Source organism: Dipodomys spectabilis, unplaced genomic scaffold (assembly GCF_019054845.1).
Source record: "Dipodomys spectabilis isolate Male_0828 unplaced genomic scaffold, ASM1905484v1 ptg000147l, whole genome shotgun sequence".
Lineage (NCBI taxonomy): Eukaryota > Metazoa > Chordata > Mammalia > Rodentia > Heteromyidae > Dipodomys > Dipodomys spectabilis.
Genome location: NW_024870824.1, coordinates 14,913,906 through 15,043,427, shown reverse-complemented (window position 1 = coordinate 15,043,427; position 129,522 = coordinate 14,913,906). Strand labels below are relative to the sequence as shown.

At 37.7% G+C, this 129,522-nt stretch overlaps 1 protein-coding gene across 1 annotated transcript; it reads right to left on the bottom strand.

Annotated features, from left to right (window-relative positions):
- Window positions 1-27,074: 27,074 nt before the first annotated feature.
- Spink5 (serine peptidase inhibitor Kazal type 5) lies at window positions 27,075-112,431 on the bottom strand. Its single transcript, XM_042692127.1, has 34 exons — window positions 112,377-112,431; window positions 111,218-111,243; window positions 106,030-106,157; window positions 101,944-102,016; window positions 87,680-87,807; window positions 85,181-85,244; window positions 84,090-84,217; window positions 81,356-81,422; window positions 77,937-78,064; window positions 76,824-76,911; window positions 74,221-74,348; window positions 72,147-72,228; window positions 71,353-71,480; window positions 70,537-70,618; window positions 70,093-70,220; window positions 67,071-67,119; window positions 65,475-65,602; window positions 63,302-63,389; window positions 60,229-60,356; window positions 59,272-59,326; window positions 56,647-56,774; window positions 54,903-54,990; window positions 53,038-53,165; window positions 51,385-51,451; window positions 41,994-42,121; window positions 41,760-41,838; window positions 39,288-39,415; window positions 38,454-38,526; window positions 37,701-37,790; window positions 37,472-37,599; window positions 36,262-36,358; window positions 33,261-33,391; window positions 31,036-31,123; window positions 27,075-27,382 (listed from the first exon to the last, which is right to left on the bottom strand). The coding sequence occupies exons 1-34, from the start codon at window positions 112,429-112,431 to the stop codon at window positions 27,374-27,376; spliced, it is 3,243 nt and encodes a 1,080-aa protein (XP_042548061.1). The 3' UTR covers window positions 27,075-27,373.
- Between the last annotated feature and the right edge of the window lie 17,091 nt (window positions 112,432-129,522).

Below are 129,522 nucleotides of genomic sequence, written 5' to 3'. Positions count from 1 at the left end.
GTCCCCATGGTCCACGCTGGAGATCCCGGCCTCTTCTTCCTACCCAACCTGAGCTTTGAGTGTGTTTGCATTCCTACATGTACCTCTAAAGAACTGAGACTCCCCAGGACTCCACCTGTTCCCCCTTTAGCTCTTCTATTTTTAAAATTATTATTATTATTATTTAATAGTAGTAGTAGTATTTGTGTTGGTCCTGGGGCTTGAACTCATGGCCTGAATACTGTCCCTGAGCTTCTTTTGCTAATGCTCTACCACATGAGCCACAACTCCACTTCCACTGAGTAGTTTATTGGAGATACGAGTCTCTCTTGTTCATTGACAGATGTGAGAGCCGAGGGCCCTGTTCGGATGGAAGGCCAAGCATCCATCACGCCAGGAAGCGGCGGGAAAAGGCCATTGTAAGTGATAGGCCCAGCCCGGAGTGCATGGGGTGAGCTGGAGGGCAGGGGGTGTCTGCCTGGGGACGCGCTGTGTTTTTCTCCTTAGAAAACCCCAAGATCCACCCGCAGCCCTCCAGGGCGAGGCCATGCGAAACCCAGCCAGTAGAATGGCCGTGAAGTTAGGGCTCGGCTCAGGTGCCTTTAGAAGGCAGAGAGGCAGATGGTGATAGCGGAGGGAAATAGACACAGGCCGAGTCGGCCACAAGCCAGTCCCGCCGCCCCTTTCAGGGAGACTTCGGTGGGCCTTCGCTTCCTTGGGCCCAGTGTCCTCATGGGTAGCTGACACAGTTGGGGGTGTGTGTGCTTCCTAAGGACCTTCCCAAGTTGGTCAGGGTTCAAAGACCACGGGAGCCCCTTCTATCTTCCCGGACCCCCTCCCTGCTCCCCTCCCAGAGTCCATCCGCAGCTCCAGGCCTTGCGGGGCTGCTCACACCGCTGAGCACGGAGCGGCGGCCAGGACCTGTGGCCGAGGCCGGGCGGCAGCTCCAGCTCCGTCCAGCCTCCAGGGAGGGAGGCAGGAACAATGGACAGAGAGCAATCGGATGATGTGCAACCATTGGATGTGGTGCTTTGAGGGACAGGGGACTCGTGAGGGATGTGAACCCCAGAATTACACCCAGGCCGAGCACAGAGCAGCTTCTTGGATCCCGGGGTGGCCAGTCATTTGTCAGTTGGTTGACGGGGTGACGGACGAGATGGATGAGGCTCCAGTCCCACCACTGAGGCAGAAGAGAGAAAGACACGTGACTCCCACACAAAGACACGGTGGCAGTGAGGCCTGCACCAAGCAGGGTGACACGAATGATGCCCGGGCTGAAATATCTGAGCAGGTGGCTGGGACTGTCAGGAGGAGCAGGAGGTCCTTAGGGGGTGGGGAAGAGGCGCCCCCCAATTCCTGGGCCCAACGGGAGGAGAAGGACTCCCAGCGTCCGGGGCATTGCAGCCTGCCCAGGAAAGGGCCGGCGAGACGTGGACGCTGAGAGGAGATGGTGACGTGGGATGCAGAGCCCTGTGACCGATGCTGTGGCCCCGCGTGGAGCCTGGGCCTGGGTTTCCTCCTGTCCCCTGTGATGCGGGGCTGGGCCGGCCCGGGAGATGCTGTCTGAACCACACGGGCTCCACTGCACTGCCAGGCTGCCTGGGCACCGCCAGGCTGCCGGGCACCGCCAGGCTGCCTGGGCACCGCGCGCAGCACGGAGCGCTCCTGCAGGCGGCTTCCTGGTCAGTGCGTGTGATACGGTTTTGCTTCATTGTCTTGGCACGCCCAAAGATCCCCTTCCATACACTCCCACCCGTGAGCTGCCCAGCCCTGTGTGTGCAACTCAGAAGCTCGCAGGCTCACTGGAAATCCAAGTGCAGGAGCGCTGGGCCAGGCCTAAGACCTGGTTATAGGAGGGAGGAAACTGAGACTCGATTCAGAGTCTGGGGAGTCGGGGAGCAGCCAGCCTTGGCAACCATCTCCTCGTAGCGCTGTCCTGGCTGTCCTAGCGTTGGCTCTCCATGCTGTGGGCCCCATCCAGCTTCCTGTAGACCGAGTGATTGCCGCCAGGCAGAGCGGGCTCGCCGCTGTTTCTGCGCCATGTTGGCGTTTGCCAGAAATGTCCGGTCCATCCACTAAGTGGCATTCTTCCACCTCTTTCCTCAGTCGGTACAAGGCTGAGTCAGACTCCCCGCTGTTGGGGACTCTGGCTACTGAAGGAAAATGCATCAAAGAGGTAAAGAAATATGAGTGGATGGACTGCAGCGAGAACCCCAAGCCCGACCCCACCCTGGTGTCCCCAACCAGAGAAGTGCTTTGAGCCAGGAAGCACCCCTTGCTGTCTGCGTCTGCCCGACCATCTTGAAGCATGCCAGAACAGGCGCCAGGGCTCCGGGTACAGGTGGAGGAAGAGAGGAACGCTCCCAGCCACAGAGCCATTGCCCAATCCTGACGCGAAAGAGATGCAGTAAGGTGCATTTGATGACACCAGGCACTGGTGGCTCATGCCTGTAATCCTAGCTACTCAGGAGGCTGAGATGTGAAGATCATGAGTTTAAGCCAGCCGGGCAGAAAAGTCTGTGAGATTCTTTTTTTTCTAGTCGTGGGGCTTGAACTCTGGGCCTGGGCGCTGTCCCTCAGCTCTTCAGCTCAAGGCTAGTGCTCTACTACTTGAGCCAAAGCACCACTTCTGGTTTTCTGGTGATTTATTAGATATAAGTCTCACGGACTTTTCTGCCTGGCTTGGCTTTCAACCATGATCCTCAGATCTCAGCCTCCTGAGTAGCTTGGATTACAGGCATGAGCTACCAGTGCCCGGTGGCCGGCCGTGAGATTCTTATTTCTAATTAACCAACAAAAACCAGATGTGAATGTATGGCTCAAGTGACAGAGTACTAGCTTTGAGCAAAGAAAAGCTAAGAGACAGCACACTGCACACCCAGCATCTCTTTCCCCAAATGGTTTAACTCCGGCACTTTCACACATTTCTTTAAGCGACTGTAAAGCATATGGGACAGCAGGAGGCACGGATCACGCTGCATATGTTTTGGGCGGCTTTTGGCTTCTTGTTTCTTTAGTGGTAGAGCAGTGGTGGTGGGGCCTTCGTGTTTTGTGGGACAGATTTTCAGAATTTCTTCAGAATGCCTGGCATGTCCAGAAGGAATACAAAAAGACACCACCTGCCCAGATGCTGGGCCTGGAAAATATAGTTTTGTAGGCGGGTAATTCCTGTGCTGTGTGGCAGCGCCTCCAAGAGGTGTTCATGTGACTTGAGCCTCTCCATCCTGTACTTTAGTCAAAGGAGTCTCCAAGGAAGCCTTAACAAGCCTCCTTTTCTGCTTTGCAGGCCTTGTGTTGTGTCCTTGTGAGGGGATTGGTCAGTGTCCACCTCTGCACACTTTGCCTTATCTGTATGTGGTCGCCATCTAGTGGCCAAAGGCTGCATCCACCAGCCACGGGGACGGTGGACCAATCCAGCCATTTGGCCTGCCACCTTGCCACCTGCACTAATCTGTGAATGACATGCACTGCCATGAACGAACTGTGGGTGTGCTCAGAGCTCACTCTAACACCAAAGGGTTAGAAGATTCTAGAAGCAGTCACTAGACTCAGGCATTCTAAGAAATGCACTAGCTATCCTGTGGGAAGAGCAGATGGGAGTGGCCCCTGTGTACAGGAGAGGTCTCCTGTAGTTACGGTCAGCGCTGGCAGCGGGCCTCCCTCAGTGACCCTCTGCTAGCTGGCTCCCGTTCTACCGCTGCGGAACAGAGAGGTTGTGTGTGTGGATGGGGGATGGGGAAGGGAGGGCTCTCTCATGACCTTTGACACGGTCTCCCAAATAGCCAATGGATCTTTCTGAGCTTTTGTTTTGTTTTTGGTTTTTTTTTTTTTTGTACTTTTAAAAATCTTGTCCAATGTTTTTGTGTTAGGAATAAAAAGTTATAAACGATTCCCAACTTTGTTTCCTGGGGCACATTCTGATTCCAATTGAAACAGGTTGGCAGTCTCACATGGAGTGTGATCGCGGGTGTGTGGAACAGGGCAGTGGACCATGTGGACTTCCAGGTGGTTTCTGGGACGGATGACCATGCAGAAGTCCGGCTCAGGGCAAGCTCTTCCAGAATTCACACTCACACCCCTCACCTCCAGTGCCATGTGGTAAGCTTTGGCTGGGGCAGCTGCCAGTGTGGAAATCAATACGAGATCCTGCTCCCAGTGCTGGTTTTCCAGAGATGGTGTCTGTAGTTAGCCTTACTTGACTGGGCAAGGTGATCCCTGCCAGCATTTCCAAATCTTGGACTGAAAATCCTCTTCTCTTGATGTGACTATCCAGCCTAGAGAATTCTGAGCAATAGGGAGTCAGGGCTTTCTCTGGCTCTGCGACAGGGTCAAACGAGGGAATGGCTACACTTGAGAAGCGTGGCCATCCCTGGGGTTACTGCTGTAGGGGCATTATTTATTAGGAAGTTCAACAAGGTAACTACAGCCTGGGGTGAGTGGGTGAAAGGCCGTGTGTGTGTGTGTGTGTGTGTGTGTGTGTGTGTGTGTGTAATTACATTGATGCATTTCTTGAGAAAGGTGCAAGAATTTCACCTACACAGAGGGACACATCTGCTTTGTTATTTATAATAGAACGCTAAATTTTAATTTTTTAAAGGACACTGCTAATGATTGAGAATAAAGTTTTTAGTTTTGCTATTTTTTAATTGGTAGAGGGTTTTATATATTTTTTCCATTTTGTTGGGTTGTGTCCTTATTTATAGGAATAATTTATCTGTAAGAGGCAAGGAAGAAAACTTCTTTGCTTTTAATTACAGTGGTTGTCATCATCTCTATTTTATTTCTGATGTGATTTGTCTGTCTTACCTTCTAAATGAGAAAATGTTTTCCTGTATTTGTACATTGTCAGATTCTATAGTTTCATAGATGATTTAACCAAATTGCTCTATGTCTTATTATTCTGTGAGTATAAAGTTCTATTTTAACGTCTGTAAATACTTCAGAACTGGCTTCTCTTCTCAAGCTCCCACTGTGGGGTCATTGTTTACATCACAAAACCTGTAGAATCTCTATGCTCATGTACTGTAAATAGTGAAGTGATCTGCTTATAAATAAACCTAACAAATACACTATGGAGATTAAAGAGAAAATGCCACCCCAGCCCTGCCCAGATGTGTCTTTCTTTATTGGTTCTGTGAAGTCATCAAGGGGTGTTATACATTTTTCTAATTTGAGGAGGGGAAGGGAAATAACAAAATGGTGAATCAAGGATACAGGTTGACCCATTGTAACAATGAAATGTGCAAGATAATTATGTTGAAACTGAACTTTACAACTTGGAGGGAGGAGTTATGGAGGTGGGGAGGGAAGTAGTGGGGGAAACACAAAGGAGGAGGTAACAATGCTCAATAGGAAATGTACTCATTACCTTACTCATGTAACTGTAACCCCTCTATACACTATTTTTATAATAAAAAACATAAAAAAAGAAAAAAAGAAAATCCTCATCTGCCTTATTTAAATACAAACTGGAATATTAAAAAAAATGAAGAAGAGACTCCAGCCCTAGTGTTGCTTTGTTAGAGCAGACCCCAGCCAAGGGTGTGTGTGTGTGTGTGTGTGTGTATGTGTGTGTGAGTGTGTGTGTGTGTGCTTGAACTCAGGGCCATATACTTTGACTTAGTTTTTCCTGTCCAACACTGGTGCTCTACCACTTGAGCCATACCTCTGCTTTCAGTTTTTTGCTAGTCTCTCAGATTTGTTTGCCTGGAATGTCTTCAACTGGGATCCTCAGATTGCAGCTGCCTGAGTAGCTAGGATTATAAGCATGAATTGCCACACTGATGCCAGGTTTGTTGTTTGTTTTTAAAACAATATTTCACTGCTTAATCCAGTCTGATCCGAACTCAAGATCCTTCTGCCTCCACCTCTCAAGTCCTGAGTGTACAAGTGTGCACAACCACACCCAGACTCACTCAGAGTTCGCCCTGACCTCACCAAAACTCTTGGTTGGCTCTTCTTTCTTCCTTCACACTTTTCAGAGTTCATAGTAACTCTTCAGGCTTGCCTTGCATAGCAGCTCTTCCACTAAAATTCCTTTTTATTTGATTGGTACTGGATTTGAACTCGGCCTTGCTCTTGCTTAGCCTTGCTTAGCCTGGTGCGAAGGTCATCCATTCATGCCTTCTGACCAAGACTCTTTAGAAAATTTTCCCACTTCCTGAACAAAGACTTTCTTGTTTGATGAACCAGCTATTTCACACAGGCTCACTAAATGTGCTCTAAGGTATATTTACACAAAAGTTTCAGTTCACAGAGACACAACTATTTCTATTCAAAGGTTCATGGACAGCAAATCTGATGTGTATGCCAGATTGGCCATAGTGCTGGTAGTTGGGACAAGCAAACTGCTATACACCAATTCTTTAACCTTATCTTCAAGTGCAGTCTGTGCTCAAGAAACCCATGATTCCCCAGAAGATAAAAGCATCAGGGAGAGAATGACATGCAAGCAAGAACCCATTCTACCCTCTTGTTACAGGCAGACTCTTTTCAAGTTATCATGACGTATATAAAAGTTCTCGCCATTTAGGTGTTATATTTTGGAAGGAAATAGATTATTTTTCCCATAAAAATGAATAAGGAAGCCAGACTCCAGTGGATCACTCCTGTAATCTTAGCTACCCAGGAGGCTAAGATCTGAGGGTTGAGGTTCAAAGCCAGCCTGGGCAGGAAAGTCGGTGAGACTCTTATCGCCATTAAACAACTCAGAAAAAGCCAGAAGTAGTACTGTAGTTCAAATGATAGAATGCTAGCCTTGAGCACAAAGAGGCTCAGAGAGAGAGAGCCTAGTCCCTGAGTTAAAGTCCTAGCACCAGAAAAAAGAAAAGAAAAAGGTGTTTGAATTTCAGGACAGAACTCCCTGGCAAGAATGTTACTCCTTACTGTATTAACTGGTAAAACAGTGCCAGAAGATCGGACCCTCTGTTCATTGGCCCCATTGGCCAGGAATTCCCAACTGCAAGGACTGGAATGGCAGCTTTGGAGCCCTGCCCTGTATTTGAAACCTCGAGCCCATCACATTTGTGTCTTGTGATCTTGGACAAACCACCTCTTTAGCTTCTGGCCATATTATGTTTCTCAACTTTAAATCATTCTGCCTTTAGCTCATAGGTTATGAATCCCCATTGCCTCAAAAATATTTCCCAAAATACTATCATGAGTCCACATTCTCCCAAAACCCCAAATGATTTGTAAAAAAGTATTTATATAAAAACTTAACTGAGTCAATATTCCAAAAGTCTATAAATCTACAAGGTAAAGTTTGTTCCTGATCATCTTGTGAGTGCTCAGCATAGAGACATTTAGGGTTGAATAAATATTCGCTAAATGAATAAATGAGACATGAGTGAATATGGTTATCAAAGATAATATTAATGTTTATAACTGTCCTCTCTCTCCCTCTCTCTCCCTTCCTCTCTCTCTCTCCCTTCCTCTCTCTCTCTCTCTCTCTGTATCTCTCTCTCTGTCTCTCTGGAATAAGACAAATCCTGCTCTTCAACCAGTGGCTCAAGGGGGCCTCTACCTGCTGCCTGTTTTTGTTTTTTTTTTTTCTAATTTTATTTTATTTTATTTGAGAACATACTGTACAGAGGGGTTACAATTACATGGACAGGATAATGCATACATTTCTTACCAAGCATTGCAGCCTCCTCCTTTGTTTACCCTTCACCTCCCTTCCCAGCCTCCCCCCTCACCCCCCACCCAATCCTTCCCCCCCTCCCCCCCAAACCGACATTGTAAAGCTCATTTTTGACATGACATTTTGTACTTCTCATTGTTGCAACAGGTCCACCTGAATCCTTAAACGGCTTGTTTGTCCCCATCTCCTCCACAAGTTATACTGACATCAACTATAGTGAAAGCGGGGGTTACACTGTGGGGGAGGGACATACAAAGTAACAAAGAAATAATCTTATAAATGCATTAGAAACACATGCATGAAAGAAAAAAAAACATTAAAATACATATTTAAGGGTTCGTTTTCCTAACATCACATTATCTAACCTTTTCCGCTTGACTCATACATATACTAGATATTGCAAATAAGGGAAACCATGGGACCTATGTTTCTTTGGGCCTGGCTTACTTCACTTAATATAATTTTTTCCAAGCCTTTCCATTTCCTAACAAATGGGGAAATGTCATTCTTTCTGATGGAGGCATAGAATTCCATTGTGTATATATACCACATTTTCTTGATCCATTCATCTACTGAGGGGCATCTGGGTTGATTCCATATCTTAGCTATGGTAAATAATACTGCAATAAACATAGTTGTGCTGGTAGCTTTAGTGTGGTCTTGTTTGTAAACATTTGGGTAAATGCCCAACAGTGGGATTGCTGGGTCATAAGGGAGTTCTATGTGAAGTCTTTTGAGGAACCTCCATACTGCTTTCCAAAGTGGTTGAACAAGTTTACATTCCCACCAACATTGAAGTAAGGTTCCTTTCTGTCCACATCCCCTCCAGCATCTGTTGTTGTTAGAGTTCTTGATTTTTGCCGTTCTAACTGGAGTGAGGTGATACCTCAATGTTGTTTTGATTTGCATTTCTTTTATGGCTAGGGATGGTGAACATTTCTTCATGTGTCTATTGGCCATCCTTCTTTCTTCTTCAGAGAAGTTTCTCTTTAAGTCTTTCCTGCTGCCTGTTTTTATACTAAAGGTTTCAGGTTAATTGTTCCCTGACAGAGAACCTTTAACAATTGATTACATTGTGTGCGTAGCATCTCTGCCTCCAATTATTGTTCGCTATTTACCAATCTACTTTAATTTATAACATTTGCTACCAATGTTTCCTTTTATATTACGTCCATGTGTGAGCTTCATGAGAGGAAGAAATGTAACTCTTTTCCTCAGAATTCACATCTCAGGTAATCAACAAATAATTTCTAAAAGGGAGATTGAAGCGAGATATTATTATTTATGGATGATTGTGCAAGGGGACATATTTTTCCTGTAGGAATCCCTCTTAAGAGGTCATTCTAGAACTGAATCCCATGAGAGCAGATTATAGACATGGGCAAGTTTCTAGGCATTCTTGGCTGGATCGGCAGCTTTGGAGATGTTCCTCACTCTGTTGCTAACGGTAAAGTCCAATTTGTCTTCCAAGTATTTTCCTCATGGTCCAACTCATGATCAACTTCTTTTTTTTTTTTTTTTTTTTTTTGTATTTTTTTTTTTTTATTGTAAAGCTACTATACAGAGGGTTACAGTTACATGAGTGAGGTTATGAGTACACTTCCTCTTGAACATTGTTACCCCCTCCATTGTTTTCTCCCTACCATCCCCTCCCTCCCTCCCTTCCCCGAGGTTCTTTTTTTTTTTTTGATTGTGATTAAATGATTACATAATTTCAAAGTCACAAGTTCATTCTAACTTCCCTGGAGCAAATTGTCTACCACAGTCTGTAATATATAACAGTGTTCACATGTTATATACCATATTTGTGATCAGCAGCATGGGGATATTTAGTAGTGGTTCAACCAGATGAGCGGGAGTTCTTTGTTTCTTAAGTCCTGTTAGTTTTATCGTATCACCTAACTTTTTGGATTTAGCATCCACTTATCAGGGAGACCATGTACCGTTTGTCTCTTCGTTCTTGGCTTACCTCGCTCAACATGATTCCTTCTAGCTCCATCCATTTCCCTGCAAATGCCATTATTTTGTCATTTCTAATGGCTGCATAATATTCCATTGTGTATAGATACCACAATTTTTGGATCCATTCATCTGTGGTGGGGCATCTAGGTTGTTTCCATATCCTGGCTATTGCGAACAGTGCTGCAATAAACATGGAGGTGCACGTGTCCTTGTATATTGGTTCCTGTTGTTCAGGGTAGATGCCTAGAAGTGGTATGACTGGGTCGTAAGGGAGGTCAATCTTTAGCTTTCTAAGGACCCTCCAGACTGCTTTCCAAAGTGGTTGTATAAGTGTACATTCCCACCAGCAGTGTAACAGGGTTCCTCTTTCTCCACATCCCCTCCAGCATTTGTCGTTGGCTGATTTGTGGATGTGGGACATTCTGACTGGGGTAAGGTGGTATCTCAGGGTTGTCTTTATTTGCATTTCCTTCACCACCAGGGATGATGAACATTTCCTCATGTGTTTCTTTGCCATTTTTATTTCTTCATTTGAGAAGTCCCTCTTTAGTTCCCTTGCCCATTTAGTAATTGGTTTGTTAGGTTTGGGAGGGATTAGTTTCTTGAGTTCCCTGTATATACAGGATGTTAACCCCTTGTCTGATATATTGCTGGTAAATATTTTTTCCCAATTAGTTGGTTGTCTTTGTAGCTTAGTTGCGATAGATTTAGCTGTGCAGAAGCTTTTTATTTTAAGGTAGTCCCATTTGTCGAGTCTCTCTCCAACTTGTTGTGACCCTGGGACTCTGTTCAGGAAGTTCCTTCCTGTGCCTATTAGTTCAAGTGTCTCTCCTACTCTGTCCTGTAGTAGTTTCAGAGATTCAGGTTTAATGTTAAGGTCTTTAATCCATTTTGAGTTGATGTTGGTGCATGGTGATAGGCTGGGGTCCACTTTTAGTTTTCTGCATGTGGCTGCCCAGTTTTCCCAGCACCAGCGGTTGAAGAGGCTGTGTTTCTTCCATTGTATGTCTTTGGCTCCTTTGTCGAATATCAGCTGGCTGTAGGCCTGTGGATTTATATCTGGATCTTCTATTCTGTTCCATTGGTCTTCGGGTCTGTTTTTGTGCCAGTACCATGCTGTCTTTGTGATTATAGCTCTGTAGTAGAGTTTGAAGTTCGGCATGGATAGCCCTCCCATATTGTCTTTATCCCCTAGAATTGTTTTGGCTATTCTAGGTCTTTTGTTGTTCCATATAAATTTTTGGACTGTTTTCTGTATTTCAGTGATGTACGTCATTGGGATTTTAATAGGAATTGCATTGAATTTGTATATTAGTTTTGGAAGTATCACCATCTTTACTATATTAAGTGGGCCTATCCAGGAGCATGGGAGGTCTTTCCATTTCCTAGTGTCTTCTGCAATTTCTTTCTTTAACTTTTTATAGTTCTCATTAAATAGTTCTTTTACATCTTTGGTTAGGTTAATTCCTAAATATTTTATTTTTTGGGAGGTTATTGTGAATGGGGTTGCTCCCTTTATTTCCCTCTCTTCCTGTGCGTTATCAGTGTATAGGAAGGCAACTGATTTTTGTGAGTTTATTTTGTATCCTGCTATTTTGCCGAAGTGACTTATGATTTCTAAAAGTTTGGGGATGGAGTTTTTGGGATCGTGGAGGTATAGTATCATGTCGTCTGCAAAAAGGGATAGTTTCACTTCTTCTTTCCCTATGCGGATCCCTTTAATGTCTTTTTCTTGCCTTATTGCCCTGGCTAAGGGTTCTAGGACTATGTTGAAGAGGAGTGGAGACAGTGGACATCCTTGCCTTGTTCCTGTTTTTAGGAGGATTGGTTGTAGCTTTTCCCCATTAAGTATAATATTGGCTATTGGTCTGTCATAAATGGCTTTTATTGTTTTTAGAAATGTTCCTTCTATTCCTATTTTCTCCAGAGCTTTTAGCATGAATGAATGTTGAATTTTATCAAAGGCCTTTTCTGCATCTGTGGCGATAATCATGTGATTCTTGACCTTGGCTCTGTTGATATGCTGGATTACATTTATTGACTTACGTATGTTAAACCATCCCTGTGTCTCTGGGATGAAGCCTACCTGATCATAGTGTATTATTTTTTTAATGTGTTTCTGGATTCTGTTAGCTAGAATCTTGTTAAGGATCTTTGCATCTGTGTTCATCAAGGAGATTGGCCTGTAATTCTCCTTTTTGGTTGGGTCTTTGCCTGGTTTGGGGATGAGTGTGATATTGGCTTCGTAGAATGAGTTTGGGATAGCTCCCTCCTTCTCTGTTTCTCTGAAGAGCTTGAGGAGTATGGGTATTAGTTCTTCTTTAAAGGTCTTATAGAATTCTGCTGTGAATCCATCTGGTCCTGGGCTTTTTTTTGTTGGAAGACTTTTGATAGCTTCCTGTATCTCATTATAGGATATTGGCTTATTTAATTGGTTAACTTCTTCTTTGCTCAGTTTGGGTAACTTGTATTTCTCTAAAAATGCATCCATTTCCGCCAGATTTTCTTCCTTTAGAGAGTATAGCTTTTGAAAGTAGTCTGTTAGAATTGTTTGGATATCTTGGGTACGTGTTGTGATGTTTCCCGTGGCATCCCTAATCCTATTAATATGGGTTTCCTCTCTTCTTTTTTTAATTAATCTTGCCAACGGGCCATCAATTTTGTTTATTTTTTCAAAGAAACAGCTTTTTGTTTGGTTTATTTTGGTTATGGTTTTCTGATTTTCTAATTGGTTAATCTCTGCTCTCAATTTGGTTATCTGGCTTAGTCTAGTAGCTTTAGGTCCCATTTTTTCTTGTTTTTCTAGCTGTTTTAGTTGCAACATGAGATTATTTACTTGGTCTGTCTCCATTCTCTTGATGTGGGCACTGAGGGCAATAAATTTGCCCCTCAGGACTGCTTTTGCTGTGTCCCACAAGTTTCTTTGTGAGGTGTTTTCATTTTCATTGAGTTGTAGGAAATGCTTTATTTCTTCTCTGATCTCTTCTGTTACCCAGGCCTTGTTAAGGAGTGTGCTGTTCAATTTCCATGTATTAGAGAAATTTCTGCGGTATGCTTTGTTATTGAGAGCTAGCTTGATTCCACTGTGGTCAGATAGGATACAGGGGATTATGTCGATCCCTTTGTATTTGCTTAAGTTCCTTGCATGAACTATGATATGGTCTATTTTGGAGAAAGTTCCATGAGCTGCTGAGAAGAATGTGTACTGTGTTGTTTTAGGGTGAAATACTCGGTAGTTGTCAGTTAATTCCGCTTCAAGTATGGCCTCACTTAATTCGGTAGCTTCTTTGCCAATCCTCTGGTTGGTAGACCTGTCCTTTGGTGAGAGTGGCGTGTTAAAGTCTCCTAGTATTATCGTATTGGGATCTATTTTATTCTGTAAGTTTGAGAGCATTTGTTTAACATATCTGGGTGCACCGATATTTGGGGCATATAAGTTGATGATGGTTATATCCTCCTCTTGGATTGTTCCCTTTATTAATATGTAGTGTCCGTCCTTGTCTTTCTGTACTGATTTTAATGAAAAGTTTATTTTGTCAGATATCAGGATAGTTACACCTGCTTTCTTATTGGGGGAATTTGATTGGTAGATCCTTTTCTACCCCTTCACTCTGAGTTTGTTTGTATGTTTGGCTGAGAGGTGGGTCTCCTGAAGGCAACAAATGGATGGGTCTTGTTTTCTGATCCAGTCCTCAGTTCGTTTTCTTTTAATTGGCGAATTCAGCCCATTTATATTAAGAGAAAGTATAGAGAGATGCATTGTTGTCCCTGCCATTCCGTTTTCCTAAGTTTTTCTTTTTTCCTTTCCTCCTGGGCTTGCTCAGTTAGACTTTGAGTAATGCCTGTTTGGGGCAAGTCCCAGTTACTGGTTGCTTTCTTCAGGTTGTGTCCCCCCTCTTAGAATTCTTTGTAATGCTGGCTTAATGTTTATGTATTCATTTAGTTTTTCTTTGCTATTAAAAGTTTTCAGTTCTCCATCGAATGTGAATGCTAGCTTTGCCGGGTATATCAGTCTGGGTTGGCAGTTATTGGCTCTCAGGGCTCGTATGGTGCTTTCCCAGGCTTTTCTTGCATTCATTGTTTGTGTGGAGAGATCTGCAGTGATTCTAATTTTTTTCCCGTTGTAGTATAGCTCCTTCTTCATTTTTGCTGCATGCAGGATTGTTTCCTTATTATTCAGATCCATCATTGTTACTATAATGTGCCTAGAAGTGTTTCTCCTGGGATCTTGCTTGTTGGGTGTTCGATAAGCTTTTGTGATGTAGTTAAGATGGTCGTTTTTGAGGTGGGGAAAATTTTCATTGACTATCTTGTTAAATAGGTATTGCATTCCCTTGCTCTGGAATTCCTCACCTTCGTCCACTCCGATTATGCGAAGGTTAAATTTTTTAGCATTATCTGCTTGCTCTTGAATTTCCCTTTGGTTTAATTTGAGTGATTTTTCCATATCTGTCACTTTTTGGTCCAGTTGGTGTATTCTGTCTTCTGTATCTGACACTCTACCTTCCATTTCATTCACTCTGTTGACCGTGGCTTCTATTGTGGTTTGCATGGTGGAAATGGATCCCTTTATGGATTCAATGTTGGTTCTCAGAGTACTGATCTCACCTCTCAATGAGGTGAGATCAGTATGCATTACCTCTAATTTGGCGTTTATCTCACTTCTTACTGAGGTTTGTGCAGCTTCTATTTTTGCATCCAACTTTTGTTTGATGTCCTGTATATCTTTTGATAGTTCATCCTTGTGCTCTTTCAATTTCTGATCCATTTCTCGCTTTATTTCTTGAGTCATTGCCTCCAGCAACCCTTGGATGTAGTTTTTGTCTTCCATTCCTGCTTTGCTCCCACTGGGGCTCTCCCCTGCGTGGCTGCTGGCTTTTGAGGTGAGCTTGCTGTCCTGGGTAGTGGTAAACCTTGTGATTTTTCTCTGTGATTTTCGCATGGGGGTTCAGGAGACTGCTCTTCAATCTTGTTTTGGTGTGTCTGTCTTTGCTTGGTTGCTGATTCTGTATTGGTAGAGAGAGTCTGTGCCTGATCTGGATTCTGTTGGGAGCCTATTTCCAGCTGCTATTCTGACTTACTTAGGATTCTCAGCTCTCTGCTGTAGCAATTCCTGCCTTTGGAAGGGTTGAGCAGCCTAGACTGCTTGTGTTTGCTCCTGCGGGTGCTCTTGGGAAGATCAGATGCTCTGGATGCACTCTCCCAAATACTGGAGTCTGCTATGGGCTCCTGATGTGTTTTTGTTTGTTTGTTTTGGGCTGGTTGTGGGCTTGAACTCTAGGTTTGGGTGCTGTCCCTCAGCTCTTCAGCTCAAGGCTGGCACCCTACCATTTGAGTCACAGCCCCACTTCTGACCCTTTTTGCTTTATTCAGGTGCCGGTCCCCAGGCCTGGTTCCGGCCCCAGCCTGGAGCGCGCTCGTTAGGCCTGTGCTAATGTGTATACCACCTAGGTTATGCAGCCTGGAGGACACAGTTCAAATTTCTTCTACTGTTGGTAGTCTTGACCCAGGGGCGCTGTTCCTGGCTTGAGCATTTAAGCTCCCTTCCAGGGGCGCTCTTGCTCTGGCCTGGCCAGCAGAGTGTGCTCCACCGGCTGGTGGAGCTCTCGAACAGTTCCCAGTTTTAGTGGGTCCTGTGGTCCGGGTGTTGGGGTAGGGAGTCTAGGTCAGGGTCTGGGGATTCCCTCCAGCTCTGGTCTCCCTTGAGGGATTCACTGTCCCCTGTTGGGTACTCACCCTGTAGGTCTTCAGTTGTTGTTGCAATCCGAGTTCAGTTGGGGTGGTTGCGGGCTGGGTTGGGCGGCCCCCCGCCGGGTAGTTGCGATTGCGATTGGGTGGGTGTTCTGCCGACAGGTCCCTTTGTTGCGCTGCTGGTGCCGGGCGGCTTTGGCGGGATGGAGCCTCTCCGCTCCGGTGGAGAGTGAGGGGTGGGGGTGGGATCCTCGTGGAGACTCCCGGCTGTTAGGTTTCTCTGTTCCTGGCGATCAGCTGTTCTGCAATCCGGTACCTGGTGATCTGCAAGCAGCCCCCTGTGTCTCTGGGCTCCGGCAGCCCCCGCCGGGCCGGCTGGCCGGCGGCTTGGCGCACTGCCGCGCGGCCAGTGAAGGTTGGGGGAGGGGTCTTCGCTCTTCTCTGTTCTGAAATTCTTCTTTTCCTCTCTTTCTTTTTTTGTTATTTTCCACCTCTGGTTTTTCTCTGAGTGTTCGTCTTTTTGTTGTTGTCGGTCTCTTGGGGAGATTAAACGTTGGAACTCGAACTCTCTTTTTGGTTGGAGAGAGCTGTGGCATTTCCCTACTGCCCCGTCGCCATCTTGGTCCCCCCTCCATGATCAACTTCTTAAAGGAAAAAAAAATTAAATTCACTAATGAGATAAAACTTACACTGTAAGTACTTCCAGAGTGAAGGAATGCGACAACACAAATTTAACATAAAAATAATAATCTCTCACTTGTTCTTTATGTTCGTTATCATGCGTCTACTGGCCTCATAGTACATGCTGTGCTCAGAGGAATGGCCCAAAATGAAAACAGTATCTTCATTTCACCTTCATAAAAGCTTCAAACACAATTTAAATTTGTGTCCAGAGAGTCCCTATTCTCTTACACTTTACAGAAAGCATGTGTTGAGACATTGCAGTGTACCCCATTCCTCAGGTTGAATGAAAATTTTTGGTTCACTGTCCAGGCTGCTCAATCTGCCTTCTCTGCCACAATCTGAGAGATACTCAATTCTCATCACTCTCCTGTGGATTTCTGGTTGAATAGAGCTGCTAAGGCAGAAGCTCAGGAAAAGTGCCCTGAACATTTTCTTCCAGTCTCATGCCATGGTTGACTCATCTTAGAAATAGAAGAACTAGAGAAGTGTAATGTGCTCTTGTTTGGTTTGGTATGCATGATTTAATCTGCATGTTTTAGGACCTCCTGGGAGGCCAGAGTCTGTATAGGGGAGAGAAGGCATTGGGGCATTGTGTTCTGGGCTAAGCAGGCCCTGGGAGGCCTGTTTTTCTGGCTGAATGGAAGCTAAACCTCAGCAGGGGATGTTGTAGAAGACTTGAGGCTGGAGTGGGTAAGAAAGAAATGGATAGGTATCCAAGAAGGGCATAACAGTGATGATTCATGCTACAGTTGGAAAGAAACCCCAGAGAACAACCGTGCATGCTTCACAGCCATCGCTAGTAATTTTAAGCCAGAATGAAAAATTGTGGGAACAGCTAAGGCAGAGAAGCTGGTCTAGAAATCTGCACGATACAAATGAAGTCTATGGATGCCGCTGGCATTGGCTTTAGCCTTGTTCCAGTGGCAATCCAGAGCCATTCCCATGTTATCAAGGAAGAGCTGTTACCATAGATAACAGAGGAGTGGGTTCTGGTGCTTGCATTTCCTGCCTCTACCTTCTTTTCTGTAATGATTCTTTTAAAAAATAAAAGTACTATATGCTTGCTTAGAAAATTTGAAAAATAGAAATATAACCATGTCTCAAAAATTCATAAATCAGACATGTGGTAAGCATATATTAAACCATATTTTTCAATTTTTATAAAATACGTATGATATACATTATAAAATATTTGTATAGGGGCTGGGAAGGTAGCTCAGTGGTAGAGAGCTTGCCTTGCATGCATAAGGCCCTGGGTCGATTCCTCACCACCACATAAACAAAAAGAAAAAAGCCAGAAGTGGCGCTGTGGCTCAAGTGGTAGAGCTCTAGCCTTGAGCTGAAGAGCTGAGGGACAGCGCCCAGGCCCAGAGTTCAAGCCCCATGACCGGACCCCCCCCCCAAAAAAAAATTTGTATATGTGCACATTATAAAATACACGTATATGTATAGATTATAAAATACATGTATTTTGTGCCTATGATTGCTATATAGGTGTGCATGTGTATGTATGTATGTATGCACACACACACACATATATAGGCACAGATGTACATGCATGTATGCACATATATACATATAAACAAGCACACATTATATATAATTTTATATATTATATATACGTATAGAATAGGCAGACATATATTTGTGTATATAATATGTATATACACACATGTATACAGTACATATAACACATAGGCATATCTATACATATATTTTATTCTACTATTCAAATTTTTGTAGTATACATACTTTTTCTTGTTTATAAATTCACTATGTCTCAACTACACTCCTATAAAACATGCATTTAGATCATGTTCTTGACTCATATTCTATCACATTTATGAATTATATTAACTTTCTTCAATAGTAGTTTACTAGAGTAATTCAGAAATTTCATTATAATAATGATGCTGAAATAGCAGGTTTTTATTAAACTCAGATAATTTGCCCATTTCATTTTAATAATGGCCTTTAAGTAAACTTACTGGAGACTTCCAGGAAGAAGGGCTTGTAGCTTGTGAGGCCTTTAGCTCTAATCTACTGTGAAGAATACCCTACCATATTCCTGAGTGAAAAACTGTGCAGAAAGGCAGAGATACTCTACTATTTAGAAGGAGTCAGGGTCCAGAGAAAGAAGATCTGATTATAATGTTTTGTGAACTTAGAAAGAAATTTATTCTCTCTGTACCACAGACTTTCCTAATTTTCTCTTTCTATAGAGAAACTGCCTGACCTAGATTAGCTACTATAAATGCTATTTATTTGGCTGTTACCTAAACATTTCTCTGGTGTAGGAAAAAAACATAAAATTACTTCCCATCTGACATCAAGTGATTGTTTTTTTTTCTCTTTTTTCTATTTAGTTTTGTTGTGGATTTCATTAGCAGCACATCCTTAGTCAGGTGAGTTCCATATATATGCTGGGATCCTGAATGTCAGAAAGGGTGAGGAGAATTGAAGATACCACTGTGAAAACAACTGGCCCTAATGAGCTTACACCCAGTAGTGGAGAGCTAGTGAGCAAATCACAAGTGCTGAAAGACAACTCAAGGAAGGAACTTCCAGTATTTGAGTATTGTAAAAGTAATGTACAGAGGGGTTACAGTTACATAAGTCAGGTAATGAGTACATTACTTTCTGAACAGTTTCACCTCTTTCCTCATTTTCTTCCTATTTTTTTCTCCTGAACCTCATTACCCCCCAAGTTGTATAGTTCATTTTTCAACATAGTGTCTAGCCTTATGCGCTTTAATTGTAAAGTAATCAATGTCTCAATGCTTCACAATATTACCATGGAGGATAACTGAACAGTTGCTAGGTAACCACTTATCCAAGAAGAGCTTAAACCCAGCTTAGATTAGATATATAAATATTCATTAAACAGGGTCTTCCTAGTGAGGCCTGGGCATGTTAGATAGAGGATGTTTCCTTTCACCCATTCTGCCTCTCTCTGACTTACTCTGCTTTTCCTAATAAATCTTTTCTGGCCCCTCACCTTGTGAGTATTTGTTGTGAATTGTCTTTAAATTCCTTTTGTCATTGCATGAAAGACACTAGGATCTAGTTGGGGAATTAATCAAGTCGAAGATGCCCATCTCTTATTGGAAAACTCCTCTAACACTCTCTTGGTGATACCTCAGTATGCAGTAGAACCTATTTTTATAACCTTTTTATACTTAATTGTCAGTTCATTCACTTCTCTTTGTCATTCTGAAATTGTCTCTGGGAAGAATCTAGTGCCAGCTGGAGAAAAGTCTCTGATCCCAGCCACTACCTCAGGCACCTGTTCTGCCAATCAGCATAAAGGAAGACATGTTATACTTACCCTGTGGTCCTAATCCTTCATTCTCCCCACAGCCCTCAGCCCTGACTGCATGGATGCTCATCTATTCTCTATTTTAAAATGCACAATAGAAATTTGTTCACCCGTCAGGAACAATGGCATTTTATTCTTCAAGAAAATGGATGGACCTAAAAAAAATTATGTTAAGTGGATTAACTCAGAGACACAAAGGGCACATATTTTATCTCATATGTAGAAGTTAAACTTAAATTTTAAGCAATAAGAAAACATACAAGGCCATATGCATAGGCATGTGAATAAATTGACTATAGTAGTGTATACAGGGGATTATGTCAATGGTGTGACTTCCTTTAACAACTAAATTACAGTTTAACAAAACTAATACCAGGAGGTTGGTGAATGTAGCCCTAATAGTCAAGATACATCTCTCTCTCAATATATATAGATAGTTAGAGATAGATATATCTTGATTTCATATATATATATACATAGATATGTATATCTATGTATATATATTCATATATATGTATACATACATATATATTTGTGTATATATATATATATATATATAGAGAGAGAGAGAGAGAGAGAGAGAGAGAGAGAGAGAGAGAACCAAGTAAATTGAGGCCGTGAGAGGGATTGGGTGAACTGGGAGAGATGGGGGAGAAGGTTGGAAGGAGTGACTGGTCAAGATGCAATGTACTCATAAACTGATCTGTTGAATCAAAACCCCTTTGTACAACTACTTAAAGATAATTAAAAATGTAATTTTAAAAGGGGCAGAGATCTTGCATATGAGAGAACACATATGAGAGAAAATGTCCTGGCTAAAATGACACAATTGTAAAATGGGAGGGTAGTCAAAGGGACAGGCACGTAAGGAGAGGGCAAAGAGGAATGAACAGACTCCAAGTACTTCCATACACACGTATGGAAATAGTCTATGAAACCTATTAAAACCATTTTAAAAGGGAGGTGAGATAAGAAAGAATACTAGTGGGGGTAGAGAGTATAGTACATATGCACATGCATGAACTATCACAATAAAGACACTATGCAATTAATATGTGCAAGTAGAAAGGGCAGACATAGAGATGTTTATGTATATGAATTTATATACATGCAAATATACTAGAAAATAAATAATCTATAAAAATAACTAACAAAAATATCTAAAAATATCTAAAAAACACTTATCATAAAGAAAGAATGTTAAAAAGGTGGAACACAGAGATGTGTCCTCAGAGATGTGATGGAAATCACTAAGAAGCTCTTAACAGGAGGCCCTGATACTTAACTCACTGAGGTCCGACCTAATGCTTTTTCTCTCCTGTTTGTGGTTCCTTTCAAAGACTTATTGCTTCTTTCCATTTCATCAGGACAATTCTATCCTACTTACTTTACTGGAGAAAGAGCTTTAGCTGTGTAACTTGTGGTGAGAGTCCCCAGCTAACTCTGGGTTTGATCTTTGCCCCGACCTGATAAGTGTGAGTGGAGGGGTTCAGGGCCTCTTTCAGTGCTGTATCTGATGCACAGAAATAAGCACAGGTATAAGCCCCATAATCCTACTTGCCAAAATAGAGCATTGATTTGTCAAAGTACAGTGGAAAAAGTTGGCTTTCAACCTGCAATTTTTAACCCTTTCATAGGCTGTAACATTTTATTATGTATTTCTACTATCTTAAAACACAAAACATAAAGCAAACTAAGCTGGAAAAAGAATAGGATAAAAGTTAAAATACAACTTGATCCTGTATACATGTGATCATTTGTTTTCCGAGGTGTTGAGGTAAAATATATTTTTAATTATGTATTATGCTCAAGAAAGTCTACGGACACCTGGATTAAGCTTGTAAATAAAGGAACAAAGAATTGCTATTATCGAGTTTTCAGTGGCTCATAGTTATAATCATAGCTGCTCAAGAAGCTAAAATCTGGAGGATTAAGATTTTAGGTGCATTCAAGTAGAAAAGTCTACAAGATTCCATCTCCAAAATGATCAGCAAAAAGCAAGGTTGGAGGTGTGGCTCAAATGGTAGACAGCCAGCAGAGCAAGCAAGCCAGCAAGAGTGGGAGGCCCCTAAAAACTGCTGTTTTATGTGCAAGCAAATACCTCTTCCAAGGAGACAGTTTGTTTTCATTCTTAGACTAACCCCTCAAATAGAAGACAAATTTATACTATATGAAATCAGTCCCAATGAAAGAAGAAAATCGGCTTATTTTCTTTCACTCTTTCAGAGAAGCACTTTTAGGCTTGTTAGAATAAATAAAACTAGACAAAAGTATCTTTAAATATAATATTCTATTTGTTTTATTTTTAATGACTTTAAGGGCATAATTCAGTGAGAATTTGCTTATATTCTTAGGCAAGAATTATTTTTCACAATCCAAATTAAAGAATGAAAAGAAATGTTCTACTGTTCCCTTACCATTGATTCCCTTTTGCTTTTGTTGACAGTAATGATACTTTAAATCTAGTTTTGGATTCCTTAGAGTATATAATAAACTTCTAGGTGGGCTGCATGTCTATTTGTTTTGATTTCTCTATGTTGTTTGCCCTCAAGAAAACAAATATCCGTGAAAGGATGATAAATGACTGCTGAAAACTGAGTTTCAACCTTTCTGTTGATTACTTTTGTTTGTGTCAGCCTCAGAACTCACTAATGCCAATCACTGGCCGAGATTCAGCCTCTGAAAAGTTCTAATTGATGCATATATATTTTCCAGAGCTGTATGAGACACTGAAGTTCAGGGAAGATTGTAGCACCCTGAGAGAATGTTTGGATAAATGCAGCCACACCGACCTCTCCACTCTTGATTATTTTATCCCATGCGGTCATATCATTCTTCCCAGGATATTCTTTCCATGCATATATTAAAGTCTTCTATTTTAGTTGATAATAGAGCCATTTTTTTCTATTAGGCAAAATGATATTTCCATAAAGGCTCACTTTCTCTAAGTTATAAATGGCTTATTTTTAGGTTAAACACTGTATTTCATCATTCTACATATTTCGGCCATGAGTTGTTAATTGTAGAAATTGGTTGATAGATAGATGAGCATTTATGACCATGTTTTCTCCTCTTTTACCTATTATCTTTACAATTTTTTATACCAAAACTTCTGTGTGTGTGTGTGTGTGTGTGTGTGTGTGTGTGTGTGTGTGTGTGTGTGTGCTGACAGCCAGTCCTGGGACTTGAACTCAGGGCCTGGGCACTATTCCTGAGCCTCTCTGTGCTCAAGGATTAGCACTCTACTACTTGAGCCACAGCACCAGCTTTTTCTGTGTATGTGGTACTGAGGAATTGAACCCAGGGTTTCATGCATGCTAGGAAAACACTCTACTACTAAGCCACATTCCTAGCCCCATGGACATATTTTTAAGGCTTCTGCCTCTTTTGGAGGTTGCCCAAACAGAAATTTTTATTTTTAAAATTGTTAAATTCTTAAATTGTTAATTTTTAAAATGCATCTGAGGTTTACCTTCATAGCAACTTTTAAGTGTATTGCTATGAAAAAGTAGGTTTTACAGAAAATTTTAAGATTGTTTTCCTCAAATGACTGAATTGCTTCACCCATTAAACAGAGATTTAATATTCCCCTCAATGTGACTCCTGATACTCACCATCCTATATCTTACTTTCATGAACTAGGTTGAGATTTTTCACAGGTATAGAATCAAGCAGTATTTTTCCACTTGTGTTCAGCTTATTTCATTTAATGTTTTCAAGGTGCATCTATGATGTCACATATGATATTTTTGTGATTGAGTGATACTGCATTATTTGTACATAACACATTTTCTTTATCCATCTGTTTGTGAATTATTTGGATTACTTTTAACATTTTGGCTTTTGAGACTAGAACAGTATGGTTATGTCTTTGAGATGCAGATCTCAATTCTTTTAAACATATATCTAAGTGTGGTACTACTGGATCACATGGTAGTTGTATTTTTAATTTTTTGAAGACTGTCCATTCTGTTTTCCACAGTGGTTATATCATCTTACAGACACCTATATTGTATACAAAGATTCCTATAGCAGTACTGTCTCCACTCAACATTTATTGTTTTGCAATAATAACCATCTCAACAAGGCTTCAAAGGACATTTTATTGCGATTTTGATTTCCATTTCCATGATGATTAGTGATAATGAGCACATTCTCACAGACATGGCTACAATTTGCTATGTCTCCTATGAAAAAAATTATTTATTCACATCATTAACCCATTATCACTCTTTGATTAAGTTATAGTAATCTTTTACATGTTGTAGTTAACTCTTTTATATATGAATTATATATTATATGGTTTGCATATATTTTATAAAGTAATTATACAAAATAATAGGTTTTGTTATGATATTTCTATGGATGCACATAAAGTACTTTGGTCATATTCATTCCCCTTGTTGCTCCTCTTTTTCTTTCCCTCTCCACATTATCAATCATCCATCCCACTTTTACATTTGTGTTCCATACCCCTCACCAGGTTCCATGCATGAGAGAAAACATGGGCTACTTGCTATTCTTTGTGAGAAGGCTGGCCTGCTACACTTAAGATGAGGATCTCCAGTTCTATCCAGAGTGAAGGAATGTCATAATTTCATTCTTTTTATGGCTGAATAAAACTCCCATCTGTAATATATATATATTTTACTCAGCCATATATATGTATATACATATATGTGTGTATATGGCTGAATAAAACTCCCATATATAATTATATATAATTTAATAAATAATATGCAATTATGCATTATGATATATATTATAATATGTATAATTGTATACATGATTATATATGTAATTTTATATATAATAAAATTTTATTATATATAAAATTACATATATAATTTTCTTCATCCATTTTGTATAGCCTCTAGGCTGTTGTGAAAGTAATTAAGCTCTTGTAAATTTGAGTAAGGAGGGTGTGTGGGGGAGGGGAGTGTTTGTGGGTGCCAGGGTGCAAACCCAGTGTTTTGTAAATGCTGGGCAAACTCTACCATTCAACTACATTCCTATCCCATTATGTACAGTGTCTTTCACCTTTTTTTTTTTTAATTGTGGAAATATGGCACAGAGGGGTTACAATTACATGAGCAAGGTAATGAGTACATTTCTTATCAAGCATTGTTGCCTCCTCCTTTGTTTCCTCTTCCCATCCCTTCCCATCCCCCCTCCATCCCTCCCCCCCTACTTCCCCCCACCCCTCAGCCCCCTGTCCCAAAGTTGTAAAGTTCGTTTTTCGACTTTGTTAAATTTTCAAATTTTGTTTCTCAGAAGCATTGAGTTTGATGTAGTCACTTGATTATATTGCTTTAGTTGCTTGTGCTTTTGATGACTCACCCCAAAATGTCAGTGCTACGGCCAGTGTTAGTAAGAATCTGCATGTGCTTTCTTTTTGCAGCTGTGTAGCTGTGGGTCTTCTGTCTAAATTTTAAATTCATCTTGTGATGCTTTTGTGTATGATGGGAATTCACTTTCATTCTTCTACATGTGGGTATCCAATGTTTCCAAAACCACTTGCTGAATCAATGTCAAGCAGGGCTCAGCCAGAGCTGAAACTCTGTGTCTCCTTTTAACTTTATTTGCATGACTTCATTTTTTTCTGTTCAACAATCCTATGTCTCTTAAAAACTTAATTCCTCAGCCTTGGGAAGGTGGCTCAGTGGTAGAGTGCTTGCCTTGCAAGCCTGAGGACCTGGGTTCGATTCCTCAGCACCACATAAGCAAAAAGAAAAAAGCCAGAAGTGGCACTGTGGCTCAAGTGGTAGAGCGCTAGCTTTGAGCTGAAGAGCTAAGGGACAGCGCCCAGGCCCAGAGTTCAGGCCCCACAACCAGCCCCCTCCCCCCCCCAAAAAAAAATTAATTCCTCAACTTCTGCTTACTTTCCCCAAAGTACTAATAATATTATTACTAATTATATTATACTAGTTATAAAACATACTTTAATGTTTTCTTGACCATTATTCATGTTTCTCTAAATTTAACTCAACCATACTCTAGTAATGATGCACATTTGGGTGTTTTTTTTGTTTATTTGTGTTTCTGATAGCTTTACAGTTGGAAGAAAAGAAAAATCCAACAAAAACTTGTCCATCGTTTTTAACCAGTAACTTTCATTGTTGATGGCTTGCTATTGACTTTAAACTCATAGAATTAAGATTCTATTTTTTTCTCTAGAAAGTCTTATCTTGTGCTTTTAGACAGGACATAATTTGAAGAGAACTATCTGCCTAAGTCCTTCCCTAAGCCTTATGTCAAGAATCAGTCCATCCTCCAAGACCTCTCCTTAGCATGGAGCAATGACTCCTGCATGGAGAATTGCCATGCATTTCCTGATTCTTTAGTGTCTTTCTAGGACCTAAGCACATGTCCTTTGTGAACACAACTTGTCAATAATTCACTTTCAAGACATTGGAGTCTAAAGTATTAGGTATAGAAAAATGAAGAAGTCTGTGCTAGTAGTCAAAGGAGGTAATAGAAAAAATTGCTTTTCTTAGTTTCATCTTGGGATCAGTTTTCATTTCCTGGTTTTGAATTTTAGGACCAGCTAGTGAAGTCTTGTTGTAATGGGTCTGCTCATTTGCTCCTACCCACTGGCACATGAAGTAACTCAGTATTGTTTACTTGTCATTTAAGATAGCTATCTTGTAATTTTAATACAGATGACATTTTATTTACAACGGCTATTTGTGTATCAAAAAAATCCACTGTTACAGTTTTAACATTTTTTACTTGTGTGTGTGCCAGTCTTGGGACTTGAACTCAGGGCTTGTGTACAATCTATCAGCTTTTTTGCTCATGGCAAGCACTCTGCCACTTGAGCCACTTATCTACTTCTGTTTTTTTTGGTTGTAAATTGGAGACGAAAGTCTTGTGGACTTTCCTGCTGGGCTGACTTTGAATCATGATTCTCAGATCCCTGCTTCCTAAGTAGCTAGGATTACAGGTGCAAGCCCCTGGCACCCACCACTTTTAACTTTTTAAATTACCAAATAACTTAGCACATTTTCACTCTCAGCTCCAATTCTTGAGTCTCATTCCATACATCTTATCTTTCTGTGTCCCCTCTGTACATCATTTCTGAAAACTATTCCTACCACACTCCTAACCTTCATCTATGAAATCCTTTGCTTCCTTCCCCAACCTCCTTGTGTTTATTCCTAGACTATCATTTTCTCCAGGCCAGTCTGTTCCTAAGTCATATTCTTTGACTGGTACTCAGGATAATTATCAAGAGTGGTTAAATGATAGGCTGTGGAAAATAAAATCTTTCATGTCTGTTGTATAATACTAAGAAGAATGAAAGAAATATGAAGTTTCCTTTCAACATCAATAAAATATTCAAAATGGCACCACAAACATTTATTTCCTATGAAACCTGATGTCATAGTCCTGAAAGAATTCCTAGATTTCCTAGATATGAACAGGAAGGAAAAGTACCATTCTTTCACCAAAGAAAACAGCTCCACCAACATTTTATCATTTTTTCCCCTGGAAATAACTCAATGTCTGCATGCTGAAAAAATGATTAATAGTCCTTTCTTTTCTTAATGAAACACATAAGAAATGGCAATTTTCACAGAAACTTTAGCTGTTGGCTGCCTAGAATCTCATATTGCTCCACCTCTCCTTTCCTTTACTACTTCTTTCCAACCATGAAAACAAACATCATGGAAAAAGTGACCATTCTCTGTCCACTAAAGGACTTAGCATGACAAAAGGATAGAGTCTTCTATATAAAAGGAGAAAAGAAGGTTCCTATTATTTAGGCAGTGATAAAGAAATCCCCAAAGGATAATCTGCTGAGTTTCTACTTTTATTAAACAGGCAGTTGGACAGACAACGTTGTCACCAGGAGATCTGCAAAGCACAGATATGCTGGAGATTACTCTGTACCCTCAGACCAAAGTCTAGGAGGAAAGAGATGGAAAAGACTGAAAATCAGCAGGTCCAATCCCAACAGCTCTGCATTGTTTTCTATAGTAAAAAGATAAGTTCTGAAGAATTCTTTATATATACAGATGGCAAAGGTAGGTGGTTCAGAATTGGGATATAGATTTTTTTTCCTTCCTGGCTTTTCACCAATCCTTGCATCCTCATTTGACCTGGAAGAGAAGAGGCGACAGGTTAAATGCTAGAATTCAGGCACACTGCACAGATGTGAGTTTATATTAATCAGGAAAGCCACAGATTCACATATTGTACTGAGAACTATCACTTTAAAATCACACCTCTATTTATTCAATGTGATTCTATGACTTTGAACATTTAACATGTACTGCCTATTGGGCAAACACAAAAGTGAACGTGTTTCACACTGATAATTACATGTAACCTTTAGGCAAATATAAAAAGTAAATATCACTAACACCATTTCACAGATGAGGAAACTGAGCTTTAGGTTTTAGTGTCTTACTAAGTTTACCAATTAGGTCATTGTGAATCTGACTCCTCGAACACTAATGCTTTATTATTATTATTATTAATCATCTTAGCTATTGGAATGTAATTAGCTGTTTTCTTTTCCTAGTTCACCAATGTTTTAGAGCGTTTTGATGTCAGTATTTAAAGCATTAAGTTAACACTTATAAAACATTTAAAAGGGGGAATTGGCTTCAGGAAATTTGTTCCAGATAGCTGTACATGGCTAGGTGGCACAAGAGCAACCCCAAACTCAAACATCAACATCTATTTCAATGCCCATTTGAACCCTACAAGCTTTACTTGGCTTTGAAAGGAGCAATGCATGGCCCTTTGAACCCTTCAAAATCTGTGTGATGAAGTTGAGAGCAGTCATTAATCTCACAAATTTACACTGGCATTTCTATTGAAATAGGAAATATTTGAGTAGGGCTGCTACTGACAGGTGATCATCTGATCTTACTCTATTTTGAATGTATACCCTGGAAATTGAAATCTACTTGTCTATGTAGGAAATACTTCAATTGTGCCTTATCTTTTCTAGGTTCGCAGAATCTTTTGGTGAGTCTGACTTATAGCAGTGTGTAAAGAATGAAATCATAGATTCCACATTGGACTCAAAATGTTGTACAAGTAACTTAGATAATGACAGGAGTCTCCCAGTCTAATTGTCTGTCAGACAAAGAAACTGATGACCCCTCCCTAATCAGATGAGTACTGTGAGGATACAGGGAGAATGTACCCTCAACTCTAAAGAGCTACATAAATCCTGATGATCTTTCTCTAATGATTTTAAGTCATGCCCCATCCATACCACCTGTAACCAAGATCACTAACCAAGATCAGGGGAAACTGAAATTTCATCCAGCTAGAATGTCTTTTTCTACAATGATTTGTTCTTAACACTAGGGAACATTCCTGTTGTTAATATTGTTTCCCATGCAAGGAGAGAGAAACCCCTAGAAATTAAAGGAAGGAATGCTCCTACAAAAGTGTACATGCTAGCTTGCAGCATGGTTATTCACTATTTTAGAAAATATTTATCAATATGACTTTAAGTCAAGTTTCTTGTGATTTTGTTTATGGCAAGTCTCCTATGTAGGACAAGAGATTCAGGACATAAGTATAGTGCTTTGAATTTGCACAAAGATTATTTTGACATTTTTGTTCTGAGCTACCTCATGCAACTAGATTTATTTGTGAGGAAGGAACAGAGGATATACTTTCAATAAAATAGGAAGCAAATCACATAGAATTTTACTAAATATGATAGTAAATGATATTGTGGCTAGAATATACATTTAAACTTTTTTAAAAAAAATAAATGTATACAGACTAGAATAGGTAAAGTTAACATAAGAAAGCTAGAATAGCTAAGTTAACATAAGAAAGAATGGGTTGTTTGAGTTCTTAGGAGCCTTCAATCCTACTCCTAAGGGTGAAACAAAAAATATCCTAGCTTATAATTTTTTTCTTTGTTCTGTTTTTCTGGTTCTAAGGCTTGTACTCAAGACCAGGGTACTCAAGACTAGTAGGATCAAGGCTTTACCATTTGAGACAGTATCGCTTCTAGCTTTTACTGAGTAGTTTACTGGAGATAAGGGTCTCAAGGACTTTCCTGCCCAGGCTGGCTTCAAACTGTGATTATCAGATCTCAGCCTCTTGAGAAGCTAGGATTACAAAGGTAAGCCACTTGCACCTGGCTCCTACCTTACAATTCTTGTGTTCTCAATTTCTCATATCAAAGCAATATGACTAATATAATTTTAATAAAATACTTATTCAATATACAAATTAAATAGCAAATGCAAGCTTATTAAAATATAATTCATTAACATATTTTATTAACATAATAATACACTTCTAAAACTATAATACTTCTCCCCCAAATGCTAGGTGCTAGTGGCTTACACCTGTAATCATGGCTACTTAGGAGACTGAGATCAGAGTTCATAGTGCAAAGCCTGTCTGGGCAGGAAAATCTGTGAGACTCTTATTGCCAAAAAAAACAGCAAGAAGCCAGAAGTAGAACTATGGCTCAAGTAGTAGAACACCAACTTTAAGTGAAAGAACAGTGCTAAATGACAGTGATCAGGCCATGGTTCTAGCCCTCGAACCAACAACAATAGTGATGATGACAGTAATAATAATAAGAAGAAATAAAATTAAGTAAGTACTGAGTCAGGGTTTACGTTTCTAAGATCATACTTTCAAGTCTTCCTTTAACTTCATACTTTGATCTTAGGCAAAGTAATAATAGTGACAACAATAATAAAAATTCAATTAATTTTTCTGACATAGTGCCAAATGCTATAAAGTCAGTGGTTCATAAAAGTATTTTTCAATAATTCATTGAAATCTTTGGGTTGAAACAGTTATGTTATCCACTAGAACTCTCAAAAATTGGAAATTGAACACAAATTCATCTTTTTTATTTTTGAACTCTGGGATTGGGTGCTGTCCCTGCACTCTTCAGCTCAAGGTGAGCACTCTACCACTTGAGCCACAGTGCCACTTCCGGTATTCTAGTGGTTTATTGGAGAGAAGAGTCTCACAGACTTTCCTGCTAGGGCTAGCTTTGAACCATGACCCTCAGATCTCAGCCTCCTGAGTAGCTAAGATTTCAGGTGTGAACCACCAGGGCCCAGCCCCAAATTCATCTTATAAGAGCTTATTTGTTTTTAAAGTAGTCTATCCTGTTGCCTGATGAAGAAACTCCTCAACAACATTCAGGAAGCGGGATTTCAAAGTCAGTAACTTGTGCTGAATTATACTATGGCTGTTAAATAAAATAATTTTCAGTGCTGGGAAAAGTTGAACATAGTGTGGACATTGTGGGATATGACATTTCATAAAAGTGGTTTCAGGAAGTGGCACTGTGACTCAAGTGGTAGAGCGCTAGCCTTGAGCTGAAGAGCTCAGAAACAGTGCCTAGGCCCAGAGTTCAGGCCCCACAACTGACAACAACAACAACAACAAAAAGTTGTTTCAGTCTTGTTTTGTTGCTATATGATCTCTCTTGCTCCCTGTCTCATCTTTGCATGGTAGATCACAGAGAATAAACCCTACCCTGCAGGACATCATAGGAGATTTAGTCATTGCTCATAAGCAATCTATTAATGGGGATAGAAATATATTTTAAAGATAAGCTGCTATATTATCCCCCTATGTTTCAGGAATTACTTAACCACTGTCACAGGAAAAATGTGGCCAGTTGTGAAGTCACTTGTCCTCATCTGACTTCTCTGGCCTGAGAAATTTCCAGCATTTACTACAAAAGAGCAAAAGCAGAATCAACTACTTCTAGCATCAAAAGCATGAAGGCCAGAGCACTCACAGATGAGGTGGCAGCAGGTGTTGGTTCTGGGCTGTTTGTCCACTCACACTTCCCTCTACTACGTATGTGAACATCAGTTTGACGTATCCTAAAATAAAACAGAAGTTTCAACAATGAGGAAATACACAGCTATAATGAGAAAAAAACATTAAGATCAATGTGAGTGATTTTGAACAACAAATCTGCCCTGAACCATTTTCCAGAAGGCATCTATTTGGGTTCAGTCTCTGTCTTTTACTCCTGATTCCTCCTCTAACTATGAACTTGTTGGATCACGTTTCACCCACTAAAACATTCATACAATTATTGGATATTGGAAGCTATCCATTTCAAAAGCCATTAATTTGTAGATGGGAAAATTAGGATCCCAGAGAGAAGTCTGACTACCAAGTATCCAAATAAGATTTGGAGAATAGAAAATATAACAAGACATAGTAATACAGTATGGGTTTAAAAATTTATTATGAGAACAAATATTGCCTTTTAATAAATATTATGAACCAAATATCCATTTGTTTGACTGCGGTAATAGAAGCTAGTCATCTCTTGAGATCTGCCTTTGGATGTTGCTCAAGCTGAAATTGCTTTCCTATACTCTCCCCTCACACTATACAAACCAATATTGGTCCCTTTTTCATAGGATAGCCTGAATCTTTTCTTCTCTCTCATATGAACTCCCAGATTTATAATCAAACAATCCATCCTGAAGAATAATTTGTAAATATTTTAAAATAGAAGTTCACTGATCCATACTTTATTTTCTCTTGAGTTGTTAAAATTATCATTAAGTAGTTGTACAAAGGAGCTTCTAACAAAGCAGTTTATGCATACAAAAATCTGTATCTATAACCCCATGTACAACATTTTTCTTTTATGTTATATCATTCACAGGAAAATTAATGTAAATTTAAGGATCTTTCCAAGATTAAAAGACAATGTATCAATGAACCCTGTTTTCATGTTCTGGGCCATGTTTTTTTTTTTTTTTGCCAGTCATGGGGCCTGAACTCTGGGCTTGGGAGCTGGCCCTCAGCCCTTCAGCTAGCCCTCTACACTTGAGCCATAGTATCACTTCTGCATTTTTCTGCTTATGTGGTGCTGAGGAATCGAACCCAGGGCCTCATGCATGCAAGGCAAGCACTCTACCACTGAGCCACCTTCCCAGTCCCTGTCCTGGGCCATGTATACAGCATTCTTCAAAAGATAAGTAGTATTCATACTGCAGTGTAAGTCTGGAAGATGGAAAACCAATGATTTGTCACCAGTGTCCTCACTGAAAACTGGTCACATGGAGGCTTAGAGAAGGTAAAGGATATATATTAAAGCAAGTAGAATCAGAATCAGAATCAGATAGCATATGAACAGAAAATCAACAAGAAAATTAATAATAAAGGAACTAGAGTGGGTCCTTTGTACTTAATCTAAAATAAAACTATTTTCTAGAAGTTCATTGTCAATAGTCTGTGAACTTAATGGCTCTATGAAAAACTGAGTCTGAGAAGGATGAGGTAATATACCCTTGATAACAGTTAGTAAGGAATTTAAAACAGACATCAATGTAGCATTAGGGGTTTTGCATGGCATAACCTCCTTCATGAGGAAGATTAACAGAAGTTAATGCTCTCTTGAAGCATACAACTTTTTAGATGTGATAGGAGGGATTAAATCCACGTGGCAGTTCTTCTCAGGTGATTTCCTTTGCTTCATGCTGGATGGATGATGCTCTTATAGAGATTCACTACAACCATTGTTAACACCACAGTTTCCTTTTTATCTTTGATTCAGTAAGCAGGACAACAGCGGATGTAAGCAACTTTTTAAAAGGAGTAGCACTAAATCCTTTCTATGTTATATATACATAAAAATTCATACAATATTTTAATTTTTGGTGTTCTAAGTACTTAAACTTGGGGCCTCTTGCTAACCAAGCAAGCTTTCCGGAGTTAAGCCATGCTTCCAGTGTTTTTTGCTTTAGTTTCTTTTCTAGAAAGGATCTCGCACTATCTGAAAATATGTAAGGACTGGGCCAGTCTTGGCTAGCCTTGGAATACAATCTCCCTACTGTATCTCTCTCCTGCAGATATTACATACAGAAACCACTGTACTTGGCTTAACAGACTTTGAGTTTTAACTGACATGATTAATAAGCATTTTGTAATACATACTAGACTGATACTCAGGCACTGCCATTTATGGAAGGTGTACAGTGTGCTTCGTGTACTCACAGGTTTTCATGACAAAGCATGCAGGGATTGGCATAGGTCTGGCCATCATCACCACAGACATAATTTATGTTCTTTGGGCACGCATAACCCATCCTGGGCCGTAATTTGTAGTCTTTGCACATGTCAGCATCCTGAATGAATAAAGCACAAAACAGATTTGGTTGTCAGCGTTCAAGGAAAAGCATAGGCTGGAAGAACCTCTTGGGTACTTGAATCCTATTTGAATGAATGATTAGAAACAGTGCTGTGACCTGGGTTATTCAAACTCATGTATTTATTTAACATATCATATTTGGTGTACTTAACCCCTTGTATTTGGATTCTATAAATTAGGTGAATAAACAAAGAAAGAAAAAAATGAAAACTGTAAGAAAGGAGAAATCTTACAAAATATGAGTCATGATAGGCTGGAGCATACCTAGGAAGAAAACTAGGGTGTGAATAATGCTAAAAATAGAATTCATTTTTTCCCCTTAAATCAAGAAACTGGCTACAAAGACAATTTAGGAAGAAAATATTCACAGGTAATTATCAACTTTTCTCATAGATTTAGTTATCAGTCTTATCAGAAAGTAGTGCATTTATTAATTTTATCATATGAATAATAATTGCTTTTGTATTACTGCTTTTAAGGATAAAATAAGATAGTGCATCCAAATGCATAATGAACACAGTGTCTGTCACATATTAACTGTTCTGTGAGAGTTTTTACTATGTTTCCTCAGTTAATTTAAAAGCAAAACCAAAAACCAATAGGTTACCTGCCTAGCAAGGGAAAAGCCCGGGGATCAGTCCTCTGGACCACAAAAATATATTTGTTTTTATAGCTTTGGGGGAATATAATTTAATAATACTCATAACAACTAAAATAATAATAACTTTCACCAGATTAATCAGAATAGAAGGTTAGGAGAAAAAGAAAAAATAGATCTGAAAACAAAAGACAGTGGAAACTTAACTCCCACACTATCAGACATTGTAGTAAATATTAGCAAATAAGTACTACAGATTAAAAACCAAATTTGTCAAGCTAAAAATAAAAAACAAGTGACACAATGATGTGGTTGGTTTTGTTGTGAGCTTTTTAAAACCAGAAATATACCTTAAATATAAGGAAAATGGGAGAATGAAAGTAAAAATTAAGTTTGGTATGATTCAAAGTAATAATAGGAAATTTAGAAAGTGGTTTAGAATGAACGATGATTCATACATACAACCATCTACCATACACCATCTATTATACCATACCACCATACAATAATTCATATATACTACCATCTACCATACAAATACTACCATACCATACTACCACGCAATGATTCATACATACTACTACCATCTACTATACAATATCTACCATACCATGCTACCACATAATGATTCATACATACTACCATCTCAATGAGCTATCAGATCAAGGCCAAAGAAAGCAGAAGAAAAGAGGAGAAAAGAGGCAAAATGGAGGACATACAAAACTATGAAGGACCAAAAGAATCAAAACAATAAACGAGTTTATTATCTGTTTTCAGAATTAACTAAGCAGATTATTCAACATGTACGACCATTAATAGAAATAAAATCACATCAGTGTATCACCTTTAGATAGTAAAAGGATAATGTGAGAATGTTATGAATAATTCTATACTAATAAATGCAACCATTTAGATAAAATTAGTAAGTTCCTTGTAGACTACATTTTTGTTTTGAATGAAACAAAAAAATTAACATTTTAACTGTATTATATATTATATATTTATTTTTTATATTTATTTATATATGATATATATAATATATGTAATTTAAATATATAAATATGTATTATATGCTTGATAAAAAATGTACTCATTATCTTGCCCATGTAATTGTAACCCCTCTGTACAATATTTTCACAATTTAAAAAAAAAGAAATGTACTCATTACCTTGTTCATGTAATTGTAACCCCTCTGTACAGTATTTTCACAATAAAAATAAATAAATAAAAATACATATTATATATAAATAAATATAAATACACAATATAACAAATATATGAATATGTATAATATATAAATATATATAAATGTATATAATTATTATATGTTAGTACTAATTTCAGAGATGTCAGTGTTTGCTTATTCCTTTGTTTTGATAAATAATTCAAACATCTAAATAGATTGCTTCAGAGTGTGGTGAGCTCCATGCCGATACAAATATTCAGAAAGAGTTTTGATATGTAATTTGTATGAATCAGGAATTTCTGTCACACTTTTCAGGTAATGGCTGTGGCAATATTCAGTAAGTACTAGGATAAATCACTGCAAAGATGAAGCAGATAGAGAAAAACAAGCAGTGTACTTCTCTTTTCCTTACATAGTACATTAACTCTGGTCAAACTCTCTTGGCTCCTCCAACGTGGATCTAGTATCCAACCACCTCTCAGCTTCCTCTGCTCCCACTGTGATAAAATCCAACTCTGTTTCTTCTGGATGACTGTACTCACTAATGAGCTGTGAGCTGCTACCTTTTAAAATCGTGCATTACTCAACTGCCATTCACTTTAGTTCGCATTTTAGGTTACTGAAAAGTGATTGGCATAAAGGAGGTAAGTGAGAGGAAACTGACAAGACTTTTGATCTACTGAAAATACACAACTGACTCCATCAATCCCATGTTTGACTGCGTATGTCATATATACATATTATGTCATATATATATTGACATACACAGTCAAACATATACACAGTCACTATGCACCCACTTCTTAAAATTTCAAGATGTATTCAATTGAATCAGGATTACTAATCCCAAAGAGCAGAATAAGGCTGAGGAATAACAGATGAGTAATCTCAGAGCTCTAGCCAAGCATGACAGCATTTGGCCTTTGGTCCTGCAGTCTCTTGGCTGCAGTCTCTTGGCCTGCACCCTTTCCGTCAGACAGAGATTAAGGAGGGCAAGGGAAATAACCTGACATATCAAAGGACTCCAATTGATGAGTAGCTTTTCAGGAATAGTTGCTCTTACCAGAAAAGCAATAGAGGCATCTGGGCTTTTTTCTTCAGAAGCTCTAATGTGGCGTGGCTTTTCTTTAAGTTTTACTCTTTCCAATGCTTCTTTCTGACTAGAGAAGGAAACACAAATGATTTAATAAAATAAGCCCTGAGAACATTCAATCAAAAAGTGACCCTGATAAGATGTTCAGAAAAGCACACATGTAGTCTTATTTCCCATCCACTTGGGAGGTATAGCTTGTGGAAGACCAGCTTGGACCTTGAACAAGACCTTACTTTTCTGAAAAAAGGAAAAGCTGGTGGTTTATGCCTGTGTTCCCAGCTACTCAGGAGGCTGAGATTTGGAGAATGAAGGCTCAAAGGCAGCAAGGGGAGATCGTTCTGTGAGATCGTAAATGTGTGATCTTAAACCTGTGCTCAAAGTCCTGAGTTTGAATTTCCTAGAAACAGGAACAGTACCCCATGAAAAGTTCTATCAATGTTACTTGTACCTTCATAGTACTTTTTCACAACTACTACCCACTATGATCACTATCATCATAATCAACATCACCATTATCATCACTATATGCTCTGCTCTTCTGCTCTTGTAATTTGGCTATACATTAGAACAATTCCTTAAAATTTCTCAGCAGCAACTTCTGAAAGACAAATCTTTGAGCCCTAGAAATATATTTTGGAGTAAATGTAAGCCAGATGCTGGTGGCTCATGCCTGTAACCCTAGCTCCTCAAGTGACTAATCTCTGAAGATCCAAGAATTTTAATCAGAAGAGACTGGGACACTCATTTCTAATTAATCAGCAAAAAGTCAGAAATAGGAGTATGGTTCACATGGTAGAGCACCAGCCTCGAGCAAAAACAAGCCAAGTGAGAGAGCTGAAGAGACTGAGTTTAAGTCTAAGTAGAGGCACAAAAAATCATCTATCTTCACAGAAATAAAAAGACTTCTTTATTGCATTTGCTGTTGTGGTAGAATAAAGATTGGTATTTCTTCTTTGATGTGGAAAGTTGATACAAAGTTCAGCTGAGAGCTAGTGAAAGTCCCAGGCAGAACCTGCATTCATATCCCTGACTGTGCTAGGTCAGAACACCCACTTAAAGTCCTTGACTACAAAGACTCGCTTTAAGGACTCGATGGATTTGTGAACACGCACATTTACTCCATCAGCACCTCTGAAAGTGCAGCTCCCCTGCAAGCCAAGCCAGAAGGCCTCTTACTCACAAGACAGCTCGGCACTTGTAGCATTTGTTTCTGTAGAACTTTCCATCTGCACCACGCACGGGGTCCATCTCCCGAGTGCAGGCCAGCTGGTTGTTCTTTACATACTTCCGGAAGTCTCGGCACTCATCCTAGAAAATGAGACAGGGAAGTGAAGGAGGCCTGTACTCTTCGTTGCTTGGCGTTTTATTTTATTTTATTTTTGGCAGACTTGGCTTAGGCTGGGACTCACTGCACTGATCCCGGCAACGGAGGCCAAGGAACTCCCAGACTGTCTAACAAGTGCATCCTCTGCTTCACTGGGAACCTCTCTGCACTGGTCCTGGAGTGTAGAGAAACATAAGACAACCCTTGGGTGACCCTCCTTATCCACCTCTCCATTCACTCGTCATTGCTTTTTCCCCTATTTTCCAGATGAGGTGTGCTCTTAACCCAAGGAGGATCTCAGGCGATCTAACTCTATAAATGTGACATCATTGTTAAAATAACTGCTGGAAGAGGTCTTCGTGGTGGTCTTGAAAAGCAAATAGAAAAGGCAGCATGACCCATGCAACACTATTGATTCACTGATTCTGAAAATCATCTGGAGAGAAAAGAAAAGAGACATCAAGGAGGAGAGCCAAACAGATGCTTGAGATTAGTTTATGTTACCTGGATGATTAGAATCAACATCAACAAGTTACCTAAAGCCTCATGCCACATTTAATGTGTCAGAAATGAGCATGCAGTTGAGATGGAAATGATTTGTACACTCTAGTTTCAATCCAAATCTGTCCCAAATCAGAAAGATTAAAGCAATTATTGACACACATTGTGGCAGAATTCTCTGTGATTTTTTTTTAAAGCATCAAGCCCCAAACCAGAAGAATAAAATAGTGGGCAAAATCAATTTTCTTTCAAGTAAATAATTACAATTTTTGTTATCTAAACACCAGAGAAGAAAGCCATGTTTGGGAAAGAGAACAATAAAAGGTTAAGCAATAACCTTTGCGTCATTTGAAGGTTTGGACCTTGACTTTTCTTCATCATTCTTTTTTCTTTCATTGGCTTCTCGCTGGCTGCAAAATACAAAGTTGCAGCATAATTTTTCTAGAACTTTCATTGAATTGCCTTTCAACCAAATAACTTTTTTCACATTTTAAGGGAGAACAAATCAAGTACTAGTTCACATGTCTAAAAAAAAATCTATTTGTTTTTGAGAAGCTAGTTACTTCTGATCATTGGAGTTTTCATTTGAGACCATGTTCTCAACTTTCACTGACTCATTTAATGGACTGTTATCCACAATCTTAGTGTTCTAAAAGGCTATTATTTTTGTTTGCCTTAATAGAATACACTTATTCTACTCACTATCTAGAGAATTATTTCATTTCTCTTTCTCTACTTTTCAAATTAAATTATAAGTACACACCTCATTTTGGTTATTCCCTATAGTTACTGTGTTCTAAAGCTTATTCATTCTTAAGAAGTATGATCACTTTGTAATTCTTTTATAGATCAGAGGAGCTAGACTGCACAAGGTGGAGGTTCTCAGGTCATTCTCTGAGAGCCTTTTCTTTTCTTAACAGTCAGTGATTCTATCATAAATGAAATATTGTCATTTTCCTAACTCAGGGGCACTGGTATGGCTCTCATGGCACAATAAATAAATAAATTAATAAATTAATTAATTAATTTTGGTCAAAGCACTTTGGAAACTAACTGCATAAAAGAGAATGATCTTTATGTGTGTACTCAAGTCTTAAGGTTTAACTGACAGGAGTTCTTTCCTGGCAAATAGGCATAACATATGAGACTAGAGACGAGCCTGTTCACGTACAAGACACTCTGGCACATGGCGCACTTGTTCACATGCATCTTTCCATATGGGCCTCGAACAGGATCATTTTCTCGGGTGCAGACCAGCTTTCCATCTCTCTGCTTGCTCCGGAATTCATGGCACACATCCTGCCAATAGAAGCAAAATCAGATTTTACCTTACTAGTCTAGTGTTCTCCACTGGAAAGCATGTTTTGTTTGATAGATAAGAACTCATCACACTTGAGAAAAAGGGATTTCACATTTTTTGTCTGACTTGGTGCTTTTTACCACTACCTAAGGCAGTCTTCTGCTTTAAAGACATTTTTTTTTATTCCAGTGTTGGAATTGAACCCTGGTCCTCAGCTCTGCTAGGCAAGCACTCAACTACTTCGTCCATGTTGTCAGTCCTTTTTATTTCTATTCTGGTTTTCAGACAGTCTAGTAAAGTTTGTCCAGGCTGGCCTCCAACTCATGATCCTCCTGCTTCTGCCTCCTGAGTAGCTGAGACTGCAGCTGTGTACAATCATGTTAGACTATATTTTTAACATTTTATACATTATTCTGTCAGGCTGAGGCTTAAATCTGTCTCCTCACGATTCATTACTGCACAATCAATAAGTCTAAGTTGAGTGAAAAAAGAAAGCAAAAAAACTAAAAACATTCCTATGGCTATACATACAAACAAAAGCCCAGAGCATCAATTTCTAAAAATGAAAGTGTTGCATGCATATTACATGCTAGGATCCAGGGGATCACCCCTGTAATCCTAATTATGTGGGAGGCTAAGATTGGGACAGTCAAGTTTTGAGGTGAGCCCTGAGACAAACACATTTATGAGATCCTTTCTCAATCAAGAACTAGGAATGGTGGTACATGCCTATTATCCTAGCAATGAAGAGAAGATCAACAGGCTGATTAAAGTCCAGTTGGTGCCAAGGAAGGAAGGAAGGAAGGAAGGAAGGAAGGAAGGAAGGAAGGAAGGAAGGAAGAAAAGAAGGAAGGAAGGAAAGAAGGAAAGAGGAAAATAGGAAGGAAGGAGAGAAGGAGAGAAGGAAGGAAGGAAGGAAGGAAGCAAGGAAAGAGGGAAGGTAGTAGAAATGAAGAGAAAGAAAAACAAAAACAAAAAGGAGAGAAAATGAACTAAAACAACAGACTTGCTCTTTTGTTCATGAAAAATAAGAAGTTGAAAAGAGAAGCCAGTGAAACTGAGTCCAGGATGTGTAGCTTCCATTGAAATCTTTCAGATTTATAGAAGTCTCTTCAATTTCGTTTAACCACGAAGTGACAGAGTAGTGATACGGAAATGCTCTCTTAAAAACTCTGTTACTGTCCTGAGTTGCAGTTATCCTTCTTTCATTAAATCATTCTATCTACAAACAATTCTAGGCCTGCTTTATCTGATACATTTTTAAGTCTCTGGAATTGAATTGTTTCACAGCTATCAGTTTCAAAAATAGCTAGAACTGTTTTCAATTCCAGGTACTCACAATTTTATGTGCATGTTAATAATGGTACAAGCTGGATGTTAGTGACTCATGCTTAATTATTTAGGAGGCTGAGATCTGAGAATTGTGGTTTAGAGCAAGCCGGGCAGACAAATCCTTGAGAATCTTATCTCCAATTAACCTGCAAAAAGCATAAGGTAGAGCCATGGCTCAAGTGGCAGACTGACAGATGTGACGAAAAGTCAAGTGAGAACACAAGGCCCTGAGTTCAAGACCTAGTACTGTCAAAATAACAGCAATAATAAAATAATAGTAATGGTACCTATCTGCAGTGCAAACCTTGTTTTCAAAAATTAGGTAACACGTTCTACTTATTTCTTATGTGTAGTTATAGTTCCTTGAATTTTTCTCAGTTGTAAAATTGAAACAGGCCATAAGATAGAGTTTTGAGAATGTTTAACTGTGATAAGATGTAAAGCTTGTTTTCCTTTGCGTGTATAGGTAAAATCACGACTTTTTTTTTTTACATATACCCAAAATACCAATATTTCCATCTATTTATAAATATAGCTACAGTTTTACTTTTCTAGCTGGAGTCTATGGTGCTATGTAATATTCTGTTATTTTATTAAGTACTACTGATAAAGCCCCAAACTGAACACTAGAGGGTAGTAAAATGCCAGGGCTAAAATATTTGTCATTTGCTTCCTTTTGTGTACTTTTGGTATTTACTTATTGATGTGTTTTTAAAACCTCAGGAATTCAATTATTCACTGAACAAAGAGTCAAAATAACTCGACACTTATCAATGGTGCTATAAGTTAGAGTTGCTCTGAAGTCATTGAATGGTGTATTTTTAGTTTGTAAGAGATAGCCATGTTTGTTTTCTCTTTTCCTTTTCATTTCATTTTTTTAAACCATTATATCCTCATCAATTAGGAGAGAGCAAGTATTCCAAAAAACAAAACAAAAAAGCAAAAAAAAAAACTGCTAAATGAATTCCCTGCACAATATAGCAGCCAGGTTTAGTCACTAATATCTTTGACCTCCTTGTCCTTGCTCCTTTCTCCTGTTGTCCTTTTGGCTTCATCCTCTTTCTTTTTCTTCTCAGCTGCTTCTCGTTCCCTAAAGGAAAGGAAGCAAGAAAAAAATTCAACTAAAGTGAATTAATATCTCTTCTATCCCAAGATCTACTTCTAGAACACCTTCCTTTCACTCAAACTGTTAAGAATGGCTACTACACACTGAAGAATTTCCATTTTGGGGGGGCGAATACTCACAGCTTATCCTTACACATGGAACACTTATTGACATGAGTCTTGCCATCTGGTCCTCGGACAGGGTCACTTTCTCGAGTGCAGAGAAGATTTCCATTTTTCATTTGGCTTCTAAATTGATCACACACATCCTGGAAAGAAGGAAAGATTGTGTTGAAAGTGTCTTTCCATTTTTGTGTTTGCTTACATTTGAACAATCAGCAGATTTGTCATTTCTACACAAGAGTCATGCAGCCACCTAATCTCGCTGTAGTTAGCAGAACTGTGGCCTATGCAACTGTCCCTGTTGTAATTTCGGAGATGTCTATAAATAGGTTTCCTTCTATGTCAGGTGCTACTTATGGTGGCATATAGAATTAAGGTTTACAATCAGCCATTTGAAGTGAGGATTGTTGAAGGTTGATGTCTTGAGAAAGAGACAGAGAAAGACTCAGTTTCAGACTGAGAAAGAATAAGAAAGACTCAAGGGAAAGTGGAAGATGGCAGAGGAGAAACTGGAGGCTAAACAAGCTCTTGCATAGGAAGCAGTTTTAGTGTTCCAGTGACCAGTCCTAGGCTAGAGAATCACACCAAGTGTGCCATCACAGTATAGAGAGTTTAGCCAGAGAGAAAAAAATCCAGGCAGCTTGGTCAAGACACTTTACAGCATATGCAGCGGTGGTGGCGACAGCAGTGGTGGCTGCCACATAACAGAGAGAGCCCAGATCAAAGGAGCCAGACACAGTGTGCGAGCAGATTCTACTCACCACCAGCAAGAACTGACAAGGAGCAGAAATCTTCTTCCTGCTGATTGCAGACCAGGGATGGCCGGGAAACCAAGAGGCTGAAGTGAATACCCCCAAGACATCCTTACTCCTCATGGAGCAGTGGTGGGAAGGTAGCCCCTCCCCCCCACCAAAGAAGAACTCCATCTTTGATATTGACAAAGACCCCAATTGAGCAGCTAGATCCAACTCAGGCCTTGGAAGAAAACAATAGAAACCATTCAGCAGGTCACAGGAACCTGACCTGACCTGCTGGGCTCAGCTCCACCCTGGGGAAAGTTGCCCTTCCTAGGCAGAGAAGGTCTGCTCCCAGAGGAGTGACAGAGCCAGAGGCTGGTCTTCCCCACTGCAGTCTAGGCAGCATGCCCAGCAGTGTAAGGGGGAAAAGACAAACAATTGAAACTCAGTAATCATAAATCCTGAGAATGGCTCCAGGATGGGCTCTGTGAGTATCTCAGGAGCTAGTGCCCTAAGGAAAAGCTACTTATTGCTGATAGGCCTCAGACCTACCCAGAACCTAGCCTCATCACAGCAGCTCCAAGCTAGAGAAAACAGCCATCTCCCTCTTTTGTGATACTCAAAAGCAAATCTTCCTCCCACTGAACTAGCCTGGGAGGAGGATCTCAATGTCTTGGGTAAGGCAGAGCATTTTTCTGCCCGCTCAAACAAACTGACTTAAGAAACTAATCAAGACACAGGAAAACCAAACACCACAAGCAAAACAGAGACTCCACCAAGAGATTGGTTACAGACACAGGGGAGATACAAGATCCTACCCGCCCCCCAAGTTCAAATAATTTGTTTTACTACCTAATTTTTTTAATTTAATTTTTTTTCTATTTTTTTCATAATTTTTTCTTTAGGTGTGTGTGTGTGTGTGTGTGTGTGTGTGTGTGTGTGTGTGTGTTTAACTTTTGGTCCTTTTGTTTTGAGTGACTTAGTTGATGTTCTGCTCATCCACAGATATGTGCCCGTCATCAATTATTAGACCTTATCCTTCATTGTGTACATAATTCAGAAATTGATTGCTGAATGCACAACCTCTTAGACTTAACTTTTTTAATAGTATTATTATTTCTTTATACCTATATCATTTTTAAGTACTCCATTTTTAAATTTTTTTTATTTTTTCATTATTTCTTTTTATTTCTCTTCTCCTCTCATCCTATCCTTTTCTTCTATCAGTATTATTTCTTTATTTTTACATAATTTTTAAGTGTTTCATTTTTAAATTTAAATGTTTGTTTTTTCATTTTTTCTTGTTTCTTTATCTCCTTTCATTCTGCTCTATTCATTTCCTCTCTGAGATTAGGACTGGTTAAATTCACTCTTTCCATTTACCTCTCTACATCCCTCTAATCCTATTTTAACCCACAATTCTCCCTGAACCTATTAATTTCTGGTCTGCTGAATGCCATTTTGATGTTCTTAGGCTATAAATTCATATTGTTTGATGTTAAATAGATTGTATGTGTTGAACTAGCTTGTATCTGCAGCCATTTTGACTGTGCAACTACAGGACTCTGGTTGATGCTTGCCTTAAAATAGTGTTCTAGCACAAAATTGGTGTTACTTTTGAACCAAATGGGCAGAACAAGCCAGAGAAACACAAGAAAAATGGCAAGTCCAGGTATCTCAACTCCCACTCATGATAATCAGGTGACAGAACAATTAATGAATAATCCAGAGGAGAGTTCCCAAAAATCTCTACAAACACTATTCTTAAACATGGTGAGTGAAAAGATTGAAAACCTGCAAAGGACTCAGTGTGAGTGTGATAGGGAGTAAGACAAGGCTAACCAAAGATTAATACAGGAACTTCATGAGCATGATGAGGCTAACCAAAAATTAATACAGAAATCTCGTGAGCATGAGGAAGCTAATCAAAGATTAATACTGGAATTGTGTGAGCAGTTTGAGAACAGTTAAAGAGTAATACAGGCATTGCATGAACAGGCTGAGAACAGTCAAGGTACAGGAATTGTGTGAGAGTGAGGAAGCTAATCAGAGAGTAATACAGTAATTGTGTGAACAGGATGAAAATAGACAAAGATCAATAGAGGCATTCATAGAATCCATAAACAGACAGCTGAAGGAATCCAGGGAGACCACAAAGGGAATGCTGAATGGAGCCCATTAGAAGGAAAGGGAGTACAAGGAAACCATAACCAATCAACCAAGGATTTGAGAATAAACACTGAACACCAAATTAAGGAAGTAAAGAAGTCCATTCAAGATCTAAAACAAAGCCCCAACAAAGAATTTGAGGCCATCAAAGCCTACCAACTAGAAGGAAAGGAAATAAAAAAACAAAGTAGAAAGTCTTGACAGTAGGTTAGACCATGCAGAAGATCAAAACTCTGGAATTGAAGACAGCCTAGATATACAGAGAAAGAACATACAACTATCCAAGAAATATGATAGATCTATTCAACATTTAGAAGACACCACCAGAAGACCTAATCTGAGGATAATGGGTGTAGATGAGCACCTAGAGACAGAGTTAACAGTCTAGGAAATTTATTTAACAGGATCCTAGCAGAGATCTTTCCATACATGCAAAAAGATAGGCATATTCAAATACAAGAAGCTTTTAGAGCCCCAAATATACAAGACCAGAACAGGACATCCCATTGTCATATTATAATCTGCACAGGATCAATTCAGGCCAAGGAAGGATCCTTAAAGCTGTCAAGGAGAAAAGATCAATCACCTATAAAGGGAAACCAATCAGAATCACCTCAGCAGAGGTGATTTCTCAGCAGAGACAATTAAAGCAAGAAGAGCCTGGAATGATGTATGTCATGCCCTAAAGACAAACAACTACCATTGAAGAATACTGTACTCAGCTAAACTCCCCTTCATAATGACAGGCCAAATAAAAACCTTCTTTAACAAAGAAAAACTGCAACAATGTATCTCCCCCAACCAGGCCTACAAAAGATACTTAATGATATCCTATACATAAAAACCAACAAGACCACAATAAAGGCAAAGAAACCACACCCAAACTGAGAATCCAAGAACTATAGGAAGAATCTAGTTGTCACAGCCCCCAAGAAGATGGATAACAAGGCATGAACTACCAACACTTCTTAGTCCTAACTCTCCAATTAAGTGACACAAACTGTCTAGTTCGATTAAAAAGCAAGATCTTTCTATGTGCTGCCTTCAAGAGTCACACCTTGCCCATAAAAACAAACATATTCTGAAAGTGAAGGGCTGGAACAAAATCTACCAAGCAAATGGCCCCCATAAACAGGCAGGAGTTGCAATCCTAATATCAGATAAAATAGACTTCAAATTAAAATAATGAGAAGAGATTAAGAAGGTTGTTATATACTAATTAAGGGATCGCTCCTTCAGGAGAATATTACAATTCTAAATATCTATTCACCAAACAATGGAGCACCCAAATTTATCCAAGAAACACTATTTTCCCTCAAAGCTCACATACATCCAAAGACATTAGTTGTTGGGGATGTTAACACATGACTATCCCCACTAGAAAGATAATCCCAGCAAAAACTCAACAGAGATACTGCAGATCTAATCAACTGTATAGATCAACTAGATTTAATAGACATCTACCGAATATTTCACCCAGCAGCATCAGAGCACATGTTCTTCTCAGCAGCACATGGAAAATTTTCCAAAATAAACCACATTTTAGGTCACAAGGCAAAGTTGTCCAAATTCAGAAACCTTGAAGTTATGCCCTACACTCTCTCAGACCACAAGGGAATAAAATTAAAACTCAACACCAAAAGCCACCAAGGAAAGTCCTGTAACACATGGAGGCTGAACAACACACTGTTGAATCACCAGTGGGTCATGGAAGAGATTAGAAAGGAAATTCAAATATGTATGATATTCAACAAAAATGAACACATAAATTACCAGCTCCAAGGCTGGAAAGTTGGCTCAGTGGTAGAGCGCTTGCCTAGCATGCCTGAGGCCCTGGGTTCGATTTCTCAGCACCACGTAAGCAAAAAGAAAAAAACCGGAAGTGGCGCTGTGGCTCAAGTGGTAGGGCACTAGTTGAAGAGCTGAGGGACAGTGCTCAGGCCCACAGTTCAGGCTCCACAACCGGACCAAAAAAAAAAAAATTACCAGCTCCTCTGGGACACAGCAAAGGCAGTACTCAGAGACAAGTTTATAACTTTGAGTTCCTACATCGACAAATTGGAGAGATCTGAAACCAACAATTTAATGACACATCTGAAGCTCCTTGAAAAAGAGCAGCAAGCTAAGCCCCAATATAGTAGACAGAAAGAAATTATTAAAATTAAATCATAATTAAATGAATTAGAATAAAAAAAACCATAGAAAGAATCAATGAAGAGTTAGTTCTTTGAAAAAAATTAACAAAAATGACAGACCCTTAGCAAATCTTATCAGAAAAAGAAGAGAACACACCTAAATAAGCAAATTCAGAAATGAGAATGGAAACATCACCACAGAAACAACCAAGATTCAGAACATTATAAGGGAATACTTCTCAAACCTTTATGCTATTAAGTTTGAGACTCTGGAAGAAATTGACGATTTCCTTGCAAATATCCACATGCCAAAACTAACAAGATGAGTTAAACCAACTTAAAAGGTCCATATCAAACACTGAAATAGAAACGGCAATAAAAGACCTCCCATCAAAGAAAAGCCCAGGACTGGATGGATTTACAGCAGAATTCTACAAGGCCTTCAAAGTAGAACTCACACCAATATTTCTCTAACTCATCAATAAAATTGAAAGAGAAAGTTCACTACTGAACTCTTTCTATGAAGCCATCATAACCCTCATCCCAAAACCAGGCAGGGACTCATCAAAGAAAGAGAACTATAGACCAATTTCTTTGATGAATATTGATGCAAACTTCTCAACAAAATTTTTGCCAATTGACTTCAACAATTCATCAAAAAAAATTATACACTGCAATCAAACAGGATTCGTTTCAGGGATGCAAACCTGGTTCAATATACACAAATCAATTAACATAATTCATCACATCAACAGCAGCAAGGATAAAAACCACATGGTTATCTCAATATTGCAGAAAAGACAAGATCCAACACCCCTTTATGATGAAGGCTCTGGAAAAACTAGGAATCCAGGGAACATTCCTCAATGCAATAAAGGCTGTATATGGCAAATCTACAGCCAGAATTATACTTAATGGTGAAAACCTAAAGCCATTTCCTCTTAACTCAGGAACGAGACAAGGATGTCCACTCTCTCCACTTCTCTTCAATCTAGTATTAGAATGCCTGACTACAGCAATAAGACAAGATGCAGACATAAAGGGAATCAAAATATGGAAAGATGAAGAAAAACTCTCCCTCTTTGCAGATGACATGTTCTTGTATTTAAAGAATCCCATGGACTCCATTCCCAAATTACTCAAGCTGATTTGAAACTTTGGCAAAGTAGCTGGGTATAAAATTAACCCTCAAAAATCAATGGCTTTTCTGTATGCCAACAATGAGAAGAGCACAGCTGAAATCAGGAAAGCAACTCCTTTTGTAATAGCCCCCCACACAAAAAAATACCTAGGAATTAACTTAACCAAAGAAGTGAAGGACCTCTATGATGAAAACTTTAAAAACCTGATAAAGGAAAACAAAGTAGAACTTAGGAAGTGGAAAAACCTCCCATGCTCCTGGATTGGGAAGGATCAACATCGTGAAAATGACAGTACTTCCCAAGGCTATCTACAAATTCAATGCAATACCTATCAATATTCCAACCTTATTTTTCAATGAAATAGAAGAAGCAATCCAAAAATTGACATGGAACAATAAAAGAACCGGAATAGCAAAAACAATCCTTAACAGAAAGAATAGTGCTGGAGGAATATCAATACCAAATTTCAAACTCTACTACCAAGCCATAGTAATCAAAACAGCTTGGTACTGGCACAAGATCAGACCTGAGGACCAATGGAATAGAATTGAAAATCCAGAAATGAATCTACAGACGTATAGCCACCTAATCTTTGATAAGGGAGCTAAAAAAATAGAATGGAAGAAAGACAGCTTCTTCAGTAAATGGTGTTGGCAAAACTGGTTAATCACCAGTAGAAAACTAAAGCTAGATCTGTATATATCACCCTGAACCAGAATGAACTCCAAATGAATCAAAGACCTTGGAGTCAAAGCAGACACCCTGAAAACATTACAGGAAGGAATAGGAGAAACCCTAGGTCTCCTTGGCACAGGCCTAAATTTTCTTTTTTTTTGTTTTTTTGAGTCCGGTCTGGGCCTGGGCGCTGTCCCTCAGCTCTTCAGCTCAAGGCTACCGCTCTACCACTTGAGCCACAGTGCCACTTCCGGCTTTTTTCTTTTTGCTTCTGTGGTGCTGAGGAATCGAACCCAGGGCCTCAGGCAAGCGCTCTACCATGGAGCCACCTTCCCAGCCCCAAAATTTTCTTAATAGAGACCCAGAATCACAACAAATCAAAGAAATGTTGGAGAAATGGGATTGCATGAAGCTGTAGAGCTTCTGCATGGCAAAGTACATAGCTAGCAAGATCAATAGAAAGCCCATGGGTTGGGAGAAAACTTTCACTAGCCATAAAACAGATAATGGTCTCATATCAAAAATATACTTGGAACTCAAAAAATTAATTCCCACACTAACAAATGCTCAAATAAACAACTGCCCGATAAATAAGTGGCCTAAAGACTTTTAAAGAGAAACTTCTCTGAAGAAGAAATAAGAATGGCCAATAGACATATGAAGAAATGCTCAGTCTTCCTAGCCATAAAAGAAATGCAAATCAAAACAACATTGTGATTCCACCTCACCCCAGTTAGAATGGCTAAAATCAAGAATAACAACAGATGCTGGAGGGGATGTGGACAGAAGGGAACCTTACTTCATTGTTGGTGGGAGTGTAAATTTGTTCAACCACTTTGGAAAGCAGGATGGAGGTTTCTCAAAGACTTCACATACAGCTCCATTATGACCCAGAAATCCCACTTTTGGGTATTTACCCAAATGATCACAAATAAGACCATACCAAAGCTATCAGCACAACTATGCTTATTGCAGCATTATTTATCATAGCTAAGATATGGAACCAACCCAGATGCCCCTCAGTAGATGAGTGGATCAAGAAAATGTATTACACACACACACACACACACACACACACACACAATGGCATTCTATGCCTCCATCGGAAAGAATGACATTGCCCCATTTGTTAGGAAATGAAAAGATTTCAAAAATTTATATTAAGTGAAGTAAGCCAGGCCCAAAGAAACATAGGTTCACTGGTTTCCCTTATTTACAATAACTAGTATATGTCTGGGACAAGCTGAAAATTCAAAAGTTATGTACATATGACCATATAAGATGATGTTAAGCGAAATGAACCCTAAGATAGTGATACAGTGTTTTTTTTTCTTGCTTGCTATTGTTTATAATGTATTTATAATGTACCATGTGATTTTTTTGTTTCTTTGTATGTTCCTCCCCCATAGTATAACTCCTGTTTTCACTGTATTTGATGTCGGTGCCCTGCATCTTGTATATATACTTTTCTAATTTGGCAAGCAGAAGGGAAAAAACAAAATTCTTAAGTAGGGATATAGGTTGACCCATTGTAATAGTGTGATACACAAGACACTATGTTGAAAGACGATCTTTACAATTTATGTGTGTGGGGGAATGTAGTTGTGGAGTTGGGAGGGAAGGAATGGTAGGGGAAAAACAAAGGAGGAGGTATGCTTCATAGGAAATGTACTCATTACCTTGCTCATGTAACTGTAACTCCCTGTACAGTATTTTTATAATAAAAAAGGTACAAAAAAAGACTCGACGGGCCATTGCTGGTTTAGATGTGCTACAAACCAAGCAATGTCGGCTTTTCCACAAGTTAGAAAAAGAAAAGAAGTAGATTCCCCCTAGATTCTCCACAAAGGAATGCAACGTTACGAAGAAGTGAAGATGTTAGTCTTAGTGAGACCATTTAGAACATCTTAAGAATATAAACTTTGTGTTAACTTTGTGTTATTGTAAATTAGCATTTGCTTTTGTTATTGTATTTGTTATTGCAAGTAGTAACTTGTTAATACAGCAATGGAAAAGTAATATACTTGCAGAACCTTGTTTTCTTTAAAGTACACGTTTAAAATAGTATTTGAATGCTGGATGCTGGTGACACATATCTATAATCCTAGCTTCTCAGTAGGCTGAGATCTGAGGACACTGGTTTGAATCTAACCCAGACAGCAATGTCCATGAGACTCTTATCTCCAATTAAACATGAAAAAGCTGGAAGGAAGATGTGGTTTAAGTGGTAGAGCACCACTTAAAAAAACTAGCAAGAATGTGAAGTCCCATATTCAAGCTCCAGTAAAGACAAAAAAAATTCTTATTTGACCACGCTGCTGAGGAATGAGTTAAACTAGTATTTGTGAAGGTGCTGTATAGGATGTTAAATGAAAATATTTCTGATTGGCATTAGAATTTTACACTGAGCCAGCTGGTGCTGTCTCCTGATCTTCTAAGGGAAAAATCTCAGCTAATCACATCAACACCCTCTTTCCACCTTTTTTCCCCCACAGTCAAATATTGACTGACTGATGGGAAGATCATTCTCAAAAGCAAGTTAAGGACTCACTTTTTCTGATCCAGTTCCATTTGATCTTGAGCCTGAATTCTTATTTTTTTCTTCTATTTCTCTTTGCCTGAAAGAGAAAAGGGGCATTAGTCATCTTGTTAGCACTACTCAGGAATACATGTTAACATCCTTTCTTGCAACTAAATCTGCCTCTCCTCAAGAGGGACACCAGTTGTGTGAGTCAGACTCAAGTAGAACAAGCCCCTTTGTCACAGAGTACATCAAGTCATGTGTTTACAAAGCTTTTGTTATTTGAGTTCAAATACATCCTTCTATAACTTCTGTCCTTTAGTCTTAACTCACAGGCTTGGAACAAAATAGAGCAAATATACTGAATTTATTGCTACTTGGTATTAATCTTTTAGATATTTAAAGCAAATTTCTCCAGACATTCAACTTTTCAGTGTGAGATATGAGTTTGAATGTGCCATTAATTCCCCATTCTGGCTTTGTAAGTTTGAGTCAGCCTATTATAACATTTATTTCTTAAAGTTAAGTATAACAGGGGCTGGGAAGGTGGCTCAGTGGTAGAGCGCTTGCCTTGCATGCTCAAGGCCCTGGGTTCGATTCCTCAGCACCACATAAGCAAGAAGAAAAAGCCAGAAGTGGCGCTGTGGCTCAAGTGGTCGAGCGCTAGCCTTGAGCTGAAGAGCTGAGGGACAGCGCCCAGGCCCAGAGTTCAGGCCCCACGACCGGACTCAAAAAAAAAAAAAAGTTATAATATTAAAAAAGTTATAATATTAAAAAAAATATAATATTATTCTTAAAGTCCAAAATAGTCATAAGAGCAATATGAGTAGTGACTGAGGTTTACCCTGGGTGTAATGTCTTGCTTTTGTCATAAATTCATGCCAGTTAGCTCTAGGTTTTTATGTGCATAGCAACCACTTGAACGATAGTTAAAAATTCAGATTCACTGATCATGCCACAACTTTATTTATAAGATCTCAATTCTGGCATAGTAACCTGATTTTTAACAAGCAAAAGCAGGAAATTCACATATCTCCACACCCAGATATTAAAACCACGTTCAAAATTTCACTTGTTTTCATACAGGACAATTTCTATGTATGCATATATAAATGCCATAATTCAGAGCATTGAAGCACATTTTACAGCTACACATAGTCTTCAAAGTGATCTAGAACAGTCTCAATTTACAGGTTGTAGGGGTATTAGGCTACTTGCGGTAATGTGGCTGAGTTGGGTCAAAAAGCAATATAATTCAATAAACAGAACAATAAAATAAAAAATAAAAAATAAATAGAAAATCTTTAGCCTTTTTATACAGGAAGTGTATCCTGAACCCATGACAAGAAACTAGCACTCTTCAGCTACATTGGGCACTTATTCCAAATGGTCATTTGGAATCACAAAATCTTCCTGGGATTCAGGCACAAGGAAACATACGATCTGTTGTGATGGTGTCGAGGGAGCCAAAATTATAAGATGAAACAAAGGAGGAATCAGCCACATGACTGGCTACCCTTCTAGGATTCCTACATTTTTAGGAAATGCAAGAGAAAGATGTATAATTTAGTAATGAACAAATGGTGATTTTCATGGAGGAGGTCATAGACTATGAAAATAGCCCTCGATGCAGGAAGGCTGTGTGACAATCATTTAGACATGCCTAATGTGATAAGCACTTACAGTAACTCTTTACACATGGCACATTTGTTGTTGTATGATTTCCCATCAGCACCGCGTACGGGGTCACTCTCCCGAGTGCAGCTGAGTTTTCCGTTTTTCATATGTTCCCGAAATTCAGCACATTGGTCCTGACAAGGGAGAAGAAGCAAGCCTCTTGAGTTACTTAATCCACTCTATTGCCATGAAGTTTGGTACAGTCTGAACAAGAGAAATGCTTGTTTATTTCACCTTATAAGAATTATATCTTCTAAAACTCTGGTTGGAGGGCTACTATTCACAGAGAGAGGCCAGAATTATCCATATTCTAATTATAAGGGCTCCATTGTTATAGCTCCTAATGCTGCCTTTAAAAATTCACATTGACAAACTACAATGATGACTGGAATTTAGCCCACAGACCAACTCTGTCCTGCTGTTGTCCTGGCATGTAACATTGTATTGAAACACTCATTTATTTGGGTTTTATTTATAACTCCTTTTCCTGCAAAAATGGTGGAAACAAGTAGCAACAATCAATGCCCTATGACATACAATACTATAGTATTCGCTAAGGTTTTGCTAAAATCTGGTATGAATAAAAGGGAGAAGCACAATGCAGCAGGAAGCACATAGTAATGAGAAAATGTCAAGGATAGGCTTTCCTGAATTATGGAGAACAGACATGTACAACCATCTACTTCTTGATGATTCAACCTCCTAAAGTGAGATGGAAAATAAAGAAGGGATAGGGTCCATCAAAGGTATTTCTGAGGCATTTGTTGGATTCAGATGCAAAGAGATGGTATTCATAAATCTCACAAAACTATTTCCACAGGCTCCAAGAGTTATTTTATGTGTAATCCTGTCAGGTTCATGCTATAACATGTTTCAAGATCTATGCTAAGCTTGCCTAAATTATTTCCTTTTATCCCCATAGAAGTGGTGAAGAAGATGAAGTTAGCCTTTATGAAATGTAAATTGAAGTGGAAGGGGAAGGATTGCACTCTAATCTGCCCTCACCATCTGTGTAGGAAAGATGCCCTAAAAATCTGGGTTCAGCTGGGCACTGGTGGCTCATGCCTGTAATCCTAGCTACTGAGATACGAGGATCACGGTTCAAAGCCAGCCAGACAGGTAAGTGGGTGAGACTCTTATCTCCAGTTAACCACCAGAAAACTGGAAATGGCACTGTGGCTCAAGTGGTAGAGTGCTAACCTTGAGCTGAAGAGCTGAGGGACAGCACTCAGGCTCAGAGTTCAAGCCACATGACCCACAAAAAAAAGATAATATGGCTTCAATTGAGCACTGAGGGCCCACGCTTGTAGTACTAGCTATTCAGGAGCTTGAGAACTGAGGATCCTAGATAAAAGCTAGCTCAAGCAGACAAATGTAGGAGATTCATTGCCTATTAACTAATAAACCAATAAAGAGTGAGTGTTAGTCTTAGTGAAGAAGCCAAACCAGAGCATGAGATCCTTAGTTCAAGCCCTAGTACCCACACATGTGTGCACACACACATACCCCCACCCCACAAAAAAAATAAAACAACTAAAAGAAATAATATTGGCTTCATCCAGAGCAGGAAAGAATAATGAAAGCCAATGAAGAGCACATGATACCGATGAGAAAGAATAGTGTCATGAGGGCTAGATTACCCGAGGAAGGGTATATTATTAATAATTTCCAGCTTGAAGAAGTCAAACAGAGTCCTTAAGAAGCTTCCTTAGCTAATATTTCCCCTACAGCTTCAAAGAAAAGTCCTTTGTTGTTCTAAAAGCCATTCAGATTTATTACAATCTACAGCTCCCTACGGCTCAGGCCCCGACAAGTTCCCCTGGCACTGAGTCTGGCCCACTGTGGCTGTAGGATAGGGAAGTTGCTCTCACCTTAGCTTTACCTCCACCACCATTTGAACCTGCAGCATTTCTCTGATTTTCTTCTTCTTTTCTCTTTCTTTCTTCATCTTCTTTCTTGCTGGAAATTAGAAAGTGGGAAATTGGGAGGAATCGCTTACAGAGAGCAGAGCACATTTCTCTGAGCCTTTCACCACCACTAAATCTACAGTCCCTCTTCTCTCAGAATGAAAAGAATGTGTCATGTGAAGTTCTTGGCCTGGAAAAATTTCTCATTACAGTGGGAGAAAACCAATATACATGACTACAAACAAGACGAGTGGTTAATTAGCATTTCCTGAATGTCCACTGGGTACCTCCTTCTGTGTTTCTTATAAATTCCTCATATTTAAGAAGCATCCTCCCCCAAGAATTACTTTATTTACCAAGGATTATATTCTTCCTGGATTGTCTCCATGGGAAGAAAAGTAAAACACTAGAGCCATCTCTATTTCCTCTCTTAAAAAAGCTTACATAGCTGTTGCCAGCAACACTGATTTTTAAGTTACTGGATTACTACAGACCCTCCTTCAACCTCAGGACCTTTAGGAATGAGCCTCTTCTTTCTCTTTTTCATCTTTTTACTGCTAATAGTGGATCTTCCTAGAGAAATGAGGTTTCTGCTACTTCCTTTCATACATGAAAAATTTTAGTAGTTTCTCACTGCATGTAGAACTGATCTCAAAATGCTTGGTTTGGCATTCAGTGTTGGTAAAGATGGTCAGTTCTAATAAACAAATCACATGTTCCTTACTGTAATTTTTTTTTTTCCTGGTTGTGGGGCTTGAACTCTGGGCCTGGGTGCTGTCTCTGTGCTCCTCAGCTCCAGGGAAGTGCTCTACCACTTGAGCTACAATGCACTTCCTGTTTTCTAGTGGTTTATTGGAGATAAGAGTCTCAGGGAGTTTCCTGCCCAGGCTGGCTTTGAACCGTGATCCTCAGATCTCAGCCTCCTGAGTAGCTAGGATTACAGGTGTGAGCCACTGGTGCCTGGCTTATAATTTTCTTAATTGATATCTCATCTATGTCATTGTCTCATCCTTCTTGCTGTGATCATATGGTCTATTGTAAGGTCTATTTCTAGCTATACGTAGAGCTTTCAATTAGTGGTGCCTTCCCCAAGGTTTCATAGCCTCTTACACATGTCACTACCTACCTCTCAATTTCTCTCTTGTACCATATTAGCTTATGTCCAGGTCTAATACTTAGCACATTATCTTTTTCCTGAGAAGGATTTGTTACTCATCTTTTCCTAACCATGCATGTTGCATATTTTAGACATTAGACCATTTACTATTAAATACATAAATACTTTAAATATACTTCCACACTTTGGGTAAAGGAACACTTTTCATTTTCTGAAATGGGATATTAAAAAAATAGTTATAGGGGTTAGATTGGTTATAAAACCTGTGCATTTTTCTCCAACTGAGAATTCTAAACTAATCCAGAGAAAATATTCACTTGGGAAAGGAGTTGGTATTTTAACAAGAAAGATGTTATGATTTATTGGTCGGTTCTACCCCAGAGAACATAATAAGCTGTCAATGTATTATCTGTTTATTCCTAGCACAATGAACCTTGGATATTATAAAGAAAATTTCACTTGAAAATTCTTTATAAGGAATTAGATGTTTCTTTTATATACAAGGAAATAAAGAATAAGATACATAACCTGCCTGGTTTTCTGCCTCCCAGCCTCTCCAACCATCAATAAGAGCTTTATTTGTACACTCACAAGACTGTCTTACACATGGCACACTTGTTGCCATGGGTCTTGCCATCTGGGCCACGCACAGGGTCATTTTCTCGTGTGCAGTAAAGATTTCCATTTTGCAAAAGATTCCTAAATTCATCGCATGTATCCTAAAAGAAGGAGATAAGACAAGAATTTGGGTATTTTCTTGGTTTTTAGTTTGCTTGGTTTCTATTAAACACTTCCAAGAGAAAATGGCCTAAGAATTTCTTTGCTAGCTACTGGATCATTCAATTCTTATTAAGAATGTAAGAATTAAATAGAACATTTGTATCTTTTTCTTTGAGAGCTAGTTTCCACATTCAGACTGGAGCTACAATCACAAGCAAATAAAATTCTCTTAATGACTTTGGACCTCTGGGGACTGTCCTTGCTGGGATTTATTATTTATCTCTAATACATCATAATGAAAGAACATTGTGGTGCCATAGAAAAATAAATGGATCCTATGCTTGAGAAAAACCTCAAAGTTCTGTTGTCTAATTCTCCATACTGTGTTTCAATCCCTTTCATCCCAGGGCCTCCAAGAAGGTATCCAAGTTCTGCAGTGATAAGAACTCTATTATCTTACAGATGGTTCATTCTAAAATTTCTACTAGATAACTCCCACAAATTAGCCATGGTGATTCTTTGCAGGGATCTTGGAAAATAACCTTACTAAGTCTCTACTTTTAAGGTTTATTTTTCTGGCTTATTAAAAATAGAATGCACACAGCCCTTTTGCAACATGAGAGTTCATCAGATATTTGTAGACAATTTTCTTCTTTGTCTACCATGCCTCCCAATATTCTCTTCCAAGAGCCACAGATTCTCAGAAACTTCAGTTGTTAGGTTTATGACATGATCATATAATTTTTCTTATTCCGAGTTCTGTCCTAAGTACAGTCTGATAAGTACTACCCTGTTGAAAGTTCATTTTGTTATTAGTTAGAATCTCAGTTTTGCTATCAAGAGAATTGGGGTGAAGGCTATTGGCTTTGTGTACCTCAAATACCTCATTAGTACAATGGTTAAACTGTGTTATCTATTCAATATGTAATGCAAGTGTTATTTATTCAATATACATGCCAGATTTTTCTGAGAACAAGTAAGCTAAGTGACATATGTGGTGTGTGTGCATATACATGTATCCTTAGTGTATATACATGCATGCTAACCTCTAGAAACCATGCAGAATATCAGATGAAGAATTGTGTGTAGACTAGAGAGAGAATAAACAAATCACTTAAACATTCAAATTAGTAATTGGCCCCAATTAATATTGAATTTGTGATTTTCCTAAATTCTTTCTCTTAAGTTGAAATTCAATGAAAATAACTATAATTTCTCCTTCCAGTCAGTTGTGCCTCAGAACTCTCTGCTGATACCTGGTCAGATTTTGTAAAAGAGAATGGCTCATCAATACTAAGTACAATAGATAGCAGCATTGATCTCATAGGATAGAGTTTTCTCTTTTAAAGATTTCTTTCATTTAGATACACAATTGTGTTCAATAAAACTGCAATAACTGCATCCTACAGGACTCATATGTGAAGTTATTGAGATATCATGTTTATTGTTTTTTGATAGGTATAGAGAAATGACCACAACCTGTTGTAACAGACCTGGAGTCAGTCCTTTGGCCTCAAGAAAATATTATTTGCATACTGCTTATTTTAAAATTTCTTCCCTACAGGCTACCACTTTTCACTGTATTTGATGTTAGTATAATTTGTGGAGGGGAAGGGAAAAAACAAATTGTTTAAATAGGGATACAGGTGGACCTATTGCACCAACGAGATGTACAGGATGTTATGTTGAAAATGAACTATACATCTTTGGCATGGAGGGGGGATTGTGAGGTAGTGGGGGGTGTTAAGGGGAGGGAGATAGGAAGGGATGGGAAGGGGAAACAAAGGAGGAGGCAACAATGATTGATAAGAAATGTACTCATTACCTTGCCCATGTAATTGTAACCCCTCTGTACGGTATTTTCACAATTAAAAAAAATAAAGGCACAAACTATGCTTCTAGTTTGACCAAACGAGGCAATCCTAAAATATAGTGTGTTAGGAAGAATGCTGGACTACGTGTCAGGAAGTCTATGTTTAAATTCTATTTTAGTTTCTACTTTTCACGCTTGAGATACCATTGAAGATACAGGTACTAATAGTTTTATACACTAACTTTATAAGCAAGTTCTTCGGTCTCTCTGGACTTATATCTTCATTTTGCAATATGGGGATGGAGTACATTTAGAGAGAGGTTTGAAAAATGTACTCTGTGAGCAAAACCTTTCCAGTGCCCTGTTTAGGAGAATAAAGTTTTCTGAGCACACAGTTGTGCTCTTTGTGTGTCCATAATCTTTGGTTCTGTGATAGCTACAGCTACCGAGTTCAGCAGTGGTAGTCATGATGCTGTGGCTGATATAAGCCACTACTTGGCCCTGAAGAAAAAGTTTGACAGACTCTGGACTAAAAGAAGATCAATTTACACAAATAAAATTTTAAAAAAAGAAGATCAATTTTCCTCATGGCTATGGGCCTCTCACAATTCCAAGAGTGACTTTTACAGAGAAATGGCAGGCTGCATCTTTTCGTTATGGTTTGAAGATCCCAGGACAATTACCTTTTCAGTCCCTCTTTTAGCTCTAGATTCAGCTTTTTCTTTGGCTTCCTGCAAGCTGTAAGAGAGAAATAGGAGAGAATCATTTTTAGAACATATTGAATATTACCTTTTATTTTTCCTTGATGGTACTGGGATTTGAACTCAAGGTCTTGTACTTGTTAGGCAACACTCAACCACTTAAGCCATGCCTTCTGCCCTTGGCTGGTTATTTTAAAGATAAAGTCTAGTAAGCTTTTCTGCACATGCCGACCTAGAATCTCAATTCTCCTGATTTCAGCATCCTAAATATTTAGAATTATAGGCATGGGCCACCATTGCCCAGCTCAATGCATATTTTCTTAAAGGAAAAATCTTTCTAGGTACAACTATTCCATTACTTCTGTACCATTGCTACTGCTTAGGAATTGGATGGTAAGTACAACCCCCCCCCCCCCAAAAAAAAAAAGGATTGTTCTTATTTTTAATGTTGCTTAGAAAACAAGACATGTAACAATGGCAAAAAAGTAAATATATTTTTCACATTACAAATTTTTTTTGGGGGGGGAATCAAGATTTTCGTCTTTTCCCCCAGAAAGTATCGCATCTCAGGTATGATCGGATATTGACACATTCTGCTACTTCTTAACATTCAATGGCTAGAGCTTTGCATTAGTCATGACTGTGTCCTAATATGCACAGACCATCAAAGGCTGAGTCTTTATATGGCACTCACTGTAAGGGAAATAGTTCTTAGCATAGTGGTCCTTCTTCTGTGGTGCTTCCAGGACCTTTCTCAACATGGAAGCACTAGAAAGAAATGTACTTCACATGTGGTTTTATTAAAATAGATTCCCAAGCTCAATGCAAAGAAAGTTTGGCTACATTATCTTCCTCAGTCTCATCATTTCAATACCATCTTTCTTCCCACCCAAGGCATTCCTTTAGACTTCGGGGGGCAGTGGCTCCAGCTCTACTCACAAGAATGCTTCACACATGGAGCAGGTGTTACCATGGATCTTCCCATCCAGACCTTCAATAGGGTCATTCTCTCTGGTACAAGGGAGCCGTCCATTCCTCACATGGCGACGGTACTCACTGCACAACTCCTACCAAAGGAAGGAGGATTCACAAAAAAATGACAAAAATTAAGTATAATCAATATATAACTCATTTAGCTATTAATACATGAACAATAAAGCTCCCTTTGCAATACCTCCTGCAAAACTTGGAAAGCCCTTAGTCTAAGCCACTGAATTGGCACACCAAAGGAAAAAAAAAAGTAAAAAGAAAGAAATGAAAGAGAGAGGGAAAGAAGGAAGAAAGAGAAAGAAAAGGTCCAATGAATATGTTATTCTGAGTCAGGGAAAATGTGAAAAATTCCAAGGATAAATGATCATCTCTTAAACTGGCGAAGGATTTGTAGAATGTAGAACAGTAGCTTTTGCTCCCAGCACTATTTTAAAGTCATAAACCTGAGACCTGAGAATGTATTAACTAACATGGTAGAGTGGCTTTTTACAGATGTGAACAAGTTAAGGACCTTAAGATGGAGAGAGTATCCTGGATCTTCCTAAGAGGCTCAGTGCAATCACCATACTTAAACTGCTAGAATTGAGAGACAATAAAGAATGAGTGAGGACTCCAGAAGAATAGGCAGGAAGTGCATCAAGGCTAGCTGGAGAGGGAGCATGGAGTCCAAGTGTCGTGAAACATGGATGGCTCCCTAGAAGCAGGAGAAGCCAGAGATGGATTCTTTCTTGGATACTCCAGAGAGGAATACAACCCTGTCAATCCTTTGCTCTTATCCTGGGATCCTTGTCACAATGTCTAACCTACAAAACCAAAGATAGTGAGTATACATTGGTGAGAGTCACCAAGTTATGATCATTAGTTACAGCAGCCAAAGAAAACTAGTATAGAGTTTAATATTCTTGGAGCAAATATAGAGAAGTAACTACTACATGTTAAAATAAAACATATCTATGGTAGTCCAAGCTACTCAGGAGGCTGAGATCTGAGGCTTGTACTTTAAAGCCAGCCAGGGCAGGGAAGTCTAAAGACTCTTATCTCCAATTAATCACCAAAAATCCAGAAGTGAAGGTGTAGTTCAAGTTGTAGAGTGCTAGCCTTGAGCAAAAATGCTCAGGAATAGTAGCACCCAGGCCCTGAATTCAAGCCCCAGTATCATCACAAAAACAAAACAATAAATAAATATCTGAAATTTTAAAACATTGGCATATCAGAGTTACTAAGCATACTATACAAATTTGGAAAAACTGTAGGGAGTAGCTAATACTCATTTTGGACCATAGTAAGTGGACATGTCTTTGATAGAGCAAGCTTTATCCAATGTGACACATCCTGTTGATAACAATGACATTTAATAGATAATAGTATTAATAATATTAGTAAGAAATATGTAATAATAAATAGTAATAAATATATATAATAATAAATAGTAATAATTACATGGAAGGCAACATATGATAAACCAATGCTGGTTTGTATTTTTTTTTTGTCAGTCATGGGGCTTGAACTCTGGGCTTGGACCCTGTTCCTACACTTTTCAGCTCATGGCAAGTGCTCTACTGCTTGAGCCACAGCACCACTTCTGGCTTTCTATTGGTTAATTGGAGATAAGAGTCTCACGAACTTTCCTACCTGGGCTGGCTTTGAACTGCAATCCTCAGATCTCAGCCTCCTGAGTAGCAAAAATTAAAGGTGTGAGCCATCGACACCCTGCTGACCATTGCTGCTATACACAAAGAAATCTCTTGGTACTTAATAAGAAAATAAAACAAGGAATAATAATGTACTTATTTTAGAAATTAAGGAAACACCTAAGATACATGATGCTATGTGTTTACTTTATTGTCATGATGATCGAGACAAGACTGGAACCAAGCCAGTATGACTCTAGATCCAGCTTTTTAACCATGCAATTATATTGAAGTAAGGAGGTCAGGTCTGGCCAGCACCATGTTGGCCACATGGTTGATGGTTGGGTCTGGCATCTTGTCTTCATGCTGGGGGAAGGAAATGCCTCCATCCATCACCTGCCTCCCAGGTTATGGGCATGCACAGATCTCTGGAGGCAGGGGCAGGCACTTGGCTGATAGGTTACTGAATCTGTCAGACCAGTGCCTGGGACTGGGAATTTCCTGTGGACTGTCCCCTGCTTGGACCCTATTTAGTCCTAGACCAGCCCAGATACCATTATGCCATGCTGTGTGTGTGTCTCTGTGATTGTGTCCTGTGTCCTGTATCCTGGTTTGTCTCCATGGCATCCCAATTCAGCTCTCCATTGGAGCTGAGTTGGTTTGTTGGTATTATTTTTGTTCTTTCTTTCCTTTCTGGCCTGTTTCCTAGCCTTGTTATGTGTATTTGGAGGCTGCAGGCCTTTGTAACAATTGTCTACTTGCAGCCTACTAACTGTGTAATAAAGTCATCTTCCAAAATGTGGCTTCTGGAATAATTCACTTTAACAACAATATAATCCACAAGACAAGGAGACATGAACCATTTCCTGGCATGTCCAAGAAACAAGAAGATGGCTAGTGTGACTGATGAGAATAACTATGCAGCAGTAGGAAATGAGGCGTGAGCAGTGGCAGATGATGTACAGAGGATGTTGGCATTGTAACCCATTGGAAGGGCCTTAGCTCTTACTCTGGGTGTGATGAGAAGCCGGCAGGTGGCAGGCCCTGCTTTATGCTGTGAAGTAATTACTGATATTTAAGAGAGTCAGTAGCTAGAAGTAGCTATGAGGGAACAAAGATAAGAACAGAGAGCCATATAAGTGGGATTTTCCAAACTAAGATTAATAAAGGAAAGGAATATAAGAAAACCTGAGACACAGCTTGAAGAAGTATTGACTGAAGAGTGAATGGATCTAATAAGAAAGCAAGTCTTTGTAGATATAAAGATCGGAATACACTTGCTCAATCTATAGTCACTGAAAATCCTGAGATTAGGAGAGGGGAGAAGGAAATTCTCCTTAGGAGAATGAGCACTGAGCACTCACATGGCTCTGCTGATTTAAAACAAATACCTGGACTGCTTCTCTCTTAACCTTTTCAGTCTCAGCTTTCTCCTTTTCTTCTTTCTCATTAGTTTTCTTCTCTTCTTCCTCCAGTTGGCTATAATAGAAGGTACAAGCTGAGTACAATTCACTGACTTTGGTAGAATGTTTCAAGAATGAGTATTGATTTTCCAAATCTAGGATTGGAAGAGCTCAGCAAAGAAATACATAGCCATACCAAGAAATAGTATTACTTTGGCAATGTGTAGATTATTCAGTTGTATATCCCCTCCCAAAGAACAATAATAATGAACTAAGCATGCATTTAAAAATCAGTATGAGGCCTTTTAATTTGTATGAAGCCTTTCTAAATCAGTGTGAAGTTTTCTTAAAAAGCCACAATTGGCTGGGTGCCGGTGGATCACACCTGTCATCCTAGCTACTCAAGAGGCTGAGTTCTGAGGATCTCGGTTCAAAACCAGCCCGGGCAAGAAAGTCCGTGAGACTCTTATCTCTAATTAACTACCAGAAAACTGGAAGTGGCACTGTGGCTCAAGTGGTAAAGTGCTAGCCCTGAGCTCGCTCAGGGACAGCGCCCAGGCCCAGAGTTCAAGCCCCATGACTGACAAAAAGTAAAAATTAAAAAAAACCAAAACAAACAATTGTCTTGAGTTTTGAAAAATTCTGAAACTTTTGATATTCAAATGAGTACTGCTGTTTACCATGAGCAAAGTAAGTGTGATGCCAAGTTAATTCATGGCTATGTAAACGATGTTTCAAAATAAAATAAATAGTTCAACTGTTATTTTAGTGGAACTAATTTGCATATTAAAACTAAAGTTTTGGGTTACAATAATGATTTGATTCCAGAAGACTAAACAGCTTATTTTTGAGGTTAATTACAAGCCTAGCATTCTTGTATTCTAGCCAACGTGTGTGTGTGTGTGTGTGTGTGTGTGTGTGTGTGTGTGTGTTGTGTGTGTATGTGTTAGTATTGGGGCTTGAACTCAGGGACTGGGCATTGTCCCTTAGCTTTTCCCTGTAGGCTGGTGCTCTACCACTTGAGCTTATCTTGTTGCTAGCTAGTTGGAGATAGAGTCTTACCAGCATTCCCTCTCTGGGTTGGCTTTAAACCTGATCTTCAGATCTCAGCCTCTTGAGTAGTTAGAATTACAGGTATGAGCTCCAGCTAGTGAACTTTTGTGAGCCAGCCCAAGCTGGCTCCAAATCCTGCTGCCTCAGCCTCCTAAGTGTTGGGATTACAGACAAGTAAATGCTCATGTTCTGCCTCATTTTTGACATTTTCTACTGGTGTGTATTATATCAAAAATCTTTAGCATTTGCTAAATCAACTCATTGCAACAATCCCAGAAAGTTGAGGAAATGAGAGAAAAACCCTATCTCAGGCCACTATTTGAATACCCTGCTCTGTCAGTCTCTACTTTTAAGGAACAGTATGCTTTACAAAGCTGTAAGTTGAGTATTGTTTTCAGTATTTATTTTAGGGCTGATGTCAGGAAGAAATTAAGAAGCTAATGAAGCATGAGAATTTGAGGTGGAAACATGTAACCTCTGTCTTATCTCTCATAGAGTTCTGGTCTCAAGATTACCACAGCACTTGGCAAAATAAAGTGCTAGAATTTCTTAATGTGGTTTAGCAGGAAGACATTTGAGAAACATCTAATATATAAGTCTGCTTCTTAGGGAGTTTATTCTATGGTAAACCACTTACTAAAACATGAATCACCTGCACAGAGTAACGTCCCTGAAACAAATGAAATCATCTACATTCCTCTTCTTGTTCAAGTTATTTTAACCATATTTATATATTATACCCATATCTGAATATACTCAGAGTAATAAAATATTAGAGTTAGAAGAGAGCTCAAAGAGAACTCATGATCCCGACCATGATACTTTTGCTTTCTTTGTAATATATAAATGAAGACTAACAAATATTAAAAAACATTTTGTAGGAAGTTGAGTCTTTACCCTTGACATAATTAAAAGCTAGAATTATAACTGGATAAGAGTAAAACTATCACTATACGATTCAATATTACTTAAGGTCTTGTCCACCTACTTTTAAGATTTTCTAGCATAAACCTATGGTTAATATATTCTATATAGGTATGAAGAATTTTAGATCCAGAAGTGAATAAAGATGAGGACATACAATGAAAGAGCTGGACTGTGTACTTACAACAGGCTCTCACACATGGCACACTTGTTCACATGCATTTTCCCATCGGGACCAGGAACAGGATCATTCTCCCGGGTGCATATGAACCTTCCTTCCCTGACTTGGTCCCGGAATTCACTGCAGGTTTCCTAGAATATGAGGAAGATGCATTTGCAGGACAGTTATCTACCTACCCTGCATTTTAAATATGTTAAGGAGTATGTAAACCACAATGGAGGAAGATTGAAAAGTGATGACATGCAGTAGGCTCAGTAAGTAGTTATGAAACTCCTGCCATGAACTCAGAATCTTCCTGGGCCATTGAAGATCTATGTATCAGCATTGTTCTACCAAGTGTACTTAGAGTTGAGGTGCAGAGTATGGCTGACAATATTGTTGGAGACCAGTGGGAAACATTTATGTTTGTATTTTGTTATAGAATGTAGTCTCTAAAAGCTATGGGCGATCTCAGCTTCAGAACCTCAGTAGACCTAGAGAAGGTTTTCTAAGGAAACTGAGAAAACTTGTCTTTAGTAGGCTAAGAAAGAAGAGGAAAACTGTGCTCAAACTATGGAATAAAGACACAGCTGACAGAACAAGTGTGATCTCTGAAGAAAACCCATCCAGGGTGAGGGATGTGGACTTAAGCCTGGAAAATCCAATACCAGTGCCAGATGGAAGAAGAGGTGAAGACATTTGAAAGATTTTGGAGGAGGTGGCAACTGATCACATATAATGAATGAAACAAATGTTCAATTCCAAGTTGTTAATCAAAACACAGTTACAGCTAATGAAAACATAGTTATTTAAAAATGAGCCAGAAAGATTTAAGCCATATCTACTCTTGTCAAATAAGGACTAAGTTTGTAACTTCCTAGGTACTGGGAAAAAAGTAGAAAAACAATAAAGGTAAATCTGTGTTTGGCTATTGTCCAATATAATCCAGCCTTTACACATGAATAAATCAGAGTTTGCTACCTGTAAAATGACAAAATTTATAAAAGCCAGGAAGATTGGCTAAAAGAGATCTGAAAGTCAAGGCTGAGAACAAGAAAGCTAGTACTCCCTTCATACCTGGGTGGGGACAAAGATAGAATATGATAATATAGTTGCATATTGTTTTATTAATAGGAGACTTAGAATCTAGGACTTCCTCGTGTGAAGTAACAGCTATAAACAATGCAAATTAAAATTTAGCCAACTGCACAAGTTAATTTTTATAACCTAAGCCTAATGAAAGAAATCTGATAGAAGTAAACTATGTCATACATCCCTTATAAGGAATAAACACTTCAGTTTAAAGCAAACATTAAATGAGCCTTGAAATCGAACCATCATGAAATCAAACTAGTAATCCAGAAACATCTAATTAAGACCCTGTTTTCAGGTTAAAAGTTTTATTCTTCTCTTCTACCGTCTTCTGAGACAGAATGTCAAGTGACACTTGCTTCAGCCTAGGGAGTAGCTGAGAATGCAGGTGGCTATTGATGTTAAAACTCTTTAAATTCCTTCTCTACATGAAGTTGAGACAGAAAACATACATGCTAATATGGCCACTACCTTGTTAAAGTAAAAAAAAGTGTGAGGACCTACTGTTAACATTTCTGGTAAAATTACCTTTGCAGCTTCTCTCTTAGCTTTTGCTTTTGCTCTTTCTTCTTGCTTACTACAAGGAGTAGAAACAAAACAAGAAAGAAAAAATGGATCTTAGTTCAGCAGAGCTCACCCTTCACATCCATGAAGTGATCATTCTGTGCTTAGACTATGCTCAAGTAACTCCAAATATTCACACGTACTATTTGCCATATTATTCGAGAATTAACTAGAATGTACCATCTCATTTCAACAGCAAGTCAGTTCATTAGAAAGCAAGCTTGTGTAATTTCCAGCTCATCTACTGCAGTAATAGTTTGTTACTTACTGATTCTTTTGCTCTGTGAATGTTTTTTGTTTTGTTTTGTTTTGTTTTACACTGGGACTTGAACAGAGGATCTTGTGTTTTCTAGGCAGATGCTCTACTACTTACTACTTCAGCCATACCCTAGCTCCCTTTACCCCCTTTTTGCTTTAGCTATTTTTAAGCTAAACTTTCCTGCTTTTTGCCCGGTCCTGGAATGAAGACTGTGACCTCCTTTCTATATCTCCCACAAAGCTAAGATAGCAGGTGTAACATACATACATAGCTTATTTAGATAATTTTATGCTTATGCTGACCTAGAATCATAATCCTCCCAATCTGTGCCTCCCAAAAGCTAAGATTACAGGTATATATCACCATACCTGGCCTCTTTGACACTTTTTAATAAAAATGTAGTATTTGACTTCTGGTCAAAATTCAAAAATGGCAATTGGGAGAAAACTCTTTGGTGCAATTTTTTTTTTAAGGAAAACTAGAAGGGACTGACATTCTTTATGTCTTCCTTGTCTTTAAGGAGAAGGCTTGTGGCTGGAGAAGAGGTAATAAAAATACACACACCTCTTACAGAAAAATTTAGAACCATTAACTGAATTGCTGCATATGAATCAGTTATGCACATCACAAAGTGATTGGTAGAATGGATGATGATTGATATCATCATCATCATCATCGTCATCATCATCATCATCATTGTAAGCAAATATTCTAAAAATTAATTCATGAGAAAAGTTAATTGAGAATGATCGGACTACACTTTTAGATAACTAACAATTTTGCCATTGAGTTTAATGGCCTGAGCCTACAACATAATTGGACACATGACACATTTAATTTAATCATGTTGGTGAAAAAAATTACATAATGTGTGAAAATGCTTTAATGTATGCCAATCAATCTTAATTGAGTCTTCAATCACACTAAGACAATTTGAAGCAGAACAAACTGTTTCTATGTTGTACAGAAGTCTGCACCAATTAACTAGAGAGGAAAGAAAGCTTCTCAAGGTGTTCAGTAGCTTTGGTCACAAAACGTGGGACAATACAAATTATTTTTATGAATAATTTTAAATTTTATAGAAATAAGCTCATGCTTATTTCTATAAAAAATGATAGAAACATTGGCACAAATCTAAGTCAATTTCAATGTTTAATCACGTGTTTTCTTTCCCTAATGGGAAATTATCCAAGGAGGCTGCAGAATTGACTGCTAGGTGGCATTTCAAAACAATCCTAAATATATATATCTAGTTGTAATCCATGAAAGCCTTGAAAATGTCTGTCTCCTGCATGTGAGAAACACATTAGCTACATGATGACTTTCCCACTCTTCTCAACTTTTCTGGGGCTTAGTTTTATATCCATAATTTGTGACAGTACAGAACTGATTTCATGTGACTGTGGTAGAGATTAAATGAGACTAGGTAGCAAAGGTCTTCAGCCTACTCTATGCACTAAATAAGTGTTGGTTATGTTAATTGTGGTCATTATTTTAACTTTATTTTTAACTTCAATCAAATGCATTTTTAGTGTTCCATGATCCAAACTATATGAGAGAAATCTGCTGAAGATAGAATAATTCATTCTTTTCAGAGATATTGCTTTCACAATAGAAAATACACTGGGATTGTTTTTGGTTAAAAATAAACAGAGTTTAGAAAAGTTAAAAAAAATCTCTTACTGGAGGGGATGTATTATTTCATTGATTTAAAAATCATACTTCAAGTTCCCTGTGAGTGGGCATGCAGCTTCTAAACTTATTTTTGAGTCTGTCCCTACACTATTACAGAGTAAAGTCCTTCCTACTGAGGCCATGTATTTCTACCTCTGAGGCACCTTAATTTTATTCCTTAAATTCACATCAAAAGAGTACAAAGAAAATAGTGAACTGAAAAAGAAAATCTGGATAAACTGTATTACAATGACACTTTATATAGGATCTCATTACCTTCCACTCTGGGTGAAAGATGCAAGATTAGTTCTAAAATGCCATAGAAGAAAATTTTCTCTCTGTTTCTAGATCTATTAGAAACACTTCTGATTGTCAAATCATAATCATATATAGGTAAGAGACAATGTTTTTTATATGTATTCATCATACAATGATTAAATTAGTCTAATGAACATAGTCACCTTCAATATGTACCAATAATTTTTTATGATAAGAACATTTAGAATATACGCTTTAAGAAATTTTGCAATATTCTAGACTTAACCATTTTATGATGAGAATGTTTAAAATATATACTTTAAGAAATTTTGCAATAATGACATATTATGAACCATTGTGTCCAGCTTGTGCCCTGGATCTCAAAATCTTATTCATCTTCATTGAAAAATTAATCCATTAATCAACATCTCTGTATTCATTGCTTCCGCTCCTCCCCCCACAGCTGGTAACCACCTTTCCAGATTTCACATCTGTGAGTTCGACTTCTTGAAACTTCACTTGTAAGTAGAATCAGGGATTAGGATTTTTCTCTGCAATGCTTACTCTGCATCTCTTCGTTCCATAGTAATTATACTCTGATAGTTTTCCATTTGTTTTTGAAGCTGTTTGTTGCTTAGTCTACTTCATTGTAACTCTCAAAATGCAATTGATGAGGAAAACTCATGATCATCTCATCTCTCTCCATTTACAAAAAACATTCCTAAAAGCAAAACTTCTTGTGGAAATTCCTGTGCCCCAGCTCCCTAAGCAGCCCAGGTTTGTGGCTCCACTCACAAGAAGGCATCACACATGGAGCAGGTGTTCCCATGCATCTTCCCGTCTGGGCCCTGGACGGGGTCATTCTCTCTGGTGCAAACCAGTTGTCCATTCCTTCTTGAATTGCGGTACCCACTACAGAGTTCCTAGAAAACCAAGGAGGGAAGCAGAGGTGTTGAACATAGGCTGGATCAGACTGGAAAAAAAATGTCTAAAATTTAGACTTCAACTGGCCTATCTTAGAACAGTTTTTTCCTTTGAAAGCACGGGAATTTCAAAGGCTAAAAATCAGTGAAGAAAGAAATAATACCTAGGAACCTGTGTGTATGCACACATGCTAATACACACCAAAACACGCACTTCATAGAAATACTTCATGGAATTTACATGTTTTCCAAATATTACTCATGGAACCCCAAAGTCCTAAGCTTCTGACTTACTACCTAGACAAAATGTCCTTACCTCAAAGGAAGTTGTACTTTCAGACTGTCTTTTATTTCTTGATTCACTTTCTTTCTTTTTCTTTGCTTCTTCTTCCACTTGACTATATGAGAATGGTTAGACAAAGACATGAGAAGTAAGTATAGAATTAAGTAGAAATAAGTATAGAAATAAGTATAGAATTGGGAGTGATCTCAGATATTACTTAATTATTATGGTTAATGTTTATTAACTTCTACTATATGCCCTATGTTGGGCTCATACTATGAAATGATTACAACATAATGTAATAAAATTCTCTCTATTTACCAATGAGAAATCTGATAGCACCCCTAACCTATCCGAGGGCAAATAGCTAGGAAGTGTAAGTGAGAGATTTTGAGTTCTTTTTAAAACCTTCCAATGCACACTACTTATCTATGATGAATACTTAGTCTTTGATTTATCTGCTAGTAAATTCTCTACCTTTATCAGGCTTGTCACTCAATGGAAAGTCACCCAACTATCAAGTTGCTCTTCTTAAAACTGAGCAGAACCAGTCCTGCAGAACTTCTACTCACTGACTCAGTGAGTGAATGGAGAAAACATAACAATAGTCTAGCTTCCCCACATTTAAAAATAAAAATGACTTGGGTATTTGAAGATAGACTCTAAATGTGACCCTATCTTAACCATCTTCAAAGGATATGATTTTTATACCTTTCTCTAATCAAGCAGGTTCTCTACATACGCTTGTTTTCATTTCTGTGGTTCAAGGGGCCATCTACAAACTGAACATATGAATGAAAAAGAAAGGACAAATGCCTCCTTTGCCTGCCCAGTCGTAGCTCTACTCACAAGAAGGCCTCACACATGGAGCAGGTGTTGCCATGCATCTTCCCGTCTGGGCCCAGGATGGGGTCGTTCTCTCTGGTGCAAGGAAGTTTTCCGTTCCTCACTATCCGGCGGTATTCATGGCAAAGCTCCTGCCAGAGTAGGGAAAGGAAGATGAATGTTTATTTATTTCTGATCAGAGCACAAGACTCAGCCCTCTACATTTGCAGAGTTTCATATTATGCTTTTTTGTGAAAACAGGTGTTTGCCTGTGTTTCTCTTAATGAAAAATTCAATACTGGAAACAAACCCTTTGTTAAGAAATGGAAATCAATGAGACATAATAGAATGTCACAAATATAAAAGAAGAGGAATTCCAGCACAATCTGAACAGAATGAAATCAATACAGACATGTATGAACATGAAAAACTGACAACTCAAAGATCAGGACTGTTAAATCTGACTGTGAAAACTAGGAAGATAGCAAGCATTATTTAACATCAAAAGGATTTGTTTTTGAGGAGAACAAGAAAACCTGGATTTGGGACTATGTACACTTGCCTGAAAATAAATTGAGAGACTCAGGTAAGAAACTTTATAGCATACAGCAGGACCTGAATTTCTAAGTGAAATAGGAAATTAAGAAATGTTCTAGAGTTGATAGTGAGCTATCCATCATGATGTTAGTGGAATTAAGGGATTTATTTTTATATCTCAATTCAGATACAAAATACACGAATGGAAAGAATACAGGTTTTTCTGTAAAGTAGTTAGCAAACTACTGTGTTGTAGAATTCACTGAATAAACTCAACTCACTGCATATGAAGGCGTTTTCCCAGATCCTCTTTTGTTTCTTGCTTGGGCTTCCATCTTTTTCTTTGCTTCAGCTTCTGCTATGCTGAATATAGAAGAAGAAAAGCATCCACTTGTTCCATTCAGGTCTTTAACTTCTCCAAATCCCTACAATGCAAATCTGTCCTTAAAGAGAAAGATCTTAATCTCATTTTTCACTATGTATCAATGAGAAGCAAATAGCCTATAGTATGGTCTGATACCATGACTTCTTCATAATTTTTGCTTAATATTGAAAGAAAGATGGTGACAATAGGTTTTGAGAACTTACTTTCTTTAAGTTATTTTTCTTTCCTATGATGACAAAAAGTGACCAGTGTACAAAGAAGGTATCGAAATTGGAACCAGGAACATAGCTGGAAACTGGCCTTAACAAAGTACTGTGATGGAACTTCTTGTTTCTCAGATAGGATGAGAAACAGAGAGGCCCTAGGCCTAATCTCAGGATATGACCACAGCCACAGTCTCTTTCTTGGTCTATCTTCTACATCATGTATACTCTAGCTTTAATATATATTTAAATGTATTGTTCATCTATGGCTGTCTTATCTAAAATCTACCTAAAATGATAGAATGGATGGGTAGAAGCCAAAAATTTCTATACACTAATAAAAAATAAGCCTACAATTGTTTTGTGATAGAATTGTATAGTATCTACAGCTAACTGATGTTATTTCAACCATCTATGATAACAAACAAATTAAAAGACAAATATAACATTTTGCATTTGAGGTATAGTCAAAAATTTAATGTTCAGCCTCATAAAGTGGAAGCTATTTTAAATTGTGAAACAAAGTCATTAACTCTAACTTATTGAGAAATGTCACAGTGTTTAAGACTTGTTAGTTTTTATAGACACTTATGATTATTTCTTGGGCAATTTGGCTTTTATCTGTGCTTAGTGTAATTGGTCTGTACCCTCATGAGAGATGAAATGCCCACAAACTGCTAAAGTAAGTACACATATTCAGCTGGAGCAATGAAGGAAAAGTAGTATTTGCACATTTTTTAAAATTTGTCAGGAGGTTCCAATGCTATGAGAATTCATAGAAATAAGAATGGCCAATAGACACATGAAGAAATGCTCAACTTCTCTAACCATAAAAGAAATGCAAATCAGGATAACATTGAGATTCCTCCTCACCCCAGTTAGAATGGCTAGAATCAAGAACTCTAAAACAACAGATGCAAGAGGGAATGTGACCAGAAGGGAACCTTACTGCATTGTTGGTGGGAGTGTAAACTTGTTCAACCACTTTGGAAAGTAGTATGGCGGTTCCTCAAAAGACTCCACATAGAGCTCCCTTATGACCCAGCAATCCCACTTTTGGGCATTTACACGAATGATCACAAACAAGACCATACCAAAGCTACCAGCACAACTATGTTTATTGCAGCATTATTTACCATAGCTAAGATATGGAACCAACCCAGATGCCCCTCAGTAGATGAATGGATCAAAAATGTGATATCTATATCTATATATCTATATCTATATATATTTGGGAATTCTATGCCTCCTTCAGAAAGAATGACATCGCTCTATTTGTTAGGAAATGGAAAGACTTGGAAAAAATTATATTAAGTGAAGTAAACCAGGCCCAAAGAAACATAGGTTCCATGGTTTCCCTTATTTGCAATAACTAGTGTATGTCTGGGACAAGCAGATAAGATGATGTTAGGCAAAATGAACCCCCAAAAGGTACACAAGTGTTTTTTTTCTTGCTTGCTACTGTTTCTAACATATTTATAAAGTACCACATCATTTTTTTGTTGCTTTGTATGTCCCTCCCCCACAGTATAACCCCTGTTTTCACTGTATTTGATGCTGATATAATTTGGGGAGGGGAAGGGAGAAAGCAAGTTGTCTTAAAACTTAAAAAGTGTGATTCTGCACACTTACTCTAACTGCCTCTACATCATGGATTCAATTCAACTGCCTTTTTTTATTTTGAGCCAGTTTCTTCATCGATGTAACAAGCTAGCATCTACCTGCAAGTTCTCTTCTTTCCTTGATGTCCTAACACTCCATACTCACAAGAAGGCTTGACACATAGAGCATGTGTTGCCATGCATTTTGCCATCAGGACCAAGAACAGGGTCATTTTCTCTGGTGCAGAAAAGAATTCCGTTCTTTGCACGATCTTGGAATTCACTGCAGAGCTTCTAAAAAATGAAAATGGGAGAGTTTAGGCATAGGTCTTCATTCTCTATTTGTAAATTTGACCATTTGACTTCCCAACAAACATACTAAAGAGGAGTTAAGGATAAAAAATGAAAGTTAAAAAAATGAAACTTTTAAGAGTTAGGGCCATTAAAAATTAGTAATGATAATCTTTGTAATATTTACCCACTAACATATTGAATAACTATATTAAATTAAGAAAATATAAGTAGGAAAGTTGCATAGGTCTTTTATGAACCAACTAGAAAGAGTAAATAGTTACATTACACAAAGCTAAGGGGTGTAATCAGATCTAAAATAAGTGTGAACTTGTACAAAGTAAGAAATAATTTATGAAAATTCCAAAAAACTTATGACTTGTTCTGTCTTGATTCTGACTTGAGGACTGTGTTTAGGATGCATACAAGAGTACAAAGTAGCAAAACATCCATCAAGAAGGATTCGGTCATACAAAATCATAGAGGCATTCATAGCACATTTGCTCAAGATTATCCAACACTTCCATTAACATAGTGTCTTAAGAATAATTGGGGTAAATAGAATGATTTAAAAATGGTTAAAAAAGACCTTAAAAATAAATCAAATCCAGACCACTAAACTGTAAAAAAGAATTTTAGATTTTATTCTTATAAAATGTAAACTTGGTAAATATTTACAGTAGATTGCTAGCTAGATCTGTGGATGGATTGAGGGAACAGAAATTGAAGTTAAATTATGCTTTTAGATTTTACAAGGAGAAAAGGAAGGAAGGGAAAAAGGAAAGGAGGGAAGAAAAGAGGGAGGAAAGGGTTGGAAATGAAAGAGAAAGAATAGCTGAGACACTGTTAGGTACTAAAGTTTGATGAACTTGTTAACCTATGGTAAAGAGAAAGAAAGAAGTTGAAAATAAGGTGCAAATGGTAAAATGGAGTTACATGGAAACAGAAGGGAGGCAAATGGGGTGTGTAGCTACCTTGTAAAAGGTAAGCTGTGCATTATAAAAGCCTGGATATTTGTCAGAGGCAAGTTACACAGGATTTTTATATCAAGTAAAATGGTTCAAATGTATTGTAGTATATATTGGAATTTCATGATATCATGAACTCATAAAATACCAACTATTCTTTAATTTTTTAAAGTTTATTATAAAGATATATACAGAGCGGTTACCATCACGTAAGTACTCATTACCCAACGGTAATGAGTACATTTTCTTTTGAACGGTGTCACCCCTCCCCCATTTTCTCCCAGTTTTTCCCCTCCTGACCTCTTTCCCCTCCAAATTGTATACTTCATTTCCAACATAGTGTCTAGTGAGTTTCACTACTGAGCTGGTTCACCCTTTGTCCTACCATTTGTTTCCCTTTCCTCTCCTCCTCCCCCTTCCCCAAATCAGATAAATTTATATACAAGACAAAGGGTACAGGAATCAAATACAGTGAAAGAAGGGGTGGAGGAAGAACTGCAAACAGTATAAAAAAAAATCTCCTGTTTCAGGGACACATGACCCATTGCCACAATGATCCTCACAAGACATTATGTTGGAAATGAACTTTACAACTTGCATTGGGGAGAAGTGGGAGAGATGGGGGAGAGAAGGGATAATAGGAGAAAAATAAAGGAGGGGTTAAAAATGCTTGATAAGAAATGTTCTCATTACCTAACTCATGTAAGTGTAACCCCTCTGTAAACCCTCTTTACAATAAAATAAAATTTAAAAAACTAAATAAGTTCTCCTGTTTCCATTTCTTGGAGTTTATTTTGATAAGCATCATTTTATATGATATATGCAGAAATAAAATGTAGTATATATGCCTCATTTGTAAGGAAATGGAAATAAATGGTCTTGTGTATCCAGGAAAATACAGACTAAGGGTATCAAGGCCAGATAAGGAGCTAATGTATCAATGCAAAGGAAAACTCTTAGGGCCTCAGATAAGATGGTAGCAATAGAAAAACAGGAAGGTGATGAGTAAAGAGATGTCTAGAAATTAGAACACAGTATATTTTGAAGAAAGTATACTGAAACCTCTACTTTGCTGTTTTTGACCTCTACATTGATATGCTTTTAAAATGAATATTTCCCCAACAGAAGGAAGAACTTTTGTCAAATTTTAAATTCAGATAATTTTTTGATGTATATATATATATATAACTTTTATTTAAGAACGTAAAATTATTTTACTAAACTTGATTAGTTTCTTCCAAAAATAGCTAGAAATTGCACCACCATAATTTATTTGACATATAATTTATATATCTATAAGTTATAGCAATATATAGTTATATAAGTTATATATAAGGTATAACAATAACTTAAAATTAATTTCCATAAAAGCTATTAGTATAAAAATATTAGCATACAATAGCAAACAATGTTGAAAATGCATACCAGAGTATATTAGAGTAATGTGCTTACATTCCTGCTCCTACCCTCCCCAGAAGTCATAGCTAAATCAATCAATCAAAATCCTGACCTCAGTTTCTCTTCTAACTTTCATTTTTTCTTCTTCCTTTGTCACGTTTTGATCTGCTTGATTATTTTCCTCTGAAAACTGGCGCATGCTGGAGAAAGAAAAAAAAATAAAGGAGTTAGAAGTGTTTCAACTCTTCATGATGAAAATTATTCATTAAGTTTTTACAATGCCCTTTCAATGATCATTTTGCACATATGCATACATTTGTATATGCACATACATACATATTGGTATGTGTGTGGTATGAAAATAAGCATGAAAGAATTTCTGGGATCAATGGACCTGGAAGAGAGTATTAAGGAATTCTGTCTGCTATATCTCCTATAAATGCAATAATTCATATCTTGTGGGATGCTCCCCTTTCCTAAACTTATATGTGTCTGATATGTCATTCCCCCACAATGAGGTTTCTTATTTCCATGGCTTTTAGCTACCTTTTCTTTTTTTTTGTCAGTTGTGGGGCTTGAACTCTTCTTGGCTTGGGTGCTGTCCTTGTGCTCTTCAGCTCAAGGCGAGTGCTCTACCACTTGAGCCACAGCGCCACTTCCAATTTTCTAGTGGTTTATTGGAGATAAGAGTCTCAAGGACTTTCCTGCCTGGGCTGGCTTTGAACCGCGAAGCTCAGATCTATCTCCTGAGTAGCTAGGATTACAGGCATGAGCCACCGGCGCCCACAAATCCTACCTTTTCTTAAGGAGGCAAAGGATTATGAGGACTGATTTTCAATTAGTCACTTAGGAGATCTGATTCAAGGATAGCATTCAGGATAGAACTCAGGGCTGGGCCTTTAGATTTTTTTTTTCCACTCAAGGCTAGTGCTCTACCACTTGAGCCTGCCACTTTCTCTACCACTTGAGGGTTGAGAAATGTGGAGAAGTATTCTGCAAGCCAGCCTTCCAATTAAAAAATGGAATCCATTTGTACTTAGAGATAAATGGTCACCATATTGCACACTTACTGGATGGTAAGAAGGACTGGAGGGTTTGTGAGGAAATAAACCTCAATAATTATGAATGACAAAGATTTCCATGCAGTGATACTCTTGGTCATTAATTGGTTCAATCTCCTCTGATACCTCGTCAGTAACTGAGAAGAAATCATGTCTGTACTCACAATATCTCAGCACACAGGGCACACTTGTTGTCATGCATTCTGCCATCAGGGCCACGGACTGGGTCACTCTCCCGGGTACAAAAGAGTTTTCCACTCCTCACTTGTCCTTCAAATTCCTTGCAAAGTTCCTTTAAAACACAGAAGCAATTATGTCCCCCATTTTCCTAGTTTTTGGTGTTTAAACTTTATATGGTAGATTTTTAATCATAAAACAATATGTCTGGAAGCATTGGTAAAGGTGACAGTATAGTAATGAGCATTAATATAAAAGTCATTATTTTGTCAAATTACTTGTTACTTGCAAGCTGCTTTGTGGTGTATTTGAGAAAATGTGAGAATGTTGCAATGTGATTGAACAAGTATTTCCTAAAACCAGAACTAGATAAATCTTGATAACTTTCAATGAAAATAAAAATGAACTTTTTGTAAGGTTCCAAACACAGACACACATAACATAGCAACCAAGATGCATCCCTCTTGAAGTTGTCAGTGAGTAGAAGATACAAAACAAAATAAGAAGTTTCAGTATAAATATGGATCAAGTCAAGAACATCCCAGCTTCATTTGCAAGGAAATAAAATAGGATGACACCCAACAAACACTAAATGTATTTGAATTGCTTTGCCTATGCTCATTTCTAGCAAAATAGGTGAAAACCTCAGAGAAAGTGAATCAAAGTCTTTTTTTTCTGTTTTTTTTTGCCAGTGATGGGGCCTGAACTCTGGGCCTGGGTGCTGTCCTTCAGCTCTTCAGCTCAAGGCTAGCGCTCTACCACTTGAGCCACAGTGTCAAATCTGGCTTTTTCTGCTTATGTGGTTCTGAGGAATTGAACTCAGGGCCTCATGCGTGCAAGGCAAGTGCTCTACCACTAAGCCACCTTCCTAGCCGCTGAAGCTAAGTCTTCTGTTTCACCTTTTACAGTTTGTGAATGCAAAGAAGTTACATTTATTTAAAAGAGATGTTTATTTCCAGATTTCTTCATGATTTGGTTCAAGGCTTTTTGTTTGGAATTTTTTACTATTTGATGAAGACTAAACTTCGCAAAAAAAAAACTCCAAATTAGTCTAAACATATGTTGTGACAGCATATGTTATTATATCATAAACTAACAATAATCTGCTACTGTGTGAGTTTCATGTTTCTATTTCACTCAAGAAAACTTGAGGCTAGCGTGTGGATGGGAGGCAGTTAGACGTAGTTCTGAACTTTGGAATCTATTTCACAACGACATAGTGGACCTTTTAGAATAGGTGCCTATTATGATCTTTTCTAGATATATATTTCCTGATTTTTTTCTGAAATTCTAATTTCATTAGGATGCTTCTAAGTAAAGTTTTTATTGCTTACTATTAAGAAGATACCAGTTTCTGGAGGAGTCATGGATATGCTCCGAAGTTCTTGGGGATACCAATCTAGGAATACTATTCAGAAAATAGTTACCTGATAATCATAGCATGCTAAGAAAATTCATGCTCAATGATTCCCATAATAGAAAGAACGATAATTTCAGTCCATATGTTGTGATTCATGCAAAAAGATTGTGAAGTGGCACTTTTGTAAGCAGCTCACTGACAGGTTAATTACAGGGCATGTATTGAGCCATCACTGTAAAGAAGTGCTATTCAACACAATGATGCCTAATGATCCAGCCACAGAGAGGAAGAGGCCAAGATGGCCCTGACAATCCAAGGAAAAGAAAACAACCTGCTGTGTTTGTCCACTAACAGATGTTCATTATCACAGCATGACCTAGTGGCTTTTAGAATGAAATTTTTGAATTACCACAAAAGAATCACATTTTTAATTCTTGGCCATTTTTGAATAAGCTGATTTATCTAAATTTGATCTCAGACTGCTACTAGAAACTACTGGGAGCTCAACTACATTAAGCAGCATTATGATATGGGAGGTCAGCTCTTGATGTACAAAAATGGAGCCTACAATCCACAAAAGTCATATATTAATACAATACAATCAATATACATAGTATTGCAGTCCACCAGGAAGGCACAATTGAGGTAATTTATCCAACCTGCTTATTTTGTTGAGAAAAACTCTGAGGTCCAGAGAGGACATGACTCGTCAGTCTCACACACCCAGAGTGTGACAGGTGTCTGGACTTCTCAACAGAAGCCTAGCTATTTAGGGCAGTGGTTATTGTCTTCCCAATGAAGATAGAGTTTCATAACCTTGGAGACTTAAGAAGCCCAGCTGGTGAGCTTATTGTACAGTACATATTTAATTATCAAAAGGGAATCACTTTTTATAGTGAACTGAAAAATTATATTATCAAATAATTTGGAAAAAGCAGCATTATTTTGAAAAACATCATCTCAAGGTATGCTCTCTTCGTTCAAGATGAACCAAGATCTTTATGATGCAAATTTCACTGAAAGTAATATCTATATGAAAAAATGAGTAACTCCAATTCAGTCAAATGAGCTTTTTCTTGCAATGTTGATGATGGTAGTAGGGGCTGAACTCAGAGCATTGTGCTCTCCCTTAGCTTTTACTCAAGGCTAGTGTTTTGCCATTTGAACCATGCCCCCACTGGTGGCCTTTTACTGGTTAATTGGAAAGGAAAGTCTCATGAACATTCCTGCCTTGGCTGGATTGTACCACAATCTTCAAATCTCAGCTTCTTGGATAGGTAGGATTAGAAGTGTCTGCCATAAGCTCCCAATTGTCAAATAGAGTTTTATATAAAATGAATCAATGTATATACTATTTAACAAACATGAAATTTATTTTAAAATTATTCCCATGTAATTTATGTAATGTTGCAATTTTTAAAGATATCCAAAGCAACTTAGATTATATCAGAGAGAAGTCTGATCAGAATTAGAATTTTGTGAGTACACACATTCTCTTATGTGTCCTTTTGGGGTAGAGTGAGGAGTCAAGGTTGGAAATTGCATGTTTTCATCCTTATATGAGAAATGCGGTGTTAAATCTATACCTAATGATTAATCTATTATGATAAACAAATAGTAAATTTGAAGACTTTTAATATTTTTAAATACATGTGGTGAAAAAGTTCATGTTTATTGTGTGATTTCAAAAGCCATCATCATAATTTTGTTAATGTTATGGCTACAAGAATCAAATTTTAAAACAGGCACTAGTGGCTTATGCTTATAATCCTGGCTACTCAGAAGGCAGAAATCTGAGGATTGGAGTTTTAAGCTAGCCCAGACAGTTAAGTTCATGAGACTCTTATCTCTAATTAACCACTAAAAGCCAGAAGTGGAGCTGTGGTTCAAGTGGTAGAGTGGCAACTTTGAGCAAAAAAGCTAAGGGAAAGCACTCAGGCCCTGAATTCAAGTCCATGGTACACACACACACACACACACACACACACACACACACACACACACCCTCTTCCCCCCCCAAAAAAATTGTGTAAATGAGTTATTTACCCTTTCAGCATCTCGTCGAATTCTGTTTCCACCTTCTTGTTTGGCAATTTCTTCAGCTTCTTTTATGCTGTTAAAAACATGGTACTGTATTGAAGAGGAGAATGGCCATTATCAAGAATACTAATAATAACTAATGCTGAAGGAGATATGGCCAAAAAGGAACTCTATTACACTATTGCTGGGAATACAACTTGTTCAACCACTCCAAGGCAGTATGTAGGTTCCTCAAAAGACTAAACAGAGCTTCCGTATGATCCAGCAATTCCACTCCTGGGCATGTATCCAATAGAACACAAACAAGGCCATGCTAAAGCTACCAGCACAACCATGTTCCTTGCAGCAGAGCCAAGATTTGGAATCACTCCAGATGCCCTTCACTGAACAAATGGTTCAAGAAAATGTGGTGTATATACACAATGGAATTCTACTCATTCATCTGTAAGAATAATATTGCACCATTCATAAGGAAATGGAAAGACGGAGAAAGTCAAAATGAAGTAAGCCAGATCCAGAGTAACAGAGGTTGCACATTTTCCCTCATTTGTGGTAGCTAGAATATGCTTATAAATCTACAAGTAAACACACTGGATGGTTTAAAAAAAAACTCTGGGATAGGATACAGGTCTGCAGGCATTCATAGCAAGTGAGACTAAAGGAGGATATTCTTATGAAAGGATCAGGAAGGCACAATGCCTATGCCCACCAGATCATATAAAATACTATTTATCAAAATGAACTCCAAGAAATGGAAAAAAGAGGTTTTGTTTTCCCTTGTTGCTGTTTTTATTTTCTTTTCACTTTATCTTGTTAGTTTATCTGTCTTTGGGAAGGTAAGAGAGGGCATAGAAATGGGGGACAAAGAGTGAACAAATACATGAGTGGTACTTACTAGACACTATGTTGAAAATGAACTATATAACTTATGGGTGGGGTCAGTAGGGAAAAACTGGGAGAGAGTGAGGGAAGGGGTGACATTGTTCAAAAAGAAATATACTGTTTACCTGACTTGTGTAACTATAACCCCTCTGTACATCACCTTTACAATAAGAAGTGTTAAAGTAAAGAGCTGGTCAGTTTGTGCTCAATCATTTTTTCTGTGTCCACCCATGCTCATCACTTGCATATCCTGTGCCATAACTTGTTGAAATTGATCCACTTATAAGGGACAAGAACTACCCTGTCTTGAATGCCTGTGCTGGAGAAATTGCCAAAGATAAGGAAGGGTGTGAAACTGACTCATTGGCCGTCAATTACAAGCTTTGTTTGGCAGAACTGGATGGGTGTGCCACCTGGAGTGACAAAACAGGAGGTTGTCAGGAAAATTCCCTTTAACAGGCAGAACCAAGAGTTTGAAATAATGCCATAACAAGGTGAAACCAAACTGATCCTTTGAGGTATTGCTACTCACACCCACATGGTTAGCTTTCCAAACCCTGTAGAGGTTGGTTTTGCCTTCATGTAAAATCATGGCTTTTAATAAGAGCTAAATTTGAATTGAGCTTCAAAACCTTTTCATGCCTGTTTTCTAGTTATAATCTCAACCTGGAGACAAGCATTGCTTTCTCAGTTCTATGACTGAAGAAACAAAAAGTTTAGAAACGATTATTTAAATTCCAGCCTAAAGGTAACAATACTAGAAAGAGTTGATTTGAGAGATTTTAAAAAAAATTGAAGTGGATTTTTAAAATCCAATTGGTTAATACATGTGACCACCAGTTTCATTTCCATATTATTTTTCTTTTCCACTATTATGTTTACAATGATGAATTATAGAGGTTTAGTGAATTGTAAAGCATAAACGTTAACACATGGTTGGAAAGGAATCCAAGTAGTAATAACGGATAATGACTTTGTTGCTTCACTTCAAAGGTTTAAGTATGAATATCATTTATAGCTACGGCATGAAAAGGAACTGAAAACCACAGGATTCAGGGCAGGTTTGCACATTTCACCTCGTGCCTCATTAGTCACCAACTGGAAATCCTGCTGATTTCCTGTCTGAAAGCCAGTCATAATCACTGTCATGTGAACCTGATATAACCTGCCCCTGGCTTCTACATCTAATTGATTTTCAAACACAGGTGTGAAGTTTATTAATCTGGCATATCTTTCTCTGTTCTGATTTTAAAGATTCAGAGATGTAATATAGCACTGTAAGGTCTTGCTGCCACAAGACTGGAGACTATACCTTGTTTAGAAGATAGACTATAGAAGTCTAATCACTTCTTACTCATATCTGGGTCTTTAGTGCCTCAGCTGGAAACAAGCATTAGAGGAGGATTAACCCAATATCTCTTCCCTTTCAAATCATTCACCCTAACACAAAGAATAAACTCAGATGCATTCCAGTATCATTATTAATTTTATTTAAAATGTAACTATTGTTATCCAGTAAGTGTATCTCTATATTTCCAAATGAAACAAGGCATGTCAAACGACTGTCCGAGATTATTATTCCAGAAGGAAGGACTCACTAATTTTTGAAACATGATGCATCATTAAGCACTAAGCTCTTTTAAGGTATTATTTTAAAAGTGAAGTTTCTGATCTAATAATAGCCTAATCATCTCTCCACTCCTTTTCAGAAATTTCTATAGATGATACAGAGAAAAGAAGTTACTCTGGGAGCATGGCCTATTGCATATTATAAAGCTTCACGAAAAGGACTTGCTATCTCCACGGAGGGTTTCTCAGGAAAGGAGTAGATTGGTGCATGAGATATGATTATACTTACAAGAGCTCAGCACACATTGCACACTTATTGCCATGAGTTCTCCCATCAGGACCAAGAATTGGATCATTTTCTCTTGTGCAGCCAAGCCTTCCATCCTTCACGTAGGCTCGAAAGGCACTACACACATCCTGAAGAGCAGAAAAAGGAACTTGATCTCTACTGACACCATTTTCAGACATTTTAAAGACCTTGCTTCCTCTGTCACCACAAGGGTCATACAAAAACAGCTTAGTGAGGATGGCAGAATTCAGAGGCTTAAGCATAGACCTCTTTTGTTTGGTAAGAATAAATAATGGAGCTAGATCTCAGGTGGATCACACGCCTTGCCTTCAGTATGCTCACAATGTCCTACAGGATGCAGATAAAGACCTATTTAAGGGGATGGGAAGGTGGCTCAGTGATAGAGTGCTTGCCTTGCATTCCTGAGGCCCTGGGTTCGATTCTTCAGCATCACATAAGCAAAAAGAAAAAAGCCGGAAGTGGCACTGTGGCTCAAGTGGTAGAGCGCTAGCCTTGAGCTGAAGAGCTGAGGGACAGCGCCCAGGCCCAGAGTTCAGGCCCCATGACCAGACCCCCCCCCACACAAAAAAGAGCTAGTGAAAGAGCATAAAGCAAGGGTATCAAACCCTGGTAATCAGAATGCTGTCCAGCTAGAGAACGTCAAAGTGTGATATGCGTGAGAGCCCTCGATTCCCTACCAACATGGCTCACAGAAGCACAACAAGTAGCCGTTTAGTCTAAGTCTCATTTCAATTAGGTAATTTGCCTGTCTGACATTAAGCGACAATGCTAGGGTCTCAGATTCAATTATTTATATCTAGTGACTTTTCACTAACACATGCTGTTTGCTGTAAGCTTCCTTTATGTTAATAAAAAGCAGAATTAGAGCTAACAGATCTGGCCAGCAGTGTTATCTTGTTCTAGATTCAGGAACTATCCATTGCTTTTTCACATTAACAGGCAATATTTGGTCTGTGAAGCAAGAATTAGTCTCTTGAAAGCATCCCATCTAAGAAGAGAGAAGAGCACTTGCTTTCTCTTTGCAGTAAGCCCCAGTATTACCTACCTTGATAGTTAGCACACATTCTCACCTGCTCTAGGCCACTTTTCTCACAGTTGCCTTCATGTTTTATGTCAACTTGGGACCCGGATTTTCTAGAAACAAAGGTTATTAGACCCCCAAATTAGTATGGTGGGACTCTCCAACATTAAGACTATCTTCTAATTGTATTGTGACTTGTATTTTTCTCTTGTAAAAAGTGTTCCATTCCATTATTTCTTACGTTGTTGTTGTTTTTTTGTCATTTGTGAGGTTTGAATTCAGGGCCTAGGAGCTGTCGCTGAGCTTTTTTTTTACTCAAGCCTAGTGCTCTACTATTTTGAGCCACAGTCCCACTTCCGGGGGGGTTAATTGGAGATAAAGAGTTTCATGGACTTTCCTGCCCCCCGCTGGCTTTGAACTACTACTTTCTGACCTCAGCCTCCTGAGTGGTTAGGATTATAGGCATGAGGCACTTTCCTCCAATATTTTCTTTTTCAATGAGATCTTATGTTTAGAAGTAGGAGTCAAATAAATGTAGGACTAATAAGATTCTGACTTAAACATATGATTTCCAGAAGTATTTCTGCTCCCAGTGTCTAGGGCGGCAGTTCACATGAGAAGATGGGCGAAAGCAAATCTGATAACCAGATGCCGAAAGTCCTCCAGGAACTTTGTTGTCATTTTATTTAAATAAACAAATTCAAGCCTGAATTATAATGCCACTTTCATTTGAATCATACTGCAACTATGTTATTTCTATGAAAACTACCTAAAGTCCTGATTTAAATTAGTTTTATTCAGTCTGGAAAGCTTGAAGGAACATCTAAAAACACAGAGGCATAAGTATAAGCATTTCCTATTTTCTAAAACAGTAGCTTAGCTGGGTGCTGGTGGCTCACGCCTGTAATCCTAGCTATCAGGAGGCTGAGATCCGAAGATTCTGGCTCAAAGCCAGCCCAGGCAGGGAAGTTCATGAGATTTATCTCTAATTAACCACCAGAAAACTGGAAGTGGCACTGTGGCTCATAGGTGCTAGAATGCTAACCTTGAGCCAAAGAGCTCAGGGATAGTGCCAAGGCTGCGGGTTCAAGCCCCATGACCAACAAAAAAGTAAAAAAGAAGAGCAGCTTACAATATAACATGTACATAACAATGAAAATACAAATATAATTAAAACAATACAAAGAAGAGATGAGTATATAATAAGATAATTTTCATGGTATATCAGATAATGGAATCTATTGTAATATCTCAATATGATGGGAGAGTCCACCCCGGTGTGTGGCATGATCTTCTGTGTAGAAGTAAAAAGAGATATACCAAATATTCAGGGAGAGAAACTTTCTCCTAGGCCAGAGATTTAACAGGATTTTCCCACCTCAAACAGTAAAAATAAAATTCATATTGTAGGCATAGTTATGTTTGTATATAAGTATACACACACATATATACAGTAACTTTGTCCTTTTTATATCTTCTCTTTTTCTTTCTTTGTTTCCTTCCTTCCACCCCCTTTCCTCCTTTCTTCCTTCCTCTCTTCCTTCTTTCCTTCCTTCCTTCCTGCCTTCTTTCCTTCCTTTCTTTTCTTTTTTCTGTCTTTCTTTCTTTCCTTTTTCTTTCTTGTACTAACAGTTTAACTCAGGATTTTTAGCTCGTTAGACAGCTGCCCTATAACCTAAGCCAGGCTTCCATATTTACTAGTTCTTGATATTGACTCTTGATGAGAGTTGAAACCTTAATTTTAGCATGTTTATTGGGAATTAAGCCATGTGAGGGACCCAAATGATTTAATGAAGTTTTATTTTTGGTGAAGATACTTATTACAAGAAAAAAAATAAAACTTCCAGAACCTCAAAGAATAACTATTATTACCTTTCTAGCCTTCTCAAAAATTGGTTGTTACATTTTCAAGCATGAAAGGGCATATCATTGAGGACTGAGGTCACAAAGGAAACCTGCAAAGCAGGTTTGCATTTTGTTAGTGAAGGACAATCAATAACCCAGGGTGGAGACAGAAAGAGACAAGGGCATAATCTAGGACAATGAGATTCTTTTTTATGTACTGGTAAAGTTTAAACAGATGGAAGTGGTTCAGTTTAAAAGTTTCAATCATGACTATTTTAAAATGATGAAAACACATACCATTTGCTAAGGAAAGTAGTCTGTTTAAGGATCTACTAGGATATAAATAGATAAATAGTGAAAAGACATAGCTCTGCATGCATACAACACCATGTGTATGCATATCCATGGGTATATCCCTATATGTATACATATGTGTGTGCATGGAAAATGCCCCTGTCCTGTTTAGTTCATAAAGAACATAGAAATCATCTCACATCGAACACAAAAGTACGTTGTAAATTTGTAAATATTGTATAAGCTTTTTTCTCAAGAGTAGTAAAAGAATTAGAGTTAGTGATCTATAGCTTATAGATGACCAGCTCCTATAACTACGCTGTCTTAGTGACTGTAGGGAATGCTGCCCATTACGTGACCCCGCAGACGCCACGCTGCATGGAGACCGCCTGCTCGGGCCTGTACTCACGCATTCTCTGCGCAGAGCTCGCAGCGGCTGCGGTATGTCCTCCCGTCAGTGCCACAGACAGCAGCAGCAGCATCGGTGCAGACGAAATCCCCATCCTTCCTGTCTCTCTTGAATTCATTGCAATTCAGCTGCAAGAGACAGGATCGTAATCAAGACATATCAAAACATATGCGATAAAAATATTCCTTATATACATCAGCAAGTTGGCATTTTTAACTCAGAATAACAGAACTCACTATATATGTTAAAAAACAAGCAAACAAAAACACAACTCAACATTTTAGCTGGTTTCTGGTGGCTGTCTGTAATCCTATCTACTTAGCAGACTGAGATCTGAGGACAGAAGTTCAAAGACAGCCTAAGCAGCAAAGTCTGTGAACAATTAACTACCAAAAAGCTGTAAGTAAAGCTCAAGTTGAAGGAACTTTGAAGGAAAAAGCTAAGGGAGAGAGCTCAGGCTCTGAGTTCAAGCCCCAGTACTGACACAACAAACAACCTCTCTGAAATATAATCCACTGTTTCTCTGCCAAATTCTGCCTGCCTACTTTACAGATCCATCCTGAGGATCTGCCAATAATCAATATGAAAACTCTGTAAAAGCTATAAATGACAATAATGCTTCAATTACTATAAATTGCCACAGTAATTTAAAGCAAGATTTTAGAAATCACAACTGTAGCGATTAAAAGCATAAATTCCTGGGTTCAGAGTCCATAACTATGCCAGTCACTTAGCTCTGTGATCTGGGTAAGTAGCAAATCCTCTTTATATTTAAAGATTTCAAGTTAGTTTGAAAATGGGTATGACTTCACCAACTTCCCAGAACTGGAAGGGACTAGGAACATGTGAATAAATGCATACTAGTTAGAGCATATAACCATCTCTTTTATTTCTGTTGTTATTTGAAATATTTTCCTGTACTGATAATCAAGATAAGAAAATTGCATATCTTTCAGGGATGACAAGAGAAATTCTAAAATCTTGGCTCTGATGATGTGACAAATGCTCAGGACAAACCTGTAGGGTGAGGAAATTGCAGCAGGTGGTAACTGAAGATGATTGTTCAAATTCAGGGCTTCCACCCACTCATTTTACCTCCATGCACCTCACTTCCCTCATCTGAAAAATGGGAATTCATACCCTACCTACATTCCAGATTTGTGGTAAAGATCAAATAAATACTTATGAAACATTGTTATTGTGACATAAGCTAAGCAAAGAACACAGTGAACTTGAACTTAACTTCTATCTAAAATCAAATGACGGCAGCTGGAGGTTTTCCTGTAGGACAGTACATTGTGAAATAAAATTTTGAAATGATTAAAAATATTTCAATCATATACATACAGCACTTAGATTTTGTACCTGTGATGAAGTAACATGTCACAGATATAAGAAATATAAGCAGGATGGCTGTGAATTTGTAGTGAATGTTTCAATCTGTGATTACCTTAGAAGACTCTTAAAATATTTTAAAATTCAAACAAAAGCTATATCCTCAGCATACATTTAAGAGGAAACACTTTTGCAAAAATAAGGTAAATTCTAGTCATATATGCTATTTCAGTCATTCATTTGCTGATGTATTCAATGAGATTCATACAGTTGGTGAGAATTTAGGTGTATTTCAACACTATAAGTCTACCATAGCAACTAGGTGCTGGTGGCTCATGCCTATAATCCTAGCTACTCAGGAAGCTGAGGTCTGAGAATTATAGTTTGTGGTTTGTGTTTCATGGTTCAACACCAGCTCAGGCAAGGAAGTACATGAGACTCTTATTGACAATTAACTACCAAAAAGATAGAAGTGGAGCTGTGGCTCAAGTGGTAGAGTACAAGCCTTGAGCCAAATAAGCTGAAGGACAGCAGCCAAGCCCGGAGTTCAAGCCTCAGGACAGACACAAAAAAGAAAGATTGAATAACACAACAGAAATGAAACAGTTTTCCTAAAAAACTTGCATATTGCTAGGAAGAAACAGGTCATGCATACAACAGTTTCAGAACACTGTAAGTTTTGTACAAACTAAACCAAGTAATATGATAGGGCCTGAGACTGATGATGATTGTAAATGTGAATCTGCAAGAAAAGTGGCTCAATGAGGTGACATTTGGCATGGGATCAGTGAAAAGCAGCCAAATGTCAGGGAGCTGAAGGAAGAGTGTACCGGGCACACAGATGACGTTTGGTGGTGATAGAGTTTGCTGTGCTGACATGAGAGAATAGGACTTAAATAAAACTCAAACGCGGCTGGCTTCCCATTAGAAAAACATTCTGGATACTGTCAAAACATAGGACTATTTTGGGTCACAGCAGTTAACTTGGAACCATGACTGCCATTAACCTCCATCAGAGATCAACAGCTCATTCTAGGTCACAGGTATTGCAGCGAGATGCTAAGGAAGCAAGAGGTCAGGCGGGCGGTGGTGAGGGCAGGTGCAGACATTCTCTACTCCACCTCCTTCCCCACTAGGCTCCTGAGGTGGGTGTATCCCAACCTACAGCAAACTCCTCTTCCAATGGTGGCGATCACTGAGAGCTCATAGGTGGCTTCTGTTCTCATCACAGGGCAGCAGCCAAGAGGGCAAGGTAGTGGTTTTAGAGCACTTGACACTGAGCTTTGTCCTTTGCCCTCAGTCTACTCAAGGAAACATGGCCTGGAAAATTCTCTCACCCACTGGAGCAGAAACATTAGCTAAAGTCATAATGGAATCTTACAGGAAAATATTTGTACATCTCAAACAATGTTAAGAAATCCAACATACTAAAGTAAACAATGTGTGTCAAGGGATCATAATTGGTGGAATAAACAGAAAAATAGTTCACGAAAAGTAAAAGTGTTCTTCTGGAATTCAGATGCCTATAATGTGAAATAAGAAAACAAAAAAAAGTAAAGAAAAATATGGGAGTACAGGCAATGGCTTATACCAAGTGGTGGATAAAGCTCCATGTGCAATAAAAGGAAAACCAAAAGAAGAAAAGAGAAATTGTAAAGAAAGAACCAAGTGGAATATTTGCATTTTTGAAATATTTAAGTAGTAAAAAGTAAAAGTATATAAAGACAAAAAATGAGATATGTGCAGGTAGATAATCACGGTTTGACAGCAGGAAAGTCCCTGAGAATCTTATCTTCCATTAGTCACAGAAAAAGCCAGAAGTGGTACTGTGGCTCAAGTGGTAGAGCTCTAGCTTTGAGCAAAAGGAGCTCAGGGAAAGCACTCAGGCCCAGTGTTTAGCTCCAGGACAGTCAAAAAAATGAATGAATGAATGAATGAATGTGATAACATCATATGAAAGCTTCAGAAAATGTCATAATATAACTGAAGTAACACATATGGATATAATTATATCCACAAATTTAAAAATACATAGATGGTCTTGTGTGTGTGTGTGTGTGTGTGTGTGTGTGTGTGTATGTGTGTGTTTCCAGTTGTGGGGCTTAAATTCTGGGCCTGGGTGCTGTCCCTCAGTTCTTCAGCTCAAGGAAAGTGCTCTACCACTTGAGCCACAGCACCATTTCCAGTTTTCTGGTGGTTAATTGGAGATAAGAGTTTCATAGACTTTCCTTCCCTGGGCTGGTTTTGAATGGTGATCCTCAGATCTCAGCTTCCTAAGTAGCTAGGATTACAGGTGTGAGCCACCAGTGCCCGGCTCATAGATAATTTTCTAATAAGATTAACCATATTCTTATCACAAGAGAAGATTAAAATAAAAAAGTATAACTGTGTTAAAACAAGATAAAAATATAAAAGACAAAATGAATAGGACAGAGCAAACACAGTCATATTAATACTAAAACTAGATATTAGTTTAAAGTGTATCACAAATTATAAAAGACACAATAATGATTTAAAGGAAGACAAGAAAAATGTATAATAGTGACATATTTTCACCTAATAAGTTAGTTATACAATAAACCAATGGTAAATGGCATATAACAGCATTATATACATAAATACAGTTAGAGATATTTTTAAGTCTCAGAAACTGATGTATTAACAAAAAATTACAAATATCTTATTCTAGGGGGCTGGGACGGTGGCTCAGTAGTGAAGTGCTTGCCTTGCATGAGTGAGGCCCTTGGTTCGATTCCTCAGTACCACATAAGCAGAAAAAGCCAGTGGTGCTGTGGCTCAAGTGGTAGAGTGTTAGCCTTGAGCAGTGCCCAGAGTTCAGGCCCTACAACTGACATACACACACACACACACACACACACACACACACACACACTCACACACACATATAAATTCTAGTAGGTTTCTATAGAAAATCGCACCTAAGAAAATAAACACTTTCCTAGAAAAAGTAGAAGCATTTGTATAAGTAGAATATTAGGTAAAGAAATAATTTAAGCCATCAATATGATAAGGTCTATTTGCCTGAGCCAAATTCCATGGAATCCAAATAAAAAAGAAAAAATGTCTACACATGTGAAAGTTAAATAAGGTAATTATTGAATAACTTAACTTTGAGTAGATAGGAATTAAGGGATGTTTGATAAATAATGGAAAATGGAAACACCATGTGAGTCCTGAGATGGCTGATAATCTTTTACATGTGCTTATCAGAAAAATTAAGAACATCCAAAAACTAAGTATTTGCCAATCCATTATAAAATAAGAAAGAAACAGGAAAGGATACCATAGAAGAAAATGGCAATAGAAATATTAACAAAAAAAGCTAATAGAAGAGATTTCTAGGGTGATTGATAAATGAGAAATAAGATTAAAAAATAAATTTGAAAACTGGGAATAAAAATGAGCTTAGAAGCCAATGACTGCATACTAGATCTGTAAGCCAATATATTTGAAAATGAGTATCTTGCTGAAAACATATAAAATGTTAACATTGGTTCAATTAGAAAAAGTTGAATGGATCAATAAGTATTAATCCACCTGATATATAGCGTTTGGTAGTCTCTCCCTACAATGACCAAACCCAAAAATGTTTATAATCTAATTTTCTAAAGTGTTTGAAAAATGCTTTTCAAATTATAATGATTTACAAGTTACCCTCCAAATAAGTAAAACAAATTAAGCCAATAATAAGCATATAATAAAGTTATCTGATTTAGGTATACAATTCAGTGATTTTTACTACATTTATACATTTGTAAATTTACCACTAGAAACCAGTTCTAGAATATTTCCATCATCCTCAAGAGAGTCACTAGTATTATTTGTTCTTTGTGTCCATTTCATATAAATACACTGGCAAATATGTCAATGTTTTGCAATTTTTGTTTGAGGATCATCTATGTCCTAAATGTCAGTAATACCTTCCTTTTATTGCTGAATAAAATTTCATTGCCAAAATACGGTTAATTTTGGCTTATCCATTCACCAGTTAATATTTAAACATTTGAATCAATTTCACTTTGGACTGTTAAAAATAATGCTATAAGCATTCATATAGACATACACATATTCATAAACATTCATACAAGTTTTGTGTGGGAAAAGACAACAATAGCAGCAACAACAAAAATCTCATTTCCATTTCTTGGAGTTCATTTCATAAAATATTATTTTACATGATCATATGCACATATATATCCAGCCTTTGTGATATGCTCCTTTGGTCTTACTGTGTGAATGTCTCTCTAAACAGAGCTTCCCTATGACCCAGCAATCCCACTTTTGGGCATTTATCCAAATGATCACAAACAAGACCATATATATATATATATATATATATATATATATATATATATATATATATATATATATATATATATGCACAATGGAAGCCTACTCTTCCGTCAGGAAGAGTGATATTGTACTATTCTTAAGGAGTTGGAAAGACCTGGAAAAAATTACATTAAGTGAAATATCCAGATACAAAGAAACATAAATTGCATAGTTTCCCTCATGTGTGGTAACTAGAATGTGCCTATAATCTATAAATATACATACTGGATGGTTTAAAAATATACTGGAACATGATAAATTATACAGGGCTCTAGACATTCACATAGTGAGCCTAGATCCATTTCTGTTCTTGAAAAAAAAAAACTGGCTAGATTTTGCTAGGTAGTATTTTGCATTTATAGATTGTGGAAGAATTGACTTTTTTCAATACTGACTTTTTCAATACTGACTTTTCAATACTGACTTTTTCAATTAATGAAAACAGATTATCTCACTATTTACAGTGATAGGTCTATTTTCTGAGAAATGTATCATTAGATTTTTTTTTAATTGGAAAATACCATACAGAGGGGTTACAATTACATGGGCAAGATAATGAGTACATTTCTTATCAAGCATTGGTGCCTCCTCCTTTGTTTCCCCTTCTCATCCCTTCCCATTCCTGCCCCCACCCCAGCGCCAAAGTTGTAAAGCTCGTTTTTCCACATGACGTCTTATACATCTCATTGTTGCAATGGGTCCACCTGTATCCCTATTTAAACAATGATTTTATCACTCTGAGACCATCAGAGTCTAATTACACAAACCTAGACAGTCCAGACTATTCTACATTTAACTTAGAAGGAGGAGACTAAAATAATGATAAAAAGTTAAACAATAGCCAGGCCTCTATCTTCACTACTCAGGAGGCTGAGATCTGAGGAATATGGTTCGAAGCAAGCCCAGGATGAAAAGTCCCCATGAGACTCTTATCTCCATTTAACCACTCAAAAACCAGAAGTGGTACTGTGGCTTAACTGGTAGAGCACTAGCCTTGAGTACAAGAGGCTCAGGGGTAGCACCCAGACCCTGAGTACAAGCCCCATAACTAGAAAAAAAGAAAGTGAGTGGATGTAAAAACCTGTAGGATATTCATTTACTCAGTATTATGAACCATCCATTATTGTGTATGTTTGTGCTTCTATATGACAGCCAGTGTAGTAAGTTTGTTTACAAAAATATGACCCCAAAGATGTGAATAATACATTGTTGTAATGTCTATGACATCACTAGGTGATAGCAATTTTATTGTTTTGTGTTGTTTATGAGATAGTCTTTCTAGGTAGCCCAGCATGCTTTGAACTTATTATGGATCCCGAGATGGCCTCAAACTTGAAATATACTTGGCTACATCTCCAAAGTTCTGGTATTAAAGGCAAGCATCACCACAAATAGATGGTAATAGTAACTTTTAGATGTAATCTTATATGATTATCATGGTATATTCAATCAGTTATTGACCAAACCATAGTTATGTTGAAAATTACTGTAAATCTTCCATTTCTCCCAGCAGCACTTTATAATTTAAGCTTTATTCTTATTAATTTTCCTAATATATTTTATGCTAGTGTGAATGGAATGAATAATTTGTTTTTGGTTATTCACTGCTAGTGTATACAAGTACAATTGACTTTAATTATCAATCTGTTCATCTGAATCATTGATGAACTCATTAATTAGTTCTAGTAGTTTTGTAGCATATTAGAAATATAGATGTAGATAGATAGATCATTTTTCTTTTCCAATCACTACCTGTTTAACTAATAGAGACTTAAACTGTCTAGAGGCTCCTATTTAATGTTGAAGATAAGTGTTAGGAATTAACTACTGTCACTAGGTACCAGTGGCTCACGTATATCCTTAATCCTAGCTAATTAAGACTCAAGAATCTAGAAGGGGGAGGTTGAGGGGGAGGAAAAGGGAGAAAAATGAGAGAAGTAGTAACAAGTTAGACAAAAAATAGAATCACTTCCTTATTTATAATCCCTCTGTCCATCACCTTTTTAATAACATTTTTTTTTAAAGAATCAAGATTCTAAGGATCATGGTTCAAGAAAGGAAAAGGCCAGGAAAAACATTTGTGAAATTTTATCTCAACAATAGCCAGGTATTTTCCCAACTATGGTAGAAAGTATCAATAGAAAGCCTAGGGTTCAGGCTATCCCCGGAAGAAAACAAAAGCCTATCTCAAAAATAGCCAAGGGATGTTCAAGCAGTAGACCATCCAACCTAGGAAACACAAAGCCCTGAATTCAATCCTTGTGACCACACATATGTACACAAAATTTTTAAAGAAAAGCATTCATCTTTGAACACTAACTACAATATTACTTGTTGATTTCTTACCTATTGTTTTTTTTTTTTTACCATCACACCTAGCTGGTGATAGGAATGTTTAAAGACCATAAATGTGCTTTGTCTGAATGAGAAAGCCTAGAGCATTTTTCTAACAGTTTAATGAGTGTGGTTTAATATTGAATCAGTGATAGAATTTGCTAATTTCTTTTTTAACACATATTGACATCCACGATGAGATTGTCTTCTCTCTCACCAAATGTGGTATATTAGACTAGTAGATTTCCTTTTTGTTCTGTCAGTCTTGACTTCTGGGGAAAATTCCACTTGGCCATAGTTTCATCCTTATGTGATTCAATTTGCTTAAGGTTAAGGATTTCCATAACTATGTTTTTGTGGGATGTTTCTCAGTAGTAACATGTTTTAGCAGTATCTTCATCTGGACTTTGTCTCAGAATAATCCTGTCTTTCTGGAATGTGTCCTTTTCTTTGTAAAGTTTGTAAAGTACAATATTTTTTTCTGCTAGTATTGTATGGAATCATCAGTGGAATCATCAGTGGAATCATCTGAGCTGGGTTTTTCTTTGATTATAGTAATTCCTGGTTCATATTGTTAATTTCCCAATGCTTGATTCAAGTTTCTATTTTTAGGCCAATTTTTAAATGTTTCTTCCTAGGTATTTTTTCTGTTTTCCAGGTTGTTGGTATAACATTGTTCATAATATTCCAGTGTATTCATTTGATTACAGAACACATTGGACTTTCCTATCAAATTCTTGAATTTAGACTTTAGATTTTATTTCTCATTTTCTAGGATTATTTGGCTAAGGAGATTTTCTTCTTTGCTCATCTTTTCAAAGAACCAGTTTTGGTTTTCTGATTTCTTTTATCATTTTCTTTCATATTTTATTGACTTCTGCTTTAATTTTCATGTATTTCTTGCCTTCTTACTTTCCTTTTAGTTTGCATCCTTTCCTTCTTATTTTATAAAGTGAGTGCTAATTGATTTGAAGTCTACCTTTGATTATTTAGCTATTTAAATGTGCAGATATTCTTTTATCTGAAGTCCATGTATTTGATTTTCATATTTTGTTTTCATAGAGTTCACTTTCTTGTTTCTTTCATAGATATTTCTCTGATTTACTACTTTTTAGAAGTGTGTTACACAAATTCCAAAGCTTTGATGGTTTTTGAAATTTATTTTTGTTGGTAGTTTTGAATTCAGTTCTGTTGTGGTTAAAGAATGTACTTGTACAATTTTAATCCTTTTAAATATGTTGAGATATGTTTGTATTTTAACATGTTTTATTTTTAATGATGTTCCTTATTAGTTTATATTCTTCATATGGTCAATATGAATAGTACTTTTAACTGTACTTTTAATAGTACTTTTTACTTTTAGTAACTGACTAAAATGTTTTTCTGCAAGCCAGGCACTGCTGGCTTACTCCTGTAATCTTAGCTACTCAGGAGGCTGAAATCTGAGGATCACATTTTGAAGCCAGCTGGGCAGTAAAGTCTGTGAGGCTCTTTTCTCCAACTAAGCAACAAAAAGCTGGAAGTCAAGCTGTGGCTCAAGTGGTAGAGCACTAGTCTTGAGCAAAACAGCTCAGGGACAATGCTTAAGACCTGAGTTCAAGCTCTAGGTCTGACACATACACAAAATAATTTTTTCTGCAAATCTAATACTTGTAAATACTCAGAGACAGTTCCTCCTGAGTAAAATTCTGATGTTTTTTCTAAGTATGAATTGCACCTTATTAATTACATCATTGTAATAGCCTTTGAAACAGGATATATTAGATAATGCATCACAGAGACTCAGAAATTGGGATTATGATTTCTCCTCTAAAGTTAATTTTTCTTCTTTATCCTTTTTGCTTCATCAGCTGCACTAAATCTTTGGCATCTTGCTTTCCCACAGTTAACAGCTGCTGGTGTGTCTGCCAAGGAAACACTGCATTTTATTTCTAAAGCTTAGCTTCCAGGGTTTTATTCTATGGCTTTCCCCTATGACCTTTTTGAGCTTAGTGGTCAGGGAATGATTGGATATAGTTTGTGTCAAATACCTTTAGCAATAAGGCTTGCATCCTCTTCAGATGGATTCTTGTGTAGAGAGGCACAGGCCATTGTTACATTTGCTTTCCAGGGGGATATTTTGTGTCTTCTAAGTGCAGTTATATAGCCCTAGCATTAATAGGAGTTTCTTCATTGCTTAGGCCTTCCTTAGATCCTGATAGTGCTATATTTAGACACAGGAAGATACTTCATGCATGGCTGCTACCATGGAGCTTGGTGAAGGCCATCCCTTCCACTGAAACATGACTGTGGGTGGTAGGTAAGCTGCCTTCAGCAGTGCGGTACTGTGGGTTGTGCTCACAGCACCTGTGCTCTGCACCAAACCCCACCCCCACCCCAACTCTGCACAGGTGAGACCGGCATATTCTTGAGCAAGAACATTATGATTCTCAGTCTTTCCCAGAATTCAACAGCATGCAAGCATAAATGCTTCTCCACCTGACATAGGTAAGTTTTCCTGTGTGCTAAAGTCGCTGCTCTGGTAATTTTTATGTAGGTTTTTGTCTGCATTTGGGGGGAAAAGATTTGCTGACCCCATCATTCATCCATACCTGAAGTACCACCACTCAGAGATATAATATAGATTTCCAAACCAGATAAGGACAATAAAAATAAAAAAATACACACTCCCTTGACTTAACACTGTAATTGTAAAATCTCTAAATAAAATTGCTATCAATGGGTCTGGGAAGGTAGCTCAGTGGTAGAGCACTTGCTTGCATGCATGAGGTCCTGAATTCGATTCCTCAGCAACACATAAGCAGAAAAAAAAAGCCGGAAGTGTTGTGGTGACTCAACTGGTAGAGTGCTAGCCTTGAGCTGAAGAGCTGAGGGACAGCACCCAGGCCCACAGTTCAGGCCCCACAACTGGACCCCCCCCCCAAAAAAAATTGCTATCAAAATCCAACTGTGTATTAAAAGTTACTGTGATTAAATATAATATTCTCTAAGAAAACAATAATTGTTTCACATCAGGAATGTTATCTATAAACTTATTATAGCAGTAAGGAAAAAAGAAATATTAGATTATTTTAATAGTTGCTGAGAAGATATTGATAAAGACCATTGAATATTTAGTAGGGTAAGAATAGAAATGATTTTCTGTTACTTGCTTAAGTTCATGTTTTAAAATCTTAATGGTGTATATTAGATTTAATGGAGATACTTTAAAAGAACTTTTAGTACAAGGAGAGAAGACAATTTGATGATGATCATCATCTATTATTTAAAGTTTCTAATCCTAAACTAAAGAAAGAGACATACAGGAGAAATAAGATTGAAAGGTAATTATAAAATTTCTCTTTCATACAGATATTGCAATCAATTCTCAAGAAAAACACACTGTACATTCAATAAGCCACCAAGAGTAACAGAAGATATCAGAATTGTCTTATACAAGAACAACCTGAAAAAAACAATAGAGTATCTATATGAACAGTTATTAGTTAGAAAGACAGTGAAAACAGAATACCACTCAAAAATATTTAAGCAAGATAGCAAAATTATAAATTTTTTAAACATTAGCAAAAGTTATAAATCTTTCTTGGAACATATTTAACAAATTTCCTTAACACATATTAATAAGAAATTATTATATGTTTTTGAATCAAGAATAAGAAACTATTCTATGATAGTTATAAAAGGTCAATCTTATTCAAATTAATGTATAAATTATATATATATATATATATATATATATATATATATATGGTCTTGTTCCCAAGTTCAAGTTTGAATTTTTAACAAACTCAGTAAAAGTTTATTTCTAGTACACAGGAAATTATATATCTATGCACTGATTATTCAATTTTAATACTATGGATTTTCCTTATTTGTTATTGAAACAATAACTAATATGAAAATATTAAACAATTTAGAGCAATGAACATACCCCCATATAAGCTTAATACCCTACAAAGTTGTCAACTTGCATAATGGGAAACCTCAAATGAATACATCAATCTATTAAAAAGCAAAAGTTCTCCACCTGGACCAAAGTATAGATCATAAATTTTTATGGATGGCTGGATGAGATGGTAGAACAGAAATGGTGAAAAGGAGTCTAATTGGGATACACTCTGAAGGTAGTAGCAACATGATTTGATGATGGAGTGAACCTCTGGTTGCCAGGTGAAAGGGTGGCATGCTAATGAGGAAGAAAGCAAAGATGAAAGGTGGGGAGAGAGGATGTCTGTAGGAGGAGTGTTCTTGAAGAGATAGAGCATCTCATTCTCAGAGAAAGTATCAGATTAGTGTTTGATAGAAGCAATCTGAACTGAGAAAGCGGACAGACTGTTGGCAGATTTTTCTTTATCACCATACCATAAAAAAACAGTATTATTGCATGAATTGATTTAAAATCTGAACAGATATAATTTGAAATGCAAACAACCAAATATTAATTGCCTTAACTTATTAGTAACAAGTTTCCTAAGGTTGCAAACAATATATCGATAAGAAGTTTATCTAGACGTACAAGTTTTAAGGCAGGAATTGAACATTGTCAGAGAGAATTTTGTAATTTTACTTCTTAAAATTCCTATTAGATTAAAAATAGATTTTTAGTTGGGTAAAATACATTTGAATGTGTAGATGTGAATGTATGGGTGGTGATTTTGTCTTAGTATTTTTCTTTGTCAGTCATGGGGCCTGAACTCTGGGCCTGGGCATTGTCCCTCGGCAATTCAACTCAAAGCTAGCACTCTACTACTTGAGCCACAGAGCCATTTCCAGCTTTTTCTGCTTATGTAGGGCTGAGGCATAGAATCCAGGGCCTCATACATGCAAGGTAAGCACTCTAGCACTGAGCCACCTTCCCAGCCACTGTTTTTGTATTTTTTTTTAACAAATAGTAAATTCTTGAAGATTGGAACATGGTGTGTATTTTGTTTGTTTGATATTTGTTTGTGTTTTACATTTCTAAACACCTTTTCTTAAATTAAGAAGACAAGAGAAAGAGTGAGACATCACACACTAACTCTGAGTCTAAATGTGGCAAAGAAACACAATTTAAAAGCTGCTACCACAACATTCTTCTCCTTTAGATCTTATAGCATTATCGTAATCATCTTTTGCTACAAGGAAAGACTTGCCGATATTAACAAACTGATTGGTATTATTTTTTTAAGTGAGACCAGTTGAACCCAGAATAAGAATTTAGTTAACTATGTTTACTACAGCAGCTGAAGTCTTCAGACATTCCTGAGTAATGTTGCCAAGGAAGACAGTAGCTTGGTAAGCCCAGGAAATTATAAGTAATTAGGGTGTTTCCACCTTGACTGATCATTTTAATTATGTGTCAGGCTAGGAGAGGAGGAAGAGAAAGAATAAATCAGAGAAGAAGCCACCCAGGTGAACTGGAGGCAAGACACATATTTGTCACAACGGCTAGTGACAACACCATTTTGTCAATTAACTATGAGCTATTTCAGACCAGGAATTTCCACTAATACAGATCTGCTTTCTTATTTATTAATTTTATTTTATACTTTTTGAACAAATAAAATTCACTATTAAGTCAAGGGTTGTGTGATGATTTTCTTTTGCTTTTGCTACTTTTTTAAACCACTGGATCCTTTTCTCTAGCAAAATATTATTTTGAGCCTCAATCTGAAAATTACCTATAAGCAAGCAACTCTAGTTGAACCATGGGAATATTCCAGATAATAGGAAAGATAGACAGTAGGAAGCAAACCAGGAAAAATGAAAGGAAATAACTCAAATGCCTGGCGATACGTGTTAAACATTAAGGCTGACATCATAAATTTTGTTTCTCATGCATGAATCACTTAACAGATAAGAAAATGGAGCCTAGAGATATCAAATTCCTCAATTTATAAAGACAGTAAGAGTTATGAAGCTTGATGTTAGTTCTATAATACCTGGAAGGCTCCTACTAGAGGCAAACAGGACAGAAGTATGAGGAATTGTCACAGAAATCACACATCACCCTGCTTTACTCCACCTCTGAGAACCTGTCAGTGCTCCAGATGTTTTCAGAGAGTTGGGTCATGGGTTGGGCCTATGGATAAGATGTACCAGGTATTTAGCCCACCCTTGTACTAAGCCACATTCCCTCCCTTCTAAGTAGCTGGCTTCAAAACAGGTATAACCTAGTAATTAGAAAATAAACAGATAGCTCTAACTAGAGTCAGGCATCATCCTGAAAGTAAACATGACAGGTTGAGCCCAAGTAGTCTCACCTTTGTTGGGGCAGTGTCCCTTGTGGTTCTTGCTAAATGCCTGGATCTTTTCTGAGATTTTGCTGCTTTTTCCCTGAGACGAGAACAAGGAATAACATAATTTAAGCACAGCCTGGATAACTTTTAGGAATGAAAACTTGCCTGGTGACCTTACTTTTGATTGTTCCCCTGAGCCCAATCCTTCAAGTCAGAAGTTTAAAAAAAAAGTCCTCAACTGACACAATAACAGAAACCTCCTTTCAATGCTAACAAGAACAACAACAAAAGAAATCTCAAGTATGGGCCAGTATATGCAAAAATCATTGGTTTTCTCTATGTACCTAACTACCTGTCATGAATACATCCAACCAGCAAGAAGGTCTCCAACTCTAGAAGTTATTTGTACCATTATTTGAATGCAGTCTTTGAATAAAAACATTTTTTTAATTTTTAAAATTTTATTGTCAAGGCAATGTATAGAGGAGTAACAGTTACATAAGTAAGTGATTACATTTCTAGTCTAACTTGTTACCCCTTCCCTCACTTTTCTCCCTCTTTCCCTACCCCCAATCCCCTTCCCCAGGTTGTACAGATCATTTCCAAGTAAGTATCATTGGGCATAGGTTCCCTCTTTGTCCTTTGTCTCACCATCTTGTTGTTCCCCTTCCCTTCCCTAGTTCAGATAAATGTATATACATAGTGGGGAAAAAACACAAAAGAAAAAAGTAATCACGTCAAGGCCACACTAAAGCTACCAGCACAACTATGTTTATCACAGCATTATTTACTATAGCTAAGATATGAAACCAACCCAGATGCCCCTCACTAGATGAATGGATAAAAAAATGTGATGTACATACATATATATGTATATATGTATATGTGTGTGTGTGTGTGTGTGTGTGTGTGTGTGTGTGTGTGTGTGCATTCTATGTTTCCATCAGAAAGAAGGACACCACCCCATTTGTAAGGAAATGAAAGGATTTTGAAAAATCTTATTAAGTTAGCCAGAGTCAAAGAAACATAGGTCCCAAGGTCTTGCTTAATTTTTAATTTTTATTTTTTTGTTGGTTGTGGGGCCTGAACTCTAGGCCTGAGCACTGTCCCTGAGCTCTTCAGCTCAAGGCTAGCGCTCTACCACTTGAGCCACAGCACCGTATCCAGCTTTTGCTGCTTATGTAGTGCTGAGAAATCAAATTCAGGGCTTCATTCATGCAAGGTAAGCACTCTACCCCTGAGCCACCTTCCCAGCCCCCCTTATTATTTTTTTAAATTTTATTTTGTTTGTGAACATACTGTACAGAGGGGTTACAATTACATGGGCAGGATAATGCATACATTTCTTACCAAGCATTGCAGCCTCCTCCTTTGTTTACCTTTCACCTCCCTTCCCAGCCTCCCCCCTCCCCCCCACCCAATCCTTCCCCCCCTCCCCCCCCACCAACATTGTAAAGCTCGTTTTTGACATGACAATTTGTACTTCTCATTGTTGCAACAGGTCCACCTGAATCCTTAAACGACTTGTTTTTCTCCATCTCCTCCACAAGTTATAGTGACATCAAATATATTGAAAGCGGGGGTTATACTGTGGGGGAGGGACATGCAAAGCCCCCTTATTTTTAATAATTAGTATACATCTAGGATAATCTTAGCAGATGAGCAGAATTGCTCAGTAGCTTTGTACATATGATCATATAAGATGATGCTAAGCGAAATGAACTCCAAGACATGGACACAAGAGGTTTTTCTTTGTTGCTGTTGTTCTCAATGTACTATGTGAATGATAACAGTTTAGCTGAATCAAAAATTTAGTGGCCTATGTCAGTTCCATCCCGTGGGGCCTCATGAAGATGGCATTCACCTATTGCATGGACTCCTTTCCAGTTTAAAATAATACATTTATTCACATATAATTTACATATACAATAAAAATAATCTAAGCAGTGCCTCTCAATAATACACTTTCAAGTCTTAAAATATTTCATTGCTGTTAAAAATATTGGTCAGGAGTTCATAGGTTTCCTCTTCTATTAAAACATCTCATAGAACAAAAAGGGCTTTGAAGTAATGCATACACCTGGTCTGGTGGCTTACACTAAGCTCTCAAGAGAGTAAGAAAGGAATTTTGACCTGCCCTGAGCCCCCTTATACTCAGTCTTACCCTGCAATCCTTTATTTTCCCAACCTCTTTCCTCTCAGAATCATATTGTCAGATACTGCTTTGCATATATCAAATTACTTGAACACATACCAACTTGACCTTTGAAAGGTCAATTATAACATGATTTTCTTAAGTGGATGAGATCTTAGCAGTGGCATGGAAACCGGATTGAAGTTCTGATGGTGGTGAGATACTGAAGACGATAACCTTGTTCACAAACACACTAGGGAACTGGGGTTTTGTGGTAGAGTACTTGCCGTGCATCTACAAGACCCCTAGGTTCTATAACCAGTGTTTCACCCAAAGATGCCCCTCAGTAGATGAATGGGTCAAGAAAATGTGGCACACACACACACACACACACACACACACACTGGAATTCTATGCCTCCATAAGAAAGAATAACATCACCCCTTTGTTAGGAAATGGAAAGACTTGGAAAAAATTATGTTAAGTGAAGTAAGCCAGGCCCAAAGAAACATAGGTCCCATGGTTTCCCTTATTTGCAATAACTAGTATATGTCTAGGACAAGTGGAAAAGATCAAAAGCTATGTACATTTGACCATATAAGATGATGTTAAGTGAAATGAACCACCAAGATAGGGACACAGGTGGCTTTTTCTTTCTTGCTATTGTTTCTAACATATTTATAATGTACTATTTTATTTTTTATTTCTTTGTATGTTCCTCCCCCATGGTACAACCCCTGTTTTTCTCGTATTTGATTCCATTGCCCTGCATCTTGTGTATGCATTTCTCTAATTTGGGGAGAAGAAGGGAAAAACAAAATGCTTAAATGAGGATACAGGTTGACCCATTGTGACAATGAGATGTAAATGACACTATGTTGAAAACAAACTTTACAACTTAGGGGGGGGTAGTTGTGTAGTTGGGAGGGAAGGGATGGTAGGGGAAAAACAAAGGAGGAGATAACAATGCTTGATAGGAAATGTACTCATTACCTGGCTCATGTGCTTGTAACCACTCTGTATAGTATGTTTACAATAAAAAATGTACAAAGACAGAAAGAAAACTGGGTGCCAGTGGCTCACATCTATAATCCTAACCACTCAGAAGCTGTTTGAAGCCAACCTGAACAGGAAAATCTGTGAGACTAGGATCTCTAACCACACACACAAAAAAGTGGGAAGTGGAGCTGTGGCTCAAGTGGTAGAGTGCTAGCCTTGAGAAGCAATAACAACAAAAAGCTTAGGGATAGTACCCAGGCTTTGATTTCAAGTCCCGGGACTAGCTCCCCCCAAAAAACAAAAAGAAAGAAAAAAGCCAAAGAGAAAGAAAAAAATGATTTAGTCCTTTCTGGTTTGAGGATTTGTAGTTGACAAATGAAGCCTTCTTCTGTCTTTTGATTGTCATTAGGAAGAAATTAAGGTAAGATGTTGAAGCAATTTAAATAGTATCTAATAAATGTCCAGTCATCTAATGCTTTCTGAGCTGCAAGTGGTCAGACTCTACAACAAACTTGTTATCCATCTCTTATTAGCTGGATCTCTGAAGTCAGGTGGTGACTTCAGTAGGCAGTCACCACAGGTGCCTGGATCCTCCTCTACATGATCTTCCCAAACTCTCCACTACAACAAAGCCAGGTCTTATTAGGCCTCAAAGAATCTTTCTCTCTCAAGTTCTTTCTCTCCAAAATCCAGGGGGCACAGAGATGTATTTCAGTGCAGCAAACTATGGCATGCTTTAAAAAGGTAACCCTAGCAGGCCCTCTGAAATGCCCTTGAAATCCCAACTGATTTGATTTAAACTCAGGCTAAGTACGTGTCAAATACCCAGTTTTCTCTAATGGGCAGTGTCAGAATGTTCTCTGGGATCATTTATTCACTCTTTTCATGTTTAGATAAAAATATACTTCAAAAAGAATGCTCTTTTTGGCTCAGAGACTAGGTAACTCACTGACTTGAGACAGAGGACATTTACTCACAGTATCAGTTTGCATGTGGTACATTTGTTGATGAGCATTATTCCATCAGGACTTTGAAAAAGGGTTTTATCTTGAGGACAGAACAGTTTTCCATTTTTCATCAATGCCTGAAATTCATTGCATGTGTCCTGGGGAAAAAAGACAAATTAAAAATCTTTGTCTTTATTGAAATTTTATCAAAGCAATAATTTCTTTTTGCTTTCTTTCCTCTTCTTTCCTTCCTCCCTCCCATTCTCCCTTCATCCCTCCCTTCCTTTCTTCCTGTCTTCCTTCCTTCTCTTCTTTTTCTCTTTTCCTTCTCTTTATCTTCTCTCTCTTCTTTCCTTTCTTCCCTCCTTCCTCCCTCCCTTCCCTTTCTCTATTTCTTCCTTTCCTTTCCTCAGATCTCAGCCTCCTGATTTTTAGGATTACAGGCATGAGCCATTGGTGCTAAATCAGGATTTCTTTAAAATAACTTACTCCAACAGTCATGTTCAATGGTGTCTACTTCCTTGCACAAAGCTACCCAGTTAGGAGGAGATGTGGACAGAAGAGAACTCTACTGCATTGTTGGTGGGAGTGTAAACTTGTTCAACCACTTTGGAAAGCAGTATGGAAGTTCCTCAAAAGACTCCACATAGAGCTCCCCTATGGCCCAGCAATCCCATTTTGGGGCATTTACCTGAATGATCACAAACAAGACCATACTAAAGCTACCAGGACAACTATATTTATTGCAGCATTATTCACCATAGCTAAGATATGGAACCAACCTAGATGCCCCTCAGTAGATGAATGGATCAAGAAAATGTGGTATATATACAATGGAATTCTATGCCTCTATCAGAAAGAATGACATTGGTCCATTTATTAGGAAATGGAAAGACTTGGAAACAAATATATTAAGTGAAGTAAGCCAGGCCCAAAGAAACATAGGTCCCATGGTTTCCCTTATTTGCTATAACTAGTATATATTTGAGACAAGCAGAAGAGATCAGATAAAATGATATTAAGAGAAATGAACCCCAAGATGAGGACACAAGTAATTTTTTTCTTGCTATTTTTTCTAACATATTTATAAGATACCATGTGATTTTTTTTGTTTTGTATGTCCCTCACCCACGGTATAACCCCTATTTTCACTGTATATGATGTTGGTATAATTTGTGGAGGGGAAGAGAAAAAACAAATTGTTTAAATAGGGATACAGGTGGACCCATTGCAACAATGAGATGTACAAGATGCTGTGTCGAAAAAACAAACTTTACAATTTAGGCAGGGGTGGGGGGTGTAGTTGTGGAGATGGGAGGGAAGGGATGGTAGGGGAAAACAAAGGAGGAGGCAACAATGCTTGAAAAGAAATGTACTCATTACCTTGCTCATGTGATTGTAACCCTTCTGTACCAAATTTTCACAATAAAAAACTTATTTAAAAAAAGAAAAAAATTATGACTCTGTTTTGCTTGAAGGACCCTATGGTAAATTCACCTTATAAGCACTGATTTGATACAATGAATGAAATAGAAGATCTGAGCCTAGAGTCTAGGGTGTTCATTTAGAACCTCAAAACCCTTCGTACGTTAATTTTTTTAAGCCTCTGTTAAGCTACCAAAAGTACAAGGTACCAATTTATACATTTCATAAGATGTAGGCAGACAAGGTAAGTGTATAGTAAACTCCTCAAAAAATGTCTGCTCCACCGTAGATATTCAACAAGTATCTTCTTGTGTTATTGTGATGTTGGCATTTGGTGCCATTATTATTGGCATATAAATACTTAGCATGCAATAGAGTGGTAGTAACTTCTGTGAATGGAGCTTGAGAGGGCTGATCATTGGAACCTGTATGACTCTCCCCCAGCTGTATATTGCAAAATCTCCTAACATTTAGCAGTTGTTGATTTTTTAAAAGGGCTCCTTAGTCATATATGTTTAGCAAACAAGTTTCTACAGTGATTCATTTTCTGGAAAACCTCCAAATTCTTTTGTATTATATATATATATATGTATATATATATATATATAGTCATATATGCACAGACAGACTTACTTTAAAGCTAATGAAGCTGAAGTTTCAGGGCTTACTGTTAACTCCTCCCAAAATCTTGGAGAAGAAAATTTATTTCCATGTTTTCATTCTTTATGTAGATGTAGTTCCACTCACACCCTAAAATCAACACCATCAGTGCCACCAGCGCTGTCACTATGGCAATCATAAAAGCTTGCAAGTCCACGAAGTCACACAGCATTGTTTGCAAACTTGCATCTCTCTCTCTCTTTCCTTTTTTGTTTTTAAAAAACCTTTGCCACATTTTCTGATACTACTGCTTCACAACTTGGTGCATATTTGTTCTATGCTTGTTTGGTTTGGGCTCTTTGTCTGGGTCAATGTGGATGTGTAGTGACATTTGGAGGAAAGTATGGAAACAATTCTGAATATTAGAATCAATGGGGAAAAGTAGAGTGGAAAATGTTTTAATGAGAGAAGACTGTTTTCTTAACCATCTGTCCATCTATCTACCTCTCCATCCTGCTTTATTAAAGGCCCATAGTCTGTTAAATGTAGTATGCACTTGGCAGCACTTACAGAATAATTGGTGGTGAAGAAGAAGGCTATATGAGACCAGCCCTGGGAATTTTTGCTAAGATTGACCTGCTAAATCCTCTCTCAGATTGTTATCACCTTCCAGTGATCTTATCAGGGTAGCAAAGTAATAATTTCTGGCAGTAGATTAATGACTGGTCTCTGGTTCTATATTTTATACTAACTTCACAACTTACTCCCTAGCTTGCCAGATATAAGTGCTCCCAGAAAGTCTTATTGGTAGTAAACTCCAGTGTCTATAATAAAAGTATAACCCATGTGATGTGAATTTTAGACAAAGATAATATTAGAATTATACTGTATATTTTAATGAGTAATCAAAAGAAAAGCATTAATCCAGAAAAATCCTACAATGTCACAACTTGATAAAAGAGTAATTATCAGGGAAAAAAGAAAAAAATTGTTTGCAAATGGTCATTAGAGATTTCAAGAATAGGTTAAGAAACATTTTCACAGTGTTTAATTTGTGATGAGAAGGCTCAGTCCTATTTTTCTGAGTTATGACATGATTCTGTGTATTCTTTTGGGACATAGGATCATACAAATGGAAAATAAGAGTTGTTTTGTCTTTGAACCAAATTATTTGCAATTACCAGAAGAGAGAGTTGCCACAGGAGCAGATCTAGAGACATCTTGAGGGGAGACCACTTTTCAACAACTATGATAACCTCAGCCCTCAGTGTACTTTTGTTTGTTGTGTTGTTGTTATTCTTTTGCCTCTCTGGCTTTGATATAATAGTTGTCCATTCATAGTCCTTGTAACCAAATCTTCCAGGACTTGGAATTTTCCCATCTTGGGAAAATTAAGTTTGCTTTGGTTTCATAATAAATCTTCTCTGATGACAAACTTAGGCATATAAGTAAGATATATATTTTTCCACTCTGTTCATGTTTATGGGTCTACAATATTCAATGTGATTCCATGGTGCTAGAAACAACTCAATGTATTGAACTTGGAAAACAATAGACATTTCAACAGTATATGCAAAATCTATTATTAGAAATATTTCCAATGAAATGATGACTTCTCTCTCTTTTGCTACATATATATCATATATATATGATATATACATATATCATATATATCATATATATCATATATATATGATATATCATATATATCATATATATCATATATATATGATATATATGATTTATATATATAGCTTTTTGCCTTTTATGCCAAGACAAGGTGGCTAAACTAGTACTCTATGTTTTAAAAGCATTTTTCCAGTGAAACACAATTTATTGAGAGAAAAAAAGTCAGTACAAAGTCTGCACTCAGCACCCATCATCATGAATTTTGGGAAAACAAAACAATGGCTCAATGATACAACATTCTTCTTTTTCAGTATTATTATGGCCAAGTGAATATTCTCTGTGTTTCCTAAAATTCCAGCCCATTTCTTTTTCATTTCTAGCACAATTTCCAAACCTATCCTTAAACAGTAAATTTGGATGAGACAATAAACAATGGTAAAATTCTCTAGAACATTTCTACAGAGTATCTTTCTACAAAAATAAGTTGTAAGAAAATAAAACAAGAAAATATCATATGTATAGGCCAAAGAATTTTGGAGTAGGGAAAAAATTTTATTTTATGACTGTATTTACTCTATTACTTTACTAAGGGAACACATTGCCATGTGTGAGTACGTATACAAAGATATGTATGAAGACTGGCATTTTTAATTTGTCTTTCAAATAGAAAAAAATAATTTCTATAGAGGATGACCATCTAATTTGTCAAAGAAACGACCTTTGATAGTCTGTTTAGCATCTCTGTATTGAGGTATCTGACACTGCTGATGTTCTGCTGGTCTTTTATAAACTGCACAGATCTTCATGGCTCAGTTCTCATGTCTTTCAGTCATCATCTAAAGCTTTCTCTCCAGGAAAACTTCCTTGAGCATCCTAGTGAGAAATAGACACCACCACCATTTCCTGGAATTCTTATCTGTACATTGCTTTCGTTTCTTTATGTATTTTATTTTATTTTAATCAATGCATTTGGTTTTGATACTTTGCTTTTTAATGTCTCTGTTTTTCTCCACTAAAATATAACTTTCAGAAAGAATATTAGACTCTTCCCAGCATTCCAAATAGGACCTGACACATAACAGATGTTCAATAAATATTTATTCAATAAAATATATACAGTACGTCTGTACTAGACACAGACATGCTTTTGTGGCATAATAATTACACAAAAACCCTTCACTTCTTATATGGTATATTATAGCTTTATCAGCTACTAAATGGAACAGAAGTTCCAAGTTTAGTTTATTTGTTTGCAGAATTTGGGAGCACTCCTGTAAAATGGTAGATTGTCATTTACAGACATCTATCATTAATATATTGAATGTATGTATCTGAGAGAGAAAGCCAGAGTGACAGAGAAGAGAGACAGAGAAAGAGAAAGACAGGGAGAGAGAGAGTGAGAGAGAATCATGTCTTGATATATAAAGACTTCTTCCTGGGTTTTTAACAAAAGCTATTAGTGCTTATTGATGTAATCTGCCTGTGTTATTAACATGAAAGTTCCCACAAACCATTTTTCTGAAGAGATCTTGGAATGGCTTCAAGGAGAAAAAGCAAGACTAACCTGATTAGCATCCTTACTGACAGCATCTGGAACAAAATGCAGAAGCCATGTTGAATGTAAAATATTTAGCAAACAAAACAAACAATTCACCCAATACAATGCTTCCACTGCCTTAATGACAACATTTTGTAAAGGCAGGAATTATTTTAAACACATTAAGATTTGCCATGGCAAGTAAATGAAGGCCTTGCACCAAAAGATCTCAAGGGTTGGTCACACAGTAAAGTACAATTACTTTGCAAAATAATACTTATGCCTTACAGTCACACAAAAAAGTACCATTCTAATAGATCCTTTCAGAATAAACTGTGGCAGTCTCCTATTATGATATAACAAAACATACACATAACTATACACACATCAAATACATCATACAATTTTAATATAATTTATAATTATGATGTAGCATGAAGATTACATCATTGTACGTATAAGATTCCATTTTCTGAATTCTAATAGCTCTATCTTCTTATTATAGGTACAAATATTTGATATATGACAAAGAATTAAGATTGAAGCCACAGAATATTATACTATTTCTCTGACTCTCTAACACCTACATGAGTCATCTAGGAGACTAGGTCTCATTTGTGTATAAGCAATATACTGGCTTTATTTCTGAGATTCTGCTTTTTTGAACTGTGTTGTTTATGGTAAGGTGAATTTAAACAATATATATTTCTTAGCAATCAAACAGCAAATTAAAGGAATCTGTATCTTCACTCACAGAGAAATCCTTCAGCCTTTATCAAAAGTACTTTCAACCCATTGCAAATTTTAAAACACAAAAACATGACCTAGAAGTATTTTATTTATACATATAGTATACATTATTTACATTGGAGTTTTAATTTTTTAATATATGTGCAGTATAAATTGAGTTTTGGTGAAGTAAAGATGTAATATTAATAACCTATTAACTTTTCAGAGTAATGTAAATTTAAGAAAAGGATTTACCATGATAAAAATTCGTATATTCTCAAACTGCTTGCCCTTCTTGAAGATCGCACAGGTGAAACCCACATATGTAAATATAAATTGGTGTCAGGCAAGATATTGTAGAATTTTAATGTATCTATTCATGTGCAGGGAGGGGACTACTTTCCCCAGGGCTCTGAGATATATGGCAAAAGGGTTCAATTGTATTCAAATTACTCACCTTTTATGAGGCAAAGAGCCAGGGTCAGGAGCACTGGCACTGTGACTGCCTTCATGATGAAGATGATGTAAGTCGGCTACAGGTCTGCTCTGTGCATTGCTCAGCTGGTGCTCTAAGACTGAACTCCTGGGGTGCAGCTCACTTTTATACAAGTACTGATGACATGTAAAACCGGTTGTTCAGGCTTATGCTAGACTTCATATACCACACCAACTTAGCCTCCATTCTGTAAGATCCTATAAAAGGAGCAGATACGAGCAGCTAATGTCTGTTCTTCTTAGTAATGTACTTTCATGAAGCTTTTCACAAAAAGGCCCAAGGACCCTATTCAAAGTTGAATATTCCATAATCATGTAAGAACTGAGGTCCTTGTCAACATCAGACATATTGCCTTAGGCACAAATATGTTTCTGACTGTCCTTCCTTCATAAGAGGGAGGGGAGGGGAAAAGAAGACAGATTGATTGGCCTACCAATCAGGTAAAGATTGAAAGATTTCCACATGTGGAGAAAGCTGCTTTTACTGTGAGAACCCAGGATTCCTGGTGATTCCATCCCTAGGTATTCTGAAAGGTCTGAATTTTTTATCCCAGATTCAGATATGATTAGAGGTGAATGATTCTAAGAGAGAACCTAGAAAAATTCTAGCACTAGGCACTTGTAGAAAAACACGAGAGAAAGCCGAATCACTTTCCTAGGAGCTCATAATTGAGATGGAAGAGGCAGGGCTGGGGCTTATACTAGGTCCCAGATTCAGTATTTCTTTTTTCTCCATACACCGTTTCATCCTTATGAGTAAAGGCAGGAACTTTGTGAAAATAAAGTTTGTGCAACACTACTTCAAAAATATGTTCTAAGGATATTTTACACTCTAAAACAATCTTATGTTTTAACCAATCATTCTCATAAATAGTGGAAACCCAATAACTTTCCATAGCTCTTAATTATCCAAATGACTTCAAGAGATATGGTTTGGTTGGCTTTGCCCTAAATTAAAGTGTATTCTTTATTATTTACTTTCCCAAGGAAGAAAAGAAAAAAAAAAGAAATTCTTAACGTTTACAAGTATTTAAGTGTGTCATTTTTCTTTAGTTCTTTTTTCCATCCTACTTATTTTTGGGGGGTCCAGTCGTGGGGCCTGAACTCTGGGCCTGGGCACTGTCCCTCAGCTCTTCAACTCAAGGCTAGTGCTCTACCACTTGAGCCACAGCACCACTTCTGGCTTTTTTCTTTTTGCTTATGTGGTGCTGAGGAATCAAACCCAGTGCCTCAGGCATGCAAGGCAAGCGCTCTACCACTGAGCCACCTTCCCGGCCCCTCCATCCTACTTTTTATCTATCAACTTCTTTTATGCTGCTAGCTGACCCGCATCACCTGAAGAACAGAAAAAACAAGTGAAGGTAGAATAAATACCATTCCAATCATTTGCAGCACTTCATGAAAGATCTGGATTTTATGTGAGCAATAGCCTCTTCATAATTATTCTAGGAAATACATCAGATAAAGTTAAAATTTCAGACACATGACAATATTTTCTTGCTCTGTTTTTTTTTAATCACTGTGGGGCTTGAACTCAGGTCCTGAGTGCTCTCCTTGAGTTCTTTTACTTGAGGTTAGCTACCCTACCACTTTGAACCACAACCCACTTCTGGTTTTCTGGTGGTTAATTGGAGGTAAGAGTCGACAGTGACTTTTTCATTCCTGGGCTGGCTACAGAACTGTGAATCTTAGATCTCAGCCTCCTGAGTAGCTAGGATTATAGGCATGAGTATCAAAGCAATATCCTTAACATTATCAAAGTAAGAGTAGATCCTTTCTTTTGTATAATTTTTTCCTGTAAAAAGTAATTATTAGTCCCAGGTCTGCCCTTTGGTGGTAGCTTTGTCCTTTCCCAATGATGTAGTAAATGCAGTGAGCCCAGAGGACAAGGTCACTCTATATCACAGTCATGGGTTAGAACACCAAACTCACTCACAAGTTAATAGAGAATGGAACAGGGAGCCAGGAAGTCTGTTTCTATTCCTGTCTCTGTAAGACAAAGTGTAATGGAATGGAACCAGGTTTTAGAACAAGGTGTCTCTGGGTGCAAAACTTGACTCACCAATTGCTATGTTGCCTGGGGCAAGTCATTTATTTTCTCTGGGTCTCAGTTTCCTAACATGTAAAATAGAGGTCATAATATGCACATTGTACAATTGTTATAAGGCTTAAGCATAATCCATATATTGTATTACATGTGTGTATGTGTTTACTGCTTAGAACAATACCAAGTATATGTGATGAGCTTTACAGTTAATAATAGCTAATCTTCCAATTGTAATGATGTGATTTTACTAGGTAATTTCTAAGAGTCCAAGAAAAGTAAACATCTCTTGAGCAAAGATCTTAACAGATTTAAGTTAGTTCCGAATCACTCTCAGCACATTCCAAAAGCGAACATAAATCCAAAATGTATGATTTTTTCCCTTCACAATTGCAATCCCCAATTCTTTGTCCCCACAAAAGCTTCTTCTAACTGTTGATGGACTACTATTAATCTTTTCTTGTTATTCTCATTATTCATTTTAGACTATATCAAATGTGTCTCAAACACGTGTTCTGTTGTAGGAAAATTCAATGCCTGACAAAAGAATTAGTGATTGTGTAACTTGCTCTGATAACCTCAAATATAACCAAAAAGAGTTTCCCAGGAGTGGAAGTGGCGCTGGGGAAGAACAAAGGAGAGGTGATTTTCTTTTTGAAGACTCTCTGCTATGAGGAAATGTAGGAAGAGTTTATTTCCTTCCTACTTGCCGCCAGAGCCTATTGTTGGGCTGGATAAGTGGTTTAGGATAGATAATGCACAGATGAGGAGCAGGCCTCTACAAGGAAATCCAGGAAGTACCCACATCATTGCCCATATCATCAAAATGTTTTGTCCGGATCATTTTAGGAATGCTATACATCCAAAGGTGATTTACCATGTTTTAGAAATCATTCCTTATTTCCAAAAGTTATCATAGTTATTTAATTCAAATGGCTGGGGATTAAAATGATGGTGAGAACCTGGATTAGAGCTGGGTTATTAGAAAACTTTTCTCAAACTCAAAATCCCATCCTTGAAGTCTGCTTTTACATTTATGCAGCAAACTGTAGAACTCTCATTTTTTCTCATTTGAAAAGAAAAAGATGTGATCATGAAAGGCATATATTTATCAACTGGCTCAGAATCTGATACATAAGAAAAAATAAAAGTAAACAGAGTTTACAGACCAATAGTGTTACTAGAACCAATGTTAGTTTTCTATTTTTCTATGTAATGGTTATTGATGGTGATAAAAATCAATTCATAACTATTATTACAATTAAATTGATTTGCAAAGCTTTCAAGCAATATGCTTTTCACTAGCTCTTTCGACTTTTTCTATGTAAGGTGATGAAACAGAAAGATAAATATCATGCCTTCCTTACCTACAAAAATGATACCGTAAGGATGGCGTAAGTAGCAACTGGCTTGCATGGTCATCCTAACTTCAGTGCTTTCTCATCTTCGACATGCTTAACTTTTCTCAATCCCTCACATAGTTCAGAGAATCTAGATATCACAGTGTCTTTAAACATTTAGCCAATAGTATTTTGCCACTAATATTGCTCTTTCTGCTAATCCCTGCTTGCAAACATTTGCACACACACACACACACACACACACACATACACACACTCATAATCCCATGGACAACAGAGGTGTGCTACCTCAACCAGGACTCTAAAGTATACAGGTGATCCTGAAATTATGAGGTTCTGAAGTTATGGGGATACAAGAAGAGCATCAACCATTCTTCTATTTCTTAGGAAAATGGAGGAGAAAGGAAAGAGACACGTGTGTGTGTGTGTGTGTGTGTGTGTGTGTGTGTGTGTGTGTGTGTGTGTGTGTGTGTAATGAACCTTGAATGTAGAGCTTGGTAACCATCCCATAGCTTTTTCTGCTCAGAGCTGATTGCCACTTGAGCCACAGCTTTACTTCTGTTTTTGTACTGGTTAATTGGAGATAAGAGTCTCTTGGACTTTTCTGCTCTAGCTTACTACTAACCACGATCCTTAGATCTCATGATTCTTAGATCGCTAGGATTACAGGCATGAGCTATAGGTGCCTGGAGAACATCTATATATGGTAATAAATACATCTTTTATAAACTTTTAATTTACTTTTCTATGAGTCTAATATTTCCTTCATGTGTTTTGGATCTTTTGTCAAAGATATAAACTAGAAAACAGTCATGCACTTCCTTATCTCAAGATGTTTAGTTAACAAGTAACTTAGTTTCTATACAAGAATTCCTTTCTGTTTGTCTGGAAAGACTAAGAAACTATAGAGATAATTTTATCTACAAATAGAATGGGATGGGCAATGTTTGTTTACTGAGTAGACTGCTATTTATAGACATAATTGTTGCTTTGATTAGATTAGGATTAAGAATATTGAAACACTTCAATATTTAATTTTAGCTGAATTAAGTTATATATGTGGGGTAATACTAGGCCCCAGAAATGTGGGAATACAAATTTTTGTTAAGTTTTCTAATATGTGGTATTTATTACATTGTATTTATTACATTGTATTTATTATAGCACCTTAAGAAAACATAGGTGGCAACACAGAAACATGCACAGTGAATACAAACGCATTGGTAGTTGTTTAAGCTTACATTGGTTAATTCTTTTAGTCTGCATTTTACTAAAGTTAAGAACCTGTGGAAAGGTGTGAAAGAGAAACAGAGCTAGATGTTTTATTACAAGAGGAAGATAGATTTTGACCAGCCTGCTATAGCAGAGAAGAAATTCCGCTATAAATCAAGCTTAGTTTAGGGGCTTTTGTTTCCTTTTTTGCCTCTTTTTCTGGGACTCTACCATTCTATCCAATGCCCAGCTACGGGCAGGGGCCTTTATATTATTTTATTTCACTTTTATGGTAATGGGTGAAAGCTTCGGTCCAGAAGACCACTCAAACAGGAAAGTTTATTGTCAGCAGGTTGACAGGCTGACCCTCTCTGTCAGGGACAGCAATTGTCATCAAGCAAGGGAGTTGTATGGCTAGGATGGGGGTAGAGAATTTCACTAGGGGTAGGGAGGTACTCTGTAGTCTGGTTTGTGTGGGACGTGGAGTTTGTGAGGTGTTTGAGAGTGGGAAATTCTGTTGTGGCGGGGCTAAGATTTGTGATTGCAGCTGCCTATGTCACCCGATAAGATAAGGCCTGAGTCAGTTTATTTCAGGGAAGGGCCTGTGTCACCAGATTTCGGGGAAAGGCCATGCTTTACATCAGGGCCTAGGATAGTGCAGTGGCTGGAGGAGGTTAGGCTACCAAAGACAATTGAATCTAAGGCCTCACACATGCTCTGAAATACTCTGCCAATTAAGCTACATCCCCAGAGTCAATGTGGCTATTTGAAATCCAGACTATAGTAAAGAAAAGTTATGAGGGAAGTTGGTCATTGAGGTTCGGCCTTTTGTGTTTGCTACCTACAAGTTACTGAAGTTAGGCTCTATCCTTCCAAGAGGACAGGGAAACAAAGCCTTATACTTCTTTGTTTTGTTCATATATATTAATTGAATAAAACAATGGGTTTAACTGTAACATTTCATATATGCATATCAGATTCACTCCTTTGTTCTTTTTTGGATTCATTTGTTTGTATGCTGGTATGAGGGCTTGAGCTCGGGGCCTGGGTGCTGCTCCTTCACTTCTTAGTCAAGGCTAGCATTCTACCACTTCAGCTATAGCTCAACTTTCAGCTGTTTGGTGACTGATTGGAAATAAGAGTCTCATAGCCTTCTCTGTTTGGGCTGGCTTTAAATCATTATCCTCAGATCTCATCTTCCAGAGTAGCTAGGAATACAAGCATGTTATTTGTTTTACATACATGAAAACTGAATTCATCTTTATGATTTACAACAAACTTCGACATTTATTATTTGATACTAATTGCTTTAATAAAGAAGCCTTATGTTAGGGTACATTCACTCAGAAGGCTGAAGCAGTTTGAGATCAACCTTGGATAGAGTGAGACCCTGGCTCACAAAAATGGAAGGGGAGAAGAAAGAGGAGGAGGGAGTGAAGGAGGAGAAAGATGGGGATACAGGGAAATGGGAAGGAGTAGGGGAAAGGGAAAGAGGAAAGGGAGAGGGAGATGAAGAGGAAGAAGAGAGAGACTAATACAAGGGTGACAAAGACTTTTGAGTGTTTCAACGTCACACACATTGCTTACCAGTGGTCAAGATGAAACTGGTATACAAGGGTTTAGCTACAAAATTAAGATTTTAGCATGCTAAATAACACTATCCTTTTATCATATACAACCTTAATTTAATAAACAGAAAAAGTAGCAGTAAAGGAATGACTAACGACTAATTCACTCTGAATTATCAGGCACGGGGCTGAAGTATTAAAAGATGATCCTAAAAATTAAAGACACAAACCTAAAGTTGGGAACATGTTATAGTGTTCCAGGTGGGTTACATACTATTCTCCACAGGAATCCCATAAACACTTACTGAATGCCTGCATTTGTGTGGCCAGAGCTAAAAGCATAGTGGTACACTTGTGGACGAAACAGTGTATGTGATTTCTAGGACAGGTCATCTAATGGAAAAGAGAAGAAAATGGTCAAACATCATTGTCAAAATGAATCTGCAAGAATGCTTTTTATATGATCTCAATATGGAACAGAGATAACAGAAACATTTTACTTATAAAAGGAAGGTGATATCTAGATTAAATTATTATCAGTGAATGAAATGCTCTTGGTGGGCACTATTTGGAAGGAAAATAACAGCATTCTAAGCACAAAGAGGGAGGAAGGGGACATACTGAAAGAAGTTAAATGTTGTTAGCCCAAGAACAAGGAGGTTCTCATGAATTATAATTGGACAAGATGGTAAAAGAAGGTAAAACCTATGTTAAGGGAAAATAGTGCATTTGCAGCCAGAATCCACAGTTAATTCTTTTACTTGTGGTGAAATACGAACAATCTTACTGTCAGCTTTCTTGGAATTGTGTTCAAACCTTCTGTAAGGCTGTAATCTCCTAATAGATTTATTTTCTTCCTAATCCAGTGAGGAACATTCAGTTCATGATTTCAGATAGTAACTTATTTAAATTATCATGGGTAGGTGTGGTGTACAATGTATAAAATATGCAAAAGTAAGTTTGTAGGCTTATAAAAGAAGCTCGTTTATCTGAAAAAGTATCAGCTAATGGGAATGAGTTGCTCCTTACAAGATTATGAGGGTCAGTTTTGCTCTCATAATTCTTCTACCTGAATTTTTTAAATTTAGCTTCTATATAATACTATATAATACTATTTAACCCAGTATAGGGCTAGCTGATTATCTAATAGTACTGGGAGGAAGGGGTTAAAATTAGTATTGGATATGAAAATCATTTTTCACATGGTAGATTTTGACAATTTGAAGGAATATTTCTTGTGATTTTAATTTAGCCATTGCTAAATCATACCATAAAACTGCTTCACTTAAGAAAGCTTCTAATAGAAAGAAATTTAAATAATTGGGTCCTAAAGCCTGTATGTAGAGTAAGTGCTGATGTGAAGGCACCTTGGAGGTGCCTTCATTCTTTTTGCACAGGATTAAATAGGGATAATGCTTCTTTCACTAGTCTACAGGAAATACTAGCCTTTCTAGGAGAGAAATTACATTTTTCAAATGTACATGAAATTGCTTAATTACTTCTTATAGCCAGTAATATTAACAATGACATTCATCTGTTCATTATACACATATAATATGTGTAGAAGAATGCATGTTTCTAGACTAACTTAATGTACTTTACACATCTGTAAACTCTATGTACATATAGGAAAACAACTCTCTCAATATATGATGGAATTAGGTTTTGATAATCTCATAGTAAATTGAAATCATCCCATGTCAGGAATGCATTGAATACAGTCTAATTTTTGGAACAATACACTTTAGCAAACTAATTCACAAGTTAAGATACAGAAAGTACTGTCTTTTTGGAAATAATTAGAAAAAATGATGTTCTGCAGAGCCAGGAATGCTGTCTATTCTCCAAGCTGAACCTCCTGGAAAGTCCATAAAGACAGGTACAGTTCTGAAAGGGGCGTATGGCAACAGCCAATAATATGCCTGGATTGATATTTCAGTCTGGGTAGTCATAGCAAGACCTCAAACATGCTTCTAACTCTCTTATCTGTCCTAAGCCAAACACTCAAGAAATGAAATCAACATGCTCACTAACCACAGTAAAAGTACCATCAACCTTGGTACACTTTTATGTCCAGCAAAATCATCTTTTGAAAATAAAGGCAAAATAGAAGCCTCTTTGCCTGGAAAATTTAAGGAATGAAACACTTATTAAAGATCAACATGAATTAGAAGAAATGATAAAGACAGATTTTCTGGCAAAAGAAAAAAATATACCAGATAGAAATAGGGATCTACACACTTCGCAGGAGTAACTACATGAATAAATATACATGGAATTGTTCTCATTTAAAAATAATGAACTGCTTCAATAATTATAACTAACAAGATAAAATGGTAAATTAAATCATTAAAGTACTTGATTCATCTAAAAGAAAATAGAAAAGCGATAGAAGATCACACACATAAAAAAAGAAAACACAACAAAGCAAAGCAAAGACAAATGGCCCAACTGGAAAATATGTCAAGATAGTAGATACATAATGGATCCTAGCAACAACCCATGTGATATACAGACCTATGCTTTATTGAAATTATATATGAACATTTGTATGTACAAATATGTGTTACACATATAAAACTTAAATTAAGTATATATTATAAATAGGTAAATTAAAAGGTATTAAAATGAGTTAAAAGGCAAGACCTACTTATTTACTTATTATAAGAAGTACACTTTAAATATAAATAAGTGGTTTATAGGGCAAAATTATATAAAGAGAAGATTCAAACATCATCAAATTTGAGTGTGTACATTTATATTAGACAAAATGGATTTCAGAGCAAAGAATGCTATCAGGAAGGAAGAGCATTACATCAAGGCAAAAAAAAAATCAGTCCATCCAGATGACAGCTCAATTCTAAGTGGTTAAAACTCTCCAAGGTTTTAAAATTGGATGTGATAATATTTTCCATTGATGGTGAGATTAAAAACAAATCCCTTACATAGAAAATCAAAAGGTCAAAGCTTTGTACATATGACCATATAAAACTGCCTTTGTTGCTGTTATTTTTAATGTACTATGTGATTTTTTGTATGCTCTTTCCACATAGTATAACCCCTGTTGTCACTGTATTTGATTCTGGTGTCTTGCATCTTGTATATGCATTTTTCTAATTTGGAGAGAGGAAGGGAAATAACAAAATACTGAAACAAGGATACAGGTTGATCCATAGTAACAATGAGACATACAAGACACTATGGTGAAAATGAACATTACAACTAAGCAGGTGGGTGGAGGTTAGAGTTGGGGAGGTGGGAGGGAAGGAATAGTAGGGGAAAAACAAAGAAGGGGGTAACATTGCTCCACAGAAAATGGACTCATTACCTTACTCATGTAACTGTAAACAGTCTGTACAGTATCTTCATAATAGCAAAATAATTTAAAAGGAAAATCAACTGGGCTAGGAAGGTGGCTTAATGGTAGAGTGCTTGCCTTGCATGCCTGAGGTCCTGGGTTCAATTCCTCAGCACCACATAAGCAAAAAGAAAAAAGCCGGAAGTGGTGCTGTGGCTCAAGTGGTAGAGTGCTAGCCTTGAGCTGAAGAGCTGAGGGACAGCGCCCAGGCCCAGAGTTCAGGTCCATGACTGGACACCCCCATCCCCCCAAAAAAGAAAATCAACTATATTTATTTTGAACTCACATTAACCACAGTTAAAATTCTATGTTATCATATAAAATAAAGAGGTGGTTTTGATGCATGTAATCCAAGAAAGCAAAGCTAGAACCTGACTCAAGGTGAAAACAGTCACAGCATCATTAGGAGAGAGGGCTCTGAAAAAATGCTATCTGGTCAAATATAAGTCAGACACATGCTTCATGTGTCTAGAAAGGGTAGAGAAACCATAGCCACAAAGTATATTTCAAATTGTAAAATATCCTAAAAATACAGAATTATATGCATGGAAAATATTAGTTGGTAGATGTCAGAGGTTAAGGATGATGGTTGAGAGAGGTGATATGATTTTAAAGATTATGGAAGGGGTAACAAGTCAGACAAGAAATGTAATCATTACCTTTTCTTATGTAACTGTAATCCCTCTGTACATCACTTTGACAATAACATAAAATAAAAGATTATAGAAAATTTCATAACTTCTCACCTCACTCCAGTTAGAATGGCAAAAATCAAGAACTCTAGCAACAACAGATGCTGGAGGGGATGTGGACAGAAGGGAATTTACTTCATTGTTGGTGGGAATGTAAACTTGTTCAACCACTTTGGAAAGCAGTATGGAGGTTCCTCAAAAGACTCCACATAGAACTCCTCTATGACCCAGCAATCCCACTTTTGGGCATGTACCCAAATGTTTACAAACAAGACCATACTAAAGCTACCAGCACAACTATGTTTATTGCAGCATTATTTACCATAGCTAAGATATGGAACCAACCCAGATGCCCCTCAGTAGATGAATGGATCAAGAAAATGTGGTATATATACACAATGGAATTCTATGCCTCAAGAAAATGTGGTATATATACACAATGGAATTCTATGCCTCCATCAGAAAGAATGACATTGCCCCGTTTGTTAGGACATGGAAAGGCTTGGAAAAAATGATATTAAGTGAAGTAAGCCAAGCCCAAAGAAACATAGGTCCCATGGTTTCCCTTATTTGCAATATCTAGTATATGTATGAGTCAAGCAGAAAAGGTCAGATAATGTGATGTTAGGAAAATGAACCCTTAGATATGTATTTTAATGTTTTTTTTCTTTCATGCATTTGTTTCTAACGCATTTATAAGATTATTTCTTTGTTGCTTTGTATGTCCCTCCCCCATGGTATAACCCCTGCTTTCACTATATATTTTGAGCACCAGTGGTTCATATCTGTCATCCTAAGTACTCAGCACACCAAAATCTAAGGATCAAGGTTCAAAAGCCAGCCCACGCTGGAAAGATTGTGAGACTCATTTCCACTTAAGGACTAAAAATGTTCGTATTGTGGCACAAGTAGTGGAAAGCTATCTTTGAGGGAGGAAAATGCCCAAAACAGCACTCAATCCCTGAGTTCATGTCCCAGGACTGGTACACACACACACACACACACACACACACACACACACACACACACACACACACACACACACATACACACACACACACATACACAAACACTTCCTCTTATCTGAGGATCAGGGAATAGACACACATAAGCACTGTTTCAGTGTTGGAACTGATCTGTTTCTTGATTGCACTGATAGTTGCGTATGCTATTAAGTAAATCAAACTCATGCTTGATGAGTTTGAGAAAACAAAAAAAAATTACTGTTATTTTCTCTTATACAATTCTTCATAGTAAATCTGGCTTTAGAAAACAAATTATATTCAGGGAAGGCATGGTGATCTGTAATCTCAGCTACTCAGGAGGTAGAAATTATGTTTCTGGCTCAATGAAAATTTAGGAAAATAGTTTGTAAAACCTCATTTCAACAAATGAAGTAGGCATGCTGGTTCATAAGTAATCTAAAGCTACATAAGAGGCATAGGAAGTTCATGATCAAAGGTCAGCCTGTAAAAATCATAAGATTTATATGAAAAAAAAATAGCATATAGTTCATGTGGTTGTAGAATGCCTACCTATCAATTATGAGGTCTGAGTTAAAGCCCCAGTCAGTATCCTCAAGAAGAAAAAATATTCATATTTTATTATGCTTTAAGTAATTGCATATTAAGTAATTTCATATTATATATTAAAAGAAACAAAATCATAACATTTGTTATCTCTGACTAGTTGAGATTACTTAAATTATTTTTTTTCAACTTTTTTTGTTTTCTTGGGTTTTATATGAAGTTTGTACTTTTGAAAAGAATGTTACTGCTGACAGAGTTATTGGGTATTTGGGGGGCTAGATAAGACTCTGAAATCAATTTAGCTTCCCCTATAGTTGCCAGGGTTTGCCAGAGAAAGACAACTAATAAAATGGTATTGTTAAAACAAATGCACAAGCATACATTCACACATCTGTCTGAAGGGATTGCTTCAGGGATTGGTTCTGATAGTCACAGAGGCTAAGAAGTCCCCAGGGGACCTCTGCAAGCTGGAGAGCCAGGGAATTTATTAACAAGCCAGTCCAACAAGCCAGAAGCCTCAGAACCAGAGATGTCAATGGCCCTGCTCCCAGGGACAGAGTCTATTGGTCCAAGGGCCCCACTGCAGGGCAATGATGCAACTCCCAGAGTTCAAAGCCCTCAAACCTGGACTCTGATGTCTAAGGTAAGATTTAAGGGAAAGGGGCTCCAGTCTGGAATGTAGAGACAGACAGTTTCCCCTCCCCACACTTTCCTATTCCACTTGGAACCTCAGTCCTTCAGACAGCTCTGGCCAAGTTCACAGTGGATCCCCTACTTTATTTTCTCATGCACATATTAGCTCTGAAATACCTTCACAGATACACATGGAAGAATTGTTTTAACCAGTTCTCAGGTCATGCCACAATCCAGTCAAATTGACACTCAAAACTAACCATCACAAAGGAAGTTGAGAACTTGGGCTGGGAAGGAGGCTCAGTGATAGAATGCTTTCCTTGCATGCATGAGGCCCTGGGTTCAATTTCTTAGCACCACATAAGCAGAAAAAGCCATAAGTGGCGCTGTGGCTCAAGTGAGAGTGCTAGCCTTTAGCTGAAGAGCTGAGGGGCAGCGCCCAGGCCCAGAGTTTAGGCCCCATAACAGACCAAAAAACATTACATATTTCCTCACTTATTTGTGATTTCCTAAATTGCGTGATTCAATTACAAATGCTGTTCTTAATACCGATAAAGAAGCTCCCACTTCATATTCCTGAAGTATTTCAAGATTTTCCAGGCTCATAAAAGAAATGCAAATCAAAACAACATTGAGATACCACCTCACCCCAGTTAGAATGGCTAAAATCAAGAACTCTAATAACAACAGATGCTGGAGGGGATGTGGACAGAAGGGAACCTTACTGCATTGTTGGTGGGAGTGTAAACTTGTTCAGCCACTTTGGAGTGGAGCAGTATGGAGGTTCCTCAAAAGACTTCAGATAGAGCTCCCCTATGACCCAGCAATCCCACTTTTGGGCATTTACCCAAATGTTCACAAACAAGACCACACTAAAGCTACCAGCACGACTATGTTTGTTACAACATTATTAACTATAACTAAGATATGGAACCAACCCAGATGCCCCTCAGTAGATGAATGGATCAAGAAAATGTGGCATATATACACAATGGAATTCTATGCCTCCATCAGAAAGAATGACATTGCCCCATTTGTTAGGAAATGGAAAAACTTGGAAAAAATTATATTAAGTGAAGTAAGCCAGGCCCAAAGAAACATAGGTTCCATGGTTTCCCTTATTTGCAATATCTAGTATATGTCTGAGTCAAGCAGAAAAGATCAGATAAGTTGATGTTAGGGAAATGAACCCTAAGATATGTATTCAAATGTTTTTTTTCTTTCATGCGATTGTTTCTAACATATTTATAAGATGATTTCTTTGTTGCTTTGTATGTCCCTCCCCCACAGTATAACCCCTGCTTTCACTGTATTTGATTTCGGTATAATTTGTAGAGGGTAAGGGGAAAAACAAATTGTTTAAATAGGGATACAGGTAGACCCATTTCAACAATGAGATGTACAAGTTGTTATGTCAAAAACAAACTTTAAAACTTTGGTGCGAGGTGGGGAGTGGGGGGAGGATTGGGTAAGGGGTGGGGGTAGGATGGGAAGGGATGGGAAGGGGAAACAAAGGAGGAGGCTACAATGCTTGATAAGAAATGTACTCATTATCTTGCCCATGTAATTGTAACCCCTCTGTACAGTATTTTCACAATTAAAAAAAAAGATTTTCCTGGCTCATCTCTTGCTGGTGGATTCCAACCATATCTGGAGAGAGAAGCTAGACTTTTCAAATCTTTACTACAGGAACTCAGTGGTTTTTTGAAAATGTTGCCTTTCTGGCAGTTTGACCTCAGGCAAACCATGAGCAGAATACCATGCATTTGATGGAATTGTTTAGCAACTTGGGATCAGTGTGAGAAAGCTGAAGCAGCTACTGCTACTGGTCACAGTTCACACCATGCACAGCCAAGCCTACTTGGGAACCTATAAGTTCAGAGTAGAGTTTTGAGGCAACACTGTGTTTAAGGACAGATTTCTTTGCCATGTGATCATGGAAGCCCAAATCTCCATATTTTCACCATTAAACTGACAATTGTAGTCATGATTGCCCTCAAGATCAAATAAGTTAATTCATGTAAAGTCTCAGTGTTACCTACTTTATGGTCATTGTTAGCCATTCTCAGAAGTCTTTACTGACAGCACATTGATTGCACTGAATTACAGAACACAGTGGGAAAATTTTCTTGGAGTTTACTTGAAGTATTGACTATTTTATGAAAAAGTTCAGAGAAGAATTTTTAAATTTAATTTTATTGTCAAGGTGATGTTCAGAGGGGTTACAGTTACATACATAAGATAGTGAGTACATTTCTTGTCGAATTTGTTATCCCCTCCCTCATTTTTCTCCCACTATCCCTCCCCTCAATGATCCCTCCAAGTTATATAGTTCATTTCCAACATAATGTCTCGTGAGTATCGCTGTTACATTGGTTCTCCCTTTAGCCTTTGTCTCACCATTTTGTTGTTCCCCTTCCCTTCCCTGATTCAGATAAACATATATACAATACCTACGGTACCAAAATCAAATACAGTGACAATTTCTGATCATTGGAACGTAATCTAACAGTCTCCAGTGCAGAGAAGTCTTTTCCCTTAACATCTTACTATACTCCAGATGGCAAGGCCTTGAGAAAGACTTGGGTCACCTGCAATAAATAATTACCACACACGACTAGAGAAAATGACATTTGAACCATGAAAAAATAACACCTTTACAAAACAGGACCAAAAAAAGAATCAAATGGCTCATTTTAAACTCATTTTCCCTTCTTTAAAAGAGCTGGAAAGGAAAACCATGTGTTTTATGTTGTAATTGGTTCCTTTTACATCTCCAAGCCACTAGCAAGATCACTGAACATAGTCAAAATGATATATTTGATCAGGATTTGCAAGTCTATTTTAATTCCATCCATTGCTTTTAGCTGAAATCAGTTTGTGAGTACTGAATAAATTCCCAAATTACTCAAATTAAACCCCACTCATTCAGTATAGCAGCCAATGTAAAAATTCAAAACCAAAAGTTTGGAACATAATAATACTGCATATATACTGAATTAGTTGATGAATTCTTCCTCCAGGACATTTTACTATACAGTAACTTACAGAAAAGCCGTAGAGAAAAATAAAAAGAAAAACAACAGAACATTCTGTGGTTTAAAGTACAAAGACTGACCCTTCAACGTGTCTGCAATTTTAGACATGTTTATGTTTCAGAGTCCATTTTCTCTATTATAAAATACTTTGCTATCTACACATCAGTTTTGTTATAAATATGAAATAAAACAGTATATATGAGAGCACTCTGTGAACTACAAGGTGGTGTATAAATGCAACTGCTCTTCCAAAATCTGATTTGGGGTCATTTGATATTGTCTGTCAAGCTGCCTCCTCCATCCATGGCACAAGGCTTGCTTCTTACATCTGGAAGTCTTACAAGGGAAAGAGGAAGAGAGAAAGGGCTGCCACATTTCTGTTTTGCATCTAGATTAACTGATTTACACAGTTTGCATGAACATAAATTGCTGAAAGAATACAATTTGCTGTTGTCTGGGTGTGGTTGCTTAAGATGCCACTCAGCTCTGAGGGTGGCTAGCAGCGGCATCGGGCCAAATCCACTGTGGGTGTGGAGACATCCAGAATACAAGTATCGCTCCACCCTGTTGTCGTGTTGCCTAATTAGCCAGTGGATGGAAAACAGCCCTTGGGAGTCAGAGTAATCTCTCATTTTAGAGTCATGACGCAACAGACAAATGGCAGCCTGCCTGTGGCGGAAATGCTGAACATCTTCTGACGTCCACTTTCTGGGAAGACAGACAAGCTTAGAAGTGTGGGCTCTACAGTTCCCAAGAAAGCTCACTCTTGATTACGTGTTGGGGGAACTCAACAGCAAATGTTTACATACTCAGAATTGCTTTCTCTGCCCTGCTTTCCAATGGAAAAAGTCAGTATTTCTTTAGGACAAACAGCTGCCTTCACCAGAGTCCTCTTCTTCCTTGATTTCTCATGAGGCAGTGAGAATAAATACAGTGAGAGAAAAGACAGGAAGAAAAACATCTTAGGCTTGCCTTAGACAAGAAAACACACCCATCTCTCTTGTGTGCAGTCTTTGAAAGTGTTTAGCCCAAAGAACAGAGCATAGATTCATGAGCTTGATTTGGAGTTGGCATGAGACTCAGTAAATGCTAAGATATTTAAATTATTTGATCTTGTCAACCAATCCTTGCAAGGGGCAGTAGCTGAGACAAATAACTAAGGAATGGCAGAGCTATCCTCCTAGCTGACAGATCTATGTGTATTTCCCAGAACATAATTTCTTTATTACTTACAGACTTGTGCCTGAATTAGAGATTGTTTCTTCTTTTATCATGCTATATTTCAAAGAACTACAGATTTACTCCATGTATGACATTTTATGTGTTGGTTTAACCTCTAGATTGTGTTTGTATAAGCTTTATTTCAGTGGTCTGCAATGAAGACTCTTTTATAAAGAAAACATTTGGCAAGGTTTATAGACATTTTTGGTTACTGCAACAACAGAGATGGTACAGTATAGCATTAGAAAGAGAACAATCAGAGATGTTGCTATGTAAAGCATAACACAGATCAAAGTGCCAATAAGGGGCACCAGTGGCTCACACTTGTAATCATAGCTACTGAAAAGGCTGCGATATGAGGATCGCACTTCGAATCCAACCCCATCAGAAACATTCATGAGACTCCATTTCCAATTAACCAGCAAAATGCTGAACTAAAGGTGTGGCTCAAG

Bases quoted from the DNA above. Each gene is read 5' to 3' on its own strand.
- Spink5 (XM_042692127.1), bottom strand. From the start codon at position 112,431: ATGAAGGCAGTCACAGTGCCAGTGCTCCTGACCCTGGCTCTTTGCCTC. The intron at 87,808-101,943 runs GTGAGACTACTT...TGTCTCTTGCAG, and splicing joins GGGACACTGCCCCAACAAAG to CTGAATTGCAATGAATTCAA. The intron at 31,124-33,260 runs GTGAGTACACGA...GTTTTATTTTAG, and splicing joins ATGCTTTGTCATGAAAACCT to GATACGTCAAACTGATGTTC.